At 37.3% G+C, this 144,179-nt stretch overlaps 1 protein-coding gene across 4 annotated transcripts; it reads left to right on the forward strand.

The window, feature by feature from the left end:
* The first annotated feature begins 32,595 nt into the window (after positions 1 to 32,595).
* PPM1A (protein phosphatase, Mg2+/Mn2+ dependent 1A) lies at positions 32,596 to 91,945 on the forward strand. 4 transcript variants are annotated; one of them, XR_002324499.2, is made up of 7 exons: positions 33,217 to 33,301; positions 75,048 to 75,901; positions 77,518 to 77,635; positions 82,419 to 82,527; positions 85,087 to 85,144; positions 85,222 to 85,333; positions 86,119 to 91,945. XR_002324499.2 is itself a non-coding variant. In XM_020986487.2 (6 exons), the coding sequence occupies exons 2-6, from the start codon at positions 75,068 to 75,070 to the stop codon at positions 86,146 to 86,148; spliced, it is 1,149 nt and encodes a 382-aa protein (XP_020842146.1). In that variant the 5' UTR covers positions 32,963 to 33,301; positions 75,048 to 75,067; the 3' UTR covers positions 86,149 to 91,945. The 4 variants fall into 4 exon arrangements, 3 of the variants coding, with proteins under 3 accessions (XP_078007644.1, XP_020842146.1, XP_078007645.1); XM_020986487.2 differs by lacking the exon at positions 85,222 to 85,333 and having other exon boundaries at positions 32,963 to 33,301; XM_078151518.1 differs by lacking the exons at positions 33,217 to 33,301; positions 86,119 to 91,945 and adding an exon at positions 32,596 to 32,619 and having other exon boundaries at positions 85,087 to 85,314.
* Positions 91,946 to 144,179: the final 52,234 nt, after the last annotated feature.

Consider the following 144,179-nt stretch of genomic DNA (forward strand, 5'->3'; position numbering starts at 1 on the left):
GTATGGAGAAGCAGGTCATGGGAGCTGAATAGATTGAAGAACTGAGAATTAGGGTATTTGAGGGAGCACTGGTGAGAAGAGAACTAGAAAAAAATGAAAGTGGGGTTTAAAAAATGAGGTAGGGGATACTTCTGCATCACATGAACAAAAGATGCTGGGCTAGACATTTGCCCTAATCCCCACAACCTTTCAAATGTATTCAAAACAGAAATTATGCTCCAAAGATAAAGCAACCTCAGCTGTTTCCATGGTCAAGGATGCCCAGAATTCTAAAGACTGTGAAAAACAAGCAAACTAGGAAATTATGTCTGCTTAGTCTGAGGTCACTCAGCACCTCTAAACCACCTCCCACTCTACTGGTAGTATGATTATACTGGCAGACCTGAGGACACAACACAGACATACATCAAAACTCACCCCTACATAGCCCTGGTCCCCAATCCCTCCTTCCAGTGCTGTGGAGACCCTGGCTCCAGATTGTGAATGTTTTCTCTGGTCTTGATAGCCAGCTTGGCCATCAGGAGCCACCAGGGATGGCAATGTGGAAGCACCCAGTGCTGTACAGCTCTGAACTGTGGGTGCTAGACTTGAGAAATGAGGAGCAGAGGAAACGGGATGGGTCACTAGGATAGGAAACCAGCCAAGTGGGGATCTGTGAAGCACCCCTAAGTCATTTGATCTCAAAGACAGGATGCACAGAGACAACCTAAGGATCATAGGTCTCCCAGAGGAACATGACAGGACAAACAATACCACAATAAAGAAAATAACAGAACATCTGAACATAGAAAATGAAATTACAATGGAAAGAATTCACAGATTGCCTCCAGAAAAGAATCCTAGCCTGCAAACTCCAAGACATAAAGTAGTTAAATCTACCAATCCAATTCAAAAACAATAAGATGGCTTCATAGGCCATCTCGAGAAAGACCTTTAAATACAAAGGAAAGGACATTTGAATAATGCAAGATGATTTCACACCCACTAGAAAAAGGAGGAAGGGAATATGTTCCAAAGAGCAATGAAGCTCAGAATGCAGCCCAGAGTGACGTACCCTGCAAATCTTAACCATACAGGACAAAAGATGAATGTTCAATAATAAAGAAGAGTTTGAAATATTTTTAAAAAGAAAACCAGAACTAAAGAGATTATTTGCCCTTTAAATACCCAAACAACAGAAGTGAATAAGGCATCAGCAATAGGAAGAGTGACAAGAAAAAAAAGTAAGAGACTTCTTTCTAAATGTACACAGGGAGATGGGGTAAAGGTGGAAATCTGCTAGAGCTACCAGTAAAGAGGCAGAGAGGGGGTATTACGGACAGAAACTGGTGATACCCTTCCTACAGATGAATCAATATTTTTTTTTTTACATTACAACATAGGAGGGTTTTTAAAGAGGGGAAGGGGAGCAAGGGAATAGTGAATTGTGTGTGTGTGGAGGAGTGTCAAATCAAGGACTAGCAAAGGGTAAGGTGACCTTTGTGGTCTCAGAAAAAGAAAAGTCTATAGGTGAGTGGATAAGGAGGATTTAAAGGCAGGAGAGGAAGCTTTGGAGGTGAGGGGGGTTCCACTGATGAATGCTCTGTGGGTGAAGAAAGACAGTCAGTGAAAGGAGATGAGGACCTTAACCTGGATGAGGTTTAGGGGGATTTGGTGCTTGAAAAGCTTATTTGTCCTGGGAGAGGGGGAGGTAGAATCCCTGGGGACAACTGGTACCTGAAGGAATGTAAGAGAATGGACACAGGGCAAATATAGGGGGGAAAAATGTCTATAGGAGAGGGTATAAATCAGTGGCGAGCACATAATCAAGGAGGTGGGCTCTACCATGGAGCAGTGTCCTCTCTGACACTTGGAACAATTGTCATTGCTCTGGGAGTGAGGCCTAATGGAAAAAAGGCTTCTATTCAACTAAGAGGAAAAAAGAGGGAGAAGAAATATATAACCAGATTAAAAAAAGGAACAAATAAAATCTTAAAGGGAAAGAGGTATCAGATATGAAGAGGGGATTAGGGGCGAGGGGAAGAAAGGCAGTGGGAACAGGGCCACCTTAAAAAAAGATTAAAGTAACTGAAGGAACATAATACTATGTTTACAGCAGAAGAAGGATGCTGAAATGGAAAAGTTTCTGCATAGACAACATTAATGGGTCTAGGATAAGAAGGGAAGTGATCCAATGGGAGAAAAATCATATATATATATATATATATATATGCATATATATACACACACACACACATACACACACACATATGTATATACACACACACACACACATATATATATGTACATATAAAACCAATAGCCATTCCCCAATATGTAAATGGTCAAAGGATATGAACAGTTCTTAAAAGAACTGCAAAATATTCACAGCCATATTAAAAAAATGCTTCAAATCACTAATGATATGATAAATGCAAATCAAAACAATCCTGAAGTTTCACCTCACATGCTGCAAATTAGCAAAAGTGATTTTAAATAATATTGGAGGGGTTATGGAAAGATAGGCACACTAATAAACCATTGGTTTAGCTGTGAAATGGTACATTTTGGAAAGCAATTTGGAATTATGCAAATACAGTGACTAAAATGCCCATACCCTTTGAACCAGAGATTCCATGACTGGATTTATACTCCAAGGAAGCCATAGATAAGAAAAAAGTCTTCAGATATTCCAAAATATTTATAACAGTACTCTGTGATAGCTAAGAATTAGAAACAAAAGAACATTGTGGTACATAAACGTAATGTAATATTACTGTGCTATAAGAAATGATATGTGATGAATACATAGAGATACAAAAAAATCTGTATTACTAGACACAGAGTGAAGTAAGCAGAGACACAAAAACAACATCTTTAATAAATACAACAATGTAAATGGAAAGAATAACCACACAGGAAGAAATCAAAAGTAAGTGTAAAAAATAATAAAGATCAAATAGGACTGTAATGAAGAGATATAAGAAGACATTGTAACCTGCTCTTTTGTGGAGGGGAGAGGGCCACAGGTGTTATACACAGGAAATAGAAAATATCAATAAAAACATTTTTTTAAAAAAGGATGTGGGAGAATTAATTTTTAACATAGAGTTAGCCGTGCACCCAAGAAAGGGGAACAAAAGTCTCTTTTTCCTTATCCCCTGTCTTACGCTGCTTCCAGGACTTAAGATTCAGAATAGCATTCTAGCAGGTACAGCATGGGTTTAATAAGCTTTCATTAGCTTCCTTGGGAACCTAAACACAATTTGTAATGTTGTTTCTATGGGGAAATATCCTCTGAATTCCAAACAAAAGCTTCACTTTTAGAACACAACCTGCTCATAGCCTGCACATGTGTCCTACATAATAAATTATTTCCCTAAGCATCAAATGTGACATATGTAACTGGGACGACTGCAGACAAACAAACAAAAACATATTCTAATTTGCTATAGCTCTTAAATCTGTACCACTTATTCGTGTGCTTAACCATACATTACTTCACATTGTTCTTTAACTAATCGATGTACACATGTCCTATCTTCCCAAGTGGATTATAAATAGACAAAGACAGACAGGCAATCAAATAGAGAGAGCATTTAGTAAGTGCTATGTGCCAGGCACTGGAGATACAAATATAAACAAGCAAGATAGTCCCTGCCTTGGAAGATTTTACATTCTAATGGGAGAAGGCAACAAACAAAGGAGAGCAGAAAAGCAAGGGTAGAAGGAGGATGGATATTTGTATGAGGACAATGTAACAAATGAGTCTGGAGAAAGTCCAGGAGTGAATGAAGTGGATTGTGGCTGGGATCTTTCCTAAAATGGTGGTCCCAGGAGGGAGTCAGCAATCAGAAGAGGAAATCATAAATTTTTGACCTCTTTGAGGTTGAGGAATATGTCTTTTTATTTATCTATCTCTACCAAAAAGTATCTAACACAGAGCTGGGCATAGAGTCGGACCAGTAGCTACCAGCTGAATCAAATAATGCACGAGAAGTTTTGTTTTTCCTGAGCCCCAGCTCAGAATCCCAGATATATACTACTAATACATTTTTTATTGTTTGAAGTGTAACCATTCAGTATTCTGACTGGGATTGTGATAAAGTGGGAATCCCAAGGCATCCTTATACAAAAAGTCCCTCAACTACTTTTCCCTGTAGTTTGCTTAAGTAACTCAAGAGTTTAGTGTTTAAGTGGATTGTTAGCTCAATATGAGTCAGCAATGCACCATATGGTAAAAAAAAAATTAATGCCATTTTAAACTGCTATAAATTGCTATAAGCCTAACCACTAGGTGTCACTGTTTCACACAGTATGTGTGTATATATGAATATGTATGTGTAGACACTGAAGGGTTAGAATTAGGTTTAGAGGTATTTGTGGCTAGGAAGCTTTCAAGAAAAGGTTGGGGAGATGACTTTTTTTTTAAACTCTTTCTTTCCAACAGACACATGGGAGGATCTACTCTTCCAAACCCTTCATACCTTCTTCCCAAGGCCACCCCAGGAGCCTGATCAGAAGCCAGTCACCCTAGTCACAAGAACAATCAAAGTTAGACTCTTTTCACAGAAAGACTAGATGGTGAATGGTCTGGAATTTGGAGAGAACTTATTATGTTGAAAGGAAATAAAGATGGTGACTGCAGATTATGCCACTTTTTATTGTTGAGTCATTTATTTCATTTGTATCCAACTCTCTATGACCCCACTTGGGGTTCTCTTGGTAAACCTACTGGAGTGGTTTGCCATTTTCTTTTCCAGATGAGGAAAATGAGGCAAACAAGGTTAAGTGACTTGCCCAGTTTCACACAGCTACTGTCTGAGGTCACATTTGAACTCAGGTCCCCCTCACTCTAGCGCTGGTACTGTACCTCTACTTAGAGAAAAAGAGTCTCCAACGATCACCCGAGAATTGGACTCTAGTTTGCACAAAAGTTTCCTAGTCAGTTTCTTAAATTGCCAGAACAGTCCCACTACACACTCATGTCTTGAACCAGTAGACCTAAGTAAATGCAAATGTAAACTGACCACATTATTGAGGGAAAAAGCAAAATTCAGTATAAAGGAAACAGCTTAGCTTATAAAACAAAAACCAAATGCAAACTAATACTTGTTAATAAACAGTAAGTGGAGGAGGAAAAGTAGTTAAAGTCCAATTCCTTCATGTTTCCGAAATTTGGTGACTCCAATTGCAATTTCAGCTGCACAGGTGAGCTTCCATGATATGTACAGCAGCCTACCTCTGCAGCAGTTCCCATTTTCTTTCTCCCTTCTCTCTATGGTTTGGGAAGGGAGACTACCATCCTTCTATTTTTCCTGCAGCTGGCTTAGTTATTTCCTTTTCTTTCTATCCATGTCACTTTGTGTGACCATTCTGATTGGCCCCTCCCTCCACATTGTTCATGGCAGGGTACTTAATACTCATTAGACATTTCTTCCCTAGGAAAGGCTGGATCAATTGGTGGCATTGTTGGGAGGTAGAATTCTTTTTGAGGCAAGAAGAATGTGCAAATGTCTACCCAGTCATTGAGGAAGAAGGGCCCTCAGAGGGCTCAAGGCGGGGCAAAGACTTTACATCTTACCCCTCCTACCTCATGGAGCTCCCAGGAAAGGGAAGATGCTAGGTAGTGGACAAGGAAACATTAAGTGGGTAGTGGTACAAGGCAATTCTTGGTATTGATCCTGGATGTTCCATAGACTTCTCAAACGAGCACATTAAAAACAAAATGAATTCTCTTTCCTTCCAAAGCCTCCACTCTTCTGAACTTTCCTATCATAGTGAAAGACACTACCATCTCTCAAATATCTAGTCCCACAACTTCAGTGTCAACCTTATATAATTAATCTGTTGCCAAATCTTGTTTCTACTTTTTCAGTATCTCGTGTTCCCTCTCTCCACTTATAAAGCCATCACCCTAGTTCAGGTCCTCGTTACCTGCCTTTTAGACCACTTCTATAACCTTCCAACTGGTCTCCTTGCCTCAAATCTCTTCCTCCCTCCAAGCCATCCTCTATTCAGCTGCCAAGGGAATTTACCTAACGTGTAGAACATGTATCTCCCTGATCAGTCACCTCCGGTGGTCCCCTATTACCTCCAGGAAGAAATACAAAGTTCCTTATTTGGCACTGAAAGTCCTTTACAACTCGGCCCCTTTCTACCTTTCTGGCTTTCCTTTCTTACTCTCCTCCACGCACTCTACATTCCAGCTACAGTGGCTTTCTGGTGGTTCCTCAGATATGACACACCACCTTTTGTCTCTGTGTTTCTGTATTGGTTGTCCTTCATTCAGAATGCTCTGCTCCTCCATCTCTTAGTTTCCCTGCCTTTCTTCAAGACTCAGCTCAAATCCCACCTTCTGCAGGAGGCCTATCCTCACACTTTCACCTACTTTGTATACCTTGTATATACCTGTACACCTTGTATACCCCTCTGTATATCTTGTAATATACCTTGTATATATTTACATATTATCTTTGCTATTGTAATTTATATTCCTCAAAGACAGAGGACTTTTTTTTTTTTTGCTTTTCTTGGCATCTAGCCTTCAGCCTGGCAGATAGTAAGTACTTAATACTTGCTAACTGATTGAATGGCACTGGGAAAGGCTGTGTTCAATAAGGTAATGATCTTTTTAGTTGTCTTATTTAGGTATAATCCTGATCTGTGATAACAACCAATTACTTTGCAAGAAATGTATTCACCTTCACTATAGCTTCGGTGTTCTTGGTGCTCCTGCTATTGGGGATTTATTTATGCTGAGAAACCCAGGGTCTGAGTCAGAGTCAATAAATATTTATTAAGTACCTATAATGTGCCAGACATTGTGCTAAGTTCAGGGGATACAAAGAGAAACATAAAACAATTCCCACCCTCAAGGAGGTCACAGTCTATTAAAGGGGAAACAACACATACAAGGGGAAAAAAGGGGCATGCTAAGTTCCAGGGATAGGGGGTGCTGAGGAGGTAGACGTTTCAGAGCTGATTTCATTTTGCAGAATGATGAATTTCTGGAGATCTAAAGATCACTCACTGAGAACTGCAAAGATGTGGTGTCACTCACCGCATGGACCAAACCATTTTAGTTTGGGATTCCATCTTTCCAAAGGGGGAAGGCAAAGTCTGGGGTTTGTGGTTTTTATTCTCCCTTACTTAGTCAGTGAGATGTTTGTTTTGCTATGTTTCTGTTTCAGTTTTTCTTTTCCTCTTTCTTTGATATCTATACCAAGCCTCTTGTATTTCTGATGTCATAACTGTCATAATTATATCTATATGAATATGGATATAATATATACATTATTTACATATACATATATAAATACATATAAAATTATTAAAGTCATTTAAGTGATGGCAGGTCTTCTAGAAGACTTTTAGGAACTTACCACTAGTGGGTGAGGTTAAAGGGGGGGGTAATATTCTAAGTCCCCTTCCCACCGTCCATTTAAGTTACGGCTAGATTTTTGCTTAAAAAATACTTGAAGTGGGAGCAGCTAGGTGGCACAGTGGATAGAGCACTGGCCCCTGGAGTCAGGAGGACCTGAGTTCAAATCTGGCCTCAGACATATAACACTCACTAGCTATGTGACTCTGGGCAAGTCACTTAACCCCAGTTGCCTCACCAAAAAAGAAATATATACACACATACACACACACACACACACACACATATATGTGTGTGTGTATGTATACACACACATACATATGTATGTATGTATGTATGTATATGTATTTAATGAAAGTGTCCATGACATTTAATTGACTCAAGGGACTAAGTTCATGCCAATAATGTAGCTTCCTGTTCATTTGGGTACAAAAGCCAGGATGCAAAGGGCTGGAGCTCCTTCCTCAGGCCGTTGACCAAAGGCTGGCAGGCTCATCAATAACACAGAAGAGTTGTGCTCAGCTGAATCAAAGCTATATCCTGGATGAACACCCCTTCTGTCATTTTCTTCCTGGCCCTGCTTCTGTCTCACCAAGATTTCACCGCCATTGTTCAATTGCCTTCTCACCCCAGAACTTTCCTCCATGCCTGGGGCCTTCTCATACTGGAACATCCTTCTGCCATGCTGGCCTCCTTATCAAATTGGTGAGTTCCTTTCGGGGGGCCTCCATTTTGCAGATGGGCCCAGGCCAGTCAGGGTTCACTCCCCCTCCAGCTATGCATCTAACTCTCCTGGACTTTATCACTATGCTCCTATATAGTATACTGTAAAAGTACCTCATTCCCCACCCCCAGCCTTTTCTGCCTCCCTTTTGTGGTTTTGTCTTTTTGTTTGGCAAGGCAATCGGTGTTAAGTGACTTGCCCACGGTCACACAACTAGTTAAATTTCAAGTGTCTGAGGCTGGATTTGAACTCAGGTTCTTCTGACTCCAAGGCTGGTGCTCTATCCACTGCTCCACTAAGCTGCTCCTCTGCCCCTTTTTAATGTATTTTCTTTTCCCATTAGAATGTTTATTCCATGAGGTCAGATACTTTCTTTTTTGCTTGTATTTCTACCCTCAGCATTTGGTATAGTAAATATATAGTAAGTGCATATAGTAAGTGCTTAATAAATGCTTCTTGTCTTGCCCAGCCCTGCCTTCCCTGCTCTGAATGCCCTTCCATTGCAATGAAGACTCCTTTTGTTAACTGTTGAATGGATTATAAATGTCTCATGTTGTTTCAAGTTTGGACCCAAACTAATTACCAAGAGACAAGCCTGAGTCAGACCCAGCACATCAGCACAGAATTTCCTATTCATGGCCTCTAGGGAAGTTACTGTCAAACAACTTAGAGAAGATGGGATACTCCACACACTCTCTCTCACACATGAAAAGTTAAAGAGCATCTAATATACTTACTTGTAGTTCACCAAACCTCAACCTGACTCTTGAGTCATAGTTCTATACTTAATTTTATTCTTCAGAGCTGTAAGGTAATCTAGGGGCATATTAATTTCTTTCTCATGAATAAACTTACAATCTCTTTATCATCAGGTAATCAATAAGCTCGAGCCCCTACCCCAGTTCAAATTATTTAATGAACTAGAGAAACCTTTTTTTCATAAAATAATTACTCTTATTTTTCTATATTTAAATAATTTAAATAAATAATTTAAATAATTTAAATAATTTAAATAATAAAATTACTCAATATATGCCTACACAATTTATTAATAGAATTAGTAAAGATAAGGACACATAATTATTTATAATATTTTGGATATGATCAATGTCACAACCTAATGTCACTTCAAATATTCAATATGTCAGTTGACTTTTAATTCATAAAAATTATTCTTATAACATTCACTTTTTCTCCACAGTAAATAGTAATAAAGTATATAAATATATATAAAGTGTATAAATATATATAAATAATATATTGTATATAATATAATAAAAATATCTTCCGAATACCTACTTTGCAAAATAAATTTGAGAACAGCTTCTTCAGAAGACAAAAACATTTCCATGTCCTTTCTTGGTCTTCATCATCTTTTCCCCAGGAAACAATATACTCAGCTTCTCTTAAGGAGGTAGGGAACCTGTGGCCTCCAGGCCACATGTGGCCCTCCAGGTCCTCAAGTGTGGCCCTTTGACTGAATCCAAACTCCACAGAACAAATCCCTTTAATAACAGTATTTGTTCTGTAAAACTTGGACTCAGTCAAAACGTTACACTCAGGGACCCAGAAGGCCCCAGGTTCCCCACCCCTGTATCAGACTTAAGCCATCACTCTTTAAAGAATTTCTCTTCACAGTTTCTCAAGGGGATCCTCATAGGTAAAACTCACACCTTCTTTAATAGTCCTAAAGAGGAAGATGTTTTACATCACCTTTCTCCATGTCTTCTCCACAGATTATCCATAGATCGTCATGGATTGCAGATACACACACACACACACACACACACACACACACACACACACACACACACACCCCTTCTTCCTGACTTCTTAGGGAGAAGCTTCTCACAATAAGCCATTTTTTCACCTGTGTTTTCATAGATCTTCATGGATCACTGGTAAAATATATGCCTTCTCTTTGATTCCACAGGGAGCACTTAATATCAAGCCTCTTTTTAAAACTGACTTTTTCAACTACTAACACCAATTGTTTCTCCCAGCACTCTGTTTGAGTCTCTCTGTCCCCTTCAGCTATAGTAATAATATCGGAGTCTCTGTGGGAGACACATTTAAAAGAAGGACTACATCTGTCCAATCATTTGGGGAACTTGGCAAGCAGGTCCTATTGCTGTTGTTTTTCAACTCAGTTTTGCTGGAGATAGCAACCCTTGGTCCTTTGTTGACTTCTCTGGGGTGTGGCTGCTTATCAGCTTGGTGGCAGAGGGTTCTAATCTCTGCCCCCCTCCACCTTGCTCCCCTTCCTTGAACTTGTAGCTCACTAGGAGACCTGTGGTGTACATAGCTGGGATCAGGCCAGGCACAGAGAGAAACTTCTCAGACAGTCACTTGCCACTTTGATTTCCCTTTCCTTCTCCCTCAAAATTAATGTGTTGGCTGCACCCAAGGCTGCACCTTTCCTTCCCACCCCCCAATTCCCATCCTCTTTTCTGGTGTTTTTTTTTGTCTTGTTTCAGTTTTCTCAGCAAGGTTGTCCAAAGATACAAGGTCCATTAGATGGAGCATATATAATAAGCCTACAAATTTGAGAAGCCTCACAGTCACTCAATTCAAATATTTACTAAGCTTCATGGGCAAGACATCATGCTAAGCTGTGGTAAGATACAAAGATGATGAAAAAAAAGAACATAAAAAGAAAAATGATATAGTCCTTACCTTTAAGGAGGTTACATTTTAGTAGGAGAGTGAGATGTATACAAATTAATTCAATACAAGTGATAACCAGAGAAGTGAATAGAAGTCATATTAAAGAAACATAAGAGATTAGGAAGGAGAGATATCTTTTACTAGAGGGAATCAAGGAAGCCTTCATGGAAATGTTGACAAATGAACTGGGCCTTGAAGGGAGAAAATTTCCATAGGAAAAGACAAATGCACAAAGGCCAGACATAACAGGAAAGACAGAATTATAACAATGTACCTTCTTTTTTTGAAACTGGTGAAACTTCTGGCTCTGAGTAAAAGTTTAACTAGGTTTCAGGCAAAGATCAGGTAAGCAAAAAACACTTGTCTGCTTGTTTCCTTGGACCAGTTCCACGAATGTTTTCCTTAATAATGGTTCTTTACCAGCAAACAACATCCAGTTGGGGAAGATAACAATGGTCTATAACCAGACTGTGACCCTAGGTACCCATAACTCTTAATTAAATGTAGGTGACCTTTTGGAAGGCCCTCCCCAAGGACATGGAGCAAGGGCAATCGGGGCAGAGCAGCCTCCCTGCTATTTTTTTCCAGTTCCCTCTAAGCTCTGAGAGGTTTCAGATTTTACCTGAAGGAAAATTCCCCAGAGAACTTTTTCTTGGATCCTGACCCTGATAGGGGCTTATAGATAAAAAACAAAAGCCAAGTAAGTGAAATATGGAGAGAAAGAAGAAAGCAACAAAGAACCAAAGAATGTGACATGGTTGAGAGGGTGAGAATGGTTAGATGTTGGAGCCATAGCAGCATCCCAGCATGATTCTATATGCGGTACTCTGCCACTGCAGGTCAAACCAAGGGCTGTCAGGCATCTCTTCTCCCCAGTGACAGAGAGAAGCAATGAGGACTCCACGACAGAATCCCAGAACCAGCCATGGCTACCCAAGATTCAGAGATGGGACTGTGGTGAGGCTGCCTTGCATTGGCTTCTCCTTTCCCCTTTCTCCATCCCCATACATGCCTGGAGGGAGAGATCCTCTCACTGGTTAGTTACCTTCCTCTTCCTCCCGGCCCCCGCCCCCACCCTGCTCCTCCCCTACTATGCTCCCCTGCTGTACCTATTCCATAATGGAGGACTAGGTTTAATGACTCCCTTCCCTAACCTTGTAGCAGCAATCTGTGGCTGCTCTTAAAACTGCTTGTAATCCATATTATTTTAATTATTTAAGCATTTTCTTAGTGTGTGTGTATACACCTATGCATGTATTAAAATCTGGATGGCCATTAAAATCAGTACCAATTTAAATTATTTAAATGATAGCTTTAAGTTTGGGAACTGAAGGATGACAAAACCCAGGGGAAAAAGCATATTTAAAAGTATTAGGGCTACCCCAATATGAGTCAATCTCAGTTGGGATTATCCCAATACAAGCTAACGCTGCTGAAGTGAGATTTCTGACTGGGGGGCGGGAGTGGGGTGGGGGAAGGAAACAAGAATAAATAAAGATGATAATTGAGGAAGAAAGAGAACAATCCTTGGGGCCAGGTACATGCAAGTCATTTTGTTCCTTTGCCCTGAAAGCCCACCCTTATTGGGAGATTCCTTTCCTGGAAGAAGAGTCAGGAGAGAGGAAAAAGACAAGAGACTGCAAGTGAAATGTAAGGGCGTGTCCATTCAGTCCCTGGCTCAGTGGGTGGCTGACAGCTCAGCTGCTTGTGCTTATTAGAGCCATCTAGTGGCTATAGTGCACATAGACAGAAGACTAAAGCCGAGCGCAAAGGTGGAAGGAACCTCAGCAAAACTCTGGACTCATCCTTTCATTTTATCCATGATAGCACTGAGGACCAGAGAGGTAAAGGGTGAATTGCTCAAGGCAACACTTTCCTTAAGCGGCAAAGCAAGGATTAGAACCCAGATCTTCTTATTCCTAATCCAGTTCTTTCCACTACATTATGTTAGCCATTACAGTATTGAAAATATGAATTTGGACTTAACTGGGTGCTTTCTGCGGCCTTTGTCCATATTTCCTCAGTAACCCAAATTGCTTTAGATGACAATGGAAAGAGGATGTAATGCCAATTCAGCGAGACACAGGATCTCACTTTTTGCTTTTAATTTCAGATAGATCTAACATGTAATTATGATTTTGGGTAAAGACTGACCTTTTGAATGTTTAAAATTGTGACTGCCTCCGAGCTGATGTTTGTGGGTACACAACCAAGATATCACACACATGATTAGCCAGGCCATATGAATTCCTGGTATTTTGTATCAGGCCAGGATTTTTATTTTGGTGTCATATGTTTCAAGTACTCACATTGTTCTCTAACCTTTCAATATTTTTGTTGTTATTTCTAACACAAAAACATTTTGGGGTGACTTTCCTACATCATATTTCAGTGCTTTTCCCCCTTGAGATGTATTTTATAATGTTGATTCACAAGCTGTATTAGATACTTGTTCTAGGACCTAATATTTACAATAACATAATATGAACAAAAAGTATTTTCTTTAAAAAAGCATAAGATTAGAGCTGATATAGGTGAACTGGGCTACATGAGAAATATCCATTGATTTTGCCTACAACATACAATTTGTGGATTCTATTAATTATGATAATTATGAAATATTTACTGAATGCCAACAATACACTAGATATATGAGCAGCTATATGACAAGTCCATCCCTCTGAGCATGTTTTCTTACCTGTTCAATAGACATAAATAGGATTGTTGTGAGCTAAGTGTTTTTCAAGACTTAAAATGACATACAAATCTTAGTTATTATGTCATTAAAGACTCTTGAGTCTCAGTATCATTGGGTACTTTGGTAAATTCATGATTTTATCAGTGTGGATACTCCCTTCACCAGTCCAGATCAAACCTTCACACCTTCTTATCCTTGTCCATCCTTTCCTATGTCTTTCCATAAATCCAAAGGTCATAGGAATTAGAGTTCCAGGGAACTTTGGAGTTCTCAAAAGTAGACACCTTGTTCGTATTTTAAGAGGTACTAATGGACTGTCCACTATTATTTTTTTAAAAATCAATACATTTTGTTTTATAACAGCAGGAATTTTGCAACAAACATCCTAACAAACCTCATAAAATAGAATATGTTAACAGAAAGGACAGGTATTTTCTTTAACTTTTACAATATGGTACTAACTTTATTGTAAATGAGTAGACTTTTGTTGCCTATAGATCATCATTTAATTTGCATTGTTGTAGTAATTGTGTATTGTTCTTTTGGATTCATTTTCTTCAATCTTCATCATTTCATAAGTCTTCCCCAGTTTCTCCGAGTTCTGCATATTTGTCATTCCTTTAGGCACAGTAGCATTCCATTATATTAATATATTATCATTTGTTCAGCCATTCTCCTATTGTTACGCACAATTTGTTTACAGATTATTGTTACCACAAGTAATACTGCTATGAACATTTTTTCCACAAGTCTTTTTTTTTTTCTCTTTTGCTATCAAAACTTTTTTCAAAGACTTAGTAGTGGAATCTCCCAGTCAGTGTACGAAAAATTTAGTGCCTTTTCTTGAATAATTACTCATTGTTCTCCAGAATATTTAAGCAAATTCATAATGCCATCAATAGTGAATTAGTATGCCTGTCTCCCCCACAGGCCTTCCAAGAATGAGCCCCCCCCCTTTTTTTGCACATTTACTAGATTGATGAGTGCAAAGTGATACCTTATGTCATACACTAGGACTGACTCAGGCCATTCCTCTGGTAGTTAAGGTCAGAAATTAGAACAAAATGAGATACTTATGATCTATCTAACAGTTAACAAAAATAGGTTTACTCAGCTTTAGCAGTGGAAGGGATGTTCATGAAGGATGTATAGTCTTGATTTAGCTGAGCATAGCTCTTCTAAGTTGGTTTTGGTCATCCCTTGAGTCTCAGGCCTAAGGAAGGAGCCTATGTCCTGCATGTTTTCATAGTCCAGTCACCAGGGAGCTTCATCAATGCCTGAGCCAATCACATCTAGAAGACTGATTCCTCACCGTTAAAAGAAAATTAGCCTAGCCTTAAAAATATTAGTTCAGCCTGTTTCACAGAGCCCTAGGAAATCTTGTTCCTATAACACCTTTGAACCGTTTTGTTTTCAGATGGTTATAGTATGTATTTCTTCTTTTGAAAACTATCTATTCATATCTTTTGACCACTGTTTATTGAGAAAGTTTTTTTGGTCACATATTTGTGTCAATTCCCTAAAGACTTCAAATGTGAGGTGTTTTATATAAGTAATTTAATTCTTTCTAATTTTAGCTGTATTCATTAGGAAAGTTTTACATTTTATGTAACTGACACTTTCTACTTTTGTCTTTCATGATATCTTCTATTCAGTTTCTGGTTATCAATTCCCCCCCCCCCCATATTGGGGGTTTTTAGCTTTCAGTCTATGAATTAGATTTCAGGGGATCTGTGGACATGAATGGGGAAAATTATATCTTTATTTCAATATAATTGTTTTTCTTTTCAAACTTTATGCATTTTATTTTATACACTAAAAATTCATTAGTCTGAGAAAGGGGTCCATGACATAAAAAAGATTAAGAATCTCTGCTCTTCTTTCTCTTATATGCATATACATAGCAATTTTAAAATATACATAACCTTTCATTTTTCCCTACTCTTTTATAGTATCATTTTATATTCAGATAATTTCTAATTGTGTGATATAAGGCACAGAATGCTGATCTAAATCTATTTTTCCCCTAAACTACTTTGTACCATTCTGTTCAATATCATCTGTGAATTATGAAGACTTGGATAACTTTATCATTAAGAAGTTCTTTTGTTTGGATTTTGCACAAGTTATCTTCAATGACATTGGCAAATGCCTCTTGACAAAAACTCTTAACTAATAAGAATTTGTAGTTTATATTGAAGGACAAGGGTATGTAATAAATGAATTTATCATATTTCCATGAGGAACAGGATCCTCTTTAAGCAAAACTGGGATGATGCAGTGGGAAAAGCCCTGGATTTGTAGTCAGACAGTGAGATCAGATCCCAGTTTTGCTACATACCTGGCAAATTACTTAATTTCTTTGATTGTGACTTCTCTCATCTGTAAAATGAGGTGGTTAGATCATTAGACCATCTTCAAAGTCACTTACAGCTCTAAATCCTATGATACTTAACAGGCAAACTTTATCTTCACTGTCAGCTTTCTATGCTTTTTCCTTTTCTGTCATCTTGACTCAAACTCCTCCTACTCAATAGCCTTTGGCCCTTTTTCCATACTCTCCCCCCACAAACAAAGAAACAAACAAGCCTGCATTCACATGCAGGTGTTTGCATTTTAACTAGAATCAAAGCTTTAAACAAAAGGAAAGAGGTTTTTGGCAAAATGTCTGGTAGTTTCTATCTTCTATGGGAGGTACTATTTATTTTATGTTATTTTGAGGTGACCAAAATTCTCAACCCAATGAAATCACAAAAAAAGAGACAAGAGTCTATTCCACCTATGTTCAGGACAACTCTGGCTGAGATAAATATTACTTGTTCTATTTTACAGATGGCTCACCTGAAGCTTATAGATGACTAGTGATTTGCCCAAGGTTATATCATGAGTCACTCATGAGTATATCTAAAAATAGAACCCACAAAATGAAAATATGACTCCCAGTCACATGTTCTTGCCACTGGACCATACTTCTGTTTTAAAAAATGTAAACAGTCTCTCTTACATCATCTGAAACTGAAGACTGATTTTCTTTCCTCTCTGTAAACATATAAAACTGGCATAAGGGAATTAACAGAGTTCACACCTAAAGTACAGTATTATGCTATTTTCTGGGTAGGACAGTGATAAATTGTGGGGTATCCAAAGAAGGGTAGTCAGGATGGTGAAGGGCTGGAGGACCGTGCCATATGAAAATCAATAGAAGGAAACTAGGGTGTTTAATCTGAAAGAGAGAAGACTGAGGGAGCACATAATAACTGTTTTCAAATACTTGAAGAGCTAAACTGTGGAAGAGGGATTCAACTATTCTGCTTGGCTCTAGAGGGCAAGTCTAGGATCAAAAGGTAGATACTGTATAAAGGCAGAGTTCAGTCTGATTGAATTCTAAACAATTAGAACTACTCTAAAGTGGAATGAGCAACTTCAGGAAGTAATAGGTATTCTTCCCTGTAGCTCTTCAAGGAAAACCTGGATGAAAAACCCTTTGTCAGGTATATTGGAAAGGGGATCCTTACTCACCTATAGGTTGGAATAGATGGCTACTGAGTTCCTCTTCTTTTCTGAGATGCTGTGATTTATCTAGTCATTTCTGCTTTATAAAATAAAAATGAACAGTCACTCCAGAGTTCCCCTTTAGAAAATTCTAATTCTTTGTTTAATAGAAGAGATTCCTACCTCCATTCAAAGGAACATCTCAAGGGCTACCTCCTATGCATAAACCTTTCCCTGATTCCTCCAGTTGCTAGCAATTTCCTACTTTCACTCCCAAGTTACTTTATATCTATTAGGCTCCTATATTAAACAAGAATTGGAATTTTCTGAAGGGAAATTTTCACATGATATTAAGTTTTTATTAGGTTACTATGATGGGACACTAATGATGGGTCCCTAAAAGGCCCTGAACTTTCCCACCTTGGTCCAGAGCCCCAGTGCTCCCCTGAGGCCTTCCCAGCCAATAATCTTTTTAACTGGGCTTTCATTGTGGCCCTCATTGTCTGTACCTGGCCCACCCCAGATTACTTGTTACTCTTTAATCCCATCTAGACCCTTTTCTTGATTACCTCCAGACTACCCCAGGCTACTTACCACTCCTAAATCCCATCCAGAGCTTCCCACAGTTTTTCTGTATAAAAGTGTACATCTTGTCCCCACTAAATTATGCAGATTCTTAAAATCTCACCCACTTCTGTTGACAGCACAACAAACCTTTTCTCTGAAAGAAGGCTTGAGTGGTTGAATTCTTTCAAGGCAGACCTACACCCTTTGCCCTTGCATTTTGGGGTTCCCAAGACCCCTAGACCACAACAACTAGACTTCTTTTGTATTTGCTTATTTATCTGTATTGTTTTCCCCCAGTAGAATGTAAACTTCTTGGGATGAGGAACCATTTTTGCTTTTATCTTTGTGGCCCCAATGAAAAGCACAACATTTGCTGTATAGTAGTTCCTTAATAAAATCTTATTTGAATTAAATTGACAGTATTTTTGGTGTCAAGGAGGAAGGTGACTTTGCATTTAAATAATTTCACTAGTAAGGAGAGTCAAACTATCTTCATCCAGGAGAGGATCAATAGTTTTGGGAACAAATGGAACATGGTAATAACAGTAATGGTAACTAACATTTTCAGACACTTGACTCACAACTTTGTGAGGTACCTGCATAATTAATATCCTTGTTTTACAGATGAAGAAATAGTGGCCCAAAGAATTAAGTGACTTGGTCAAGATCCCTTCCTGAGCTAAAGAACCAGAATTTGAGGTAAGACTTGAAAATCAGGGATATCTTGACTTTGATAAACAACCTTGATGTGACTCTGTCAGGTCTGTAGACTTCTTATAACACTGGATGTATTCTGTCAATTTTTTTAGTTGCATTATTATCTAAAGTACTTTACATAAAGTATATCTAGACCTGTGCCTGCATACAGGTCACCAACTTATCTTAATTTCCAGACTTCCCTGGAGCACCGAAAGTTCAAATGACTTGGCCTATGTCATGTGGCCAATAAGAGAGGCAGGCCTCAAACTTTGGTCTTCCTGGTGCTAAGACCAGTCCACTATCCACTATACCAAGCTGCTTCCTTAACCTACTTGCTTAGGTACTGAAGTAACATTTCCCTACTATTTCCCCCTTTCATTTGCACTTCAGAACACATACCACGTAGGGAACGTATTCTCTTCCTACTACCTTCCCTCTCTATTATTTGTAGTGAGACATGGAACATAGATTAACAATTTTTTTGACTCCTGTATTAGTAACCTAGTATCATCACCAATGTTAGACTTTGAAAACACAATCTATGAGTTCTTCCCTGGGGCTAGATTTTGGGAAGCCAAGCCCAACACATTGCCAGTATTTCATGTAATATGGTCACCTCAGAAGCAAAAGGAAAGGTGGCAAGAAAAAGCATATTGCTACAAGACATATATTTCATACTATACCTTCATGGGAATTAATTTTCCTGAGAAAAATCACAATGCTTTATTTATGTCATAAAGAAGTATAACCTTTGGATAAGAACATCTACAAATTCATTCAAATAAAGAAATACAAATAAACTAGAGGAAGTAGACAAATCAACAAAAACCACTTGAGTGCCAGGCACTGGGGTAAGTATCCTTCTTTCCAATGCTCACTATCTCTAAGTTGAATTTCTATTCAAATAGCAAATCAATTATAGTCCTCTGTACTGCTAGAAAAATTCATTCAAGTGTTATTTTCAGGAGAAAAAATGGATTATCATTCTTACAGATTTTTTTCTGCACAGAATTCTCATCATACTGGGATTCTGGAGGATTAAGTAGAAATATGGAAATAACAAAATGAATACCTCTAAGGTATCTGCTAGCTTTAAATCTTATAGTGCTGTTGTACCTTGGGTACCCTCCTCTCACATGTGAGCCCTTGGGATAGCCACTTTAGATTCAAGGTGTTCCTTTGGGTCTGCATCCATTCAAAACAATATCTCATGAGCTTCCATCAATGTACTATAGTCAGCCAGAGGACACAAGTTTTAAAAAAAAGGCATTTAATAGCATGGTAAAGAAAATCACATTAGAACATTTCATTCCCTTACCTCCATTTTTCATAATCGTAGAGATTATACATAAACAATAGGTAATTCAAAACTCAGACACTGACTGTCTTCTGGGGATGTTGCTGGGTCTTCTCCCATTGAGTGTGAAATCTCCAATGGGAATGTGTTTTTTAATTTAATTTTTTATTTATAGTTCCATATTCTTTCCCTCCATACTCCCCCATTGAGAAGGAAAGAAATGTGATACTCATTATCCATATATAGCTGTACAAAACATATTTGTGCATCAGGTATGTTCTGAGAAAAAAAAGAAAGAAAAAGAAAGTAAAAAAATATGCTTCAGTCTGCCCTCTGAGTCCATCAGTGCTCTCTCTGGTAGTGGACAGCATTTTATATCATGTGTCTTTTAGAATCGTAGTGGATCATTGTATTGATCTGGGTTACTAGGTCTTTCATAGTCGATTATCATTATAATATTGCTATTATTATGTATATTGTTCTCCTGGTTCTGCTTATTTCACTTTGTCTCAGTTAAGATAGGTCTTTCCAAGTTTTTCTGAAACAATCCCCTTTGTCATTTCTTATAGCACAATAGTATTCCATCAATTTATATACCATAACTTGTTCAGTCACTGCCCAATTGATGGAGATCTCCTCAGTTTCCAATTCTTTGCTACCATAAAAATTGCTGCTATAAATATTTTTCTACATATGGGTCGCTTTCTTTTTTCTTTTATCTCTTTGGGCTATAGACCTAATAATAGTATTGCTGGGTTAAAGGGTATACACAGTTTTATAGCCCCTTGGGTATGGTTCCAAATCATTCTCCAGAATGGTTGGAATAGTTCACAGTCCCACAAATAGTACATTAGTGTACCAATTTTCCCACATCCCTTCCAACATTTGTCATTTTCTTATCTATCATCTTAGCCAACCTAATGGGTATGAAGTGGGACCTCAGAGTTATTTAAATTTGCACTTCTCTAATTATTAGTGATTTGGCACATTTTTTCATGTGACTATTGATAATTTTGATTTCTTCCTCTGAAAACTGCTTGTTCATATCCTTTGACCAACAATTGGAGAATGGTTCTTATTAATTTGGCTCAGTTCCCCATACATTTGAGAGATGAGATCTTTATTGGAGAAACTTGTTGAAAACATTTCTCCCAGCTTCCTGCTTTCCTTCTAATTTTAGTTGCACTAGTTTTATTTCTGCCCCCCCAATTTTTAAAAAAATTTTATGTAATCAAAATTATCTTATTTACCTCCTGTGAATCTCTCTATTTCTTTTGTGGTCATGACTTCTTTTACCTATAAATATGACAGGTAATGTCCCCCTAATTTGTTTATATCACTATGTCTAAATCATGTTCAATTTTGAGCTTAACTTGGTACATGGTGTGAGGATGTTGTTCTGTGCCTATTATCTACCAGACTACTTTCCAGTTTTCCCAGCAGTTTTTTTTTGGGGGGTCAAATAGTGAGTTTTTGGCCCAGTGGCTAGAATCTTTGGCTTTTTCAAGGCTACTGTGCTTATTTGCATCTAACCTATCCCATTGACCAACCATTCTATTTTTCTTCCAGTACCAAAATGTTTTAATGATTACTATCTTGTAATATAGTTTAATACTGGTGCTGCTTGCCCCGCTTCTTTCACATTTTTTTCATTGATTCCACTGATATTTTTTACCTTTTGTTCCTTCAGGTGAATTTTGTTATTATTTTTTCTAGCTCTATAAATGATTCTTTAATAATTTAATTGGTATGGTCCTAAATAAGTAATTAATTTAGGTAGTATTGGCATTTTTATTATATTAGCTTGGTCTACCCATGAGCAATTATTATTTCTCTAATTATTTAGATCTATCTTTATTTGTGTGAAGTGTTTTATAATTGCATTCATATAGTTCTGGGTTTGTTTTGGCAAGTAGGCTCCCAAGTATTTTATATTGTCTGCAGTTCTTTTAAATGGAATCTATCTCTTGCTGCTGGGTTTTGTTGGTAATATATAGAAATGTTGATGATTTGTGTGAATTTATTTTATAGCCTGCAAATTTGCTAGTTGTTCAATGTTTCAACTAGTTTTTTAGTTGTCTCTCTAGAATTCTTTATAGCATCATGTCATCTGCAAAAAGTGATAGTTGTTTCTTTTTCATCTATATTCCTTCAATTTACTTTTTTTTTTGCCTTATTGCTATATCTAGCATTTCTAGTACATTGTTAAATAATAATGGTGACAATGGACATATTTGCTTCACCTCTGACCTTATTGGAAAGGCTTCTAGTTTATCCTTATGGCAAGCAATGCTTGCCCTTGGCTTTAGATAGATACTACTTATCATTTTAAGAAAAATTCAACTTATTTCTATGTGTTCTAGTGTTTTTAGTAGGAATGACTGTCGCAATTTGACAAAAGATTGTTGTGAATCTTTTGATATAATCATATGATTTTTGTTGTTTTTTGTTATTAATATGGTTGATTATATTTACAATTTTCCTAATATTGAACCAGCCCTGCATTCCTGGTATAAATTCAGCCTGGTCATTGTGTATCTTCTTTGTGGTATGTTGCTGTAATGTCCTTGCTAGCATTTTATTTCAAATTTTTGCATTAACATTCATTAGGGAAATTTTCTTTCTGTTTTTTCTCTTTCCCTGGTTTGGGTATCAAGACCATATTAGTGTTACAGAAGGAATTTGGTCATACTCCTTATTTATTCTTTAAAATAGTTTGTATAATATTGAAATAAATTAGTCTTTAAATTATTGGTTGATTCGTTTTTGTTTGTTTGTTTGTTTTTGGTAAATCTAGCTGGTCCTAGTGTTTTTTCTATGGGAGCTCTTCTATGGCTTGTTTGATATCTTTTTCTAAGACAGGGCTATTTAAGTATTCTATTTCCTCTTTGTTAAACTGGGCAATTCATATTTTTTGTAAATATTCAACCTTTTCATTTAGATAATCAGTTTTATTTGCATATAGTTGAGCAAAATAGCTCCTAATAACAGGTTTAATTTCATCTTCATTGGTTGTGCGTTCATCTTTTTCATTTTTGATACTAGTAACTGGTTTTCTTTCTTTTTTAAAAAATAAAATGAGCTAATAGTTTATTTTATTGTAGATTTTTCCATAAAACCAGCTTCATTTTATTTTTTTTTACTTCCAATTTTATTAATCTCTCTTTTGATTTTAAGATTTCTATTTTCATGTCTGGGGATTTTTAATTTATTCTTTTTTCTAGTTTTTTTTCTTAGTTGCATGTACAATTCATTGATTTGCTCCTTCTCTATTTTTTATTGATGTAAATGTTTAGAGGTACAAATTTCCCCTTCAGTACTGCTTTGGCTGCATTCCACAAATTTTGGTATGTTGTTTCATATCTTTATGAAGTTATTGTTTCTATGATTTGTTCCTTCATTCATATTTTTTAGGATTAGATTATTAGTTTCCAACTAATTTTTAATCTATGTTTCAAAGGCCTTTTATTGAAAGTAATTTTTATTGTATTATCAACTGAAAAGGAAGCATTCAATATTTCTATTTTTCTGCATTTGTTTGTGAGGTTTTTATAATGCCCTAAAACATGGTCAGTTTTTGTGAAGGTGCCATGTACAGCTGACAGAAAGGTATATTCCTTTCTAATCCTACTTGGTATTCTCCAGAGGCCTGCCATATTTCTTTTCTAAAATTATATTCATTTCCTTAACTTATATCTTGTTTGTTTTATGGTTAGATATATCTAGGTCTGAGAGGGGGTAAATTTAGGTTCCCCACTAGAATATTTTTACTATTTCCTTCTGTAAGTCAATTTTTTTCCTTTAAGAATAGGAATGCTAGTGCATATATGCTTAATATTACTATTAACTCATTGTCTATGGTACCTTTTAGTGAAATGTTGTTTACCCAATTATCTTTTAATTAGGTCTATTTTTGCTTTGTCTGAGACTGTGATTGCTACCCTTGCCTTTTTTACTTTATCTGAAGCATGATACACTCATCTCCTGCCCCATATTTTAACTCTATGTGTATCTTCCTGTTTCAATGGTGTCTTTTGTAAACAACTTATTATTGGAATCTATTATTCTCTTCCATTAAATGGGTGAACTCATCCTATTGACAGTTACAATTGCTAATTGCGTATTTCCCTTTATCTTATTCTCTTCTATTTATCCTTATCTTTTTAAAAATTCTGTTTCAACACTCCCCACCGGCTTTGTCATTTTCTGAAGACTTGCCACTCCCAAAGTGGACAACAAAGCTATTGAGTTTCTCCTGCTACAGACATCATATGAAGCATATCACTGGACTCCTCTTAAAGGTCATGTGGAACCAGGAGAGAGTGACTTAGAGACAGCTTTTAGGGAGACCCAGGAGGAAGTTGGCCTGGATGCCAGCCAGCTGAACACCACTGAAGGATTCAGGAGGGAGCTGAACTATGTAGTCAACAACAAGCCCAGAACAGTTATCTACTGACTGGCTGAGGGGAAGGACTACAACATGGACATTCAGCTGTTTGGAAGCACCAGGCTTACTTCTGGCTGAACCTACAGGGGGCCTGCCAGCTGGCTTAGTTTAAGGATATGACAACATCCCTCAGAGAAGGGCACCAATTTCTCTGCTCCAACACAACTTGACCCCAGAAAAGGGAAAGGCTTTTGAGATATCCAAGATTCAACCTACTGAGGTTCTCAGGTGTCTCTTCTAAGATCAACCCTGACCCTGGTTAGATCATCCAGCCCTGCAGTACAGGGAAGCTGAAGCAACTAATGAAATTAGGTGAAGCCTTTTAGGTCAGAGCAAATGTTGTGGTATTAAAATGAAAGAGTGGTATGGAAATACATAAAGCCAAATTTCTTTGCTCAAGTATCTGAGGAATAAACTGTTAAAAACTCAGCTGTCATTCATCTTTTAATTAAAAAAATTCTGTTTCAAAAATGCACTTTTGCTTCTGACTAGCACCTTCCTTAATCTACTCTTCCCTTTCTTTTAGTCATTTCCCATACTTCTGTGCCGGGTAAGATGAATCAATCTCTCTCTCTCTCTCCTTCTTTGAACAAGTTCAGATGAGAGTGAGGTTCAAATGTTGCCTCCCCATTTCCCCCTCCACTATAAAAACTGTTTCTTGTGCACCTCTTTTATGCGAGATAATTTCCCCCATTCTACCTCTTTCCCCTTCTCCCCATGCATTCCTCTTTCTTACCCTCTTTTTTTTTTAGATCATCTCAACATAATTGACTCACCTATGCCTTCTATGTTGATTCTTTCTAACTACCCTAATAATGATAAAGTTCTTAGGAGTTACATACATCATCTTCCCATATAGGAATATAAATAGTTTAACCTTATTAAGGCTTTTATTATTTCCCTTTCATGTTTACCTTTTTATGCTTCTTTTGAGTCTTGTCTTTGAATATCAAATTTTTTTTCCGCTCTAGTCTTTTCATCAAGAATGCTTGAAAGTCTTCTATTTCATTAAATATCTATTTTTTTTCCCATTGTAAGATTATACTCAATTTTGTTGGGTAGGTTATTCTTGGTGGTAATCCTAGCTCCTTTGCCTTCTGGAAAATCATATTCCAAGCCCACCACTCTGTTATAGTGGTAGTTGTTAAATCTTGTGTAAACTTGACTGTGGCTCCACAGTATTTGAATTATTTTTTTCTGGCTACTTTCAGTATTTTCTTTTTGACCTGGGAACTTTAGGGTTTGACTATAATATTTCCAGATATTTTCATTTTGGGATCTCTTTCAGGAGGTGGTCAGTAGACTCAGTTTCTACCTTGCCCTCTGGTTCTAAGATATTAGAGCAGTTTTCCTTTATACTTTTTTTTGAAATATGGTGTCTTGGCTCCTTTTGTAATCATGGCTTTCAGGTAGTCTAATAATTTTTAAATGATCTCTCAACCTATTTTGAAGGACAGCTATTTTTCCTATATCTCACATTTTCTTCTATTTTCAGTCTTTTGCTTTGCTTTATTGTTTCTTGATATCTCATGGAATCATTAGTTTCTGTTTGAGCAATTCTGATTTTTAAGGAGTTACTTTCTTCAGTGAGGTTTGTATTTTTTTTTCTTACCATTTGACCATTTCAGATTTTTAAAAAATTATTTTCTTCAAGTGTCTTTTGTGCTTCTTTTAACAAGCTGGTCTCTTTTCATACATTTCTTGAATTTCTCTTATTTTCCCAATTTTTTCTTTATTGCTCTTGATTTTAAAATCAGTTTTGCTATTTTAAAATCTCTTCCAGGAATTCTTGTTGGGCTTGTATCCGATCTGTATTTTCCTTTGAGGTTTTGTTTGTAGCTTTCCCAAGTCATTTTCTTCTGGGTTTGTGTCTTAAACTTCCCTTTCACCACAGTAGCTTTTTATGGTCAGGTTATTTAATTTTTTTTTATTGTTTGCTCATTTTTCTAGCCCATTTCTTGACTTTGAATTTTTTATGTTAGAGTTGGGCTCTACTTATCTCTAGGGTGAATGGGTGACTGGCTTGAGCTTTAGACTTTTATGTCCTGCTGTTTTCACAACAGCCTGGGGGTCTGTAAGTTTTTAATGTTTCTAAAGTGGTGTGATCTAGGTTTTGGTCTAGTCTCTGCCCTCCTGGTCTCCTCTCTAGTCCTTACCTAGGTAGTGCCCCTGCTCCCTTGTGACCACAGTCACTCCTCTCTACCCTGGAACTAGGACCTGGAACTGGGTAATGGGCAATGGAGCTGCTGAGAAGAGCCTGAACCTATCCCCAGTGCTAGTTCAGGGATCCATCTATATAATCTTTTTCTGACCAAGTGTTCAATCTCCCTACATATTAAGCATTCCTGTTGCTGGCGCTGCCACCTCCAAGACCCATAGTCATTGTTGTTTCTGTCATGCCATGCTCTAGCCCAGCTCCACCCCAGTGACTGCAGGCCTTTTTGTCCTCCCTGGATTGGAAAAATGACTCACTGTCATTTTCTTGGTTCTTCCATTCATAATTCAATTTGATGATGCATGTTTTGAAGTTGTTTAGAGGGGTGGGTTGGGAGAAGTCAGCAAAACTGTTCACTTCATTCTACCATCTTGGTTCTAACTTTCCACTGGGAATATTGTTAACACTGGTCTCATGGGGACTCTTTGTCTTGTAATTTCTCTTAGGCAGTACTATGTTCTATTAGCTTCTGAGCTTCAAGTCTTCAGGACCACTTGCTTATACTTTCCACTCTAGTATGCTAGGGTATAGAGGTAAGATAAGGACAGGAAATCTCCTTAGTCATAGTCATCCATTTCAGCTAACAAAAGCCCAGTGGATTGCACTCAGGCTAGGACTCTTTTCTTTGGAAGGAACTCTGAAGTCTTCTAGTCTAAATGACATGTATTTCCTTTATTTTTCTCATTTACATCTCCATTTCCTCTAGATTTTCCTAACATGTAATTATAATTATGTATTTTATGCATATAAAGATTTTCAATTTTCGCATGATTTCCAGACCATCATCGATCCTGGGCTGGAGGCATTCTAGTTTGTTTCTGAGGTTTTAAAAATATCTTCTATGAAAATTACATTTTATTTTGAGGTCATATGGTAAAGGCAGGACTATGTCATCCAAATGTCTAGCATAGAGAAAAATGTGTTTGTCATGAAGAATGGGTGGTCATGAGTGCATCTTGCAAGTTTTTGTCACAGAATCACAGAATCTCAGAGACCACCTAATCCAGGCCTACACAACCCGTGGCCCATCGGCCTGTATCTATACCTGAGTAAGAATCCCTTCCATGCCAGCTCCAATGAATTGTCATTCAACTTTTGTTTGTATACCTCCAGTGACAGGAAATTCATATCTCCTGAGACAGCCCATTCTATTTTTTGAACAGCTTTAATTGTTAGGAAGATTTTTCTTATGTGAAGGCTAAATTTGCCTCTCTTCAATTGCCACTCATTGTCCTAGTTCTGCCTCCTGAAGCCAACCAGAACAAGCCTATTTCATATGAAGAAAGTATCATATTCTTGTTTCTCTCAATTTAAAAATGCCTCCACAGTCAACCCAACAGAAAACAACTTTCAAAAATTGTACTGGAACAGATGACTTGGATGCCAAATAAGGCAGTAAGTATTTAAGAAAAATGATCTTCAGGCATAGGTTTATTTAAATGAAGCCTACCTAAAGATGGAAGGAAATACTAAATTAGCTTTATCAAACCAATGGTTTCTACAGATATATACAGTCTCTCTGTTACTGACATGTTAAAGATAGCGTGGGATATAGTGAAGATGAGTATGCTATTTTAGAAGGTGTGCTAGACTGAGAGTCAGGAGGCCTGATTCTGTTCTTGTTCTGTTGGTAAAATTAATGTGATCTTTTGTAACTCATTTAATCTTTCTGAGAATGTTTCCACAGCTATTAAAAACTAGTTATTGGGAAGGTAAGGTGAGATGACATATGTGAAATCCCTTTGTAAACTGTAAAAGTGTTACATAAATGTGAGGTTTTATTACCTTTTTCCAGTTTTTCAGGCCTGTATTAGTTGATAATCATGCAAGACATAGTAGCTTCTGAAAGATGGCTGAAATAACCAATTTTAAACTTTTCTTTCTCTCTCAGCTTAAAATCATCTATGATTTCTGAAGCCTTCTTATTAGTTTTTCTATTTAGATTTACTTGACCAGAGAATTTATTTCTTTGGGAGATTTTCAAACTCAAATACCATGCCCATAAGTTATAGCAACCTATTAGGTTGTCTGATTTAGGCATTTCCCTGACAATTATCTTTACCAGAGGTTGGCAATGTTTCAAAAGAGCAGGATAATGAATATTTTTGGTTCTTTAGTTGTTATTTTTGTTTGAGGTGAGGCAAGTTATAATACCTTCAGATAATTAGACCAATTTGTCAAATTATTTTGTATAGACTCTGTCATTCTGTCCAAAGTACTTATTGAATGGTAGATAGGAACACTTCAGTTAAGACTGTCCTAGGTCACATCAAAGTATCAAACAAAATGTTTATCTCAGATCTTTAAAAAATTTATTTTATTAACCAAAATCTGTTTTCTCTTCCTTCTACTTCCCTCTATATTGGTGGAAAAAACCCAAAATAAAATCCTTGTAATAAATATATATGATCAGGCAAGACTAATTCCCACTTTGGTCATATCTCTTCTCTCTAAAAATGTTTCACTACGTGCCAGAGTCCATGACCTTTGTGTCAGGAGTCGGGTACTATGTTTCATCACTCTGAAATTGCCGTTGGTCATTGTGGTGATCAGAGCTCTTAAGTCTTACAAAGCTGTCTTTACAGTGTTGTTGTTGCTATGGTTCTCCTGGTTCTTCTTACTTCACTCTGTATCAGGTTGATACAAGTCTTCTCAAGATTTTCTGAAGCCACCCCTTTCTTCTTCTCTTACAGCATGGTAGTATTACATTCCATATACCATAATTTGTATATCCATTCTCCCAATTGATGGACACTCCCTTGGTTTTTAATTCTTTGCTACTACATAAAGAACTGCTATATCTACTTATCTAGAAATTACTTTCAATCTATGTTGTATATAATTTTCTTTGTACATGCATTTCCTCCTTGTAGAATATAAGCTCCTTGGAGGCAGCAACTGATGCTTTTTCATCTCTGTATCCTCTGCACCTAGCACAACGTCTGCTATGTGCAGATGTTTAATAAATGATTGTTGCTTTCAGAAGAATGGCAAATAAAAGGCTAAATTCTGGAACTAAAGATTATTAAAGCAAAATTTCTGAGTCTTTTTAGTTTTTGTTAAAAAAAAAACCCAACAACAACCCAGTTAAACACCCCCCTCCCCAATTTTCCTAAAACAATGTAGAGTAACTTCATTCTAGGGCTATAAAATTACAAATTAAATTTTGTCAACAAATTCCTTGTTGAAGTACCACAAAATTAGTTGAAAATGAACATTTAGCCTTGTGTATTTCTGCTAAAACAGAAGTTCTAACCTGGGGTTCATAGGCTTTTAAAAATAACATTTTGATAAATGTATTTCAAGATAATTGGTTTTCTTTGTAATTTATGTACTTAATTTTATGAATTTAAAAGCATTTTGAGGAGTCCATAGACTTTACCAGGCTGCCAGAGAAGTCTATGACCAAAAAAGAAAAAAAAGTTGAGAACTTGTTTTAAACTTAATTTTTAAAAATAGCTAGAGACTTAAAGAACCTTAAAAAAAGGAATAATCACCCATAGTTACATTACTCAAAAAGTGATAAAAATTTTCTAGCTCTTAACTAACAGTGTTATTATAATAGCTTGTAAATTTCTTGATATACACCAAAATTTTCTTGAGAGCCATATCTAAAGAGGGTTCTTGTGTATTGGCAGTTTATGGTAGACTAACTCAAACTCTGAGTTTTAAAATATCACCGTTTTATTTTTTCCCCTTATGCTAGGATTTCTTATTCCTACTCCCTTTCTTCCCCTGGCTCCCCCCAACCCGTGTAATTGTTCCAGATTCTCCTAGATTATAAAGGTATTGGATAGGAGCAGAGATTTCATTGCATACTGCTTTAATCCTCAGGATTACTCATGAAGGGTTGTTCTGGCTCGTCCCAGTGATGCAATTATTCTTATCTGTCTGCACTAATCCGATTCAGTCAAAATTTACCTAACATCATTGGCATTTGGTTGCTTTTGTACTTGCCACATTTACACAGCTGTTAGTTACTTTTCTGGAAAATATGAATGAATAGGGGGATTGGGATAGGGTGAGAATTTTTTTGATAACAGCAAAAAGTTAATTGACAGTCTCAAGCGTTTTTTGGGAGGGGACAGATCTAGTACTCATGGTCTTTTGCAGTGGTGAATAATCTAATCTTGGAAATAAGAGATAAGACCAAAAGAGGAATTTATGGGGGGGGAGGGAACAGGCAGGAATTGTTGCAGTAATTGATTACATAGATTTTGCTTAATGGACAAAAAAAATGGAGTTTGGGTTTTATAAGTGATTTCCCACAACCACATTTTTATTGCCAATTGGGTCATATGTCCTGTAAGTACTCCTCCTAATCATGTGCTCAAAATTTAAATTGGGGAGAAGCTCAAGAATCTTGAATTCAATTTTTTTCTTGGCAGGTATAAGGAGAAACAATTGGGAAATCTGCTCTTAGATGAGGCTGGAGCACAGATTAAGTGGCATTTTTTCTAATTTTTTTTTTACTGTTTGGATTTGGAAACTATCCATTTCTATCACTCTAAGAAATCCTAACGCCCCAAACAGGCAGGATAAAGGAGGTGCTGTGTTTATTAAAAATTCTGGCTGCAATTTACAATTAGATGACTGGGAGATCTTAGGAACTTCTTATTCTGAAAACAGAGGAAAAAGGACTGTAACCTTAGGAAACAATGTTGCCAAAAGCCAAAAGTAACTGATGGATAATGGATTATTTTGGTGGAAGGTTAGAGTGCCTAGGTAACAAAGTAATTTTTAGCAGTAACAGTGTAGCAGGGCACAAAAGTACTATAATTAGCAGTTGAGGCAAAATGAGGAGTCCACCAAAAATGACATCATAATCCTATTTTTAATATGTTTGGCTTATAAAAATTAAACATTGTTTTCCAGAACATACTCCACTTAAAATGTGGCATTTTTTTCTTCGTGGCAAAACTTCTAAAAAAAATCTGCTTCTTAAAAAAAATTCCCATTCTGTTACCATATCTATTACATGTCATATTTAAGAAAAGGTTAAGCTACTAACAGAATAGGCAAGAAAAATTAGCCAATGAAACATTCTGGCAACGTACTGCTTTTGCTTTTTTGATTCATTGGCTATTGCCACTCTATATATTGCTTTCTACATGTACTGCTACATGGGTAGGGTTTTCCATTGCACATGTTATTTCAATTGTTTAGTTTATCCTTAATCCTTAGTCGAAGTAGCTGTTATATTTCTGTCCTTCCTTCAGTCTTAAAAATCCACTCTTACTAAACCCTAGCACTTTGAAGTCCTTTGTTACACAGACATGTGACTAACACTTAGAAAAAGAATTTGGAATTTCACCAGCTCCAGACTGATATCTACTAGGAACTCATTTGTGCCCTGTGTGCTTACATACCCAGTTGTGGGTGGGTGTCAAAGGATGAGGGTAGAGGCGTGTGTATGTGTGTGTTTGGAATTTGTGAGGAAAACAGTGGCTTAAGCAAAGAGAAGACAGTATGAAGTCTGCTGTTGTTTCAGTCAGGTCTGATTGTGACCTCGTTTGGGATTTTCTTTGCAAAGATGCTGGAGTGGTTAGCCTTTTCCATCTCCAGCTCATTTTATAAAGGAGGAAACTGAGGCAAACAGGGTTAAATGACTTGCCCAGGGTCACACAGCTAGTAAGAGTCTGATGCTAGATTTGAACTCAGATCTTCCTGACTCTAGGCCCAGAGCTCTATCCATGGTGTCACTTAGCTGTCCCTTATGAAGTTTAGAGGGGTACGGATATATGACAATTAATGCAGGTGGGATGAGATGGAATAAACAATGTGAGAACCTCTATTTGACCTGAGGAGGGACTATGGAGGATCTACAGGGTCAACCAAACCTTGAGACAGGCAAAAAAGCTGGGAGACCGGTAAAATTAGATATCTGTAATTTTAAATACAGGAGTGGCTAAGAATTAAAGTTACTTTAGGGTTGCTTTTTGGATGGCTGGCTAAAAAGTATTTCGTGCCACACCGTTGTGGATATTTTACATTTTGTATTTATATTCAGAAAATCATCTGGAAGAAAAACTGTTTAAGGGGATCAAACTAGAGGTGTGCATAGGATGTGGGTACACACACAGGTTATTTGGGTTTCAGGTCTAGCTTAAGAGATGTGAAGGCCTAGTGCGGGCGGTTACAATTCATGTAGTCTTCATCAGAAACCAAGCTCTGCCTACAAGCAGCCTTCCGAAGGGCTATTTTTGGGAGCACACTCTACGCGGCTCAGAACAAAACAAGCACTTTCTCAATCACACCGAGGTCAGGAGACTATGCTAGCAGCCAGGATGTGTGCACTGGGCGTGCGGCGGGGGGAGGGGGGGCTGGGGGCGGGGTGTATGCCAAGGTGGGAGCCCCCGCCCCCCCTCCTACAGACACAGACCAGCGCGAGCGAGCTCTCGTTCTCTCCAGTCCCTCGCAGGGTGGCGGCGGCCGCCGAGTGAAGATGGGGTAGGGGAATTATGTCATTCCTAACCCGCCCCTCCTCCACCTTACCCTTGCAGAAGTTCCAGCCCAACAACATCCGGGTCTTTCCAGCTGCTACAAGGCGCCGCAGCTGTGGAGGGGGGAGAGGAAGGGGAGGAGGGAAGAAGGAAAGGGGGGAAGGGAGAGGAGGAAGAGGAGGAGGAGGGAGTGGGGCGTGAGCGCGCGTGCGCGCGTGCGCGCTGGAGGAGGCGGAGGCGGCAGCGACATTAGAGGCGGGAGCGCGCTTGGGAGCGAGACAACCGGGTCTCGGCGCTTCCTCAGCCCCGAGCTCGGGGACTCGGTGCGGCTGGATCGCGGGACCGGGTGGCTGGGGCGGGGGTGGGGGGAGGGGGCGGAGAGACCGACCCGGGGCCGGCGGGGCCCGCCAGCGATGAACTCGCCGTTTGCTCCCCTCCGGGACCCGCTCCGCGCCTCCGTCCCGATGCCTGCGATGATCTGAGCGGCGGCGAGGGCGCCACGAGCCGGGGTCCCAGACGCGTTCCGCCTCTTCCCCCCTCCCCTTCCCTCCTCCCGGACGACCCGGCCCGGCCCGCGACGTGCGGTGACCCCCCTCCCCTTTTCCCTTCCCCCCTTCCCTTGCCCCTCATTTGCCGAGCCGCCGCCACCGCCTCGGACCGGGGACCCGCTTCTTCTTCGGCCGCTTTCGGTAAGCCCCGCGCCGGGGACGCAGGGCCCGGGAGGGGGAGGCCGCTCCGGGGGCTGCGCGGCGGCGACGGCGGCTCCTCCTGAAGGGGGGAGGGGGAGGGGAGGGGAGGGTGGAGGAGGAGGAGGAGGCAGCGGCCTGGCCAGGCCCGGGGCCTGTAAACAAGCTGGGGCGGCTGCTCGGGCACTCCCGGGAACACCCAGCAACCCCACCCCCCTTACCCGGCCTCCCCCTCGGAGGAGACGAGCGGCCGGAGGAGCTCGGGAGGCGCCCGCGGGGAGCAGCTCGAGGGTTAACGCTTCCTCCTGGGGCGGGGAGTGTTTGTGTCGGAGGAGGAGGAAGGGAAGGCGACCCTCTCCGGCCCCTCCCTCCCCTTCTCCCCCTCACCCCTCCTCACTGGCCTCTTCCCTCGGACCTCCCTGGGCTTGCTAGGACCACCGGCTTTCCGAACTTTTTCTCCTCTGAAGGGAGATAGGAAGGTGCTGGATGTTGAAATAGCCCAGATTCCCCCCCCCCCCCCCCCGCCTCCATCAGCCTTGTACTTGGTCGGCCTGTGCCCTGACTCGTGGGGCAAAGAAGTGATCAGGTTTTGACTGAGATGGTCAGGATCCAAATGTGGGAACAATTCTTACACCGGAGGCAGCAAAGTCTGTATGGTTTTGCTTCAGGTAGTTAGTTGATTAAGCCATGTTTGCCTTGGAGTTTGTTTTGGGGAGAGGTTGTAGAGAACATTTAGGTGATGGGAAGGGTGGCTGGGGAGGGGAGTAGATAAGTTAGGGGCTGGCTTTTAAATTTGAGTCTGTCTAGGGAGGCATTTAAATTTTAACGATTGGTTGTTGTTGGCTAAACGGGAACCAAATCTGTTAAAATTAATTGTATGAATTTTCCTCTTAGTCTTTAAGCAGTGGTCCTAGAAAGGAGTAAACAATTCTTGGTGATACACAGTGTAGTTGAAGTCCGGTTGGTGTAGCTTTGCATGTTTTAAACATTGGGCCCATAAATTTATTAGATTCTGAAAACGTGATCCGGCGAGCACTCCTCTTTCTTTTCCTCTTCCTGCATTAAACACGGTGTTTAAAAAATCATTTAATTCGAATTGTTCTACTGGAGAAGCCGGCTTAATTTTGTCCATTTGCCTGCTAAGCCCATGACGAACTGATCAGCAGGATGTGTTAGAGAGGTGATTTAAAGTATGGTAGTTTTTGCTAGAATAAAGTCATATTTTTCCAACAGTAAGACATCTTTGGGTCTTTGAGTGAGCTTGGAGATTTCAGAATTTTTCAAAGAAATATCCCTTAAACTTTGCAAGATTTGAATTTTGTAAACCTTTGAAGTGCTACATAGATGTCAGTGTTACAACCATTGAAAATGATATGCCTACAAAAGCAAAGTGAGAGGGGGGTGTGTGTGTGTGTGTGGTACAGTGGAGAAAGTGCTGAATTTGGGGTGGGAGGGTTTGGGTTCAAATACAGGCAGCTTAGAATCAGTGTGATCTTGGTTAAGTCACAGCGCTTCCTTGGGCCTTCATTTTCCTTATGTGTAAAAATGAAGGAGGTGGATTACATGATTTACATTACATGCATTCCAGCTCTATTAATCTATGATCCTATGTCTTCAGGTAAACAGAGCTTTATAAACTCGGAAATTTGAAAGAAGCCTTAAGAAATCATCTAGTCCAGCATCCTTAATCTGTAGATGAGGAAACTGATCCAGAGAATAGGTTCTTAATAATTGCTTGAGAAAAGTGTAACTCATCCAGCAATTTCTTACTTGATACATAAGATCATGTGTTTCACTTTTTCAGCATAATACATTTAAACACAAAACTACATTACCCTTCTGTGATCAGAAATTAATTACGGAATCTTAATGTCTAGCCTTTTTTTGTTTAGCTCATAGGCATGGAGCATATTTCTAAATCTTGTTAAGAATTACCTCAGTTTATGCATTTCAGCAAGTCATAGAATTACAGCACTTTTCAGTAAAAGCTTCTAAAGCATTAAAATCATGATTAGCTATAATTTCATGTTTTTCACTGTATTTTCATTGTATATATAATCTGAGGCCCAAAGAAGTTGAAAGTTGATAAGCCTAAACATATTTTGAGGGAGACTGGAGTTCTTTTGAGTTACCATAATTGGTTTTTTCAAGGATTTTATATAACATATTTCAGGATTATGCTCTCTATTGAGTGTTATTTGAAGTACTTATCCTTTATACATACAACATATATCCTTTCAACATTGTGGTTTTTTTTTGTATTCGGAATTCTGAATTGGTGTGTGATTTGGTCTCTGGAAAAAGTATTTCTGTAGAGAGGCTTTGCTGATCTTTTTTTTCCCTTTGGGAAGTCTAGGGATATTGCTATGAGAAACTCTTGGTAGGAGGATGGCAGTAACTAGAAAAAAGCTAGCTGAAACTACAAGCCTGTACAAGTAATTCACACTTGATAGTTGATGTGAATGGCGTTATACCACCCCATTACAAAGGTTTTTCTGCCAATTCGAGCTGGATCTTATCTTGACTAGACTTACATAATTATTAAATTTCCTATAATTTATCATTTACTTAAAACATTAAACAAGTAACAGGAATATATTCACTTGAAACTTGTGCCCTCTGAATTTGGTATTTTATTTTTCAACATGAAACTAGCCCCATCATAAAAAAAAAATTCAGAGATATTGATCCATGAGTAATCTGGCTCCAGTCTACCTTTTTAGTACACATTAACTGATTGTCCGGGTGGGTGAGTGCTGGACCTGGAATCAAAAAGAATTGAGTTCAAGTCTTTTTTAGACTCATCCCAGCTGTGTGACCCAGGGTGTATCACTTTCTTTCTATGCTTTGGTTTCTTCACCTGTGAAATGGGGATAATAAAAGAACCGCTTCCCAGAGTTGCTATGATAAGAATGAGATGTTTGTAAAACCATATGTAAATTTTATAATTATTTGTTATGATTAGTGTTCGGTTGTGTCCGACTCTTGTGTCCGACTCTTCTTGGCCCCATTTCCTTCTCTAGCTCATTTTACATTTAAGAAAACTGAGACAGACAGGGGTTAAATAACTTGTCCAGGGTCACACTGGTTGTAAGTGCCTGAGGCTACATTTGAACTCAGGAAGATGTGAGGCTAGATTCCAGGCCTGGCACTCTGTGCACCTAGCTGCCCATTAATAGTAGAATTTTATTATTGTTCGCCTTTACCCATTCTACAGCCCAGGGTTGATGTCCTACTGGTCGTTTCTCACCTAGCACCTTCTTTCTTCCATCTGTGCCTTTGCACAGTGTGTGTCCACATGCCTGAGATTCATGCCCTTCCCTCTCTGCTTTTAGAATAGCTAACCCTAGTTTCTTTCAAGATCAAAACTCAGTTTGGGCATCATCTTCTCTATAAGAACCTTCTTGATCCATCTCACTCTTCTTCCCACCCCAGCTGGTTTCACTGCCTCCACTCCAAATTCTCTGGCATTTACTTTGTATGTATTTTTTATTTGCATCGGTCAAAAACCATTTCTTAAACTCTTGCTAGGCACTGTGTTTAACCTCTTGAGATGTAAATGAAACAGTCCTTACTTACCCTCAGAGCACATAAAATCATGGAGAGACTGACATTCACATAGGTAGGCAATAATTGAGGACTTTACTTGTCTGTCCTTGCTTGCCTCTCCCCCAACCTTCCAGAACGCAAACTCCTTGAGGGGATGTACTCTTCTGGCTTTTTGTGTTCTCTGTAGGAGATTTACAAATACTTGCTCATTGATTGACTAGCCTCAGTTCCACCAGAGTTGTGTAAGAGCTGAGCAGTAAGGTGAAACAAAGTATGCCATACGTAATCCTTGGGTATGCGAGAAGTGTATTAAAGCAGGTAGGTAACAATGAAGTGGCCTTACATCCTCAAAATAGCAAAATTCATTCTTTTCTTCTGAAACCATTTTTATGAAGAAATGTTTTAAAACCCAAGTGATAACACCTGTAATAAAGCTAGCCTTTTGTTCTTTTAGTCAGTTGTATTTATTAATAATGATACTAAATACCAGGTTAATTTCACTCGTACCTTACCTTACCCCATTCGTATCAAATAGCCAAGTTGTATACTTTGGTGATAGTCTTGACTTTTCCGTAATACACTCCTAGAGAGTTTGACCTCTGCATTTCCTAGGTGTGTAGTAGATCATCCCTTACTCAGTTTCCCTGTTGCTGAAACAGGTAGGAGAATCTAGGGAGAATGCATGAGAAGTGTGCTCCTGTTTGTACCTTCTAAAATCCATGAGACTTTAAAATTCCAATAAAAAGGAGGAATGTATCAATATATATTGTATTTTTTTTTGTCTCAGAAATGGATTTAAAAACAGTGAATGAGCAATAGACAAATATATCTAAGTTTTCTACAGGTATTAATATTGTAGGTGGGCGATGCATTGACTGCCTTATATTAATGTTTCTATAATCTTCTTATTTGTAGCCTGAATTAAGTGATCTGAATCTGTATCATAAAAATTCAGAGCTTAATGTTGTAATTATGTGTAACACATTTTCCTAACAGCTTTCTGAAATAGGTATTTTAAATACTTCATTTTAGAAATGAAGAAATTAAGCCTAAGAAGATAAATGGCTGGCCTATAGTCACATGGTAGGGCAGCTAGGTGGTACAGTGGATAAAGTGCCAGGCCTGGAGTTCAGAAAACTCATCTTCCTGAGTTCAAATCTGACCTTAGACGTTTAATGGCTATGTGACCCTGGGGAAGTCATTTAACTCCTTTTGCCTCAGTTTCCTCATCTGTAAAATGGGCAGGAGAAGGAGAGGGCAAACTACTCCATTATCTTTGTCAAGAAAACCCCAAATGGGGTTACCAAGAGTAGGAAATGACCGAAAAATGATTGGTCACATAGTAAATGAACCAGGTTTCATATTTAGGGGTTTTTTTGGCACCCAAGTCCATTACACTTTCTTCTATACTAAGCTGAGGGCAAGAGGCTGCACAGATTTGAAAAACAACTACAGATTGAAAGAAGGTAACTTTTTTTTCTGCCCTTTAAGGGGTGATCTTCTTTAGCATTATTCTGTGATGCTTGCTGCTTGTTAAAAAGTGTTAGGGCTACATTCCAACCAACACCATTTGAAAATAAATATTACTCCACTTCTTAATCTAAGAATACTTTGGACCTTTCAGCTTTGTTTAACCCAAGAAATCTCTGGCATTTTAGAAAATAAAGAATGGGCTGAATTAAATGCTTTCAACCATCTGTCAGGGAAGTTTTAGAAATTTTTACATTGGGAGGTTGGTTGGGCTCAGGAAACCAAAGGTCCCATGTAGTTCTGACTCTGTGATTCAGACAAAGAGCATGGAATTTGTTTTAACTGACTTTTAGAGATAAAAAAGATAAGTTAATTGGAAAAAAGCTTTACTTAAGAATATTTTGAAATTTTATTTTTTCAAAACTCAATACAACCTTGCTGGGTTTTAGTTTCCTCATTTGTTAAAGCAGGGGACCAATCTATATAACCTCTCAGTGACTATCCAGCTCTAAATCATGATCTTATACTTAAAATAGGATTTTTTTAACTGTCAAAAATATGAGATGAAAAGAAATATTTGATGTCATGGTCAAATGGTTTTGTCTCCTAGTTTCTATGTAGCTTTTAAAAAGGTTAGATTAGGACTGAGGATTTATGAGAAAGAAAGTATAGTATGATACTTCATTAAGTACTTTAAAGTATATCATAAAGTTTTAAGCTTCACCCTTAGATATCTTGAAAGAGAAATACTTAGGGCCCACTGTGTGAAAAGCCTTGTGTCAGGCCCTAGGCAAGGTACAAAGGTTAAATAGAAACTACATGCAGCTTATAGTCTAATATAGGGGTGTGACAAATACACAGATATCTATCAACAATAGTATGTGAGTGTGAGATCCCATTGGGAAAAGGTCATTACTGACTTGGATTAGGGAAACTTTCATGGAGGAGGTGATATTGGAGTTGAGCTTTTAAAGTTAACAACAGTAGCAACAATAGCTAGCATCTATGTGCCAGGCATGGTGCTAAACACTTTACAAATATTGCCTCTCTTGTGAGCCCTAGGAGCTAGGTGTGGTTATCCCTGAGGAAACTCACTTGCCCAGAGTCACACAGCTAAGAAGTGTCTTGAGGCCAGATTTGAACCCAGGTCTTCCAAATTCCAGGCCCAGAACTCTATCCGTTGCACCACCAATCAGGATACACTAGAATTCTCCAGATAAGAGAGCATTACAAGCATAGAAAATAGTGTGATCAAAGGTACAGAATCAGGAAAATGCAGGGACCGTGTAGTGAGTACTCCCGTTTGGCTAGTGTTGCATATGTAGTATGAGAGAAGTCTGAACAGGTAGGGTGATAGCAAGGTTGTAGAAGTTCTTGAATTCTGCACTAAAGTCTGAACTTTTCTCTCAGCAATAATGAGTCATTGGAAGGTTTTGAACAGAGTGATTTGACCAGATTTATGTATAAGGAACCTTGCCCTGGCTGGGGTTTGACAGTGGGTGGATTGCTGAAGAGAATACAGTGGAGGTGATAGAACCTGTTTGCCTATTCTAGTAGTGTATGTGGGTGGTAACAAAAACCTTTAGTAGAATGGTAGCATTTCCAGTAGAAACCAGGGGATGCTCTCCATTGGTTGAAGTCTTGCCTTCCTTCAAAACCTAACTTATATGCCACCTTCTTCAAAAAGTCTCGACTCTTTCAGCTGAATGTAGTCTCTCCTTTGTCCTCTTTCTCCTAGTTCATTACTTCGACCACCTCCATGCACTTATTTCATTCTTCCTTGTATCCTAGTTGTTAGTGTACTTTGAGAATGGAAGAGTAAAACAAGTAGAAGTGTGGCATTCAGATCCATTTGGCTGAATGGGAGATGTGAAAAAAGTCACAGGTGACCCTAAAGTTACAACAAAAATGGTGGGTTTGTGTGTCTCCTCCCAAAATACAGTAGTCATCCATTGTTAGGGGAGAGATCCTGTGTTAGAGGTGTAAAAGATAGTAGAGCTATCATCCACCTCTCGTTTGACAGATGAGGAATCTAAGGCTGAGGGAAGTTAAGTGACTTGCCTAGGACCACATAGCTGGTAAGGGTCTGAGGTGGGATTTTAACCCTGGTCTTCCTGACTCCTAGTCCAGTACTCTATCCACCATAGTCCAGGGTTGGGGAACTTGCAGCCCTGAGGCCACGTGTGGCCCTCTTAGGTCCTCAAGTGCGGCCCTGTGACTGAGTTTGGATTTTGTCAAAGAGCTGCACTTGAGGACCTAGAGGATCACATGTGGCCTCACAAGGCCACAGGTTCACCACCCCTGCACTATCTCAAGCTGCTTCTAAAAAATAATGTAATTGCATTCCCTCATCATAGTATGAGGGATTTGCCTGGTTGATTTCTAAGGTCTCTTCCAGCTCTAGCACTGAAAGATCTAAATCTCTTTGAGGATGGTTTGCAACTATGCATATAGTTTAAGGCTTAATTGTTTTAATCAAGGAAATCTTTCTAAGGTATCTAAGTATTTTATACATATTGTACCCATATCTATGCATATAAATAGAATGGATATCTTACATAGTCATTAAATTCAACATGTTCAAAATTGAACTCTTCATCTTCTTGCCGAAAAAGACTCCTTCCCTCCAACTTCTTTATTTTTAGTCATCAGTACCACCATTCTTGCAGTTATTGGAGGCAATGTGGTAGGAAGGAAAGAAACACACATTATTAAATGCCCACTGTGTGCTTTACAAATATTGTTTGATTTGATCCTCACAACAACTATGAGGGAACGTGCTCCTATCCACATTTTACAATTGAGGAAACTGAGACAGTTAATAAATCACTTGCCCAGGATCACTCAGCTAGGCAGTGTGTATAATAACTTGATTTGAACTCATCTTTTTGACCTTAAGCCTGGTGCTTTAGCCACTGAACCATCAAGCTGCCTGGATGGTAGTACAGAGGGGAAAGCATTGGATTTGGAGTCCGAGGATGTGGGTTGAGATCTAGGCTATGCTACTTAATTTACTATCCATTTTATTCTCCATTGGTTGAAGTACTGCTGTTGAAGTACTGACTCGTGCCATCTTCTTCACAAGGCCTTCCTTGACTTTTTTGTCCCTCAGCAGAATGTAGTCTTTTACTCCTCACCTTGCTCATAGTTCATTGCTTGGGCCTCCTCCATGCACTTATTTCATTCACACAGCTCGTAAATGTCTGAAGCCAGATTTGAATTCAGGGATAGTCTTCCTGACTCCAGGCCCAGCACTCTATCCACTTCGCCACCTGGCTGCCTGGTTGCAAACAGTAGGTGCTTAGTAAATGTTTGAAATGAATTGTAAAGAAAGTTTCTAAGCACTCCTTAGAAACTTGTACAGAGACCATTTTTTTTATTCTAGAGCACTAATTTTACTGAAAATAATTGGGGTACTTACCAGGCTTTCTAGAAAAAATTTTCAAGCATGTGGTAGAAATGGAAAGAACTCTGTCTAGTAACAGTGCTGGAAATGGAAAGAGATCAAGGGAAAAAAGTTTACTGTGATGTAAATAAAGGTTGTCAGCATTCATAGATTCTTTCAAATGACCAGTCTTTTCTGTTTTTATTTAATTGCCTTATAAGCAACCACAGAATCATAGAATATTAGGACTAGAAAGAACCTTACAGACTATTTTATCTAATTCTCTCATTTTACAGATAAGAAAACTGAGACTGGGAGAGATTAAGTGACTAGCCCAAGGTCCTGCAATGGATTTAATAAAACAAGGGCTGTAGTTCGGTCTTCTTTACTACCTAAGTTGTTTTCTTCATTCTACTTAAGTCAATAAATCAAACTCTTATTAAGCACTGACTCTGTCCTGCAGATAGAAGTAAAAATAAACCAGGTCCTCTTAAGGACCTTACATTAAGTACAAAGTAATTTTGAGAGGAAGAGCGTGCTAATTATAAAAGGTATTATTTAGGAAGTGGCATCTAAGCTATGTTTTGAAGGAAGCTAAGGATTCTACTGGTAGAAGGTAGAAGTGAGAAAGAACTGAGTGCATTTCACACTTGGCAAGCAATAACATGTATAAATGCATGGAAGCTGACCATAGAATGTTATATTTAGGGGATGACTAACCAGTTAGTACAATTGTATTGGAATAGTGAAGGGGAGAATAATATTAAGAAAGGTAAGTAGAAGTCATATAGTATAGAACATTTTAAATGTCAGGGTGAGGAGTTGGTATTTTAGGGAAATAGGGAGCAATTGGACATTTTTGAGTAGGGATGGCATGGTCAGACCTATGTTTTAGTAATCAGTTTGGTGGCTGCCAGGGTGGGGGAGGAGTGGAGAGGAGAGAGGGATAGATTGGATAAAGGAGGTACTGGAGACAGGGAGGCCAGTTAGGAGGCAGTTGAAGGAGTAGAAATGAGAGATGATGGGGGCTTGAAGTAGGGTAGGGACTGTTGGAAAGGAAAGAAGGAAACACATGTGAGGAGTGTTTTGAGGGTAGGAGCAATAAGACTTGACAGCTGACTAGATATGGGGGTTTGAGGTTGTGAACTTGAGTGTACTCAACAGAAATAAGGAAATTTGGGGAAGGGATGGGTGGGAGAAAACATGATGAGCTCTATTTTGGACCTGCTGAATTTGAGATGCCTCTGGGACAGTCTCAACTGTCTAGCAGGCAGTTAGTAATATATGGGACTTTAGTTCATGAGAGAAATGAGGGCTGGATATAAAGAGCTGGTAATTATCAGAATAGAGCTAATTGAACAAGATAGTTATTGATGTGATGACCATCAAGAATGTAGAGAGAAAATGGAACTCAAGATATAGCCTTTTGGGACACCCAACCCACTTGTTGGGAGAAAAATAATGATTGGGCAAAAACAAAATAAAACAAACAAAAACTGAGGAGGAATGATCGGCCAGGCAAGAGAACCAAGAGCATTGTCACTAAGCCAAGGGAGGAGAGAGGGTCCAAGAGGTAAACAGTGTCAAAATTTATAGGGAGAGTCTAGTTAATAACTTTGGACAGATAGCTTAAACTTTCGTTCTTGAAATTCACGTCACATTTTCAAATTGGGAAACAATAGTATCTCAGCATCTAGAAAAGTATCTTGTACTAGTAGGCTTACAGTGTTGTAGTAACTCAGATTTCTGTGGTACTCTCTTTAAAATTTATGGAAGAGACAAGAAAGTCACAATAGTCATCATTATAAGTATGGAGAAGTTGGTGTAATTATTAGAGTGCATTGAAAGAGAATGATGGGAATGGGCTTATGGTACTTTAGAAAATAGTTGATTAATTTTAATGCAGGAAAACATTCTTGAGTCATGGTAGAAGAAAAGGAAGATGGTTCTAGGGGATCTGTGTTTGAGATTTTGATTCTCTTGCAAAACAAGCATGTTATGCATTTTGTCTAGCTTTTCTTACTGCGTAGGAATAGGTCAGCTCTTGACTCATTGATAGCTTATGAAAACTGTGTCTGGTATGAATGTGATAGATTTAGTATATGGATGAATGCTGACTCATATCCTCCATCAATCCTCAGCATCTATGTGCCAAACACTGCTTAAGTACTGAGGATATAAAGAAAGGCAAATATGGTTCATGCTGTCAAGGAACTGTCATTCTAATGAAGGAGACAAACATGAAAATACATAGGTACATATAAGATCTGTGGAGAGTAAATAGAAGGTAATCTTAGAGAGAAAAGCACTAGCAGCTGGGGGGGGGACTAGAAAAGACCCTTTCTAGAAGGTGACCCTTGACCTGAATCTTGAAAGAATCCAAGGAAACTGAGGGGTGGAGGTGAGAGAGAGAGAGAGCATTCCAGGCAGAGCATTCCAGGCATAGCATTCCAGTGCAAAAGCATGTAGTCAGGAGATAGAATGTCAAGTACAGTAAGATAATGTGGCTGGATCTTAGAGTTTGTGGAGCTGTTATATTTAGTGGAAGAAGATTGGAAAGGTAGGAAGAGGTCAGGATGTTTTCCTCTACATTTTTCAAGGGCTGCCCGAAATCCTCTGGCAGGCTGCTGATTGTGCAGGTCTGCATTAGAGTTTATTGAGTAAGGGAATGAGATGGTTAGACCTATGTCTTAGGCAAACCACTTTGGCAGTTGAGTGGAAGATGAATTGGAGTAGGAGAGATGTCTGAAGCAGAGAGACTAAGTAAAAAGTCCAGGAGAGAGGTGAGAAAAGCCAGAATTAGAGTGGGTGACTTTTTGAGTGGATAGACGAGGATGATATTTAGGAGAGGCTGTGAAAACAGAAATTAGAAGATATAACAAATGTTGGTTATGTAAGGTGAGTGAAAGTAAGGAAGTGAAGATGACACCAAGGTTATAATCCTCAGTGACAGAAAAGTTGGTGGTGCTCCCGATAGTAATAGGGAAGTTGGAAAGAAGGGAGAATTGGAGGGGGGCAGATAATGAGTTCTGTTTTGTACATATTCCTGAGATGCTTACAGGAGATCCAGTCTAGATGCCAAAAGACAGTTGATGATGTAGGATTGGAGCACAGAAGAGAGACTGGGGCTGGATATTTAGAACTAATAATCATTTGCGTAGAGATGGTAATCGAACCCATTAGAGATGGTCACCAATAGAGATAGTATGGAGGAAAGAAAGAAAGGGTCCAGGACAAAACTTTTATGTGGTGCTCAAAGTTAGTGGGTGTGATATGGATGAAGAATATAGCAAGTAAGACTGAGAAGGAGCTGTCAGATAGACAGGAGCAGAATCAGAAGAGAACAGTGTTGTAAAAACCTAGGGAGGAAAGAGAATCCAGGAGGAGAAAGTAATCAAATGTCATTGGCTGCAGAGATTAAAAATGATGATATTTGAGAAAAGGGCCATTAAATTTGTCAATTAAGGAATTATTGGTAACTTTGGAGAGAGCAATTTCAGTTGACTAATGAGCTTGGAAGACAGATTGCTTATAGGTTAATAAGAAAGTAAGAGGAGAGGAAGTGGGGACCTAATAGTCTAGACTTTCTCAAGGAGTTTCTCTAAGAAGGGGCGATATCAAGGGCAGTAGCTAATGGTGATTGATTGTTGATGGGAGAGAGATGGAATGTGTGTAGGCACCAGGAATGAATCTGTTACACAGAGAAAGATTGAGGATTTTGAAAGAGTGGGCACTCTTCCAGAGAATATAAGAGGCACAGGGATGAAGGGGGCTTGTAGAGGGGATGGGCTTGGCAAGAAGTGCTACCTCTTTATATAAAGACAGAAGTAAAGGAGGAAAAAGTTGGCAAATTCTTTGGGTGAGTTAGAATGGGAAGGAAGGGGAGAAAAGGGAGCTCTGAGTAAATGGTTCCCCCCTCCCCTTTTTTTTGTGAAGCTTTGCCATCTGTAAAGTTGAGATCTTTAGCACAACACCAGAAAGATCAATCTTAGCTGCTTCTTTTTAAATTTTGATGCAGACTTGTGATTTCATTTGGCATAAGGAGCTTCCTGCTGAGTGGTCTCTCTCTCCCAATACAGATTAGCCATGTTTTATACCTTGGCCCGAGTTACATAGCAAGTTACTTATCTGAAGCAGGACTTCAGATCCTGTTCTTCTGACTTGGGCTAGTTCTCATTACACTCTACCATATTGCTTCTGTCCCTCATTTTAGAGATGAGGAAACTGATGCTGAAAGACATTAAAAGGCTTACCTAGGGACACATAGGTAGTTAGTAACAATTAGAGGTAAAACTCATGTTTCTTTACTTCCAGCCTATTGCTTTTTATTTTGTGTCATGATTAGGAAAGAAGCAGTCTTTCCAGTCCTCCCTATTAAAAATCTTAAGGTTAGGAGCAGCTAGGTGGTGCAGTGGATAGAGCACCAGCCTTGGAGTCAGGAGGACCTGCGTTCAAATGTGGCCTCAGATACATTGCACTCACTAGCTGTGTGACCTTGGGCAAGTCACTTAACCCTGATTGCCTCACCAAAAAAAAAAAGGTAAGAAAAAAATCTTAAGGTGGAAATTATTGTCTTAATATGTAATCAGTTCCTCCTAGTTGATGAAAATCAAATCCAAGTTTGAAGTTTCCTTTAGTGATTCCTCTAGCTTATTATGAAGGATGAAATTATTAAGATAAGTCAAGACATTAGGTGAGGAAATGTTTGGACTAGATAGCTTTGATCAAAACCTGATGTCCAAAATACGTAGAAGTAATTAACAAATATATAACTGTTTTCAAAAGAATCACGTGTTATTCGACAACCATATGAAAACATGCTCCAAATCACTAATAAGAGAAATATAATTTAGGGGCAGCTCGGTGGCACAGTGGAAAGAACACTGGCCTTGGAGTCAGGAGGACCTGAGTTCCCTGTCTCAGATACTTAATATGCATTAGCTTGACCTTGGGCAAGTCATTAACCCCAATTGCCTCACAAAAAAAAAAAGAGAAAGAAATACAATTTAAAACAAGCAGAATTTCAAAGATGACAATAATGCTTGAAACAGATGATGTTGGAAGGGCTGTGGTAAAACAGGCACTTATTACATTATTAGTGGAACTGTCAATTGACCCACCTGATCCAACATACAATTTAGAAATATTTGAGCAAAGTGACTAAATTGTTTATATTGTTTGACCTGTTTATCCCATTTCTAGGTATATACCCCAAGTAGGTCAAACAAAAAAATTTAATATATTCCTGAATTTTTTAGCTTTTTTTTTTTGGTGGTAGCAAAAAACGGGAAGAAAAGATATCCATTGATTGAAGAATTAGTGAGCAAATTATGCATATGAATGTAATGGAATGTGATTGTATAAGGAAAGACAAGCATGAAAGAGAAGCATGGAAAGATTTACATGAACTGAGCCAAACTAAAAGAACAGTATATGCAATGCCTACAGTAATCAAAATGGAAAGAACACTAAAAGGAAGCCAAATTCTGAATATTATAAAAAATATTATTCCAGGAGAATAGGTAATGAAATATACCACCTTTCTCAGCTGAGGTGTGGGAAGAATGAGTGGAAAGTGTTACTATGTTGTCAGATAAGGTCACCCTGTTGGGTTGTGTTTGTTTACTTTTGTTTCTTATAAGAGATTTGATTTCAGGGTGAGTATTCAGAAGTGAATGATATGAAAGCAAAGCTTTTAGAAAACATATATAAAAATTGTTAATTCCATTTTGGGGAGAAGGACCACTAGCAGATAATTGAAGTGCTCCATTACTACCTTATGTCTCTGCCAACATTTATTGAACTCCATCTTTTTACTCTTTTTTTTCCAGCTGTTGTATACTCTGACAATATTACATCTCTTTTTACTACTTGTTGACCAACCAAATTCTTTCCACCATGTTCTGCCCATTCCCTCCTCCCTGGTGGTTCCTGGATTTTTTTCACATAAGCACATTTTCTTATGCAGTGCTACTGTGCCTGTCTACCTTTTAACTACCTTGTTCTTTTTAAAATAAGTATCCTTCTAGAGCCCATATTCCAGTTACGGACTTTATCTTGCCAAGTCTCAATGGTGCTAATTAAGTCAATTCTATCTCCACTTCCTTTCCTATGCAATTTTCAACCCTTTCTAATCTGGCTTCTGACCTCATTTTTCCCCCCTCAGACTGTTCTTTCCAAGGTAAACCAGCCATCATTTAGTTGTTAAACCCATTGACTTTCTCATCTCTTATTATTGTTATTATCATCATCATTATTTACCTTTCTGCTATGCTTGACAGTTTCCTACTCCCTTCTTTGTTAGAGACATGGAATCACAGTTGGAAGGTCATTTGGTCTAGTGCTAGAATCTCCTCTCAGTGCTAGAATCTCTTTTACTTGTCCCTGACAGGCGATGGAAAACCTTTAATTCAGCCCATTCTTTCACTTCCTAAAATGCAGAACAGTAACTAGACAATTTTCCGTGTTTCTTGGTTAGGATCTTGTTTGAAGGGTATAATGTTCAATATACCTGCATTCAAAGTACTAACATTCTAAGGAACTCCCATAGTAATTTGCACTTAAGTACATTTTTCATCTTTTGTATTGACTTACATACACTGTCCATATTATTAACTGCACAAGGGTAAGGAGAGGTTTTTTTCTCTCCTATCTTCTCAGGTTGTAACTTAATATAGGTAATCATAACTGAATATATGAAAACATCATACTTCTTCCACTGATGGAATTTTTTGGCCTTTAGTAGTTAAAAGTTTTTTTTTCTTAAGAAATCTTATATTTCTTTTATGCAATGAAAGAGAAAAATCAAAGCTAGCTTGATTTTACTTTGCAAACTAGTAACCCAAAATTTAGGAGATTTCAGAAGTGTTTTAAAGTTTGTATTACTTCAGAAAGACAGCTTAATTAGTAGAAATAAAAAATAATCTTTTTACTTGACAGGAGTAGATTGGTGAGGATTTATAGGCTTTTTTGATGTCCTGGGGAAGTTTTCAACATGAGGGTTATAATATTAGTTTGCTTCTAGAGAATGTTCAGTTTGAGGTCTTGCCATTCTGTGTTATCTTCCTCTCTTTTACATGTATGGATACCACCCGCCCAAAGTGAATGAGATGTTTTCATTTTAAGATATTATCATTACTTTAGTTGGCTGCATATAGCCAGCTGGTTTTTATGTAGTACATAGATTTGCTATGGTCAGTGAAATGAGAAATTCTTCAAGTGAAATGCATTTTTTAAATTTGTATGTAAATTGAATCTGAATTTCGGTGAAATAAGTTTTGCACTAAATACTTTGAAATAATATGATTTTCTAAACTTCCACAAGCTGTCTGAAACTAGATTTTGGTATTAGAAAATACATAAGTCATATATAGATACAGTCATGTGACTATATATAGCTACAAAAATTTATTTATAAATAGACATATGACTTCTCATCTCCCTCACCCCCACAATTTCTTGGAATTTTTAGTAAGTTGGACTTAGTGTAATAAATATACTTAGTTATTTTTTTCAAGTCATTAAAGTAAAATCTACTCAAATCAGATGTCCTTGAGGCTTTTTAAACTTTTAATATTGTAGTTTCACATTAGGAATTAATAGTATTACTGGAAGCATGTAGAAGAATATAATATTTTGAATTAGTTACCACAAAAATATTTTTATTGGATTGAGGAGAGATCCCCATAATAACAACTGACATATAGTGTTTTATAGTTTGTATAGTGCTTTCCTTACAGTCCCATGAGGTGTTAGTACTGCAAGGATTATCCCCATTTTATACATGATGAAACTAAGGCTCACAGAAATTGATTTATCTAGGTCATACGGCTAGTAAGGATTGGAGCCTAGATTTGAGAAAGACTTTCTCAATTCAAAGACCAGTATTTTTACTTCCACACTGTGAAGTTTTCATCCTTATTAGGATGAGAGTAAAAGTGATTTAGTAAGTTAGTAATAGGACTGTATCAGAGGCTTACATCTTTTACCTATGGCTTTGTGGCTTTATGAACTTGACTGGTCACTTAATCTCTGTGTTTTAGCATAGTGACACACCCCTAGGACAAAGTATACACGGAACTAACACTGCTTAAGATTTCAGAATACTGTTGTGCCTTGTGGTATCATACAGTTTGATCTGAAGTATATTATGGAAAGAAGTTTGTCCTTACAAACAAATGTTTTTCAGATATTTTTCCATTTGTGACATGCTATATTCATAAACTGTTGATATTCCCTAAATATTTTTTGAAAATCATATGATCATAGATTTAGGGCTGGGAGGGACCTTAGAGGCCATCCTTTCCAAGCCCCTCATTTTGCAGATGAACTGAGGCCAGGAGAAGTTGATTGACCTGTCCAGGGTACTGTAGCTAGTATATGTGTAAGGCAGGATGTCAGAACAGGTCTTCTTCACTCTAGATTGTTGCCTCTGTAGTATGTTTTGTATTTATCCCTTGCTACAGTTTAAATTGGATTGATAGTGACTCCATAAATGTTTTTGATTTTTTAAAATAGCAGAAAGAGATGAATTGGATGGCGTAGGAGGAGTTATTTTCTAGACCATTTTGTTTGATTCTAAGGGTTTCTTTTATTTACTGCACTAGAAATGTCAAACTTAAAGCCTGGGCCAGATGTGGCCAGTAAAATGCCAGTGAGGCCCATATCAGGTTAATGGATAATTGAGAACAAAATAACATAACAAAAAATATATATATAATATAACATATATAATTTTAATTTCTCTTTCAATTTCAATTTTAGACCATTGCATTATGCCATGTTACAAAACAAAAATTTAATAAAGTTTTCAACCAGTAGATAAGTCAACAAAATTACTGTTTTGAGATTCTCAGCAGATAAGCGAAATTGTTGTGAATGTTGGAAACTCCCTAGGTAATTTTTAAAGAAGATTAGAGTTACAGTGGCTTAAAATCTTTTCACAGCTGTTGTTGGTACTGTAACTGTTTTGAGAGAAAATAGATTAGCCTTTAGTTTCTCCTGTAACTAGAAACCTCCTAAACTAAATTTAGTTTGAAAATTCTCAGCCAGTAATACTTTAAAATGACTACACAGTATACCTTAATAAACATATTGGAAGTGGACTCTAAAGTGCTATGACCAATTCAGACAAGAATAGCATGTCTGCAGAATATTCCTAAAAGGAACCAAAGCCCCCATTTTATTTAGCTGGATCTGTGAATTCTCTCTACTAGTATAAAGTGCAGCCTTTTCATACTTTTTCATCCTCTTATTCTTATCCATGCCTTTCATAATTTGTGCAACACATTGAAAGTCTTCCCTTTGGCTCTTTTAATATCTTGAAAAGTACTAGTGTAGTGCTAGTACGTCTCATGTATTAATAGGCTGTCATTTTTGTTATTTCACTGACTGATCACCTTTTCTAGTTATATATATTTTTTGATTATGTCCATTATGCCTTTTTTTCATGGACAAGTTATGTCTAAGTCTCATGCTCCAACATACATCTTTCTGTTATCCTTTGGTTTACCTGTAGTTTTGATTTACTGAATGTGACTTAACCAGGAGGTGTTAGAGAAGAGCTTTTGTGGGAGATGCTTATAACTGAAAGCATGGAGTAATTTCCAAAGTACAGTCTTGATCTCATCCTCCTGTTCAGTTGTGGGTTTTGCTAAGTACCTGTCCAAACATTATATGATTGATTTTTTTTTAACCCAAGGACAGGATTTTATATTTATCCCCATTAAATTTCATTTAATTATATTTGACTCAGTGTCCTGCTCTGTAGAGAATTATTTGAATCTTGACTGTAATGCATCAGGTTAGCATTTCCTCTTAGCACTTTAGTGTATATGTCTTTGATAAACCTGCCATTATAACTTTTCTCCTAAGCGCTGTTTCCTAAGGAACTCTGCCAGAGATCATCTTCAAAATACAGTAAATCAATAAGTATTTATTGAGCAATTACTATGTACCAGTGCTTTGCTCTGTGCTTTGGTTCTAAGGGTACAAAAAGAGGCAAACGATAGTCCCTGCCCTCAAGGAGTTTATAAGGGTGGGGGAGAAGAGGTATCTCTTTCCTGTATATAGTTTGCATACTTTATAGTTGCTTCACTTATTTTTAAAAGTCAGGGCAGCTGATTATATCCTTCAGCCTTGTTACACCTCTCCCATTCTTCAGGGTCTTCCAAAGATTTACAACAATCCCATCACCAGTTCTTTCAGTACCTTGGGATTTATTGAACTTATCTAATGTTACTAGTTGCTCTCTTACTATCTGTCTACTTAACCTTGGGTTTCAACTTTATCAGCAATTACTGGACCTATATTTGAAGCTTTTCCAGCTTGGTAAAATCATTCAAGGAAGAGTGTGGTAGGGGGCAAAGGAAAGAGACTGAGAGAATCCTTTAAACATCATCAACGTCATCATTATCATCATATTTATATAGCACTTAAGAGTTTACAACATTCTTTACATGTTATTTTATTTATTCCTTACAACAACCCTGTGAAGAAGGTTCTATTATTATCCTCATTTTAGAGATGAGGACACAAAGCCTAGAGAGGTTAAATGTCTTGCCCAGGGTCATGCAGTTACAGCTAGTGAATATCTGAGGTAAAATTGGGATCCAGGTTTTCCTGACTCCACATCTATCACTCTGAACTACTTCACCACCTAACAGCCTCTCAGTAGTCTATAGAAAATGTTTGAAGAGGGAAAGAATACTTTGAGATGGAAATCAGGAAAGATTACATGGAGTAAATAGCATCTGATCTGAGTCTTTAACAAAGATAATTCTTTAATTAATCACTGTTTAAGTTTGATTCCTTTATTGACTTTAATTTTTGTTGGGTTGTAGTTTGTAAAGGATGTGTTTAATGTTTTTGCCCTTCTACATTTTGAGGCTTTTATGTCCTAACACATGATTAATTTTTATAAAGGTGCCATGCATGGTTTAGCAGTATGTAGTTTTTTTTAATTACCATTCATTAATTTCCAGAAATCTTATTTAATTTTTATAAAATGCTATTTCAGTCATTAACCTAATACCTTTTTGTTAGATTTGTCTAGTTCTGAAGGGGGTACTTTGGGGTTGCTAACTGTTAACAGCTTTACTGTCTTGCTCTCAATAGCTATGCCGTTCAGTGTATATATTAAGTATTGATGTTACTATATTTCATTCTCTCTAGTGCCTTTTAAGTATGATGCAGTTTACCTGATTATCTTTTTCAACCATGTTTATTTTTGTAATATTACCTTGTCTGAGGCATGATTGCTAACTCTGCTTTTAAAAATTTAGCTGAAGCATAAATTCTGCTATATTGCCTCATTTAATTTTGTGTGAATCTTTATTTCAAGTGTGTTTCTTGTAAACAACACATTGTTGGATTTTTTTTCTAATCTCTTCTGCTACCCTGCTGTGTTTTATGTGTAAGTTCATCTCATTCCTGGTTGTGATTGTTAATTTTGTATTTCCTTTCTTCAAATTCTCTTATTCTTCTTCCTCTTTTCCTCCTGGCCCCTTTATGACAAAGAGTAAGAGTGTACATGAAGAAAGGGAAAATAATCAACAATGGTAATGAACAGTGAAATAAACTATTCCTGTTTCTTGTGCAAACCTAGACTCCAGGCTCAAGTTCTTACAGTTTCTTTCTCTTTTAATTCCCCCATCAGAGGTGAAGTTTGTTTTACTTGTTCCCTCCCCAATTCTGTACTTTCTGTCCCTGCCAGTTTCTACATTCAAATCAATATATTTCTACACCAAATTATTTGTGTGTGTTTAACCCTCTTCAGTCCAGTTCATAAGAGTGAGGGCTTGTGATGCCTGATACTCCATCCCCCTTTTCCATGTTGTATACTTCTTGGGTACCGCATGTATGTGAAATAGTAAATTTCCTTTTTTCTTTCCTCCTTAAAAACCAACAAATAAACACCTTTGGTTTATTTTAATTCCCTCTATGATCTTGAAGATTCTGAAGAGATACTTGTCTTTTTTCCTTCTTAAATTAGAATATAAGCCCATCATCTTTTATTCCCTTCCAGTTGGTGAAAAGTGTGTTTGTCTTCATGTGTTTTCATTTCAGTTTCTCCTCAGCTTTGGTGTTTTCATCAAGAATTCTTGCAAATCCTCTATTCTCCTAAAAGTGTGTCGTCTGAATAGTTTGGTTGATATTAGGGCACACCCTCTGCCTTGATCCCTAGCTGATTTTTTCAGCTTCTTGGTGGTGCACTATTCAGTTGGCTACTTTCTCTTTCTTTTGTATGATCCATAATCTGGAGTTGGTTTCATTCCTTGCTCAAGACCTGATAGACTCTAGAATGACATTGGAGATTACTTTGGTAGACTTCTGGTACTCTGGTACCCAGTTACCAAACTGGCCCTGTTTCCTGCCTTGGCTCCCATTGTTCAGAGGAGTGCCTGGCTAGGCCCTGTTTTCCAGGGCTGTGACCTTTTAGGGAAAGCTGTGATTAAAAAGGTAACATAAAAGTGGAGATCAGCTCTAAAATGTTGGGGTATTTTAAAATCTATACAACCTGATATATTTGAATCATAAAAAGGATTCTTTTCTTTACTAAAAGATTCCTTTAAATCAGAGATTCTTAACCTAGAGTCCATGGACCCCCAAGAAATCTGCAGGTAGATTGGGGGGGGTGTCTCTAAACCTGGATCAGAAAAAAAATTTTTTTTTCTCACTAACTTCTAATTGAAATTTGGCATTTCCTTCAATTAACTGCCAAAGCGGTCCATGACACAAAAAGAGATTAAAAACCCTTGCTCTAGAATTCAGAGGTTTCCAAACTTATTTGGCCTATGGCCTCCCTTTTAAAAAATTACTCAGCACCCCCCTGGGGTTAAGTTAGGTTAACCCTTATTTTTATTCAATGTCCTTCAGTTGCACCTGAAGCTACTACTGTCCCCCTCCCTACCCCCTCATCATTTCAGGGTCCCCCATGGGTGCGGTATTGCCCACTTTGAGAACCTATGCAGAGATGCTTATGGTACAAAGAAAGAATGTAGGATCTCGATCACTTAACCTCCTTAGGCCTCAGTTTCCTTATCTTTAAAATTAGGTTGTATTAGATGATCTCTAATGTCCCTTCTCCTTCTAGAAAGTGATCCATAGTATATTTAAGCATTTAATAAATTATTAACTGTTTACTTGATAGAACAGAATAACAGTACCTTAGAATTGCATTAGCAGTCTTTGGATCCATTTCATAGCTGTACAAGAATCCATGCTTCAACATTTCTGAAAAATGGTCATCTAACTTTCATTTAAAAACATACAATAAAGTGGAACCTACCATTTCCTGAGGCAGCCCATTCTGTGTTTGGGGAGCTTTCATTGTTAAGGTTTTCCCTGCATGGACCCTAAATTTGCCTCTCTGTCTTTTGCATATTGCTCCAGCTTCTGCCTTTTGGGGCCAAGGAAAATAAGTTTAATAACAGTTTTACATGATAACCTTTCAAATGTTACTTTAAATTTTCTTGGACGTAATCTTGATTCCCTGATTTCCTTCAAATGATTCTTAGGTGGTGTGATCTCAGAACCTTTATTATCCTAATTGTCTTCTTCTGGATACTTTCCACCTTGATATCCATCCTAAAATGTGGCACCTAGAATTGAATATTGTACTCTAGATGTAGACTGAGAAGAATAGAGAGAGTATAGTGGCACTTTTCACCTACCTCATCTGGATCTGAAGTCTAATATTACTGTAGTTTCTTTTGATTGGCATACCTGTGGCCATGTCTGCTCCTTCTTATATTTCTAAAATTGATTTTATATCCTGAGTGGAGAATTTTTCCTTACTAAATTTTATCTTGTTATAGTTGTCCCAATGTTCCTGTCTCTTGAGAACTTTTTTTTTATCCTGACTGATAGTAAGCAGGTTAGCCATTGCTCCCAGCTTTTTGTCACCTGCAGATTTGATAAATATACTATCTATTCCTATATCTAACTTACTGATAAAAATCCACAGGTCAAGAACAAACCTGAGAAACTTTACGAGCACATTCTTTCCAAGTCGCTATTGACCCATTAATGACTACTTTTTGGGTATAGTCATTTAACTGAATATACGTAAGTGTGCTATCATCTAGCCCACATCTCTTCTTATTTTCACTGAGGGATAGCAGGAAAGACTTTGTCAAATATTTTGCTAAAATCTAGATAAACTGTAAATATAGCATTCCTCTAATCTACCAGTTACCTGTCAAGACAAGGAAGTGAAGTTAGAATATCATGACCTGTTCTTGATGAATCTATGCTGACTCTCTGTGCTCAGGGTTATTTATTCTAAATGCTTTCTAATGCATCTAATCCATCCCTGTAATAATGCGTTCTAGAATTTTGCCATGAATAGAGGTCAGACTCACGGCTTCATAGTTAGCAAATTCTCACTTTTGGTTTGAACACTGACACAACATTCTTTTCCAACCCTGTGGCACCTCTAGAATAGAGCAGTTTTAATTGCTTTTTTTCCTCTGTTGTAAAGGCATTTTCCTCCCTTGGGAGCTCCCTATCCTGGGAAAATTGCAAGTTTAGTTCCTGTGCCCTAACTCTCAAGTATTCTATGGTTCTTATTCTTGTCTTCTCTGCCACATTCTTCAGTCTCCTGACAGATTGATTTCCCTCTCACCATATTCAGATCTATTTATTTTTGGTTTTTATCTTGATATCTTCCATTTTTAAAGACTACTTCATCCTTTATCGCATCTACAGTCATTTATAGGAGGGAGGTCAGCATGTAATTTGAGTATAGATAGTTATTTGGCTATCACATGCTTTATGCTACTCATTCCAAAATTTGTCCTGCCTTCCATAGTTTTTGAAACCATGCTCCTTAAATCCCTTTTTGATCTGTGACTAACTCCTATAGCTTTCTTTCACATGCTGTCTTCAGAACTTGAAGATACAAGTGAAGATTTCACTTGAAGATCTTTCCATTGTGATCCTCTTTGGCATGATTTCAAGTCCCTTACCCAACATGATTACTCTCTACCCATCTTCATCTTGTGAATGGGCTTTTAATAATGTTTCATACAGAACTGAGCACACCATTCTATATGTTATCTTCCAGGACAGAGTATAAGAGAAATTCAAGTCTAATGAATAAAAATAAAGCAATTCTGAAATTACAATTAAATGAAAATTCCACAGTGAATAAAATTTTGATTTACAGAGGTTTTCAGAAATGTTATACTTACAAGGTTCGGTCACATTTAATTCCATCTCTACAAAGAAATTAGTTAAATAGACAAAGAATCTCAGAATTGGTAGGGACCCTAAAAAAATTTTGTCTAACTCATTTTACTTGTAAGGAAATTGAGACTCACAGTGATACTGGATTTTAGCCTATTTTGCCACTAATACACTACAGCTAGCTCCACAACTAATTAATGTAGATAATGAATCCCTGAAGTGGCTATATGTATTCAAGTTTGTACTCTTCAAAGTTATAATTATGTAAAATGTGGAAATTGATTCTAGCCTAATGGAAGTATGCAATGTACATTTGAATAATCCAGCTACTTCAAGGGATTCTTTGTTCCAACCAGTCTGGAATTAGCTGTAAATAAAAACTTAAGCAAATAAATTCGGTGCTCTAGACCTCAGTTTCCCTTGTGTAAAATGAGGGGTTTATTACTGTGTCACCTGAGTTGCTATTGCATCAGTGAACTATGTAGCCTAATGGCCTCTGTAGAAGAGCTTTCACAAGTACAAGTTAGAAGTATCAGACAAAGCTTTGCTGTGGTTTGTTGAAACAAATGGAGTGGAATACTCTCTAAACAAGGCTAAACTGTATTTTGTAAAGTGAAGTACACATTGTGCTGCCAGTGCCTTCTGATTCTGAGTGCAATAAACGATGATTCTGATTGTAGAATTCTGTGACTTAAGTGCTTACTGCCTTAAAAGTCACGTCTCAAATCTTTCTGGTGTGCTTTCAGAGAGTTGATGTTTCTAGACTTGAACTTAAGGGACTAGAGTGTGTCTACAATCAAGGTTTGTTGAATCTCAAAGCCAAGATTAATCTGTCTGAAGTTTTCTATAACTGTTTCGACTCTTAACTAGTGACATAGCTTATTTTATACAAACAACTCTTGTTAGGGAATTTTACTTTATCCCCCTTTCTCTTCATTAAAAATAAAAGCAGCCTTTAGTTTTAAACATTCTTGAGTTGATTTAAATGAAAGTCCCTTCCAAGTATTAGTGCCATAATTTTTCGGGGGATGGGGGTGAGTGGGGAGAGTTGGAGTGAGAACTGAATCTTCTCTCATCTCACCCTTTAGGCTTTTGTAGTCACTTAGCTAATTATACAATCATTTTAAAAAATATTTGTCTTTGTTTACATGTTGAGTTTAGAATTGTGTTATTATAAATGCAACTTGTGCTTATGATTTTTCCTGACCTTCATGTATACTGTTATGAAGTGTAGGCCATTGGTGTATACTATTATAGAAAAAGTGATTTGTCAATTTAAAAGACATCCAAAATATGAATATGGTATTGTCTAACCAAAGAGTTCCTAGAATGGTCTTCTCCTTTGTTTTTCTGCAGAATATCTAGTTAACAAGTTGTTGTATTGATATTTTAATGTTGATGAAGCAGACTTGAAGGGAATATTCAGTTTATAGATCTTCTAGAGCTAGAGGGGACCTTGAAAGTCCATATAGTTCAACCCTTCATTTTATAGATGATGAACTAAGGACCAGAGAGATTAAGTAGCTTGCCCAAAGTTGAAACAGCAGAGCTATGAATCCACATGGGTATTGGGGATTTTTTTCCATAGGCATTATTTCCAGGGTCATCTCTATCTTGTCTTCACAGTCACTGAATTTCAGTGTGGTACAGTGGAAAGAGGACTGAATTTGGAGCCCAGAAAACTGGTTCTGCCACTTAATGTAACCTGTATGACCTTAGGCATTCTCTGGGTCTCAGTTTTCTCATCTGTAAAATGAAGGAGTTAGACTCAGTGGCTTCTCAGCTCTAGATGTATACTTCTGTGACCTTATCGGGCATCAAGTCCCAATCTTCATTTTATAGATAAAGAAATTGAGGCCCAGAGAACAAAGTAACTTGCCCAAGGTCAAATAGGTAGTAAGTTTAAGAGATGGGATTAGGTTCTTTGACTTCAGAACCACTGATTTTTTTAAATCTGTCATGTGATATCCCTTCTAGCTATAAATCAATGATCTGATACCTACTGAACTCTGAACAACTAGTTACATGGAGATGAATTTGTTTAATATCGTAAAGAATAAGTGTTGTGGAGAATTTTTTAGGTTCTCTCTGCATTTCTGTCCTGGGTTATTTTCTCCTTAGTTGGTAACCTTTCCAGGATATTTATAAAAGTTTTCATATATAATAATCGAAAAACATAATCCTGTTAATAACTTCAGATTTCTTATTTTCACTTTCACAAATTCCTTTAGACCTGGGATTTTTAAGCTGGGGCCTATGAACTTTAAAAACTTTGATAACTATATTTCAACAGAATTCGTTTCTTTTTGTAATAATACTAAATATTTAATTTTATGCATTTAAAAACATTATTCTGAGGTTTTACTAGGCTTTGAACTGCCTAAAGTGTTCATGACATAGAAAAGGTTAAGAATCCCTGCTTTAGACTTTGCTATCTAATTTGTTGATATATTGTCATTTGAATTTTGGGAAGAGAAGTGTTGGGGTTTATGATATGGCATACTAAAATAGGTATCTTTTTTTTTTTTTTGGCTGTAACCTCTTGCACTGTACCTATTGCTATCGAGGGTACCACCATCCTTCCAGTTACCTAGGCTTGCAGCAACTTAGGTTTTATCCTCAACTCCTCATGCATTCTCACCCCGCCATAGCCAGTCTGTTGCCAAGGCCTGTCGATTTTACTTTTGTAACATCTCTCACATTTTCCCCATTCCCTTCTGCTACTACCACTACTCTAATACAAACTCTAATCACCTCATACTGAGACTATTGCAATAACCTGCTGATTGGTCTCTCTGGCACAAGTCTCTTCCCATTCTAGTTCCTCCTCCACTCAGCTACCAAAGTGATCTTCCTGAAGTGGAGGTGTGGCCATGTCATTCTCCACGTCCCCTCGATAAATTCCAGTGGCTGGATTCCCTGAATTCTAGTGCCTCCCTCTGTTTATTTTTCTCTAATTTATAACCTGCATATAACTTTTCCATACATAGTTGTTTGCGTGTTGTCCCTCCCATTAGATTGTAAATTCCTTTGAGAACAGGGACTGTCTTTTGCCTTTCTTTGTATCCTTATCACTTAGCACAATGCCTGACACATAGTAGTTGCTTAATAAATGTTTGTTCATATCTCTTGATTCTGTAAAAGAATAAGTCTTTCCTTTATACATTTGTAGCAGTTCCTTGTAGACTGTGAGTGTCATACTTTCATCAGAAATATTTAATGTAAAGATTTCCCCCCTCGCCCCCTAGTTCATGTATCTTTTCTTTTTCTGGACATAGGAAAAAAACATTTTCTTTTTAGAAAAGATTTTATATAATTAAATTTTTATATTTTCTTATTTCCTTTAAGTCAAAGCTGTTTTGAGAATTTTTTTTTCCATCCACAGTTTTGAAAGATATAACGTTCCATTCTCCTAATTAGTTTCTTTAGAGCTGTAATCATTGAACAATTTTGGGCCTAAGGTTGGGGGAGGGGTAAGAGAACCAAAAGGTTGCCCTTTTGGGGATTAATATTTGTTGATAACTTTGATTTTTATAATTCTTTATGTCTCACAGTTAACCTTGAGTTAGCTGCTGTTGTGAATATAATACATAATTTTCTCTGTGTGTGTGTGTGTGTATAAATTTATGCTCAGGTTACATTTATTATAGGAAGTTAGTTAGAAGAAGTGATTTGTGCCTTACCTGTTACCATTCCAAATTTTCTTTTCTTTCCTCAAGTCTCCTTTTGCCATTTCCTTCTCAACTAAAGATCTTGCCTTACTTCACTGAGAAAGTTGAGGTCAGTGGAGTGCTCTCTTCTTTCTACCTCTTCAAGTCGTAACTTGAAATCATTTCACATTCTCTCTTCCTTTTCCCCAGCTTTTGAAAATGAGGTGATCCTTCTCCTTGCCGAGATCAACCTTCCACACATGCTCTTGAGCCTATCCCTTCTTGACATCTCTAGCAGATTACTTTATCAGTCATCTCCCACTCTCTAAACTTCAACCTCTCCTTATTCAGTGGTTTTTTTCCTTACTGCCATCAAATATGCCTGATCCCATCCTTTAAAAATGTTACTAGAACCTGCCGTCTCCTCGAGCCATCATACTTTGTCTCCTGACTTTCTCAATCTCATTGAAAAAGCTATCTACGCTTATTAACTGTACTTACACTCACTCTCCAGTCCCTCAAAATCTGCCTTCCAGCCTCATCACTCAGCTGATGAAACTACTCTTTCCAATTTCATTGGCAAATCTAATAGATGTTTTTCAGTCCTTACTTAGATCCTCTTGTTCTCTCTGCAGTTTTTAACACTGTCTTCTCCTGGATACTCTTTTCCTTCTGGACTTTTGTGATGCTACTCTTGATTTTTACTTATCTGACTTACCCTTTCTCAATCTCATTTGAGGGTTTATTGTCCAGATCATGCTGTATAACTGTGATTATTTCCTTGGCCTCCTTCTTTTCTCTGTCTACATTTTTCCTCTTGGTGATCTCATGAGTCCCTGTAAGGTTTAATTATCGTCTAGCTACACAGGACTTCCAAATATATATCTGGACCCAATCTTTCCATTGAACCTCAGTCCTGTATCACCAAATGTCTGTTGAGTGTCCCAGAGACATCTTAAACTCAGCATGTCTAAAATAGAACTTTTTACCCCAAAACTCATCTTTTTTCCAAACTTCCCTATTTCTGTTGAAGGCACCACCAGTCCTTCAGTCTCCCACATTCATAAATTTTGTATCATCCTTGACTCCTCACTCTTTCCTTACCCCACGTATATAGTCAGTTACCAAATCTTGCAAATCTACGAGATCTGTTCTCTCATTTCTTACATATGACCCCTCCTCTGTATTCACACAGCTACCACTTTAGTTGAGACTGTAAGCACCTTGTGCCCATCTTTGAAATGTCTCCTCATTGGTTTTCCTTCCTCAATCTCTTACCTCTCCGGTCTGTACTATTGTCAGAGTGGTTTTCCTTAAGTGCCTCTTACTGAACCTACTCAATAAATTCCAGTGGCTCCCTACTGCCTGTAGGATAAAATAAAAATTAATCTTCAGCTTTTAGAAACCTTTACAATTTAATTCCATTTTTTCAGCATTATTGGACATTACTCCCCCTCTCCTACTTTGCGATCCAATTACTCTGGTCTTCTCTCTTCTTCATACGTGGCACTCCATCTTCCATCTCTGTTCCTTTGCATTGATTCTATTCCTCATGTCTATAATGCACTCCCCGCTGACGTCTGCCTCAGAGAATCCTTCTCCAGCACCACCACCTACCTGAAATCTTTTCTGATCTGTCAAAATGTCCTCTCTATCATGCTGTCTTATATTTTACTGCTTTGCGTACGTTATTGTTATAGTTTGTGTATACAAACAGTTCTTACTTTATGGTGGACAATTCCAGACCCTTCTGTAGACCTCTACATAAAGCAATTTTTACATAAGGTGAATTTGCCCTCAAAAATGAGGAAGAAGGGAGCCATACTTGGTGGAGAGAAGGGGCAGGCACACTGTTCAGGGACACAGAGGAGGAGACATGTAGGAGCCAGGCTCTGGATTGTTCAGTTTTCATTTTACAGGTTTGTACTAAAACTGTTTACTTTTGGTCTTGAGCAACCTTTGCTTATCTCTGGACTGACAGATCTGTGAGTTGCAGGGCATTTTTTATTCTAAGGTATTTTGATATTCAGTTGGGCTCAATATAGAAATAGTAACATTAGTGTCTCAGAAGTAGGTGCCAACTATGAAACAGTTGGGGGAAAAAAAAGAATACTGAAGTTGAACCATAAAATTAAATGAAGTCTTCTGACATCATTTCCACTTCTATAGATGTTTCTGCCAGTCAGTAAACATTTTCAAAAAGCTGACTATGTTCCAGGCACTATGGTGAGTGCCTGAGGTTCAAAGAAAGGCAAAACACAAGCCCCGCCTTCAAGTAGTGTAGTCAAGTGAGACCTAGCATGTGTTTTCTTTTGGGGGTAAGGGGAGAGAAGGCAGCAGTTTTCTTATCTATAAAATAAGGGAGGGGCTGGACAAGATGAACTCTTATGGTTTCCTAGCCCTAAGTCCTGTGGTCTTTTAGGTTCAGAATTTATGTCAATTCTAAGCTTAAACTTTCTAGAATATTCTCAGCAGATGCAATTTTGTAGCGTGATCCTTTTTTCATGTTAATGTGAAAAACTAATATTTTTTTACTAATCTACTTTATTTTTCTTGCCTTTTTTGCAACATGGCTAATGTGGACATAATGTTTTACATGATTTCACTTGTACAGTTGATATATTGCTTATCTTCTCAGTGGGTGGGGAGGGTCTGGAGGGAGGAAGAGGATTTGGAACTCAATTTTTAAAAAAAAGTATTAAAAAATAAATAATAAATTTTTTGGGAAAAATGGAGGCTGTAAGGTGTGATGGTAGTGACTGTGCTGGCCCCAGAACCAGGTGAGAAGTGCACAGTAGAGGACAAATGTATGCCTTAATTAGTCATTACCTACACCAGAGGGGTGTTTAGAGTATTCAGGAGGACTGGCACTTCTGGTGTGAGGGCTTACCAGCCCCTTTTCCGTGCTGCTCATCTACTTCTGGTGTCCACCTGATTCACCCAGCTCTCACCTGTGGCTCCAAGAAGCTGTAGCATGCACAGTGGCCAAGCCCCAGTAAACTGTCTAAGACAGGCTAACCCATGTTGAAGATAAACCATAGACTTCAAACCTGTTGGTGAGTTAGGAAGATGTCTGTCCCAGGCATGTGAAGATTTCCCCTGGTGGAATGGGCAGATAAGAACAGTTTGTTCTAGTGGCCATGAAAAGTGGCTGAAGCAGGTGCTGTGGAGTTTGGTCAGATATCATCGATGCCAGGGTCACCCATTGCATCCTGGGCCATCACCAGTGGCCTTGACTTTTGTCTTGCCACTGAACTTCGATGACTGTGGAAAAGAGACTAGGCTGATGATTTTATGTAACTCGGCCTCACTTAAATCCAGTTCATGAGCAAGTCAAGCCATAACCACTGTGATGTCATTGGTCCTCATCAAAAATGAAGAACAAACAACAACCTATAGCTGAGATTCAGTATAATAGTTTCATATATGTTACTGTTTTTTAAATAAACTAAAAGATTTTCATTTATCATCGATCTTATAAAATCTCAAATTCCTTTACTAAACAAATGTTTGTTAGTGCTTTGAATGAATGAAGAATCATTTATTAGGCACTGTGCTAAGTGTTGGAGGTACACAAATAGAAAAGTAAGAAAGTTCCTGCCCTTAAGGAGCCCATATTCTTATGGGAGAGGTATTATGTAATATATAAATATAAATGTGTATATTTATCATATATAAAATGTATATACCTAAGGTATACATATTTATATAAATATACACACCTATGTCTGTATTTGTATTTGTATGTATATGTTATAAGCTTAAAATTGAGATGAATTCTGAACCTAAAAGATCACAGGGCTTAGAGCTAGAGGAAACCATAAGAATTAGTCTTGTCCAGCTCCTCCCTCGTTTTATAGATTGTGATAGTAGTCAAGAGGATCAGGAAAGACTTGTATTAAATTGGAAATGAAACTGAGATTTGGAGGAAGATTGAGCCTCTAAGAGGAAGAGTAGAATGGAATTGAAAGATGAAATGTCATGTGTGACCAACAATAAGAAGGCCAGTTTGACTGGACAGTAGAATGTGTGAAAAGTAATGTGTAATAAGTTGGGAGAGGTAGTATTGGAACTATAAATGTTTGAACTGAATTGAATTGAACCTCCCTTGCTCAGGTTTAGAAAGGTACCCTCCTTTTCCTAGTATTTCAGTATTTGAGCAAGTCCATGTTTATCCATTCCATTTAAGATTTTTTTCATTTTGATCATGTCTTTTGCCTTTCAAGACTAAAGAGTTAAAATCCCTTGTCTTTCCTATGCTTTTTAGATTATTTAAAGTACTCAGGATATCCTCTTGTTCATGGGTATCAGAATTGAAAAGGATATTAGAGGATCATCTAGTCAGATTCCTTCATTTTCCATATAAAGAAGTTGAGGCCTTGATATTTGAAAAGATTTTCCTCAGGTCACACAGCCATGTATTAAATTATTCTTGTCCACACTAAAGCTTATCTAGCATTTTTTTTTGATGTTCACTCAGATCTTTGTGAGATCTCCTGCCATGTCATTTTAAGATGTGCATTTCACTACTAGAAATAATTCAATATAATGTTTATGGAAAATTTCTCCAGCTTTCTCTTCCAGTTCTTTTTTTTTTTTTTAGAAATTATTACTACTTTTTACTCTGGCTACTTAGGCAGATCTGGCTCTTAATATTCTCGCTTTTCTCTTGCCTTGTCTCACATCCTCTAACTTTTCATGTTCGTCTTTGTTGTCCTAACATTGAGTTGCCATATTTTTTGGACTTGGGCTCATCAGATATAAAACTGTAGAACCATGTAGGCTTATAGGACCAAAAGAGAACTTAAAGAATCAGCTGATCCAACCTTTCATTTTATGGGGAGGAAGCTGACACCCTGGAAGAGTAAGTGACCGAACCAGTGTCACATGTGACACGCCTAAGAAGCAAGTGCACATTTCTTGCTTCAGAGTCTTGTAGTTGGTTCTAGTTCAGCTCGTACTTAAACCCCAAAAGTTACTCATTTTTTGCTTGAAGAACTCCAGTGTGGGGCTCTACTTCTTGAGGTGACCACTTCCTCTGGGACAATTCTGTTAAGAAATTTTTCTTTATATCTCGCTTAAATTTACCTCTTTGCACCCCCACATACACACAAACAGCTGCCTCCATCAGGTCCTCCTGGTTCTTTCTTATTGCCTCTTCTGTGTCAACCCTTGAAATGCCCTTGAAGATGGCTATGATGTGTCCTTTTTCTTTTCCAGTTTTATGATCCCTAATTCTTTCAATTGATTTTCATATGGCATGAACTTGAAATCCTTTACCATGTTGATTTTACCCTCTTCTGCATTCTCTGCATCCCATCAATGTCTTTTTTCAAATGTTGTACCCAGACTTATATTGGACGTATAGTCTGATGCTCTTTCCAACGTGCTGTATTTCATTCTTAAAGATGATGCTATTTTCAGCTGTAGTAGAACATGGAGACTGTGTGGGCTTGCCAAATGTAATGATGTAATTCACATTTCCTTGCCTAGTCTACCTTATGGCAGATTACTCATTTGCCAAGTGGCAAGCAAAAGAGTTAGGGATGTAGTATTTGACTGAGACGGAATTTTTTCTCAGCATGAAGTTACCTGATCCACCCAGGGACCAAATATGTTACCTTGACCTCATTATCATCACATCCTAGTCTGCAGAACTAATTGGCCCCGATAGTTCTCTATACATGCATCATACGCATCAACTAATGCCTGTGTGCTTTAGTGCTTTTAACATTTTCTCCATCCCATCTTCTTCCACAGTAGCTTCATTGTGTTGTTCTGCCTACCTCTCACCTAACATGTTATCACTCTTGCCTTTAAAACCAAACTCTGAGCACAAGGAAAAAATAATAACAGTGCATATTTACATGGCACTTTGAGTAGAATTCTTTCCTTACAACAAAACTGCAAAGACCTTTTGCTGGGTGTGATTGGATTTAAACCTAGATTCTCTGACTCTAATGCCAGTGTTCTTTCTATTCTACCATTCTGTCCCTGGGGGAAAAGAAGGCAGAGAAGAGGACCTTTTATAAAATCATGGGTCTCAAAGATCTCTTGATAAGTCATCTCACTTAATCTTTCCTGTCTATAAATAGAATCACCTAAGATCATAGGATTTAGTTATGACAATCTTTTCCAGCTCTATCATAGTTCTATAATCCAGTCCCCTCATCTTGCACATGGAGAAACTATGACCCAGGGAGATGAAATGATTTTCCTAGGATCATACAGATAAAGAGAGGAGAGGGAGGATTTGAATCCAAATCGCCAGTTGCAATGCTCTTTCTGTTATGTTATCGCCTAGAGAAGTAGGAGTCAAGTGTTTTAAAATGAAGTTTCACAATTTTTCTTGGTGACACAGTCCTATACAGCTAACCTAAGTCTTTGAAGCTTATTTCTTCTTGCTCACTTCTTAGCAGACAGGGTAATGGATCGCCTTTTTCCATATAATATGCTTTCTGTGCTTTTTACATGGATGCTCAGTGTTTATTGTTTTAGATGTGCCTACTTCTCACTATTTCTTCACACTTAATTATTGCTCTTTTACTTTCTAACTCTTTCACAATTAGAGACTTGAGGTGTAGTGCAAATAATATTTATACATTAAATTACATTTACTCTTTAAAAAAATAAATCAGGACTTGATATGAGAATAGGACGGTATTTTCTGCTTAAAAAATAATGTTTTATTGGTATCTGTCATTTTTATGTCACCTGCATTCCTGACTATATCCTTTGTCCCACTCCTTCCCAGAGAGCCACCCCTTTTAATAAAGAATTTCTAAAAAGTTCTGCAAAACTATCCAACCTACTGAGGAAAGTCTGAATTGTGTGCAGTGTTCCACAGCATAATTCCCCACCTCTGTAAAGAAGAGGGGCAGTGTTTTCCCTTTTCTTTGGTGCCAACACCGGCCACTAAAATTTCGTAGCACTCAATTTTAGTTGTTTTGTTGTTCTATATTGTTTTCCTAGTATTATTTACTTCACTGTGAATCAGCACATATGAATTTTTCATGTATCTGTATTAATAATTATAATATTAATAGTCATGCATTAATAAATAATAGTGGTAGGTAGAATTTATATAGAAATTTAAGGCTTGCAAAGCACTTTACATATTACATCATTTGATTTTCATAACAACTCAGTGATGTAGGTTCTATTATTAATCCTTATTTTATAAATAAGGAAATTGAGGTTGAGAGGTTAAGTGATTAGTCCAGGGTCACATAGCTAGTTAAGTATCTGAGGTAGGATTGAAATTTGGGTTTTCCTGATTCTAAATCTAGTACTCCATCCACTATACAATATTCATTGTTTCTTACAGCACATTTCCATTACATTCATGTATTACAGTTTATTTAATCATTTCATAGTCAGTGGGCATCTGTTTTGTTTCCATTTTTTCCTACCACAAAATGTGTTGCTATAAATATTTTGGTTCTTCTTGTTTCCCTCTCCTTATTTCTCTTGGTGATCTTATCAGCTCCCATGAGTTTCAGATTATCATCTCTATACAGGTGATTCTCAGAGTTATTTATCCAGCCCTAACCAGTCTCCTAAATTCTCATCTTATCACCAACTGCCTCTAGTCCAGTAGACATCTCAAACTCAACATGTCCGAAACAGAACTTAGTTATCTTTCTCTACCCCTTCCCCACCAACTTGACTTACTAATTTTCCTATTACTGTTGAAGGTATCAACATCCTTCCAGGCTCACAGTCTCAGTGCAATATTCTACTTTTCTTTCATCCTCATCCCACATATCCAATCTGTTGCCAAGTCTTGTTTCTATCTTCATATCTCTGGTATACATGCTCTTCTTTCCACTCAGAGCTGCCACCTTAGTTCAGGCTGTCATCACCCGGTACCTGCATTATTGTACTACCTCAAGTCTCTCCCCCCATGCCTATCTATTAATCTACTTGGCTTGCAAAATGATCTTTTTAAAGTACATGTCTAACCATGTCACCCCCACCCCATACTCAAATTCCAGTGGCTCCCTTTTACTTCCAGGATCAAACATAAGATCTTCTATTTGGCTTTTAAAGCCCTTCACAATCTAGCCCCACGTATCTTTCCAGTTTTCTCTCCCCTCCACTTAACTCTACAATCCAGTGATACTGGCCTTCTTGCTGTTCCTCAGACGTGACACAGTCTCTCTCTCTCCACTGCTAGTCCCTTCTCTCTCAGATTATCTTCTCCTTTACTCATATGTATCTTGCACGTACCAATGTGTGTGTGTGTGTGTGTGTGTGTGTGTGTGTGTGTCTTCTTAAAGGCAGGGACTGTGTTTTTGTCTTTTGTTTGTTTTTGTATCTCTGATGCTTAGCACAGTGCTTGGCATATTTATATGTGTGTGTGTGTGTGTGTGTGTGTGTGTATACACACACATCTATTAACTGCTTAATAAATGCTTATTAACTGACCAAGTGGAACCTTTCTTTTTTGAAATTGATCTCCTTAGGGTATATGCCTATAATGGAATCTGTGTTAACTAGTATGAACATTTTAGTCACTCTCTTTCATAATTCCAAATTGCTTTCCAGAATGAGTGAGCAAATCTACAGCTCTACCTGTCTTTCCACAAGCCTTCCAACGTGGAGTACTCTCATCTTTTGTCATTTTTGCTTATTAGTGACTTAGAACATACTTTCAGTGGTTGTTAATAGCTTGCAATTCTTCTGAGAATTGTTTATGCATATCCTTCAACAACTTATCTATTGGGATGGTTTGGGTTCTTTTTTCTTTTTTTTTTTTTCTTAACACCTTTCTTGATGGTGTACCACATTTAGTTGACTTTTTTCACTTCAGCAGTACAAGTCCTCAGGAAGTATTTCCACAGTGGCACCTAGTTTCACTAGGTCATAATGTTACCTCGGAGACCTCACTTTAATGTAGTTTGGATTTTTTGTTTTTATATGTATGATGTGGATTTTTAAAAAATCTTTTTTTAATTTTTAAAAAAATTTGTAAGTATATTGTCATACATGCATTTCAATACCACTTTGCTCCCCTTAAACAAAATGGTAAGAATCTTTCTATGGTTTCTTTTTATGAGCTTGTCTCTTCACTACCTTTAAGAGTTTATCATTCACAAACTTAGAATTTTAACTCCTTCTTTCAGATAATATATATTTAAATAAGACAAATCCTAACATGAACCCCTTTTAACTTCTTTTCCCTGATATCACACTTTTTGTTTTCTGTCTTTAAGAAATCTGTAACAAAATATACTCCTCATTACCCCCAAATCCCAGGGGAAGCATAATTTCCACTAAGTAGTACACAAGGATAAAACATCCTTAGATACCTTTTATACACTTTGAACAACTTGCTTTGAGCTTATTTTTACAAAACATCTCCCAAGTTACTATATAAATCACTGTTACTAGTTTATCCTTGTCTAAATTCTCTCAATATTCCCAAATTTTCCAGTAGAGGAGAAAGAAGATAGGGCCATTAACTAAAATAAATGATATAGTAGAGTATGATGGGAAGACCTTTGGGTCTTAATTCTAGGTCTGCTACTAAGTAGTACAAGCTTTGACAAGCTTCTAAGGAACCAAGGTAGGCAGCATAGCTTGGCATATATACCAATGAATAGTCTGAGTTCAGGTTGTTGGTATTGTTGTTGGGTTCTTGACTACCTGTGTAACCTTGGATCAGTCACTTCACTGCTTTCAGCCTCAGCTTCCAGATAAGAGAGTTAGGGGTTCTTAACCTGGGATATAGGAACTTTTTTTTTCTAATTTTAATTTGAATTAGTTTCCTTTGTATTCTTATGCATTTTGTGTATTTTAAGACATTCTGTGAGGGGATCCATAGGCTTCACTAGATGGTCAAAGGGATTCATTACACACACACAAAGGATAAAAGCCCTTAGACTTGATGATCTTTGAGATCTCTTCTTGCTAAAAGTGCCCATTCTATGGACCTACGTCTCAGAATAAAGGGAATGTTAGCTATTCTAGCCAACATTTTTAAAATGGCATTTTTCTTTTACCATAGTTGTTCTTCTTACTTTTTATGCTCTTTGCCCTTTCTTAGGGGCAAATAACACTGTTGTCTCTCCATTCTTCAATTTTTTAAAACTAATGAAGTCAAGTTAAAGATGAATATCAGGGACAGCCTTGAAAGAAACCAGAAACAGTCATTAAGTGCCTACTGTGTATAGGTACTATACCAGTTCCTAGGGATACATAGATTTACAAAAAGGAAAAAAAAACCCAACAGCCCATGCCTTCAAGGAGTTTGGGGTAGAGAATGACAACATATGTAAGTACAAAATATGTACAGACTAATTTTTAAAAAATGTCTTAGTTTCAGTTAACAGGCATTTATTTTCTCTTCACATTCCCCGTCTCCCCCCATTAAAAAGGAAAAAGAAGAAAAAAGCCCTATAAGAAATTTTTATAGACAAGGAAAGTAAATTCCCATGTTGACCATGTCTTTGTCTTAAAGTGGGTAGTGTGCTTCATCATCTGTCCTCTGGAAGCCACTCCCCCCTTTTTTAAGAAGAACTCTCTTATAAAAGATGTGGTACTTGAACTGAATATTGAAGGAAGTTAGGAATTCTAAAAGGGGAGTGTGAGAATAGAGTGTATTCCAGTCAGGAAAAAAAAATGCTTTTAATGTGTGCTTACCTTGTGCCAGGCACAATGCTCCTAAGTGCTCTGGATACAAAGAAAGGCAAAAATGGTACCAGCCAGAGTTCAAGTTCTAGTGGGGAAGGCAACATGTAAAAAACTAGGTGCATAAAAGATATGTACAGAGTGTATAGAGGGTCATCTCAGAAAGGAAGGCACTGGTAGCTGGGGAAAAACCAGGAAAGGCCTGTTGCAGAAGGTATATTCTATATTGAGTCTTGAAGGAAGTAAAAGAAATTTAACCAGGAAGGTATGAAGAGAGAATATGCCAAGTGTGGGAGACAGCCAGTGCAAAGACTCAGATATGGGATATGGAATTTCATGTTCAAATAACAAGAAGTAGGCTAGTTTGGCTGTGGAATAAAATGTGTGAAGTGAAATAATGTGTAATAAGCCTGGGGAAGGTACTTTAAGAACATCACTTTGGCAGCTGTATGGAGAATGGATTGGAGAGAGGAGAGTCTTTAAACAGGCAGACCAATTAAGAAATCATTGCAGTAGTTAAGATGAAAGACTGTGAAGTACTGAACTAAGGTGGTGGCCACTATCTAAGTGGACAGAAGAGGACAGATGCAACTGATAGGCTAGATGAGAGGTTAGCAGTGAGGGAGGGAGGGAGGCATCTAGGGTAATTTGTGGGCAATTGGAAGTTTGGGGAGGTAACTTTGATGAAAATAGGAAAGTTCAGGAGAGGGGTGGGTTTTAGGGGAAAAGATACCCTAAACATGTTGAATTCAAAATGTCTACAGGACCATCCTTTGGAAATGTCCAGTAAGCAGTTGGTGATGTGGTGCTGGAACTGAGAAGAGAAATTGTATTGGAAATGTAGATTTGGGAGTCATCTACACAGAGGCAGTAATTATACCAATGGGAGCTGATCAGATCACTGAGGAGAATGTAGAGCAGAGGTTCTTAATCTGGGATCCGTGAACTTGCTTTTAAAGATTTCTGATAACTTGTATTTCAACTTAGTTGGCTTCCTTTGTAATCCCATGTTTTATTTTATGCATTTAAAAACATCATCCTGAGAAAGGATTCATAGGCTTCACCAGAATACTGAAGGGTTCCATGATGGGAGGTGGGGGAAGGTTACTCATCCTTACCATAGAAAAAGAAGACTGAGAACAGATCTTTGGGATTCACTTACAGGGGCTGAGGTATCAGTGCTATCCGGCAAAGATGATTGAGGAGTGGCCAGATGGATAAAACAACTTATAGAAAGTAATGTCATTAAACCTAGAGTTGTAAGAGTGAGTATCCAGGAGGCAGAGGGTGGTCAGCTGTATCGAGTGCAGTAGAGAATTCAAGAAGAATTTGGACCAAGAAAGGTCCATTGGATTTGGCAGTTAAGTAACATTGGTAATCTTATCTTTGGAGAGTAATTTCAGTTTGAGAGATGAGGCTGTAAGCCAGATTGCAAGGGGTTTCAAGGTGGAGAGGAAAGAAGGTGGGTGTAATGAATGTTGACAGGTTTTTCTAAGCTTTTGATGAGAAAGAATGAGAATATGAAATACACACACACACATATACAGTAGAATCAAGTTAAGGATAGGCAAGACCAAGGCATGTTTGTTGATGGAGCTAGTGGTAGGGAGATTGAAAATAGGGGAGAGGGGAAGAGTGATTGTAGCAGCAATCTGTTAGAGAAGAGAGGGCAATGGTTCAGCAGAACTACCTCATAATTAAAAGCTGGAGTAAAGGTGAGAATAGAGGATGTTGACAGGGGTTTTTGAGATGTAGAATAGAAGTAATGTCCTCTATTTTTCTCAGTAAATGAAGAAGTATGTTCTTGTGCTGGGAAGAAGCAGTGAAGGGGGTAGTGTGGGAGGCTGGAAGAGGAAAGATTTAGAACAACTGCTATGGGAATGCTATGGTCAATTAAGGAAGCATAAAAAAAGTATTGCCTAGTATTATTAAAAGGGTATGGAAATGGGAAAAGGCATTCACACTTGTCTTTTATGTATTTTACTTCTTCCTCAGCTCTTCCTTTTCCAAAATGTTTTTTGGATTCCAGCTTTTAGAACTATTCTGTTCTTTCATACACTTTTCCTTTCCCCCCCTTGTGAAATTGTCCTTGACCTAGCTAGGCACTACTAGACCTGGGAGATTATAAGTTGGTAGCTTCTGTAGGATCCGGGCATCTTAGCTGATCAGTTAGATGGGAGCCCAACCCTATGTTTTACTGATGAAGAAACTGTAGGGCAGGGCTGACCCTACAGAAGATTGTAGAGTAGATGAAGTTTTGTCTTTGTACCTTCCCAACCTCATTACTATTTATACCTAATTAACATGTAGCATAATTATTATGCATATCATTAAATTGTTGGATTAATTTAAAAGTTATAATTAAAGCTTATCTCTTCATAGTATGAATGTATATGTTACAAGGGTTTTCATAACTTAAAATGAGAAATTGGTGAATTCATATTTTAAAGCACTTTGGGGGGGGAATGAGATAAGGTGAAGCCATATAAATATCTAATTAAAACTGAGTATCAGGGCCAACGCTTAACTTTGGATTAGTGGAGTTCATCACTACTGTCAGAGACTCAGTTTATGGGGCCTAGGCAGAACAGTAGAGAGAGGAGAGGAAAAGCCTCCTTCCAAGAGACGGGAAGCTACTGTTCCCCAGTCATCACCCAGGTTAGGTGAAAGGAAAAGAGAAGAGGCTTCAAGAGAGGAGAACTATGAGTACAGCCTTAATCCTCGCAAAGGAACAATGTTTTTAAGTTGGTAAGATCTGAACAAACCAGTAGAGCTACCATTAAGGAATTTTCTCTATATAATCACATTCAATAAGCTTATCTTCCCCCTTTAAGAACTTTCTCTTTGTTAATTCTTAGCAAACAAAAGTTACAGTTCTTTTTGTCAAATGCTACTGTTTCATTGAAATGTGTCTTTTTCAGCATCTTTGGCATTTTCCTTTTGGTACTTCAGAGGGAACGTTAAGAATCTGTGGTGGTTACGTATAGCACATAAATTAGTAATTTGACCCATCCTTTTAAAAGAAAATTACCATACTACAGTTAGACAATGTCTTGTAACTTTTTACTTGACTGTCTTTTTTCTTGTCAGTAAATGCAGATATTTGTGTGTATGCATACGTGTAACTTTGTGTGTGTGTGTGTGTGTGTGTGTGTGGGTGTGTTTGTGTGTGGGGGGGCTACTTTTGGTTGCTTACAAGGTCTAGCCCAGTTGACATCAGCCTCAAAGTCATACTCTCTCCACCTTGACTAGATGAAATTTGAATACCATAGGAAATTAGCATATTGTTATGCTGTTTAAAATCTTAGATGCAGAGTTTATAACATTGTCCAGTAGTATTCTTACTTGATAGTAGAGGTCTGGAGTTCATATCCCAGTCAGACCTCTGAGGCAGCAAGAAATAGGCAGCATGGTGAAATGGAAAGAATAGTGGACTTAGAGTCAGACCCTAGGTTACAATACCATTAACTAACTTTGTAATCTTGGACAAGTCACTTAACCTACCCACTATTGATTTTCCTCATCTGTGAAATGAGCAAATTGGACTAATTTGATCTCCATATCTAGTAATCTGTGAATTTGGTGCTAATTTCCTATGCTTTGAATGCTTCCCATCTCCTCCCCTAATCATGATTAGTTAGAACCACTTCTGTAAAGCCATACACATCTCTCCTTTCTCCTTCTTTAATCTTGCGGGTTCAAACAAGGAGCCTGGTAGTTTTATAATATAAAAAAAAACACAAGGCCTCAGTCAGTTTTAAAAGTTTCTTTGCAAGAGCTGTTACTTAAAATCAAACTGTTGGGTGATTATTTTGTTTGTAAGAGCAGTTATTGGTTAGATATCTTAACTGTATTTTCTCTTCTTCCTCAGAACTAAAGCATCGAGACATAATGGGGGCATTTTTAGACAAGCCAAAGATGGAAAAGCATAATGCCCAAGGGCAAGGTAATGGGCTACGTTATGGGCTAAGCAGTATGCAAGGTTGGCGAGTTGAAATGGAAGATGCACATACAGCTGTGATTGGTTTGCCAAGTGGACTTGATGGATGGTCATTCTTTGCTGTGTATGATGGGCATGCTGGTTCCCAGGTTGCCAAATACTGCTGTGAGCATTTGTTAGATCACATCACAAATAACCAGGATTTTAAAGGATCTGAAGGACCGCCTTCTGTGGAAAATGTCAAGAATGGAATCAGAACAGGTTTTCTGCAGATTGATGAACATATGAGAATAATATCAGAGAAGAAACATGGTGCAGACCGAAGTGGGTCAACAGCAGTGGGTGTCCTGATTTCTCCCCAACATACATATTTCATCAACTGTGGAGACTCAAGAGGTTTACTTTGTAGGAACAGGAAAGTTCATTTCTTCACACAAGATCACAAACCAAGTAATCCTTTGGAAAAAGAACGTATTCAGAATGCAGGTGGTTCTGTTATGATTCAGCGTGTGAATGGCTCTCTTGCTGTATCTAGGGCGCTTGGAGACTTTGATTACAAATGTGTCCATGGTAAAGGTCCTACAGAGCAGCTTGTCTCACCAGAGCCAGAAGTCTATGAAATTGAAAGATCAGAAAAAGATGATCAGTTCATCATCCTCGCATGTGATGGTATCTGGGATGTTATGGGAAATGAAGAGCTCTGTGATTTTGTAAGATCCAGACTTGAAATCACTGATGACCTTGAGAGAGTGTGCAATGAAGTAGTGGACACCTGCTTATATAAGGTAGCTAGATTTTTAAAAATAGAGAAGCTGTTTCATGTTATCTTAGTTACAACACTTTGTTTCAGTTTAGAATCCATGGCTCTCAGAAATTGTTTTTAGCACACTTTGGGACAATTATCACCAACTGTTAATATTTTTATTTCAGAACAGTGTCAATAGAAAAAAAAAGTTTAGAACTATAATTTTCAGCAGTTCTTAATAACTATACTTACTTAGGCTTTTTAATCATATGTAAAAGCTTTCATGTAGCAAATAAACCCTGTGATTTGTTACCAGTATTTTAGTAGGTAGTCTCAGGTAAAAGAATTATGACTGGCCAAGTTACATTAATACTTATTAAAAGCAGAGACTAAACTTGAGTAAATGAAAAAGAAAAGCATTTTTACTTTTTCACTTTATTTTGTCATCTTGATATCCTTATGTTGTCATAATAAAATTATTTCAGACTTCTTAGTTGGATTTTGTAAGTATCAATGGTTTTTACTAGTGATTTTGCAGATATTACTTTTAAAGTACAGATTTTACAAAGCTATTCTAATATGGTATGGGATTTTCTTTTGTCATACAAAAGCAAATCACTAGAATTTTTTTTGAAATATTAACATAGGAACAGTGTGGTGTAATGGTTAGAGGACTGGCCTTGGAGTTAGGAAGATTTTGGTTCAAGTCTTCCCTCTGAAATATACTGACTCTGTGACCCTGGACAAGCCACTAATTTCTCAGTGCACAGGGGCAACTCTTCAAGATCGTACATAGAGTTTCATCACCTGGAGGAAGTTCCCTATTTCAATGAAATCACAGATCCAGACAAATGAAATACACACACTGCTTGCTCTAATTGATCTTAGCTTTAAAATACTTAATCTCTCTAGGTCTCAGTATCCTTGTCTATTCTATTTAGAAACTAGTCAATATATAAATTACCATATTCCCCACGTCTTGAAGTATTTTCAAGGGTATTCTGCCTAAAATAACAAACATTCACCTATTAAGAGCCATTTTTCACACGTAACAAAATTGAATACTTTTATTTTAAAATTTTAAAAATAATGATAGTTGTGGTGAGGAAGTCTCATTAAAAAGTCATAAATGCATTTTTCAGTTTTTAGTTTCTGTCATGAAATTTTTAGCCTCTGTATTTTGTAAAGTTGTTTACAACTTTCAACAGACTTATAGTAACATTTATGTGTGAACAAAAAAAGATCTTCATGTTTATATATGAATCCATATCAAGTCTCGTTATAAGGAATGCTAATAAGCTAAGTTCTTTTCTGATAATAGAATTTTCTTGAATTGGAGTGTGAAATTTTCTTTAATCAGCTATTGTTTACAGTAAGTAAGCCATAAGTAGGAACTTAGAAATATTTTTGTGTTATAAAAATTTTTAAATGACTAGTTTTAATGGGACTTAATCTGTAATGCTTTTTGCCATGTCTCAGGGTGCTTTTGAGGGGGGAGAAAGATTACTAATGAATACAAAGAATAATTAGCTTTCTTTGTTTTGAATATAATTACATTGACATAGTAGTAAAGTTTTATAGGATTGTGAAAAGGTTACAAAGGAGGGAGGGTGGGAAGGAAACCAGAATATTTTCTTAAACTCTTTTCTCTCCCAGGGAAGTCGAGACAACATGAGTGTGATATTGATCTGTTTTCCAAGTGCACCAAAAGTATCACCAGAAGCAGTGAAGAAAGAGGCAGAGTTGGACAAGTACCTGGAAAGCAAAGTAGAAGGTGGATCATTTAAAAAAAAATAAGTAACTTTATTAGAGAGAAACCCTACAACAATGAACCTTTCCACACATTAGCTTTTAATTAAACCTTTAAGTGCTGTTGATGTCTAGTATACATCAGTGGGACAAAGCACTTAATGTAGTAGCCATTTAGATGTATGCTATATGTCCTTCTAAAGTAATGCTAATAATGAGACTACAGCAGCTGTGACCCTGGAAATTGTTTAGGATGCTTTTTTTTTTCCCCGTTGAGGCTAAAGATGTAAACATTTCAGAGTTCCTTGTGAATTCACTGGCAGGAATAACTTTATTAGTACAATCTGATTTTTGGCATAAGTTAAATAAAAAGCAGTAGGTGAATTATGAAGATGGTAATTTAAATGCCATTTTTCTGTGAAAAGCTATGTACATTAATACATTTGGGTCAACTAAGGCTGTTTCTTTAAAAAATAACTTAAGAGTCATAGTTTTGTTACTAAAACTCCAGTTAACCTGCAAGTGCCACTATATTTTAAAATATATCTGTTTCTATTTCAAACTGTATTTCAGGGTTTCGTAGCAAAACCCATAAACTGCCTGATTTTAGATATATTGGGTCTCTACCTGGCAGTAAGATAAGTGTTTGTGTGCCTTATATTAAGTTTTTTTTTTAAAGTTGAAATAAGTTGGGATTTCAGGTGCATTTCGTCTTATAAAATTGCAGATATCTTTGAGACCACTAATGAACTGTTTGTAACTCTGATTAGTGCCTTTGGATATTTAAAGAATCTGACTTTTTTTTAGTAGCTACAATGTGCAGTATAATGAAATTTTCCTAAGAACACTAATTACTGCATATATGCAATATAGTGTATAAATTATAAAGTATCCTCTAAGTAGATAAACCATCTGTGGAATGATAGTGTTAGTGTAAAAAGGCCATTTGGGGTCCATTATATTAATCACTTGCATGTTAAAGGCCTCTAATAGCATGTAAGCATTGATATGACTCTGTTCTGTCAGGTTCTATCATGTCTACATTATGAAATTTCTTATGCACTTTAATTTTATTTTCTTTTTAACATTTTGAGATTTAAGTATAATCTATCATTTTGATCACTTTAAGTTCCTAATATTATCCAATTTAAGGCATTGCCATTTATCTTTATTGACTACTTTGTTCCTTGATAGTGGTAAATAATGTGTGCACTGATTGCTAACTCAGTAAGTAGTTCTCAATATAATCCAATGAGTTTATTTCTTCACCGACAAGTTCCTTGGTTTTTAATACTTTAAAAAAATTCAAAAAGTATGCTTTATTCCTGGGTAATGTGCTAAACTAACATTAATAGAAAATATTCAAATTGAAATCAAATCACATTGATCTGAATCACTAATTAGTGGGAGGAAGGAATTATAAAAATTATGTGCTTATATATAAGGAATGATGTCAAATTTTAAGTCACTGGCTCTTTTAAGGGAAGACCAGAATTTTGCTCATGTGTTTCAAGAAAAACAGGCATAAACATATTGTGATGAAGTGTAAACAAATTTTAGATATGCTTTCCTACTTTCCCTTCATTGTTTACTTTGTTTCAAAGTAAAGTTACCAAATATTCACTTTAATTAGATATTCATATTTTATAATATTAGATCTTTAGGATTATTTCTTACTACCAAGCAAGAAATGCCAGGTAGGACATTTATGTTGGTACCTGATAAATACTTTGAAATTTTTATTGCATTAAGTTTAATACTGTTTTATTATTAAAATGTAGATTATTTTATATTCTAAATTAAAATTATCTTTTCTACCGACGATAAGGCCAAAACTTTAACTACTATGACAAATAATGTAACTGCTGCTACCTAGAATGCCTTAGAAGGAATGAAATTGTTAAAACTTCACTTAAAAGAAAAGTAGAAAATACTAAAACATGTATGGAATTTTTAAACCAACCTAGATTAGAAGATAATTTCAGGATAGTATTTGATGAGATGTAGAGGACGTGAGTTTAAATTATTACCTCTGCCACTGATTACTCATGTCACTTTGGGCAAGCCATTTAACTTCCCTGGGCCTCAGTTTCCTCTCCTATAAAATGAGGGTGGGGGACAGTTTGGACTAGATGGCCCCTGGAGGTCTCTCAGTCATACATCTGTAGTCCTATGATTTTTTTAAAAAGTTCATTAATTTTATCAGAGGAGGTAGTTTGAAAAGTAGAGAATTTTGTGTGTCTTATTGTGGTTCAGCAGAATAAATTAGTCTTCAGATCTAAAGCATGCATTAAATCTTTTCTGGCATGTACTAATAACAATTGCTATGAAATGCTAAACTTCTTTTTAATTACTTGGATGAAACTATGAGCATCTCTTAAAACATGGCAAAATAGTTGCAGAAAGGCTTCTGGGCTTTCTCTCCCCCTCCCCCTCCCTCACCCCTTCTTCCTCCATCTCTCCCTCTCCCTCTACGATAATGTCTGTTTCTGCTTAATATTTAATGGTTCTAGCAGTCAGCTTTTTTGTTGAAAATAACCTTTATAAACAGAGATACAGTAAATTCATGAAAAGCCCCATTCAATCTTTTAATCCCCCAGTAATTTTAAGTGTTATTTTTGTAAAGTTTTGCATCTTTCTGTTGTGAATCAGGATTGTTACAATACTTCTCATCCAGTTTCTAGGCTGACACTTTGGACGCTATTATTGTTGTTTTTATTTGAAATGCCTTGACAACTCTGCCTCAGCTTTGGGGGTAGGATGGGGAATATCTATTAATATCCGTGCTAAAAGGAATATTCTGCAGTACTAATTAGAGTGTATATTTTAGGGATTGGGGTTAAAGGGATACTATTTTAGAGACTTCATTCCTGGTTTTGTTTTTTAAATTAAAAAAGAATTAACAAGGTTTGTATAGTAGTAAGTGTCAAATAAGTAGTTTGAGTAAGTTTTTCCACTTGGAATATAGAACCATTAGCCCTGTTTTTCAACTTCATATTTTTAGAACTTGTTTGTTTTACTGTATTTTTTTTTGCACTTTATAACAAAAAAAAGGGATACAAGTTACATTGAAACATAGGTGATCTTTTTTTTCCTTTTTTGACTGAAACCAACAGAATGGTTCAATTTGTCATCAGTGTTATTCAGATTGTATCTATAGTTATCTATCTAAATAATTGTATTAACTTAGTGGAGTCTGTATGTTAAATGTACCAGGTTGTGAAATTGTGTAGCTTAGGTAAACACTAAATCCATTTATTTTTGTACAGCAAAATTTTAGCATTAGAATTATGTAGCTATATTAGATGTTAAAGATTATACAATAAAGGAACTTGGAAAACCAAATCTGAGCTCTTTGCTTTTTATTCAGATTTAAGAGTGGTAGAAAACTTTGGACAATAAATGTTAGATGGTAAAATTTTGGCCTTTACTCTGAAAGAGCAGTTCACCACTTAAAGTAATGTGGGTTACTGAATCTGGTGATAAGTAGAATTCTTCTAAAATGTAGCCCTAGTGTTAGGAGTTTATTATTTTGATCTACAAACTTCATCTGATAAAAGGAAATAAAGAGCTTTTATATAAATGGCTACTTTCAAAGGTATTCCTAACTCGGTTAAAGAACTCAGATGATGATTGCTTTTTCTCCCAACAACACTGCTTACTAAGAGACAAAATTTATCTCTTGAAGAAAATTTGCAAAAACATCTAGTGTATATAACTGATTTAACCAACTATAATATGCAGTTGAATACACGTACTATGTTTGACATGGATACACACGATGCCTTTGGCATGGTCCTGCCTTTAGAGTATTGTTAGCAATGAAAGTGAACACTTCTCATACTTAAAGAGCTTGTTTTAAGAATTTATTGTACAGTCCTGTGTACGTTTTTTTTTTTTTGGCATTCTGTGGTACAAGTGGCAAAATATATTCATGTAACAAGTCACATCTATTAGTATGCCCATTACTGGAGAATTGGATAACCGATATTTCTAGTTTATTCTTATTTGAATAGTCTAAGAAAATTGCCTTTTAAAATGGGCCATTTTCACACCAAACACACATATTGACAATGGAAATGGCATTGTAATATATCTGAAGCTCATTCTTAATTAGCCTTTCTATACCTATGTTATAGAACTTTTGCTTGTAAAATCTTAAATTGTGTTTAGATGAAGCATTAAGGGTGGAGTTTTAGAATGTAGAACCTTGATTTATAAACTTAAGATGGGTATGTGCTGTTTAACAGTGTCATTGTGTGACTGTTGTTTAAGTATCAAATGGTTATGGCTAACACTATGCCCAAATATTTTTAAAGCAATTACAAGTTATTAATGTGATTTTTTTTTGTAACTTTAAAAACTCTACTGTGCAATGTTTTTGTTTACAGGGAAAATTCAGTAAACATGTTCCAGTCTAAAGAGAGGAGTCGGTGTACTCAGAAGTAACTAGTTGGCATCTCAAGAAGGGTGTTCCTCCCATTTGTATACAAATACCCCTGATTACGTAATATGCCAATTTAACACGAAATACTTGTGTACTTTTCCAATTTTAATTTTTATCACTCTTCTTTAAAATTAATCTAGAAAGTAACAATTCATTGTCTTTTTCTTCTTTGTGTCATTTTGTGCATTTGCTTATCATAAACTTTCAAAATTCATCACGAATTTCTTCCTTTTGGCACCAGTGTAGGAAACCTCAGATGTGATAAATGCCATTAAAAAAAAATTAAGCTATCTTTGATTATTTCAGTCTTTTAAAGTTCAATGTGGATAGCACTTACAAAAAAAGTACTTCTGATTCCCAGAAATCATAAAGAAGCAGGGCGAAGCCGTACCAGACTTAGTCCATGTGATGCGCACATTAGCAACTGAGAACATCCCAAACCTCCCACCAGGGGGTGAACTGGCAAGCAAGTAAGTTTTCTGTTTTGTATATGTTGACCCATGATCATAGTTTAGAAAATATTTTTGATAGACCGTTGATAAGATGGCAGTTATGTTTTAAGATTGATTTAAGCGGCACAAGTGTATGTATGTGTAAGATATTTTTACTTAGCCTTTAATTTGGGGCATTGCTAAAGTCATTTGTTATTTGATGAAACATTACCTTATAGGGTGTTCTGTTTTGTTTTGATTTGATGCTTGCCATTTACACTGAAGAATGTGGTCAGTCGTGGCTCAAACGATGACCTTGACCTAGTTTTAAGTATCATTTAAGATAATATGTCTTATTGGTGTTTCTAAATTAAAATCGTATATAAATGTTAAAATACTGCTATCATGTGGTCTTACCAACACCATGAAGCTTACTATCCCAGGATGAGGCTCTTCACTTGTTTGACCCTGTTTTTTTTCCAGTTTCTCTGGAACCCATTCAGATTGTGTTTTCAAAAGCATGGCTGCATATTTTTCCAGGTACTTTCACCAGTGGAATTGAGCTGACTTAATAGATATTTAGGATTCCAAGTAGAAAATGCAGATATCAAATCTCTGATCTAAATGGCTGCGAAATAAATTGGTGCAACAAGACTGATTTAACTTTCGTTTCCATCTGTACTGGCCACAACATAGCTAAACTGATCTTCCTGATGCATCTATCTGATGTCAGTAGTCTGTTTCAAACCCTTCAGTGCTTCCTCATTGGTTGCTGGAAAAAGTTTAGATTCCTCTGCCTGGTACCACACTAGGTTTTCCTGCCTTTTCTCATGTATTTCCATTTACTTTCAGGGTTTACTTTCAGGGCTCTGTACATGCTCCACATTTTGCTGCTCTGTTTCTTTTATCGTGTTCTCTATGTGCAGAATTCTTCCCTCAATCTGCCACCTGTTGATTTCTTAACCATTTTTTAATGCCTAATTCAAGCCCTGTAATAAGTGCCGACTCCTCCAGGAAGCCCAGTAGAAGCAACATGTTGCAATGGAATGAGTGATGGATTTGAAGTCATAGGAACTGAATTCAAATCCTGGCTGTTTTATTTATTGCCTGTATGACTTCGGGCAAGTTACTTGATCACCCTGGGTCTCTGTTTATTCATCTGTAAAATTAGGTGGTTGGACTAGAAGATCTCAGAGGTCCCTTTCAGCTGTAATCTATGATCCTATGATCCTTCGCTGTTCTCCCCTAAGTCAGTCATGAATTTTTCTTGCCTTGAACCTGAAATAGCATTTTATTCACGTTAAAAAAATACTTATGTATTATTTTGTATACTACTTATTTGTGACTTCTCATAGCGCTTCACACTCCCCTATATGTTCCAGAAGGGCAAGTATTATGTCTTGTTGAGGTGCTGTAGTTCCGTTAGCATGAAGTACAGGGATGGGTTTACTGAGCAGGCAGGTTTGTTGAATTTACATCTCAGATTTCTGTATTTGGTTTTGCTCCTGTAGTCTTGACATTCTGTTCAAGTATTAACAATGTGTGAAAGGGATCCAAATGATATTTTCTAGATTATATAACTTTTAAAACTTTATTAAAATGATTCAAAAGTAAATTTCTTAACACTTTTTTTAGTATGCTGTTGTGAATCAGTTGCATTGCTGTAATGAACAACACTAATTTAAAGCAAAATTAGTACACATTTACTTGGGTTCCTTTTTTCAGAACTTCCCCCTCTTTTCCAACATTTTGTAATCTATGTTTTATAGAAACATTTGAATTTTAAGATTTGGGAGAGAATTTTCACCGTTTTGAATAATTTTTATTTTTATACACAAGTCACTAATTTTATAGTTAAAACATGCAACAGGCATTTACCTATAATGTAGGCTCCATTTTAAAAGAGCTCAGGAACTTAAATCTAAAATCATATTTAAAATTATTACATCAAATTTTGTAGCTAGGTAGCACAGGAGATAGGATAGACTAGAGTCAGGAAACCCTGAGTTCAGATCCAACCTCAGACACTCACTAGTTTTGTGATCCTGGGTAAGTCACTTAACGTCTGTCTGCCTCAGTTTCCTTATCTGTAAAAAAGGAGCTTATAGCATTTACTTCCTAGGGTCTTTGAAATGAGGACAAAATGAGGTCATATTTGTAAAGCTCTTTGCAAACTCTTAAAACACTATATATATTAGCTATGATTAATTGTTTCTAAGCCAAAACTAACATAGAATTCATGACTGGTAAAAGTTGCTGCTATATCATAGAAACTATAAAATCACTCCTAAACTCTTAAGATGGGGTATATGCACCTTTACTGTTTCTCAGTCTTGAATTCCATGCATTGTGAGAATCGCAGAACTCTACATTGTAGACTGACTATCTCTACTTCAAATATTAATCTATGGTACTGAAAATCAAAAGTGGTCCTTATTTACTAAGAGTAAGAATTAGAAAATTGTACCTAAATGTGAAATCATTTGCAGCAATCAAAATATTCATACCATTTTTTTTAACATGAAGCAATGGGTTATTGAACAAATGTTTGATTTGCCAAAAAAGAATAATACTTTTCTGCCTTTTTTTAAAATTTAGGCGGAGTCTAATTGAAGCCGTTTACAATAGACTGAATCCTTTCAGAAATGATGACACTGTAAGTACTGTCTTCTCCCCTTCTACTACCTCTTCCCCTCCTCTCTAAATGCATATCCTTCCTACCTGTTTTTGCAGAGCTGTTCACTGCACCCATTCTCTTACACACACCCCTGATTGATTGCTCTGAATTCTGCTTGCTCTGATCTCTGCCTGAACAACAGTTCTAGTGATTGAGGACATAATCATGGTGAGTGGCCACCTCTCCAAAAAAAAAAAAAAGGAAAAAAAGAAAGGAGATCTTTTGTGAAATCTTCTAGGTTTGTAAACATCCTTGACTGTATGCCTTCTGAATGTTTATTTCCACCATATAATTTTTATATTCAGAATAATATCTTTGCCCTAAAAATGAGCATTTTTAGTGGTTTTCAGTTTTAAGTAAACTTGATTTGGCACATGCACATATTAAACTGTGTTCACATTTTTTTATATATTGTAGTATTGTTTTCAGATACTAGAAATGCACACATTAACATACCACTGGGAGTTTTTTTGTTGACATAGGATTCTGATTTTTGTTTTTCAAAAGACTTAAAAAAATAGTTTGGATCAACTTTATTTCCCTCATCTGTGAAGTGAGGGAACTTTGGACTGAGATATTTTCCAGCTCTAATATTCCTCTATTTATAATCAGATTGTGCTATAATGTTTCTCTATTAACGTTTTTAGTTTTACTGGAGGTCTTTGTTTTTTCTTACATTGCTAAGGTTTATAAAAATGGTGGCAAGAAGAGAAACTATAGGGTTTAATCTGGGAATCAGGGCAGAATTATTTACCATCATTTTAATTTTAAAGCCTTTGGTCTGAACTCAATTTCTTCCTTGATGTTATTTATTATAAAACAGAGTCTAGCATAGAATCTCTGACATAGGAATCTCTCTTTTTTTTTTGACTTTTTTCTTGTCAAGATAATACAGACGATAATATGTTTGGTAACTCTAGGCCTTAAAAAGTGCCTTTTTTCCCTTCATAAAGGACTCTACATCAGCTGATGATATGTGGTAAAAACTTCTCATCTAGCCTGGAGTTTACCTTCATCCTCCCAAGGAAGTACAGCTCGACTTCACTGAACCTTCTTAACATCCATCTTCAATATTAAAGAAGGGGATACTATAAGGGTGAGCAAGATGACACCACAGAACTACAGCAGTACAACAACTAGCCCAGAATGGATCCTTTTTTTTTTTTTTATAAAATTGAGACTTATGTAAACGTGATTTCAAACCATATTTCGTGTTGTAAATCAGACTTCAGCAATTTTTGTTGTATGATTTTTTTTTTGGTAAAGTGCAATTGTCTTTGTACAAAATGCTCATATTTAATTATGAACTGCTTTAAAAATCCCTATCAAAGTTTAAAATGTTTGGCTTGTTGTGTGATGCAACAGATAGGTGGGTAACCCTTTAAATTCATGTTGTGTTTTGGATCTGGGGTGGGGGTGGGGGGAGCAGCAGCCTGACCGGTGAGATGCTCAAAAATGCACACGATTATGAAGAAGAATTTCAAAAATCTTACAGAGATGAACATCCTTGAAGTTATTTCACCCTTAATTTTCTTAGCAGTGGGCTAGTGTTAAGACTATGGCTAGTTCATTCATAAACTCCTTCGGGATGTTTTGTTTTCCTCGTTGCTGCTTATTATTGCAGGTAATAGTGTATTCATAAGAATATTGATCTTGGGGCTAGAATGCCTTGATTCTTTGCACCTCTTTTGCAAGTCCTTACATTAAATTACTAATTGATAAGGAACAGCTTCCTACATAGAGTAGGAATCTGTAGCATTTTTACTATCATGATTGGCTTGGGCCTGCTGCTGTTCCTAGTAAAATATTCTGAACTCCATTTTATCAATAAAGCTTGATTTTAACAAACAAGACATTTAATTATGTATGTGTAATTCCTCTTTTTCTCCCCCTGCCTTTTAAAATGCCGAGTCATTGTAAATGATGGGTTTCAGGTTTGTAGACATGAAAACCCATTTTTAAGATGGACCACAATGTTGCCCAAAGCATAGATGGAATTTCTCCCCCTGCATTAGGTGGACTAGAGGATTTAAGTAACTGTTATTCCTAATCTATTTTAAATGAGTTTCTTTCAGACTGCCTATTTTTCATTCAGAAGTGCATCAGCTTGAATTTACCCACCATTTAATGAAAATGTTAGTTGAAGCCTGACAATCTAACACTTTATGATGTGTGTGAATGTGTTTGTGTGTTTTAATTGACCCACTTATTTAGAGTACTAGTGGTTAAAATACATTTGTGATTTGAAATAGAGCATGTTGACCACATTAAAACATTGGTCATTAAAAATAACTTTCAGAAGTTAAGGAATATAGATATCAAAATAAAATTATCTTATTTTAGGCGTATCTTCTCCCTTTGATCATATGAAAGTAAGTTTTCAAGTTAAGTCATGTTGACAAACTACTGTTTTGTGCTCTTTTGTGTTTGTTGTCTCTTTAGGTTGAGAATGTTGTATTATTAGTATGTAGTTTTGATTATTCAGTAGGCAGATGTCTTCACAGGAAAGTCATTAAAATGTAAGATTTAACCCTTCATCTAATACAAAATCAGAGCTTGGTGTAAAAGTGTGGTATGATGCTCTTATTTACTCTGTTTGTCTTTTCCCTAATTTGGAAAGACACATATTTGTGTATATATACATAATATGTAGCCTTAAAACTAATGCCAGGTTAAAGAATATTGGACAAAGTAATTTAAGATGTCTCAGAATTAAGTATGGTTAATATACCAGCAAAATCTTTCCTTTATCCCTCTTGTGTGGGGTAATTAAACATAACTTAATTGTCTTTTTGTATCATGTATCAGCATGAATGAAGAAAATATAAGTACTATTTGAATTTTTAAGTTTAAGGTAATTTGGGTTAAAGACCACTTCCTTCTAATGTCTAATTCCATTGTAGAATGAAAATTATCATAATGTCCTAAGTTATAACTTTGTACTCCTTACACAAAGTTAATATGTAGTTATGACTAAGGATTTTGACTACCCAGGTACAAAAATACCAGTGTAGAAAGCTGAACTTCTTAGGACAAGCCTGTTCTTTACTGTGTAGACTAAAGTTTAGTTCTAGGAACAACAAACTTTGAACTGGACTATGGAAATTTTTGAGATGTAAAATCTTACATCACAAATAGAATTGTGGCAGAATGCCACATTTCACATCATAATCACACAGTGTGTCATAATGAAATTTATTTAAAAAACATTTTGAGAGGCCCTGTCTAAAAAGTGAGAACATAGAAACATTCTACTGTTACAGTTGCCAGTGTTTCATCTAGGGCTGAAGGTGAAAGAAATGTCTAAAATAATTTATTCTGGCTTTGTAATTCAGTACTTAACTGTGGTCTGAGAACACTGAATCTATTATCTGTGAATAAACACTGCCGTGCTAGGTACTAATTTTGATTATGAAAATACATGCAATGAGTATGTATACCTTATTAGAGCAATGGACTATATGTTTTTATTATTCCCTAAAAAAATATTAACCATACTTTTAAAAGGCACTTTTTTGCACCTTTGTTGTGTATTTCATTTATTGTACCTGTTCAATTTTTGTTGTTGTGCTAAAAACTTTAGCACCTCAGGGGCTGTGCCACATATTTTTGAAGTGTCGTGTGCTATTTCCCTTTGGGGGAAAATTTTTGTGTGGTAACAGTGTTGTAATGTGGTATTCCAAATGTACTTTGATTTAAATGTTCTAACAGAATGGACCCAGTTTACCTATTTAAAAAGGAAATGGCGTGTTATATAGAAGTCCACTTTCATAAACCATACAGATATGTTCCCTTTCCCTAACTTAGCTCCACTGGTTTGTCAGTTTTTGTGAGTACTGTCAGCTAGAGAAAATGTCTTAATGGTTACTTTGGGGACATGTACCTTTTCATAGGTAACTGTTTAATGTTCTAAGCAGTTTTCAATATTAACATTGACTTTTAGAAATCAATATATTCTTTATTATCAATTCAGCATTAAAGATTTATTAAATGAAACTTTTATTTTAGTTATAAAATACTGTGTTGACCTGCTCTTGTTGTAGATTAAGAACCACTGCAGAAATTGCTAATTTTATTTCCTGATTTCACATAAGTAAAAAAAAAATCAGGATTTTTAAAAAGAAATGAATGTATATAATTAAGGCATTTTGAATTACAAGTGGTTTCATTCCTATAATACAATCCCTTTGGTAGTATTTTATATTCTATCCACTAACATAGCTTTCCATTTTAATATTTATTGAGCTCTTTGTATGTGCTGGGCACCATGGAGGATTCAAACAGGCCCTAACCTTGAGAAGCTTTCAGTGTAGTAGAGAAATTTAACTTTTGTGTGTGGCTTAGTGCTACATGCCAATCAAATTAAGCCATAAAATTGAGATCATTTGACCTTCATCCTTCCTCCCTACCCCTTTTCCTATTCCTCAAATTGAAATCTTGTTTTTAAAAAAATTATTTGTGCTCAGCATAGGGATCTGAAATTTGGTGGGTTGAGGATTAAGCTTATTCTATTTTGCACTGTAGATTTAACTAAAGACATATAGCAGGAAGAAACCAGGAATCTTTCAGGAAGAAAACCATTGAAACACTTAGGCCCTAGGAATATGTTTAGGTGTGAACTTTAAGTTTTAGTTCTGTCAAAAAATGTTTTCTGCAGCCAGTCCTATCATTAATTAGCAGTTCAATGTCAGTATTCTGTTCCTTTTCAGCAAAGTGGCTGTTTGTGGCTTAATTGTAATTTCACTTCCTCTAATTATTAAACATATTTATTTAGGAATTCAATATTTTACCCTCTTGTGCTATTGAAAAATTGTTTTGTTCTTTAAGACTTGATGGAAAGGTTAAATTAGAAGTTTAAGGATCTAATATTTTGATTTCCAGTTGTACAGTATTACTGTAGGATGTAGTATTAGTAAAAAAAGTTTTCATGTAAATATATCAGAATATAAAAACTGTTTCAGGTTGAATACAATATGGATTTGCAAATATTGCAGCAGAAATGACCATTTTGGTTAAATAACAGTGGTCCAAATTTCTAATGGATTTATTTTTCTTTAGGTATTGGAAAATTTCATGGCTTTCTTTATCCATAAAAACTTAAATTTTAATAGTTAATAATGTGAAATTTTGGATATCTGATTCTCTTTGTGTCTTCTCTTCATATGCCACCACAATACATACCATCCATTTGTGTTTGTTAAATTGAGACCCTTCTTTTTAAAAGTAAAGATTATTTCAGAGTGCTAAAAATAAGTATTTTTAAAAGTATCTTCCAAATTTATAGGTGTGGTTTATTGAGAGGAAAAAAACTGTTCTTTATTAAACTACAAGTGAATCTTAATTCTGAATAATAAAGAAATAAAATGGAATTTGCCTTTTTTTGTTTCACTATCAAGTGGGCATTTTCCATTTTTATTAACTTTGGCATAACTAGATTCTTTCCCTTTTACTTACTTGCTATTTTAAGCTGTTTGCTCATGGCCCCATGAAATTTCAAGCAAATGCTTAGATGAAAGTGTTCATTGGGATAATTTTAGCTGACAATGAAACTACGCCGGCCACTTACACTTTTATTTCATAACTGAGAATAAGAAAAAGAAGTGGCCTGTTTGATCACTTTGCTCGGTATGTAGCAAAGAGATAACAGTGTTTTCCCTTGTCCCACATAAAATGCCTTGTCCTTTTCTCGCTCTAGTTTTTCTTCCTTTAACTTTATTATCAGACTGAAACAGGCCAGTTTAGTTTGTTTGGCTAATAATGCTTGGTGGTTAGCATCATTATAATGAGAGAGGGCTTATTTAAAGGTATCTGAATGCCTAATAACTTTGAGGGATCAGGGTCAGAATCTAATTTAATTGGGGTGGAGAACTCTCCATGTGAAAACTGCCTCCACTGTTACAGATTCCTCTGCAACTTTTTTAGTCTTAGGTAGTTGCTTGGAATCATTGACAGGCTACATAATTTGTGTATTGTCCTTCCTACTGCTAGTTTGTGTTCAAAAAGACAGGAATTCAACTGGGGTCTTCTTGATTCCAAGAGGCACCATGCTGCCTCTTATTGAATGATATGTTAAAATAGTATTAAAATAATGAAAGAAGTAGCTGGGGATGTCAGGAGGAGTGGGGATGAAAAGAGTGGGTCTTAATTATTTTATAAGGTATAATAGGTGTGGGGGTCCAGTCCCACTGTGAATCACTAATGCTGTTGCATCATGTCAGGAAAATCCAACCTTAACTTCAACCAATATCACTTTTTGCTGCAAGATTATTGATAAAAATTATTGCACCATCAACATAGAAATAACTTCTAAAAGAATTATATTAATGTAGCCATTTATATTTTTCTGAACTCATCTAATAAAAATCAGTGTTTACTATAAAACTCTATCTTTCACATTATCACTGCACCAGTATCCTTTAATGATCCTGATTCTAAGGGTCATTTAAATTTTTCTGCTAATTACTTTCTCATCAACTTTAAAGTTTAGAAAAATAGTGTAGAGCCTTTTTGTTCTTTTGTACACAGAACCTTTTGATCATCCAGGAAACTATTATTTAATAGCATATTTGCAAATAAGTGTAGTACTTTTTGAAGCAACTTAGATTTGTGTACATAGTTGGTTCTGAACCTACTTTCCTAATTCAGTAATTGCAGGTATATTTGGTGAGTGCCAAAAATGCCATATGCATAGTATATTTATGTAGTGGTGTTATATTGCTAGACAGACAGACAGACACACATACATACACACACACACACACACACACACACACACACACACACACACACACACAACAACAACAACAACAACAACAACAACAAACCCAGCAATGATCAGAACACAAGATGAACTCAGTTAACTTTAGGATTTAAGTTTGAGGGGTTGAGGGAGGTGCTTGGAAGCAAGAATTTAGCCACAGTCTGAAATGGAGAATTTCCTTTCTCAGATTCTGCAAAGCAGAATATACCCTATAGCTTTTTAAAATTTTGTGTTGTGAGTGTTGAAAGGTGAAGGGAAATGATATTGTTAGGACTAATCTCTTTTTTTTTTTATTTGAGGAATATAATCCTTTTCTAAGAAGATTTGGCCCTGGAAACTTAACTGACAGAAGATTAAGTGGAGTTAAAAAAAAAAGATTGATAGTAGAAACACTGACCCCAAATAAGGCACATTATAATGGAGTACTTGCTATGCATACTTTTATTATCCATATAATTTATTGTCAGAGGTTCACTAATTTGTCTTTTTCTTTTAACCCTTGAATATTAGGAGACTAGATTTCTGGTGTTCATTGCTGGTGTTAAAATATATTAATTATTATGCATATATTCAGGCCATCTCAGATTTCAAGATATGAAGATTAAAGTACTAATAGAGAAGAAATTAATAATTATGTCCAGCATTTCCAGCTACCAGCCCAGGATTAATGACATTTCTTCCAAAGCATACGTCCAATAAAAAGGAGGTTTGACTATTAATTGAAATTTGGATTTTTTTTTGTCACTAATTAGGTTGTTTTGATTAATTTTGGACCCATCTCTAATTAGTAGAAGATCCATTTTGTATGTATTTTGAAGTAGAGAAATCACCGTTTTTTCTCCTAATGCCCTTTTATGAACTCAGTATCTTCATTGGAGAAAACACATCTCATTTGTAGTGCCATGCAATGCTGATTGTTTTAGCTCCTACATAATATTCAAAATTTTTTGTGAAAATGTAATTTCCCCCTTCAATTTGTATTAATATTATGAAGACATGTAAGCTTAAAAAGCATGTTTGCAGAATACTTAGCTTCGTTATAAAATTTATAATTTTGAGACTAATATACAAAAGCAGAGCTATTTTCCTTAAATATAATGTATAATATTCTCCACAGTGATTACCCACTATTTGCAGTTTATGTGATCCAAAATGTGTTTACAATAAGTTCAATAAATGTATATTTTGTACTGTGTACCAGTTTCTGGTCCCAAAGAAAATGTGTGAATTTAGTTTCTAACTCTTTAAGGTGTACTTTCTGTTTGGACTCCATTGAAGAATTGCATTAAGCCTGTGAATGGTTACAGATTGTATATGGGAAATGGGACTTAGAAATAATTTATAGTTTGCCAAAAAAAAAATGGTGCCACTGAATAATAAACAGGCAATTGCATAATGTGTGTGTATTTATGATTGTTTAGTTTTATATAGAACACTTATTTAAAGATGAAAATCACTACCATTGATTTTTATGACTTTTGTTCTAAGGAAAAGCCTGGGTTAACTTGAAATTGGCTTTTAGGTGTATGTGTGGAAGAAAGCATTGAGCACATTTTGTTCTTATTAAAATTTGTATCATTTTCTTGTTCGGTGTTTAGCTTAAAGGTAAATCTGGAGTTTGCCATTTAGAATTACAGTGCTTTTCTTCTTTCTTATTGGTCAGGATCTATACTTCATCATTATGGAGAATTACCAGTATTGAAATCCTCACTCATACTGCTTGGCAATTCTTTAGCACACAACCTTAGAGAATTTCATGGGAGCACTTAGAGGTTAAATCACAGAGTTAGTTTGTGTCACAGATAGTACTTGAACTCATGTCTTCCTGTCTCCAGGGCCAATCCTCAGTCCTTTCCATGTTAAGCTGCTTTTCATAAAGCAGGAAGAGTTATCTATAAGCAATCATAGGTAATCTAGTTCAAATCAGCTAGTAATTATAAGTATGAAAAGCTACAAAAAACTGACCAGAAAGACTTAAATTTTTCTAAATATTGTTATTTTTCCTTTAGCCTTCCAGTAGGTAAAAAACGGGAGGGAGTCCAAGAGATTGCTCCAAGTGAAATATGTAGAGTAGGAATTAGAGAGGCTTATACTTTCCTTCAGAAAAGACAGTTGGTCAGAGTGGATCTGCTCAGTTTATCTTTAATCAGCTGCATGAGTCAAATAGTTTTCAACAATTACTTATGCCTTAGCTTGGCTTCATGAGAAAAAAATACCCCAACATGCAAGTTTGAAGACTGTTATTTTATATTCTGCCTTTAATCAAGTCATTGTTTCTTCCTTCTGTGAGTGATGTTAGAACAAATGAAATTACGAATGACAAGCGTGAAGCACTTGGAGCTTTTCAAAGCATTTTGCTATGTGAGTTCAAGTAGTTACCAAAGTGAAGCACGAAGTCTTGGTTACCTTCATGATGAAGCCTGACAGCCAGAGTAGTGAAAGAATGTGATATCGGTGGAATGAAACAGCATACAGTGTATTCAGTCAGTGTAGAGTTGGTGTTCCCTTAAACAGTTTCGGATTTTTGTTTATTGCCGTTACTTTAAACTTCAAGATAGTGTGATATTTACTGAGAAACGACCATAGGGAGGTGCTCTTCCTTTGCTTTTTAAAATCTTTTGTACTATTTTCATTTATTAAAGAAGTCTATTCAAACTGTACCTCAGATAAAGAAATATTATTTCCTAATAAAAACATTTAAATGCCAAGAACTGTACTTGGTAATGGGGATACAAACAAATCAAAAGTAAGTCCGTACCCTCCAGAAACTTGCTATCTCACCAGCAGAGGCATGTGCACATACAGGAAGATACAAATAGGTACAAGATATTTTAGGAATGAGAAGGCAGTAGTATCTGGGGGGGGGGGGATTAAGAAAACTTTGATGTATAGAAGGAAGTATATGATCTGAACTAGAGCATAAGGAAGGAACGCATTGCAGATGTGGGAAACCGCCAGTGCAAAGACATGGACCTGGGAAATAGAAGGTCTTTTACGAGGTCAGTTCGTCTGAACCATGCTGTACGTGAAGGGGATCAATGTATACTAGGGCTGGGAAAAAAAAAACAAAACAAAACCCAGGAGTTTATATGCAATGCTTGAAGTAACAGAACCACTGAAGTTTATGAAGTAAGAGCTGTAATTTGGAGAAATCAGATTGGCAGCAGTTGGATTTGAGTGGGGAAAGATGAAGTGGGGAGAACAGGAGGCTGTGGTGGTAGATCGGGTCACAGGTGATGAAGACCTGTGTAAGGGGAAATGCAAGAGAAGTTGTAGAGGTAGAAATGACAAGATTTGGCAACTAATTTGGATATGTAGAATGAGGGAGGATGAGAAATCATGGATGACACCGATGAATTTATGAACCTGGGGAATTGGAATAGGATAGTGATACCCTTGAACAAGTTGGTCATCCAACATTTATTTAACACTATTTGAAGTTCAGAAGTGTTGTGTGTTTTGAACATGTTACATTTAAGATGCCTCCTGGACATCCAATTCAAAATGACATAAGGCAGCTGGAGCTCAGGAAGGAGAATAAGACTGGATATATAGATTGGAAAGTCAGCTGAATGTATGTAAGCTGATGAAGCCATTTAGAGAGAAAAGATTTTGGATAGATCCTTGGGGTAAATTAAATTAATATAGATGGTGATCTAGCCAAGGAAACAGATGGAGCAGTAAGAAAGGAAGTGAAGCAAGGGAGAGAGCTGTCATCAAAATTCAGTAGGAATAGGTGACAACAACAGTGTCAAATGATGCAGATCGTGATAGGTGATTAAGAAAGGCTGTCGTATGTAGCAATTGAAAAATCATTGGTAAATTTAGAGAGAGCAGTATCAGTTGTACAAGAAATTTGGAAGCCAGGTTTAAAAAGGTTAAGTGAAGAATGAGAGGATAGGAAGTGGAAATTAATGCAGACAGCTTTTTCAGAGAGTTTGGTTGGGAAAAGGAGAGGACATTAGCTTAAGGGGATGGTAGCAAATAGTGAAAGATTCTGAAGTCAGGAGTATTGAAGTCAGCAGTAGATAAAAGATTAGTGAAAGAAGGCAGTCTACTGATGGAGTGAGAAGCAGCCTGGATTAAAGGCTGCTTGGCAGGGAGAGGTGCCGTGGTGGGGAGAATCAGGAGGGAGGAAACCTCTTGTTTAAATGAGGTCTCAAGGTTAGATAACAAATTTATAGCAGGCCAAGTCAGCACAATTGTTTCTTCTCCAAGTCTACAAAAAGGTGTATGAAAGGAGCAATCTAGGATGAATAGTTTAAGGATGAGGCAGCAATGAGAACAGTGCAGAGTGGAAATGGTTAAGGGTTGAGATTGGAAATGAGGAACTCAGGCTAACAGAGTATTGAGGGGGGTAGAAGGATTGTGGATTATGAGAAGGATGGAGGATAGGTGTAGGAAGAGGAAGGCATGAAATAAGATTATGATAAGAGAGGAAGTTCAGAGTTCTTTGAGCATGAAATGGGATAAGGGCAAGCTTCTGCTGTTACTGCCATTGTGCAGCAACTTCTTGTTTGATAGCTAAGTCACAGTGGCTGTTGTATACCAGCCCACAGATCATTCTTTCTCGAGGAGTTTAGGGTTGGTTTTTTTGTTTGTTTTTTTAGGCAGTTGGGGTTAAGTGACTTGCCTAGGGTCGCACAGCTAGTAAGTGTCAAGTGTGTGGTCTGAGGTTGGATTTGAACTCGGGCCCTCCTGACTTCAGGGCTGGTGCTCTATCCACTGCACCACCTACCTGCCCCCTTTCTCAAGTTTAGCGCCTGGCTCACTGAATTCCTCTCCTTCCCACACCTGCTTTTATATGAAGGAACTTAATCATAAATGGTGATGTGCCTCAAATACCCTAGCCACCCGACTCTTAAAATTCCTTAATTCCCATAACCTCCATCACTGTGCCTCAGCCACACCCTGGATCGTGCCGCTACCTGCAAGTGTTATACTTCCTAACTCAAAAATTCATTTTTCCTCTACTCTTAACCTCATGTCATTCCATACGTCTCTATATGTCGCCTCTCCTAAGCCTGCCTTTATAGCCTCCAGTTCATCCACTCCTCTCTGAAATCTTCCGGGCCTTGCCTTCTCTTTGTACAGTTTCCTAGTGGCCTCCCAGCTTCCATCTATAGGTGGATGACCTACAGATCTATGTAGCCTGCTTCATTCTCTCACCTGTTGAGCATTTCAAACTGGATGTTCCAGAAACAACTCAATGTGTCTAAAACTCATCTTTTCTCCTGTATCTCTCCCACCCCAGTCTTACTGACTTCCCTATTTCTGTGTAGGGTACTGTTCTTCCAGCTTCCTGATTGTTCTCCCTGGGCCAGTTTTTTCTCCAGTCCATCTTCTGCACAGCTGCCAGTGATTTTCCTTAGGTCTGTGTCCCTGACTATTTCTCGCCTCTACTTAATAAACCACAGTAGCTCTTTATTGCCTCTTAAAATATAACTTTCTCTGTTTGACTTCTAAAGACCTTCACAACTTGGCTCCAACCAATCTTCTCAACTTCATTGGACATTACTTCCCCTCTAGAGATCTAGGTAATTTTGGCTTCTCTGTGTTCCTCACACATTGGACTTCCATCCTCATATCTTTCCACTATCTTTCTCCTATATTTAAAACACACTCCATCCCCAGCTCTACCTCATAGAATCCCTGTCTTCCTTTAAAATGCAACTGAAGCATCCCCTTCTGCATTGTCTTTCCTGACTCCACCAACTACTTGTACCCTTCCTCTTTAACCAACTTGTTTATTTCTAGTCATTCAGCATCTTCTTTGTAAATGTCCCTGCTGTCTCTGCTGTTAAAATGTAAATTCCTTAAATATAGTGACATTTCACTCTTTGTATCCCTAACTCTTATTACAATATCACTTTTGGCACTTTATAGGCATTTAATGTATGCTTGTTAATTGTCTGTCTTGGAGTATGTCATGGGAATTGAGCAGATTGAGGAACCAGAAGGTTAGGTTATTTAAACAAACATCCACATATATACTGAAATACTCTATTTATAAAGGCAAGATTTAGGGAGTAGGGGAACTGTGAACCAAGCATAGATCTTGAGAAAGAAGGAAGAATGACTGATAAACCTTCAGGATATAGATTTGGGTGATAATTTCCCATGAAGTGATGATGGCAAAGGGCGTGTCTAGGCCAATATGAGAACATCTATTTGTTATAACCTTAAAAAGGGTTAACTGTAGCACTAAGAGGTTAAGTCACTTGTACAGACTCCCACATTCGTTATAGGCCTTTGCCTCACATTAGCTCCATAGGGTTTAGTTTTCTTTTTTTTCTTTTATTCCCTTTGCACTTAGTATTTTATTTTTTCTAATTACATGTAAAGATAGTTTTCAGTATTTCATTTTTCTAAGATTTTGAGTTCCAAATATTTTTCCCTTTCTCCTCCCCTCCCCAAGCAATCTTGTATAGGTTATGCATGTATAATTGTGTTAAACATATTTCTACATTAATCATGTTGTGAAAGAAGAATCAGAACAAAAGGAAAAACCATGAGAAAGGGGAAAAAAGTGAAAATAGTCTGCTTTGGTCTACATTCAGACTTCATAGTTCTTTCTCTGGATGTGAATAACGTTTCTCATCACAAGTCTTTTGGAATTGTCTTGGATCATTGTATTGCTAGGAAGAGCTAAGTCTATCATAGTTGATCACTGCACAATGTTGCTATTACTATGTACAGTGTTCCCCTGGTTCTGCTCACTTCACTCAGCATCAGTTCCTGTAAATCTTTACCGGTTTTTCTGAAATCCGACTGCTCATTATTTCTTATAAAACAATAGTATTCCATTACATTCATATGCCACAACTCGTTTAGCCACTTCCCAATTGATGGGCATCCCCTCAATTTCTAATTCTTAAAAAGATGCTACAAATATTTTTGTACATATGGGTATAGGTTTAGTTTTCATAGGACTGAATAGGATCATTGTCTGTTAAAGATATTGGTGAGCCATTTTTGTACTAAAGGTTGAATAATATAAAATCCTCTCCACTAAGCCTGAAATCTATGACAATTAGGTGGTGACATGGATAAGAGTACCTCGCCTGGAGTCAGGAAGACTCATTTTCCCAACTTCAAATCTGACCTCAGACATTTCCTAGCTGTGTAACCCTGAGGAAGTCAGTTAACCCTGTTTGCCTGTGTTTCTCATCTATAAAATGAAACAGAGAAGCAAATGACATTCCAGTATTTTTGCCAGCAAAACCCCAAATAGGATCTTGAAGAGTCAGACAGGAGTGAAACAATTGAACAACAAGCCTGAAATTCGAGATCTATTTTTTTTTAACTTCTTCTAAAGCTTGTTGTGTGGCTGCACTTTTAGCTAAGTAGTAGCTTATCTAATCAAACTGAAAAACATTTGGGTTATCTAGACCAAAGAGCTTCCTTGGTAGTTTTTTTATAAGTTACAAAATATTTTTTCCAGATACTTTACCAAACCGATTCTCTTTAATGACCCAAAAATCCAAGTAAATACTTGATGCTTCTTAGGTGTCATTTTATATGTGTCATTTATTTATATATATATATGTATATATATATATACACTCACACACACACACACACACACACACGTGTGTCGTATAATTCCTCTGTAGTAATCAAATAATGTTTTTTTTTAAAAGAGGAAAAAAAATAACCCAATTTGATTTGTTCTCTTTTACTGTTGTTTAGACCAATGCACATTTTGCATTTGCAAAGAAGTTTGATTCTGTAGTCTTTTGTGATATCTTCTCATGTTTGGGGTATAGGATTATTTCTTACAACTCATAAACAATGTACTTATGAAGAAGGTATTTCAATAAAGAGAAAGTTCTTAATAAAACTAGGATTGCCAATTAATAGTGGCTAACATTTAACAACTTAACAATTAAGCTTAAAGAAGTCTTCTTGAACAGTAAGAGCATACTTCAGTAGGAAATGGAAAAAGAAGAGAATGTGGAGGAAAAGAAAGAGAAGATCAGAGAAAATTATTGGTTTATTAAGAACATATTAAATGAGAGGAAGTTATCTTTGATATGTTGCTAGAGCATTGGAACTGTCCAGGATCCTAATACCATGACTGAGGAATTCTCTGTATTTTATACTTGGTAATGCAGTCATACCTGGAGTTTGGGGAACTCTTCTTGTTTTAAAGTGATAGTCAAAGTGGACTTAGATTTTAAATCTTGAATACGTTTAGTTCATTTCCCTCATTGCTTTAGTTTATATTGTGCTTTATATTTTATTGATACACTCTTGTGATAAAAAGTTTGGGGCCTTCCAAGTAACAGTATCACATAAAGTGAGAGCTCCAGATCTATGATTCCTAAGATGGTCTAATGATTAAAAGAATTTTCTAAATTAGCTTAGTGATTATTTGACTGTCCACTACCCCAGGACTCTGTAAAATGAGATTGGTATTTGTTATTGTACCATTAAGTTGTAAGTTAGGGGTCTTTGGAACTGTCCCCTCCTCCCCAGTTCTCTGCATTTGGATACCATTTGAAAAAGGATCTTTTTCATCATCTCATTTAAGATGTCTTTAGTTAGTTTGCCTTTTAAGTTTTTAAACTGTTCCTGTTACCTGAAATTATTGAGTGAGCTCACATAGTAAAATGTTTCACAAACTTTAAAGCACTATATTAATGCTGGCTATTACTGTTGTTATTTTCTGAAGTGATTCATTAATTAAGCCAACTATATTTTCAGAGTATTTCCTGTAAAATTTCTTTTGCTTAAATTAGGGGATGCATAGAAAACCACCATTGATTTCCTTCACTTGTCAGAGACAGCCAAGGTAAGGCCTGATGGATGAACTAAACTTTTCTATCTGACTGTCTTTTAATTGCCTGTTTTTATAGGCAGTAGTCTCATAGTTGAACACTAGCCCCTTGGCATCAATTTCCTAACATTGAACAAATACAGTGAAATGTATGTTTCTTCCCAGGGCAACTTCCTAGGCTTCTTTCTTCTCCTTTTTTGATGGGATGGAAGTGGGAACAGGGGTAACCTTTATGTCAGTACAAAAATGTGGCTGATAATTGGAGTTTTAGGGCCAGGATTCAGATTTCAAGATGTGTCCATCTGCTGCCTACCTGATCTGGGACAAATCACTTTTCCCTCTCTGAGCCTTAAGTTTCCTAATCCATAAAATGGGAAGGAGGCCTAGAAGGTCCACTCCAGCGTTAACTATGACCCTAGGATTCTATTGTGAGAATTTCTTTTTGTTCATTTTGCATATGAAGTCATTGACTAATTTCCCTGTAGGGATTCTGTAATCAATTTTCAAAACCGTCTGAGGTCATTGCATTCTACTATACCCCCAGGCTTTCCAAGGATTTATGTCATGTGCCTTGACCTAATTTTTAAAACATTTATTATAGTCTTGAAACTCTGCGGACTCTGCTGTCTGGATGGCATAATTAAACATATTCTTAATGCATATTCACACAAATGTTTATAATTCAAATAAGAATCTGCATCTGACCAAGGTTATGCTTCTGTTTTCTGACCTTTGAATTATGGACCTGCCTCAGGAATGGATATTTGGCCTCTAGTTTCTCAGAATCTGAAGATCCTTTTTTTAGTGATTCAAAGCCTCTTTTTAAAAAAATTATACAGATGTAAAAGTTAAAATTAGATAATTTGTATAGCTCTGAAAATCGTATTTATAATCTTGGTGGCTTTTTTTAGACATTTAAATGGGAATACTTTTTGAATTTGGACTTTTCCTTGTTCTATGTGTAGTAATAAGAAAGAAAGTCAAAAAAGGGTGGGCGAGGTAAGGAGGAGGGAATTAATTTTATGACCATAGGATTTCAAATTGCAAAAGAATTTAGAGATCTTTTGTTTAACACCATGATGTTATAGAGAGACCCTGAAGTTCAGGGAGGTTAAAGTACTTGTCCAAAGCCTCAAAAGTAATAGGATTTAACTCTGAAGTCCAATGCTTTTCTACAATATTGTGTCATGAAAAAGAGGATTAGGACAGTTAGATTCTTTTTATTTAAAAATTACAATTTCTTTTAATTGAAAATAACTTTTTTTCAAATCTTTTTTTTTTTTTGGTGAGGCAATTTGGAGTCAAGTGACTTTCCCAGAGTCACACAGCTAGTAAGTATTATGTGTCTGAGGCTGTTTTTAAACTCAGGTCCTCCTGACTCCAAGGCTGATGCTGTATCCAGTGTGCCATCTAGCTGCCCCAGAATTCTCCTTTTTTATAACATAATGAAAGACAAATATAAAACTTAAAATGTAGCTAGTAAATTTTAGAAAACATGTCATCCACATGTATCATGCCATTTCTTTCCTATTAATGAAAGAGCTATTGGGCAAAAAAGAAATTATATTCTTAGTCCAGAAATCTGTTAAGTCAGCCCTTAATAACTCAGTCTCCTCCTCTTCCTCCTTGATAATTGAGATTTGACTATATCTACTCCCTGTATTACCTACATTCTTGAGGTGGGTAAGGACAAAACTATCCTAATGTAGAAGAATGAAGTATTAATAGCTGAATTCATTATTATTTAGATTAATAGAAAATCAAAAATTCTTGTGAAAAATAGGGTCAGAAAGAGTCTTAGTAGGATAGGATACAAGCTCCCAAGGAGATAGCAGAATAGCAAGTAGCTCCCTCGGTACCTCGAGGGAAGACACACCAACAACCTGTACTTAACTCCCTCTGATATTTTTTGTCATCTAACAGCACCTGGATCATCATTCCTTGAAGAACTAGCAGCAGTTTTATTAGAGCATTCAGTTCTTTACTCAAAGTTAGTAGCTCCCAGGTATTCATGATCCCTTGTCCCCTTCTTTATGTGAGATTCTTCCATTTTCTTAACAATTGTTGATCCTTCTTTCTTGAAGAGGGCCAGTGACAAAGTGGAATGGGCTGCCTCAGCATGGTAGTGGAACCCCTCACCAAAGATCTTCAAGCATAGACTGAAAGACTGCTTGTCAGATATGCTACAGAAGCAAAAGAGGTTCTCCTCAACTCTAACATAATGTGATTGTGATTTTGTGAAACAATCTGACTTTCAAAGTTTTTATATTATTAAAAGATGAATATTGGTGAAACTCTGAGGGATAAATATAATGGCCAGACAGACTCATTGCAAGGTAGGTGGAGATGAGACTCCCTTCTTGGTGCATGGCTTCTGCCTTAGGATTATTATTAATGACCCCTATGTTTGCATATGAGATTGATCATGGGGGATCAAAATCAACTTGTTATACTCTCCCTTTCATAGTTCTTCCAGATGCCCTCATTTCAAAAGCATGCACACACACACACACACACACACACACACACACACACACACACACGATATCTCAGAGAATTTAGTAGTTGGAGGGGACCTCAGTAGTTATTGGTCCAACCCATACCTAAAAGCAATTCCTCCTATAACATGCTGGACAAATGGTTATCTCCCACTACTTGATGATCACCTATGAGGGAGTACCCACCACCTCAAGGTAGACCATTTCCTATTGGAATTTTTTTTTTCTGACATCAAGACTAAATTTACCTCTTTGTAACTCCTTCCTGTTCCTCCTAGTTCTGGCCACTGAGGTCAAATAGAATATGTCAAGATGCTTCTGCCAGATAGCCCTTCAAATATTTCTAATTCTTCAGAATCTTCTCCAGGCTAAATATTTCCAGTTTCTCTAACTAATCTTCAGTATGGAATAGACTCAAATAGTTGTCCTTCTTGGACTGATGTCTCATCAATATATTTCTTTTTTTCTTTCATTTTTTAATTTATTCTAGTTTTCAACATTCATTTCCACAAGATTTTGAGTTCCAAATTTTCTCCCCATCTTGCCCCTCCCCTCACCCCAAGACAGCATGCATTCTGAATACCCCTTCCCCTAATCTGCCCTCTGTTCTATCACCCCCCTTCTCTTATCTCCTTCCCCTTCTATTTTCCTATAGGGCAGAATAGATTTCTATACCCCATTGCCTGTATATCTTATTTCCCAGTTGCATGTGAAAACATTTTTAATATTTGTTTTTAAAACTTTGTGTTCCAAATTGACATATTTCTTAAACTGTGGTAGCTAGAACTAAACACAAAATTTTATATTTGATCTGACTAGGGCAAAGTACAGAGGGACTCCCTTGTTTCTGGAAGTTATGCATCCAGGGTCATTGTTCTATCCACTGTGCCACCTAGCTAGGATCTCTTTTCTCTCATTTGTGTTTCAATTTTGGCTATTCATATATACATATTTGAAGCTCTGGGTTTTATTACTGCCTTCTTGCTTGGATTTTGTTTCTCATGAACTTCTGGATGTTTCAATTTCAAATTTTCCATTTTTATTGTAGCTACTCTATCCTCTCATGCTTTTTAGTTTAAAGCCTTTTGGTTAGATTTGCTAGATACCTGGCAAGTGCATCCTTATCAGTTTTCCTTAGATTGATTTTGTGCCTGGTCAGGAAAAGTCTGCCATCCTTATGTTTTAAGCTGTGGTCCAGAAGTCCAAATCACATTCACAGATAATACTTTCTTAGCCAGCTGTTCATTTTCCAAATAAATTTTTCTCTTCTGAAAGACTGTGACTGTGAGGAAAACATAACCTATGTGTCCTGTATGGTCTTCATTTTCTTCCCCATGACTGCATAATTTTTTGCAGTAGTTTTTAGATTTCTTCCAGCCCCATTCCTTCTGCTTAGAATCTTCAGAGCTTCTCTGTTATATCTTGGATATAAGCCTTGAAAAAGAGCCGCCTCAAGTGTCCCTGAACAGGGAATCACCAACCATCACTGCTCTTCTCTTCTTCTGACACTTATCGGATGATCTTTCACCTGATAGCTTTTGGTGGTGGTACTGTATCATTCTTTGGAGGACAACTCATTGCTTCCTTCTCAGAGCCTCCAGCTCCCTCCTCTTTGAGAAGAGCTTTTTTTTTTAAGCCTTTATGTATAAGTGTACTTTTACTTCTCTTACTGTGCTATGTTCTCCAACTTCCTGACAAGTGGTATCCCTGCTTTCACTTCAGAGTCACACCCTCCCCCCTTTTTTTAATTAAATCCCTTCTTCCATTTCCCATAGGAACACTTCATTATCCTTCAGAACCTGGCACAGTCATTCCAGTCATTCCTCTAGTTGCTTTATCGTCTCTTCCTAAAGGGAGAGCCACAGCTTACCCTTGTAGCACAGCTAGCAGTCATTGGGCTGCTGTGTCACTGTTCCCTGGGACAAATATTTCACCTTTCATACACATGAGTGCAAAAATCATCCTTTCTCTCCTTACTCATTTATATTTTCAGCCTTTAAAAACTAATGGGGGCAGCTAGGTGACGTAGTGGATAGAGCACCGGACCTGGAGTCAGGAGGACCTGAGTTCAAATCGGCCTCAGACAGTATAACACTTACTAGCTGTGTGACTCTGGGCAAGTCACTTGACCCCAATTGGTTCACCAGAAAACAAACAAACAAAAAAAACCCCCAGTGGTAGATTTTTACACTTTGTCCCTAAGCATCTCATTAAGTTCTTTATAGCCAATTATCACCTTAATAACTTGACAGCTTCACACAGCTTCCCTTTCTTAAATTCAACAGCTCCATAGCAACTATATACACTACTTCTCCTGTACCCTGGAACCAACCTCTTTGTTTTCACCAAATTTGCCCCTACCCATCAATAAATTGTAAATTTCCTTATGCAGCATTTTGTTCCACCCACTTTCCCTTGTCAATGAATTTTTCCTTTTATTTGAAAATCCTCTTAAATCATTAGTGCCTAATTTTCCTTAATCATCCTCTTTTTCCTCTCCCCCCCCAAATCCCCCCTCCCTGCCCCCCCCCCAAAATAGGAAGCTAGAAATATAATCTGGACTTGGAGAATGTACTTACAGCTTTCCTCAGTTTTCCTCCCAAATTCAGTTTTTAGACTTCTTCACAAGAGCAAACTCTTAACCCCTTCATATCACCTATAAAATTTCCTCATGTCCTCTCTTTTTCCCTTCCTTCTCCCCACAGAAGCTAGAAGTAGAAAAAGTTAGACAGTTGTAATGGAAGGAGCAAGTAGAAAACAGTCCCAGTCCACTCTCAAAATTCCATGGTAGAGAGAAAAGAACACTGAATTTGGAATCAGGAAGCACAGCCCTGATACTTTCTGTGTCAGCAAATCACTTCTCTGCAAAATGAAGAGAGAGGTTGGACTAGGAAGACCCCTAAGGTCCTTTCCTGCTGTATATCTATGATTCTTAGTCCTTTATGGTATACCTGCTGTGTTCCAAACACCATCCTATGTGTTGGGAACACAAAAACAAACATAATACTCCGTGCTCCTTAGGAGCTTATGTATTTGATGGTTTATACTTAAGTAGAGTCCTCGATTAGAAATCTGAGTTCTGATTTGTATTTTTTTCCTATTCAAATTCAACAAACACTTGTTTAATGAATAAGTGTTTATTTGATTCGTAATCATTTTTTTGTGGTGACTTTTTTAAAGCCACAAAAAAATAGCGTTCCTCAAAGTCAGGCATCACATTAAACTGTTATGGGATCCTTGCTTAATAGCTAGAGTTACTTCTACTCCCAAAGCAATGACCTGAATATATAAGGTATAATTATGCAACCATATAAAAATGCTTATGTAAGTTTAATCAATAATGCATTTTTCTGCTCTAGGAATTTCATTTTTATAAATAGAAATTGCCCTGAATAAAAGCCAACAGGAAGACAGCCTTGGAAAAAAAAAAGCAACTATACCCTATTAATGATGACTTCATAGGGTAACTCTTTATGCTGTTATTGCATCTATTAAATGAGAATTTCAACAATGTTATTTAAGGTGTTGTTAGCTTACCTCTTATTATTTTCAAGATGAGAAATAATTTACTGTAAAGATCCGAATATATGAAAAAATCCCCCCCAAAGCTAGATGTTTGGCTATTTATTTATGTTAGGCAATGGGGTTAAGTGACTTGCCCAGGGTCACACAGCTAGTAAGTGTTATGTATCTGAGGCTGGATTTGAACTCAGGACCTCCCGAATCCAGGGCCAGGGCTCTATCCACTGCCCACGCAACTGCCCCAATGTTTGGCTATTTAAAAAAACTATTTTAATTTCCTTTTAGAAAAATTGCCTAGCTTACAAACTCCCTCCACCCTCTTTTAAGCAATTTTGCAAGTGAAAAGCATAGCTATAGAAGGGGCATTTGAGACCATTTAAGTCCAGTCTCCTCATTTTATAGACGAGGAGACTAAGGCAGACAAATGAGATCCATTGGCAACTAATGCTTTTTAGCTAGTTTGAAATAAAAAGAATGACAAATCATTTTTTGAAGAACCCTAGAGATATTGAGGGAAACTGATGAAACTTCCTCCTCCTCCCCTCAGGGAGCTGGGGCTGGAGATTAAAGGCATTTGATGGGGGGGATGAGGGGGCGGGGAGAGAATCACCAAGAGAAGAGACATTCCTGAGTCATCTCAACTGGAATTTTTGCTAACCAGGATAATCAGTCTGCCACTCTTAATTATAATTGTAATCACACCATGTTTTCTTTTATTTTTACAAGAACATCAGTAAGGTTTACCTGCTTACCTTTTCCCAGTAGTCTTACTTTTACAGTTACAGACCAAATTTCTTTTTTTCCTGTCTCTTTCCTATCAATAACCCCCTTCTTTATACACGACTCCTGTCCCCTTCTTACAGGGCATTTCTGTCAGTTGGCTTTTACAGATAGAGCGTAGGCACTGATAGATGGGACCAGTTTACTGAGTTTTGGGTTGAGTTTTGGGTTAAATTTTGGCACCTCAATGACACACCAAAAAAAATGTGGATTTTACTTTTGTGGCAGGGTAATCCTGGATACCTGTAGAGCTAAATGTATTTAGGTGGAGCAGAGAGCATTTCTTGATGCATTATACTACCCCAAAGCATAATTTCCATAAAGTATATTTGCTTTAGGCTTTAAGGTCTTCATGTAGGCTTTTTGATTTTTTTATTCCTTCACTGGAATGTGGTTGTGAAAAATCTGACTAAAATTAGACCTGTGGCATTAGGAACCTCTTTAAGGATGGGGTTTTTCATGGTACTAATAATGTTCTGACTGACCTCAGGATCTCAGTAAATTTCTGAATATCTAAAGTCTAGGCCTTTCTGATGGTGTCAACTATTTTGGAGAAACTGAGGAAATTTTCATAAAATACCATCCAAAGATGGCAGTTTTATATTGGCTCTCTGAGGTCTTAGTACATTACATTCATTACCTTTTTACCTCTCCTATGTCTTGCAGGTATCCTAGCATTTCTTATTCAACAGAGCAAGGTACAGGCAGTAACAAATCTTTTCATTATACTTTTTAATCTTTTCCAAGAGTAAAAACAAAACCAAAAATAGCACAGTATTTTTTCCCTTTGAAGAATGTTTAATTTTACTATTTCCTAGCATCTTCATTCCATGGACCTTGGTTAACATTTGTTAAATTCACCCATCAAAGCTTGTCATTAGACAAGATCTATGCTGTGAATATTATCTGCCAGGGGAGAATGGCCATTTCTGGCTGTATGTGATCTGTACCAGGAATATTCCTGCATCACTTCTGTCTCTTGAAATCTCTGGTTTCCTTCAGGATTCAGCTTAAGCACCACCTTCTTCCTCCTCAGCTACCACTGCACTCTCCCACAAAACTACTCTGAATTTATTTGGTGTATGATATGTATCTACTGATGCATCTGTCCCTGTTAGAATGCAAGCTCCGTGAGGGCAAGGACTGTTTCTCTTTGTCTTTGTATTTCCCAACAGAGTATCTGGCACATAGCAGATATTTAATAAATACCTGTAGATTAATTCAAAATAATCATAAAAGCTGTTGGAAGGAAAAAAAAAAGTCTGCTCTCATTCTCTACTGATGGAAGGGTGCACAGAGGGAGAGAGTCAAAAGCTAAAGTGCATTTTCATAGTTCATACATAAATAACAGTGGCTAACATAAGACTTCAAGATTGCAAAGCACTTTATAGATACCTCATTTGATCCTCATAACTTTGCTGTGAAGTAGATGTTATTATTGGTCCCATTTTACAAATGAGGAAACTGCAGATTCAGTAACTTTGTAAGTTCCTTACAAGTAGGAATTGTTTCAAGGTACTTGGATGTAGTAGGTATTTGAACAAATGCTTGTTTATTGTACAAAGGGGCCATTCAGCTAATAAGTGTCTTGGGTAAGATTCAAACCCAGATCTAAGCCAAGTACATTATATACTATGCCATGTTGCCTCTCTTTGACCTACAACATGTTACTACTAAATGTGGTCATTACTAGCTTGTCTGAGGAGTACCCCTTGCTAAACAGCCAGAGACTATTAGAACTGGAAGGCACCTCAGAAGTCATTTAGTCCAAACCTTCATTGGACAGATAGGTTTGAGGCCCAGTGAGTAGATTAACTTGTTCAACATCACACAGCCAAGTAATAGTGAGCAAGGACTAGAACTCCAAGTTCTTGTGACTCTAAATCCATTATTTCCACAGTTGATGAAATACAGTTGGCCACAGTTTTCTTAATCCTTTTAAAGAACTTTGAATATTTGCTTAAATCTTCTGTAATTAGCTCACCTTTGTATTTAGTCTCTCATTGAATGTAAAAATATTAAATATATATATTATTTTTTATTGGGAGAAGGTGGGTTTTTATTTTATTATTATTTTTGGGGGTTTTTTAGGCAGTTGGGGTTAAGTGACTTGCCCAAGGTCACACAGCTAGTGAGTGTCAAGTGTTTGGTCTGAGGTCGGATTTGAACTCAGGTCCTCCTGACTTCAGGGCTGGTGCTCTATCCACTTCACCACCCAGCTGCCCCTAAAATATTAAATATATTAATACAAATTTCTCATTCTTCTTTGCTTCAGAGGAAGTCTATGCCTTCCCTATTGGATGGTTTTACCAAGTGTCTCTAAAGTTAAGTACAGTTTTTAAGCTATTAACGATTTAATAGATTTTTTTTCTAGACTTATGTTGTTTTTAAGACTGGTTCTCTTTTCTTGCCCTAGCTGAAAGTACAAGGGCTACTCATGGATCAGTCCCTCCCTGATCAACACAAGACAAGGGGAGAGCTTAGCCATGCTGTTTCCCAAACCCTGGATGGTTTACCCCCTCCTTAGGCAACCTGATGCCCTGCCCCCTCCCAAGGGTACTCACCATACTAATGCCAAGATTAACACAGACACCAGATTCGCTTAGCCCACTGCAACTCAGACCCTCTGAGCTCAAGAGATTCCCCTAACCTCAGCATCCCTAGTAGCAGAGATTGTAGACATGCCCCACCTGCACTGGCTCTTTTGAATGATTTTTGAGGAACTATTCCTAGATAAATATCATGATATCATAGCTTGAGATCTGGAAGGGAGGCCATCTAATCTGATCTCTTCATTAATGAAGAAATGAGGCTTGGAGAGGACAAGTGACTTACCCAAGGTGACGTAGGTGGTAATTGGCAGAGCCAGGATTTGAACCAGGTTCTCTAAGTCCAGCATGCTAATTTCCTTACACTGCCTTTTTGGGGAATGCTACTTTCTCCTAACACGTTCTCTGGGAATTAACACTTTGAATATTGAAAGTAGTTTAGTTGCAGCCCTGAAGTTGCTTTCTTCACTGTTTTAAGTAGTCTGTTCTCTTTGGACCTACTCTCACATTTGTTGATTTAGTTAACTACATGTGCTTAATTTTAATTACAAAGTAATTTATAAATACGTGGGTCAAGACTTTTAGAATTTGTAAAAGTAAAACTTAATGGTTCTCTGGCCAGTAAAAATTCCTTAAATAAATTAATATTACTGTGGTCTGATCACAGACCCGAGTATCTTATACTATTCAAAACAAAACAAATGAGTTTCTTTTAACAAGTCTTTAAATCCTAGTGACTCAATTGAATTTGGCTATATCCTGGGCTGTTTAAGGAATAAAAGGTGGTCTTTTGGAGATAAGGCCTAATCCTAGCTATTAACAATTACTACTTCAAACATTATCCCCCAAAGAAAAAAAAAAGACACTGAGCTCATTTATTCGTTTAAGCAGGATTCCACACGTGTGGTTTTTTTGTGTTTTTCAGTGCTCAATGTGGTTCTGTGATAAGAGAGGCCAGTATACAAAGAGAAACCATTCTGTCCTCCTCTCCAAGCTTGGTTGCTATCAATGTTTGACCAAAAAACTTTCTTCTGCTACTCCCCATTATGACAACAATTGAAATCGTCTCTCCATAAAAACATACTCCTAGAGTCCCAGGTTTTCACATTTCTAACTACTATAGGGTTTCTATCTCCTATCAACCTTCCCTGGTATATCAGTAGGCCTTTCAGTTGCAGAACAGTTATAATAAAAACTTTCTACCCAATATTGCCTCCTCTAACCCTTAGAGTTACTCTTAATTATTTACCTTATTTCCACCCTCACAGCCAGTCCCCTCAGTTCTACCAATTGCTAGTAGCTGTCATAGGTTTCACCCTTTGACTCATTTCCCCTTCTTAATAATTAACCCTGCTTCCAGCCACAAGCCCAGCTGAGTTTTCTCTTAGTTCCCTTGGTCTCTAGAAAAAAGCAGTATCCTTTTCTATCTAGGTCCCAGGTCCATTTCCCTTGGCCTCATTTCAAAACATCTCTTCTCAGGGCCACCTGAACTACTTATTTGGAGGGAAAGGATGCTACTAGCAGATGGTCCTATAGTTAGATGAGCAATGTCCCCTAGTATTCTTTATATTATTTACTCATTCTTTGTAATCCAGCCTCAGACACTTATCTGCTGTATGATTTTGGGCAAGTGTCTGTTCAGTTTCCTCAGCTGTAAAATGGGAGATGATAATAGTGCCTAACCCCCAGAGTTGCTGTGAGGAAAAAAAATGTAATATTTGTAAAGCACCTGGCACATAGTAGATGCTATATAAATGCTATTATTATGTTTAATCCATCCTGTTACCTGCTATTTAATATGCATTTCTTATGTGGACTACCCAGGCAATGTCTAGAAATAGTTGCAAATACCCACAGATCCTGGTACAGTGGAAAGAGCAATGTATTTGGAGTCAGGGCACTGGGTTTTGGTCCTGGCTTTGCCTCTACCTGTGTGACTTTGGGCAAGTCACTTAATCCCTCAAAGTTTCGTTGTCTCAGCTACAAAATGAGCAAGTTGGGCAAGTTGAGCTCCGAGTTTCCTTCTGGCTCTAAAGCTATCATCATTTGATGCCTGTGATGATAGGAATCAATGACTATGTCATTACTGGAAATTGGGACATTTTACTATTAAGGGCTTGTTGATCTTTTGGGTGGTCTAAGAAGAATTGGTAGAGGGAACAGTCCAGTTTTTGACAGTGTGAAGCTTGGTGAGGAGGGATTGGATGGAAGTGATAGAATATAACAGGAAAGAATTACCTACTTTTCTCAATAAATTTTTTTTTAATGAATTCTTTTTCAAAAAAGTCTTTTGTTTTTACATCACCTACAATTCCCAATTATCTCTCCCTCCCAGAGAGCTATACCTTCTAACAAAGAATAGAAAAAAAGGGAAAACAATTTAGTAAAACCAACCAACACTTAAATTAAGCCTACCATGTGTGATGTTCCTTGGAACCACACCCACCTCTGCCCAAAAGAGAGAGGTACATACTAGTATCTCTTCCTTGAGGCCATTTTTGGTCATTATGATTACACAGCATTCAATTTCTGTTGCTCTTTCCATTTACATCATTGTTGTCATTGTGTATATTGTTTTCTAGAGTCTGAGTGGACGGAATCACAACCACCTCCTTGGGGGTATATGACTGGCAGTCCTTGAATACATTCTTTATTTGAACTTCTCCCTTTCCCCAAGAACTGATATAAAGCTCAGAGAGGACTTCAGTGGGATTGATAGCTGTTTTTTACAGGGACATTGAAGAGATCAAGGCAGGTAAAATCAGGCATGGAGAGACTTCCAGTTGAGATGGTAGTGAATAAGAACAGTGCAGCCTAATTCCCACACATGTACTCCAGAAAAGATAAATCAGATTGAATAATAAGTAAGAAATGTTGGGGCGACTAGGTGGCACAGTCGATAGAGTGCTGGGCCTACAGTCAGGAAAACCCGAGTTCAGATCTGGCCTCAGACACTTAATAGCTGTGTGATCCTGGAGAAGTCACTTAACCCTATTTGCCTCAGTTTTCTTATCTTTAAAATGGGCTGGAGAAGGAAATGGCAAACCACTACAGTATCTTTGCCAAGAAAACCCCAAGCGTGGTCACAAAGAGTCAGATGTGACTGAAACAACTGAACAACAAAAAAGAAGCTACAGTTAAGTGCCTTCATGCAGGCTAACTTGAAGCTTTAAGGATAGATCCTGGTCAGAGGAACCAGGGAGAGACAACAAGCCAGCACTGAAAGGCTTTCTAGCTAGGAACTCCTTTGGCATTTTCCGGTCTGGAAAATACACAAGGTACTAAAAGACCAGGGTGTTCTTGGGAGGAGTCCCTGGTCTATTTAATCTGGGCCAGATGTGGAGATTGGAGCCAGCAAAGCTCCTGTTGAGGGGACAGCAGCCAGTTTCAGGGTTCTAATAGTGAGCAAGCTGACACAAATAACCCCTAATAGCCTTGAAGAGCTCAACACTGAGAGGATATAAAAGCCTATGACCTATGAACACTGCATGTGTAGCAGATAACAGCTGAAAGGAGGGCCATCTTTGAAGTCCCAGAACCCACCATGCCATCCATGTGTGCAAGAGTATCCAGAGCCTGGTCTTGGAAAAAAAAAAGTCCCAATTCAGGAACTAAGACTAGAAATATGAATAAAAGAAAGCTTATGGATTCAGGGATGCCCAGGAGGAGGGGAAAAAAAAACCCTAAAGGAAGAGAGTAACTCCATAGAAATTATGAACAATGCTTCAGATGAAGGTGAGACTTGGCCCCAAGGTCTATTAGAATTCATGGAAAGTATAAAATAAGAGATTTTTTAAAAAAGATACTCTAAGTGAAAGTTTTAGAGGAAAAAAATAGGAAGGAGAAAAAATTGCTTATTAGATGCAAGGTACAAAATCTTACCCAAGTAACAGACTCCTTAAACATTAGAATGGCCCAAATAAATTAATAAATCCATGAGACAATAAGAACTATGAGAGGAAAATAGAGGAGATAAGCATATATGTATATATTTTATAAAAAATATGACCTAGAAAGTAGAACAAAGGTAATATAAGAATTATCAGACTACCTAAAAACCATAACAATAACAACAAAAAAAACCCTAGATGCCATACTTCCAAAAATGATAAAGAAAAACTACTTAGACCTATTAGAACTATAAAGCAAAGTAAAAATAAATTCACTCATCACCTAAAAGAAATCCTAAAAAGAAAACCCCCAGGAATATCATGACCAAAATCCAAAGGTTACTGTTCAAAGAAAAAACACTGAGTAGCCAACAAGAAAGCATTCCAAAATCAAGAAACCACAGTCAGGAAAATAGGTTTGTTACCTATAAAGCAGGCATTCCAGAGAGCAAGGTAGAATGGATGAGTATCTTTAGAATGGCCATGAGGGGAATGGAAAGGAAATTAGGGATGGGGCTGTGGAGGAATTTAACAGCTAGGTGGCTCAGTGAATAAAGTATTGGGCTTGGAGTCAGATTCATCGTGAATTTAAATTTGGCCTCAGACATTTACTACTAGCTGTGTAACCCTGTGGAAGTCACTTAACCCTATTTGCCTCAGGTCCTCATCTGTAAAATGAGCTGGAAAAGGAAATGGCAAACCAGTATCTTTGCCAGAAAACACCAAATGGGGTCATGCAGAGTTGGATATAACTAAACAACAGCAACAGCTATTTTTTAATAGAAAGGGATGTAGCTCGTCAGTTGCATTCCTGTAACATGAAGGTTCTTAACCTGTTTGGGATGAACTTTTTTTTTTACATTTATAACTATTTCAATATATTTGGTTTACTTTGTTTTCATTTAAAAACTTTTGGTTTTTATTAAGTATTCTATTTTTTCTCCAGTTACATGTAAAAACAATTATTAACATTTGTTTTTAAAACTTTGAGTTCCAAATTCTCTTCATTCCTCCTTCTCCACCCCTCCCCTCATTGAAAAGGCAAGCAATTTGATATAGGTTATACATGTGTAGTCATGAAAACATATCCGTAATAGTCATGTTGTGAAAGAAAATGCAGACAAAAAAAACCTCAAGAAAAATAAAGTTAAAAAAGTGTGCTTCAATCTGTATTCAGACACCGTCAGTTCTTTGGGGATGGAGAGCATTTTTCATCATAAGTCATTCAGAGTTTTCTCGGATCATCGTATTTCTGAGAATAGCTAAGTCATTCGCCTCTGATCATCTTACAATATTGCTATTACTTTGTACACAGCACATTTCACTTTGTATCAGCCCATGTAAGTCTTTCCAGGTTTTTCTGAAAGCATCTTGCTCATTATTTCTTCTGATAGCATAGTATTCCATCATAATCACATATCATGACTTGTTCAGCCATTCCCCAATTGATGGGCATCGTCTCAATGTGCAATTCTTTCCCACCAAAAAAAAAAGCTGCTATGAATATTTTTGTACATATAGGTCCTTTAACTTTTTTTTTTATCACTTTTGGGTTACAGACCTAGTAGTGGTATTGCTAGGTCAAAGGGTACAAATGGTTTTATAGTCTGGTGATCATAGTTCTAAATTGCTCTACAGAGTGGTTGAATTGGTTCACACCTCCACCAACAGTGCATTAAAGTCTCATTTTTCCCATATCCCCTTCAACATTTATCATTTACCTTTTCTGTCATATTAGCCAATCTAATAGGTATGAGGTAATACCTCAGAATTGTTTTAATTTGCATTTCTCCAATCAATAGTGAGAGTATTTTTTCATATGGCTATAGATAGCTTTGATGACTTCATCCAACAACTGATCATATCTTTTGATCATTTATCAGCTGGGAAATGGCTCTTTTATAAATTTGACTCAGTTTTCCATATGTTTGAGAAATGAGGCTTTTATCAGAGATGTTTGCTTCAAATTTTTTTCACAGTTACTATTGAATCTAATTGTATTTCCCTCCATCCTGTTCCCCACCATGTATTCTATTCTCTCTCCTTTCACCCCATCCCTCCTCAAAAGTGTTTTGCTTCTGACTATCCCCTCTCCTAGTCTGCTTTCCCTTCTATCACTCTCCCATTCCCTTATCCCCTTACCCTCCTACTCTCCTGTTGAGTAAGATAGATTTCTATACCCAATTGAGTGTGTATGTTATTCCCTCTTTGAGCCAATTCTGATGAGAGTAAGGTTCACTCACTCTCCCTCACCTCCTACCTCTTCCCCTCTACTGTAAAAGCTTTTCCTTGCCTCCTTTATGTGAGATAATTTACCCCATTGTATCTCTCCCTTTCTCTTTCTCCCAGTACATTCCTCTCTCACACCTTAATTTTATTTTTTAGATGTCATCTCTTCATATTCACCTCACATCTGTGCCTTCTGTCTATATATACTCCTTCTAACTACCCTAATAATGAGAAAGGTTTTATGAGTTACAAATATCATCTTCCCATGTAGGAATGTAAGCAGTTTAACCTTATTAAGTCCCTTTTTCTTTCCAATTTACCTTTTTATGCTTCTCTTGAATCGTGCATTTGAAAGTCAAATTTTCTATTCAGCTCTAGTCTTTTCATCAAGAATGCTTGAAAGTCTTCTATCTCATTGAATATCCATTTTTCCCCCTGAAGGATTATACTTAATTTTGCTAGGTAGGTGATTCTTGGTTGTAATTCTAGCTCCTTTGCCCTCCAGAATGTCATTCAGAAACATCCAAACCCTGTACTTCTTTAAGGTGGGAGCCACTGAATCTTGTGTTAGTTAACCTGACGGTGGCTCCATGATACTTGAATTGTTTCTTTCTGCCTGCTTGCAATATTTTCTCTTTGACCTGGGAACTCTGGAATTTGGCTATTGGAATTTGGAATTCCTGGCAGTTTTCATTTTGGGATCTCTTTCAGGAGGTGATCAGTGATTCTTTCCATTTCTGTTTTACCCTCTGGTTCTAGGATATCAGGGAAGTTTTCCTTGATAATTTCTTGATGTCTAGGCTCTGGTTTTTTTTTTTTTTTAAATCATGACTTTCAGGAAGTTCAATAGTTTTTAAATTCTCTCTCCTGGATCTATTTTCCAGGTCAGTTGTTTTTTCCAATGAGATATTGTCTTCACGTTGTCTTCTATTTTTTCTTTCTTTTGGTTTTGTTTTATTGTTTCTTGATTTCTCATAGTCATTAGCTTCCATTTGCTCCATTCTAATTTTTAAGGAATTATTTTCTACAGTGAGCTTTTGGACCTTCTTTTCCATTTGACCAATTCTGCTTTTTAAGGCATTCTCTCCAAATTTGACTTTTGGGATCTCTTTTATTATTTGGCCTACTCTGTTGTTTTTTTTAAGGTGTTATTTTCTTCAGTATTTTTTTGTGTCTCCTTTAGCAAGCTGTTAACTCATTTTTCATGATTTTCTTGCATCAGTCTCATTTCTCTTCCCAAATTTTCCTCTACCTCTCTAACTTGATTTTCAAGTAAGCTGTTTTGGAGCTGTTTTCCATGGCCTGACACCAATTCATATTTTTCTTGGAGGCTTTGCATATAAGAACTTTGACTTTGTTGTCTTCTGAGTGTATTTTGATCTTCCTTGTCACCATAGTGACAGTAATCAGAGTTTTTTTTTCTGTTCTTTGCTCATTTCCCCAGCCTATTAGTTGACTTTTAACTCTTTAATAAGGTAGGGCTCTGTTTCCAGGGTGGAGGGTGCATTATCCCAAGCTTCAGGGGTTTTGTGCCGCTGTTTTCAGAGCTACTTTTAGGGACCTGTAAGTTTTAAGTTCTTTCAAGGTGGTACAATCCAAGGACAAGCGTTTACTACTCTCCTGGCCTGTGCTCTGGTCTGTGAGTGACCACAGCCACTCTTTTCTGCCCTGGATTAGTGAGGAGGGTTCCCCCTTCCACTGTTGCCACAACCTCTCCTATGCTGCCACCCAGGACTTCGACCTGAATCTGAGTATGGGCAAAGCAACATAGTCCTGCCTCAGTGCTAGCAAAAAGACCTCGGTAATCTCCTTCTGACCAGTTGTTTGATCCCCTTACTGTCTGTGGGCTGAGAACTCTGGAAGCAGCCACTGCTACTGCTGCTACTGATTCAGTCACTCCTCAGGTCTGCTCCTGGTTTGCTGGGGCCCAGTCAGTGATGGACTGTGCTTCTTTCTCACCATGGTGCAGCAGACCTTTCCTATCATCCATCCAAGTTGTCTTGGGCTGGAAATTTGTCTCACTCTGTCTTTTTGTAGATTCTGCTACTCTAAAATTTGTTTAGAGTAATTTTTTAAAGGCATTTGGAGAGGTTTATGAGAGCTCAGGTGAGTCCCTGCCTTTACTTCACCATCTTGGCTCCACCTCCTATTTGGTTTATTTTGTGATCCTTTGCATTTTATTTTATGCCTTTAAAAACACTGTTCTGAGAAGGGGTCCATAGGCTTCATTAGGCTGCTGAAGAGGCCCAAGACACAAAAACAGCTTAAGAACCTCTGCATAACAGATCAGCCTAATTTGCAAACTCCTCTTTGTTGCTTTTTAAGCAGTTGGTGGGGAAGGCCAAATCTTCTCTGCAATGTGTTTAAGAGCTGACAAGGGGGTTAGAATAAAACTATTCTACTAAGTGTGGGTAAGAATTAAGAAGAGTTGTTGAGTCATTTTCAGTCATGTCTGACTCTTTATGACCCCATTTGGAGTTTCATGGCAAAGATACTAAGTAGTTTGCTATTTCCTTCTCCAGCTCATTTTACAGATAAGGAAACTGAGGCAAACAGGGTTAAGAGACTTGCCTAGGGCTATATACCTAGTAAGCATCTGAGGCTAAATTTGAACTCGTGTCTTCCTGATTCCAGGCCCAGCATTCTGACCACGGCTTCTGTTAGCTGCCCTTAGCGAGAGTGATGGTTCTTAATTATATTCACCTGAGCAACAAGAGCCTTTCCCTTCCCTTTGTCCCATCTTCCATCCCATGCCCCAATGCACTTTTACAACCCCCACAAAATTTACCAAGAATATCTGGATTAAGACCCAACTTGGAAGGAACTAGTCCTGAGCCAGAATTTGAACCCATCTTAAGAGAACAACAGTCAAAATATGAGGCAGGAGTATTTTTTGTGATTCCTTATCAGTATGAGTGAAGGAGAATTCCATGCAGAGACAGGACTGATGTCCCTGCCCAACCTCCATCCCCCCAAATGATAAGTACCAGGATCCTTAAGTGATGGAGAAATGAAATAACATTCTCCATACATGATGCATGGAGTAGGTCAACACTGTTCATACAACTGAGATAATCCCATTCACAGAAAACTATAGAAGAGTCAACCTATTGTCAGGTGTTAACTTGCAGTCTCCCTTTAAATTCTTTTGTAATTCATACAAGTCCTAATTCCCAATTTGAGAAGTTATTTCAAGACAGCTTGAAAAGTTGCATCTTCCTTTATGAGAGGATGTAAAAGGATGCAACTTGGGGGGAAATGTGCATGGAACGCTGTTCCTAATGTAGCCAGATGAGAAGCAAATGCTAAAGTTTCTCTTCTGTGGTTTTCTTTTTTGTTCATAAGCACCTGATTACTTGTTTAAGTCAACTCTTATCTGAAAACAAGTGATCATCCTTCATTTGGATACCACCACCGAGGACAAACTTAGTACCTCACAAAGCAGCCCATGTTACTTTTGGAGAACTCTAAACATGCTATCCACTTCTATCTAGTCTGAAAGGAGATTCAGGCAGACAGTCTAATTATTTGGCAGCTGGTCCTCACTGGGACAAAATCTGCCTCCCTAAAATTCTTACTGAGTTGTTCTAGTTCTACCCTCTCAGCTCAAAAAAGCTAACAAGTCTAATCCCACTTCTATCAATCAAGAAGAATTTATTAAGCACATACTGTGTGCTAAACACTGGCTATATACAAATATAAAGAACTGAAAAATCCCTACTCACAATGAGCTTACATTCTAATGGGGGAGACAGTTAGTACATATGTAAACAAATTCAGCCTTAATATAAAGCTAATATATAGGACAATCTACAAGACTCAGAATCAATGACCCTATGATCTTTTGGGAAGAGCAAGCCTAAGGACAGAGCTGTATGACCCAGCGTCATGCCTCATCATCATGAATCCTCCACAAGCAGGCTCCCCCATCCTTTTGCAAATGGAGAATTTCGTGAGGTGAGCATTGATTCCCTTGGCACTGATGAGAAGGACTGGGCTTATCCAGTTCCTTGTTACACAAGCTGTACTTTTTTTTTTAAGCCTGCTTCAAGCTTTCATACAGGTGTTTGGGTTAGATCCTGTGATCCTAACTGCTCAGTTTCCTAGGATCATTCTAATGACTTTAGCTACCCAAGAGAGACAGAAAGATCTTGCCAGAATATCCAAAACTTCCTTGCTACCTCCCAGACCTCACACCCCAATGTGACACTTTCTATCTGACCTTAGGCAAGTCATTTCTGACTTCTCTGGACCTTAGCAAATGAAGAGATTGAACTAGTTGATTTCCAAGTTGATTTTTTTCCCCAGCTCTAAACTTCAGTGACATCTGTGACCTTTCCACCTCTGTTCTCTCCTGCTTCCTCTAAGAAACTACCTATATGCTACTTTCCCATAAGATACTGTCTGAGGACTTTAATTTTTCTGTATAATTTGTTCACCATCACAGTGTATAAAATGATTAAAACACAAATAGCCAGCCCATGTGATTTGATCCTGTAAGCAGGCTCAACCAGATACTTAATATCTTTTGCCCAATCCAATCTAATTAGCATGTGTTAAGCATGTAGTATGTGCAAGGTACACAAAACAAAACCAGCCCCTGCCTCCAAGAAGCTCACCTTCTACAGAGAAGTTTACATGATAATTTGAGGAAGTGGGAAATAGCACTAATAATAACCAAGGGGATAAGGAAAGGCAGACAGCTCCAGTTGTCTGGGGTTTGAATGTACATATGAGCAGAGAGATAATCAGCATTTATTAAGCACCTACTGTGTCATAGGTACTATGTGATTAAGCACTGGGGCTACAAAGTAAAAAACTAAAATACTCTCTGCTCAAAAAGATTACATCCTTTTGGGGAGATGCAAAATGTGTATATAAAAATATGTATGGCTTTAGTAGCTTCACTAAGACTTTTGGGTTTTTCTATATAGAATAAAACGATAATCTTTTACCCATAATCCTCTTGTTCAGTTGTACAAGCACTAAGAATATTTTTAAAAATTTTTATTAGTTAATATTTAATTTTCAACATTCACCTCCATAAGATTTTGAGTTCCAAATTCTCCTCTTCCTCCCTCCCCAAGACAGCATACAATCTGATATAGGCTCTATATATACATTCATATTAAACCTATTTTCACATTAGTCATGTTGTAAAGAAGAATTAGAACTAATGGGAGGAATCATGAGAAAGAAGAAACAAAAGAGAGAGAGAGAGAGAGAGAGAGAGAGAGAGAGAGCGCAAATAGTATGCTTCCATCTGCATTCAGATTCCACAGGTTTTTTTTTTCTGTCTGCCTTTCCTTATGTGGATAGCATTTTCCATCATGAGTCTTTTGGAGTTGCCTTTCATCCTTGCATTGCTAAGAAGAGGTAAGTCTATCAAAGTTAGTCATAGCACAGTGTTGCTGTTAATTGTATACAATGTTCTCCTGGTTCTGCTCACTTCACTCAGCATCCGTTCATGTAAGTCTTTCCAGGTTTTTCTGAAGTCTACTTGCTCATCATTTCTTATAGAACAATAATGTTTCATTACATTCAAATACCACAACTTGTTCAGCCATTCTCCAGTTGATGGGCATTCCCTCAATTTCTAATTCTTGACCACCACAAAAAGAGCTGCTTTAAATATTTTTGTACATGTGGGTCCTTTTCCCATTTTTATGATCTCTTTGAGATACAGACCTAGAAGTAGTATTGCTGGGTCAAAGGGTATGCACATTTTTATAGCCAATTGGGTATAGTTCCAAATTGCTCTCCAGAATGGTTGGACCAGTTCATAACTCTACCACAAGCACTAAGAATCTTAACCTTAACAATGAAAAGTTTTCTCCAATCTACTTTCTCCTTTCTCCTTCTCCCATCAACTTTCTTCAGTCTACTTGTTGAAATTCAAGACCTGATGTTGCTCTCAGCTACAGTGGCAAACATGAGTCCCTTAATAAGGCTAGTTTCATGTGCACTGTCCTCTACTTTGTAATAAAGGGAAAAAAATTCAGTCATGAGGAAAAATACGTAGAAGGGTAAGTAGGTTTCCTGATCTTCAGGAGTCATAGGATTATAAGTTTAGAACTGGATGGGGCTCAGAAATCATGTAATCCAATCCCCTTATTTTGCAGATGAGCAAACTGACACGGAAGTGACTTTCCCAGTTTACACAGATATTAAGTGTCAGAGCCAAGAACTGAACCCAGTGCCTCTGATTCTAAACCCAATGCTGTGTGTTGCCTTATCAAGCTTGGTCTTATATATTCTATTGCCTTAAACTTAATAGAGTTTAATTACCTACAGAAATAATTTGACTTGAGTACCACTGGTGAGCACTCATGAATGATGAGCAGCCATAGCAAGGGACCATTTGATCTCTACTGTCTCTAATGCCATTCACCTTTTCACGGAGACAGGTCCTTCTGTTCCTGAAGAAGCCTGCAATTAATTCTCTACAGTCACCTGGGGCTCAGAGCAGTATATTTTTGTTCATTGGATAAATTCCATTTCCTTTTCATTGTCTCATGTCATGTAACGTGATGTAGCGCGACACTCAGAGGAGGATACTTTTAAAAGGAAACTTCAGTGGCCGTTGGCAAATTACCATTCATGGTTCCATGAATGAGAAAGTCACAGGAGATGGTTAGATGAAATACACTGGTATAAATAATTACATGCTTGAAGTGGAAGCAAGGTGGGGAGGAGGCATGGAAAAGGATTTAAGGCAAGCATAATGCCAAATAATTGCTTAAGATTGGGAGATGGGTGAGGCAGGAAAAAAAATATGCTTTTGAGGACATTGCTTAGACCAAACTAAATCTCACCCAATTCTTCAGTCTTTTTTCTTCTTATTTTTCCCTTCTTTGGTGTTCTTATTCCTTCTCTTTTCAGATTTTTCTTTGTCCTGCTTCCTGAAGAAGTACCAGGTGATTAGCGAGTTTCTTCTTGAGAACCCATATACATCAGACAGCATACTTTCTTTTTCTTCAGTCATGTCTTTTGATCTTTAAGAAACTGCTTTGAGCAATCTGGGAGTTTATTGTGTCAGTACCTTGAATGAGAGATTTTGAGAACAGGTGTTATTGAACATTTACTATAATATGCTGAGTTACTGTGATAGCCCCATAAAATATGCTTGCTCTTGTATTTATTTTTCCCGTTAAGATTAGTTTGAACAGATAATAGCTAACATTTATATAGTGCTTTCCTCTATAAAATGAAGATGTTGGATGAAATGATCTCTAATGTCTCTTCCATTTACATGTAACAATAAGACCCACTGCTGGGCCTAGTGGGGCTGGGGTACTCACCCTCTCCGTCTCCATTAAAGGGTTCCTTTCAGCTCTGGACCTACTGGAACCATGGACTGGGTTCAATCTAGGGAGATCCTGACTTCCAAAGAGAGAGAGGGGTCAAGCTCTTTTATACTCTCTGGTTTCCTATATCCACATCCTAGAACCCCAGAGCAAGTTATTTAAAACTTAGGTTTCTCTCATGGTGTCTCCCCAAAAGTGGGAAGTAGAAAGGTACTTGGTATGCAATATAAATCAGACATAGGACAGCTATTTATTTCCTACACACAAAATAAATGCCTAATAAGGGAGACTTGAAGTAAATAACTATTGTTATACTCTCCTGGCATGTTCGAGACATGAAGCATGGGGCAGCTATGACGCAGTGGATAGAGCACCAGTCCTGAAGTCAGGAGGACCTGAGTTCAAATCCTGCCTCAGACCAAACACTTGACACTTACTAGCTGTGTGACCCTGGGCAAGTCACTTAACCCCAATTGCAAAAAAACAAAACAAAACATGAAGCAAATTGAGGGATTGCTAAATCAGCATTTCATATTTTACCTTGACTCTGCACTTTCCAAATAATTCCCTCCAGGTCCATGTCTTCCTACAATCCCAGCCAGGGGTTGGAACCCTTCTTCTTGCTGGTGGTCATCTTATCAAAGAAGCATTACAGTTGTTTCCTAGACTCATCATGCCAGTACTGGCAGTGACTAAAGAAGGACACAAGAGCTTCAACATTTTGAAGTTCTGCCTACAAAGCTAGAAACATCCATCTCAGGATCACTGTTTGGTCACCTATGCTTAGGAAAGAAACACAAATCAGAAAAGGCAGCCTGGGACTCAAGGCCCAGGCCCAGCACTCCAAATCAATCCCTTGCTTTAACTGCAATGTGCTCATAGCTGTCATGCTGCTGAGGTCAGGAAAGAATACCATTCCTGGCTCTCACTCCTCCAGAGAGAGGCTCCAATGTTCCTCACTCACTTCTCAGACAAGGGGGAGAAAGAGGCAGAAGGAAGTGTCACTCCCTTATGAAGATCCATTGAGTCAATGGTCTTTCCTATTCAGTGGCCAATAAATGCCCAAACCCCTCAGTGTTTAGTCATATGTATCCCCAGAAGTTGCCAGGTCTATGACATGACCCTTATGGGGTCAATCCATGCTATGTATAAATATATGATCTGTCTCTCCATATCTATCTATCTATCTATCTATCTATCTATCTATCTATCTATCTATCTATCTATCTATATATGTGTGTGTGTGTGTGTGTGTGTGTATACACACATACATATATATTTGTGTATATATGTATGTATACACACATTTGATTGCCACCACAATCCAGAGGAGATAGCCCAGGCGTTATTATCCTCATTTTATAGAAGAGGAAACAGAGGTTCAGAAAAATTAAATGACTTGCCCACAGTCACATAGATCATAAATGATGGTGGCGGTATTCAGACTCAATTCTCCCCTGAAACTCTAAGTCCAGTATGCCTTTTGCTGCACCATGCTGCCTCAACTGATGCCAGGGATGTATATTCTGGGAATATTCTCCCAGAAACAAAGCATTCCACCTTTACACTGTTACTACAATTACTGAACTTGGCAATAACTCCTGGGGGTTCGCTAAGAGACATTTGTAAAAATTGGATAAAAAAATAAAGCCACTGAATGGTTAGGTAATGATACTGGAATAAGGAGCATAGAATTTCAAACTGGAAGAGATCTTAAAGAACATTTGGCTCAATACCTTAATTTTACAAATGAGGAAACTGAGTCCTGAAGAAATGACTTGCCCAATGCCACAGAGGTTGTAAATAGTGGAGCCAGGCTGAAGAGTTTGTATTTTATTATAGAAATTCCTTATTACAATACTCCTTATAGTAATTAATATAAATAATATGATAAAATTAATATAATATAATATAATATAATATAATATAATATAATATAATACAATATAATATAATATAATATATAATATAATATAATATAATATAATATAATATAATATAATACAATATAATATAACAGCATAATATAATAATGTAATGTAACATTACGTTAGATGTAAGGAATGGAGACATGAGGATCAGATATGTATCTTTAAAATATCAGTTTAGCAACTGTATGGAGGATAGATCAGTGAAGGGAGACTTTTTCCACTAATCCATATTTTGGGGTATAGGTATATGGGCCCTACTGACCCATACTCTAGCTAAGGTTTGTTCTGTGCTAAGCTCCTTGTGGCTATTTTGTAGTCAAGCAACCAGGAAGTGATGTCAGTATCATGAGGTTTTGGTCCCCTGAGCCAACCAAGTCTTAAGGGTGGTTTTAATACTTTTGAAGTTAAAAGTAACCCAACTTGAATGGGAGCAGAAGTTAGGATATTCCTCCTGCATAGTATATTCTTTCCATGACCACCTTGAAAGAGTTGCTGAGAAATTATGTGATTTAAGTATGAAGAGGTAGAGACAGGTTGAAAATTGAAGTTTGTCATGGGTATGGACTGTGAAGTTTAACAAGTGAACCAGACCTTAAAAGTATAATATGAGGTAGGGAGTAATCTAGACCAACTGTCTTTAAGAACATGTGAAGAGGGAGAAAGAAGACTGTCATGGTGGTCAGGGAGGGAGGGAGAGATAGGGGAAAAAAACACTGAAAAGATAGCAGGGGTTGAAATTTAAAAGGAAGCGAAATATTCTGGAAAGCAGAGATAAGAAATGTTGACACTCCATATGTGGAGGATGGCTTGCAGACCACGTAGAAGCAGAAGCACAATGCTAGACTCATGAGTAGACAAAGAGCCAGCTCAAACCCCACTCACTAGAGTGGATTGTTCAATTTTCAGAGTAAACACTTATAGCTTGGAAATTGGTAAATGCTCCAAGTCAGGGCTTGACATATTGTTTTGTTGGTTGATTATTTAAACTTAAGAAAGGGATGGATAAAAATGTTAATAAGGTAAATTAAACTTAAAAATGTGTTGTGTAATTTTTAACTAGAGAGCCTGTTGTTTAATATTTACCAGCACACTGCTGGGCGTAGGGAATAGCTAGTAGCAATGGTTTGGCTAGAATGTAGACCGTGTAAAGGTGAGTAAAGTTGGAGAGACAGATTGGTGCCAGATTGTGGGGAGTCTTAAAATGTTAGACTAATAAGTTTGAATTTTATCCTGGAAATAATAGGGAGCTCTAGAAGGTTTTAAATAAGTGGTTTGAAAAGCAGCATGCTCTAGTGAAAAGAGCTTAGTTTAGAAAAGAAGTTAGTAGAGATTTAGCTTTGAATCCTGGCTCTGACATTTACTTAAAATGTGACTATGTGCAAGTAGTTCAACCTCTCTGGTTTTTTTTTTCATCTATTAACCAAAGAGGTTGGACTAGAATGCCACTAAGGTTCCTTCAGTCCTTAAATTTATGAACCTATGATCTTGTGTGCACTCTGCTAATCTTAAAGTGCTATGCAGAAAGCAACTGTTATTAGACTGTGTATCTATTTATTATATGTATTAGATATGTGACATATATGTATTACATATGTGTGCACATATATGTAATTCATATGCATTAGATCTGTGTATCTGTGCTCATAGAGCAGCTTAGCCATATTTGGTAAAGCTTATCCTCACCAAGTGGTAAATTATTTTGGCTGCAGCAATTCATACAGAGATTGCAATCTGTCTTGGTTGAGTGTATTCACTTACAAAATCATGGAAACTCAAAATATTAAAGCTTACACCAAGCTGTATGGATTAGGGCCAGTGATGATTTTTATATTTTTAGTGTAAGCAAGTTATTTTACATAGAATTGATGAAAATTCCTCAAATGCCAATCACTCAAACAAGTTAACATAGGCCAAGTCCTTTGCAAAGCATTATGTAAATGCAGATAGTATTATTATTAGCTTCTAAACTGCTTCATCTTAGGCAATTCCCCATTTTGCTCAGTCAGTGAGTCAGTCAATAAAGTTTATTAAGCACCTACTGTGTTCTAGGGCTTTGCGCTAAGTGCTGGGGATACAAAGAAAGTCAAAAGACAGTCCCTTCCCTCAAGGAGTTCACAGTCTAAGTGGGGAGACAACATGCAAGCAATTTTTTAAAAAATAAACTAGCTATACACAGTGTAAACTGGAAACAATCAACAGAGGGAAGGCATTAGAATGAAGGGGGATTCAGAAAGTCTTCCTGTAGAAGGTGAGATTTTAGCTAGGAGTTGAAGGAAGCCAGGGGAGTCAGGAGACAGATGAAAAAGGAGAGTATTTCAGTTCTGGAGGACAGCTAGTGACTTTGAATCCCCAGACACATTTAAAAATGTGTTCTGCCAGCTATGGCTTTTTACCGTTCTTAATTATTCAGTTGTATTCTGCTTGGGTGAAAGGCAAGCTGGTGAGACTGTGGTGATTCTGTCCTTTCTAGCAACATGATTTAGTTTTTATCATGCTCTGTTTCTTCCTATAATCATTAAGTCAGTCTAATGCAGCCACACAGCAGCCAGCCTGGTTTTCCCTGGGGCAGAGGATCTAATGTCAGCACAGCAAAATACAATTCATATTGAGTTGGATGCATTAAATCTTTTTACTCAGGGTCTTGTCAAGAAAAACCAATCTGTCTGCTGTCCAATGTCCTGAGAACACCCTTGCCCAAGCAGGTGCGTGTGTGCACTGATCACAGAAGGGACCAGCATCTACTGCTCGAATATGATTGTCAAGGTCAGTGATATTGATCTCCTAAAACAGTAACAAAAAGGATTATGTCAGAATCTGACCATTAAAGAATCTCATCTTTAGGCTCAAGTTAACCACAACAATAAAAAGGGAAAATGTGCTGTTTTTCTTTTCCTGATTAATTTTTTCCCCCTTTCCACACACATTCAAATTGAAACCCAGCAAAAAGCTTAACATTTGGATTGTGGCAGCAGAAGTTACCATCGCTTTTCAACAGCCCAGGGATTCAGATTAGGGACACAAATGGAATGAGGAAATATTTCCTAATAAAAGCAAAAAAAATTTAAAAAACCTTTGTCCTTCTTTAGTAGTTTTGATAAAGGCTATCTCTTCATAAAGCAATTAATTAGCTATGTGGTACAGTGGATAGAGGGTTGGGCTAGAATCAGAAAGACCTGAGTTCAAATCTAGCTTCAGACAGTTGTTAGCTATTTGCCCCCGGGGAAGCCACGTAACCTTAGTTGTCCCATGTAAAATGGGGATAATAATAGACCCTATGTCCAAGGGATGTGAAGACAAAATGAGATGATATTTGTAAAGTGCTTTACAAGCATTAATTAAATTAATGTTAGCTCTGATTATTATAATAATTAGTTAGCTATAATTGATTAAGGACCTATTAATAAAGAGGCCCAAACTTAAAGAATGAGCCAGCACATTGCACAATACCACAAAAAAAGGGAAAAAATCACTTCAAACTATGGTCTATTTAAATCTGTACTCAACCTTTATTATGGTATTGGGTTGAAACTTAAATAGAAGATTACTAGTGTAATAGACATGGCCAAGAAGAAGTTCCTAGAACATTATTTCCCAAGAGACTTGGCTTCAGAAGGCATTGCTCACAGGGAGAAATTTCTCAGACTTTTTTCCCATGATATCTGGGTGCAGGGCAGTTTTTTTTCACAAGGGGAGGACTCTAATGATTATAAGAGTCTTGTTCGGTCATTTGCAGTCATGTACAACTCTTTGTGACCCCATGTGGGGTTTTCTTGGCAGAGATACTGGGATGGTTTGCCATTTTCTTCTCCAGCTCATTTTACAGACTGGGACACTGAGGCAAACAAGGCTAACTGACTTGCCCAGGGTCACATAGGTGGTGTCTAAGGCTGGATTTGAACTCAGATGAGTCTTCCTGACTTCAGGCCCATACTCTATAGACTATTATTAATATGAGAGAAAAATAATCATTTCTCTCACTGCCTTCTTATCTAATCTCAGTAAAAAAAAAGTAGCAATTTTGTCTCATAGTTTCTCCTGCAGGTTTAAATTGTAGGTGATACTCTACACAGCTGAATGTTTTAAAACCAAAAATTGTTCCTGCCTGGTAACTGATTAATTTCCATGAAGGGTAGAGTAATCACCTTTTCATGTTAGCAAAGAAGGCCTGAAGTCCTTTAACTCAAGATTATAGGAACATAGAGGTTGAACACACTGGTAAATGTTTAACAATTAGCTCTCTGGAAAAAAAATATACCCACAACACACTTTTAAGTTCCACCTGCATTGTTACCATTTTCTCCATCACTTTTTCATGAGTAGAAAAATCAATGAAATAATAAATCAAGCCCTTATTTGTGGTACTTGCCAGTTTCTGAGGTGTAAATGTTCAAAAAATGACAATTTGGATCCAGCACATCCCTGGTTATAAGGGACCTTAGAGATAATCTAGTTCATTTTACAGATGAGGCAACTGAGGCCCAGAGAGTTTAAGTGACTTATCTAAAGGTATACATATAGCAGAACCAAGATCTGACCCAAGGTATTCTAATTACAAATCTGTGTCTTTTTCATTATAGGATGAGATACAACTACACATGGAGCTTTAGGCAGAACCCAGGCATGCTACTATGAGAGACAGAAATGGCGTTGAATAAAACAAAGATGGGAAAAGCAGTTGCTTAGAGCAATGCCATTGGTTCTTTTTAAGAATGAAGAACAACCAACCATAACAGAGGATCGTACCTGGCTTCCCATCTTCCTGAGCCAGGGGAAGTTGTTTTTAAAAGCAGAGAGAAGGAGAAAGATTCCACAATCTCCTTACTCTTACTCCAATGTTGATTAAAGTTCTACTGCAAGAAGCTTTGCTATATAAATAAACTAAGGAATTCTTGGGGCACTTTAGGCCCATTTCATTTTATTTTGAGAGCAGATGGCCACTCTTCTGGGAAAGAATCTCTCACACAATTCAAAGACGATTATTGAACAAAACTCCTCTTCAGTCTTCTCCAGGCTGAGGAAGCTTGATTCTTTTAACCTTTTCCTCATGGGTCTTACTTTCCATTTCTTTAATCATCTTTTTTTTTTTAACTTTCCACTGAACTTCATATTTTTCTCCTGACTCTTTCACTGAGGACTCCAGAAATGCATGTCTAGTAATTAGATATTTAGTAACTAGAACTAATCATTCTACAAATGGTCTGACTCTAAAAATAAAGGGCATTTATAACTTTTTGAATACTTTTTTTTTTGGCTAGGCAATGGGGTTAAGTGACTTGCCCAGGGTCACACAGCTAATAAGTGTTATGTGTCTGATGCCAGATTTGAACTCAGGTCCTCCTGAATCCAGGGCCGGTGCTCTATCCACTGCGCCACCTACCTGCCCCTTGAATACTTTCAAGGAGCCATAATTTGATTAATGTAGGTATTCCCTCCACCAATGCAAGTCACTACCCCTGCAAGCTTTCTCATCCTCTGAAGTTCTCATCCATATCTTTCTGAAAATCCTCCATAGAAGACCTAGCTAATATGCAAACAGCCTCCCTTTGTTTTTGTTTGTTTGTTGGTTTGTTTTTTTAATTAGTACCTAGTAAGTACTCAGGCTGTCTGTCTTTCCTTTCTTGATAGATGACCGGCTCCATCTCCTTTTCTGGTCGCATATGCCATTTATATTGTCTTTTATACCATTTTTCATGTGTAAATCATTGTTTGCATGATGCTTCAATCTACTTATTCCCACCATGCAGCTTTTCTTTCCTCATTGGACTATTTGTGATGGTGATTCTTCTGAGATTCCATGACCTGCGACCCCAGAGCATCACTAGGAGAATATTTTGGTTAAAAAGTGGGCTACTGTAGCAGTCGGTTGAAAGCATGCAGGGGTGGGGAACCTATGGCCTAGAGGCCGCACGTGGCCTTCGAGGTCCTTGGGTGGGGCTTTTGACTGAGGCCAAGTTTTACCGAACATTTGTTCTGTGAAGTTTGGATTCAGTCAAAGAGCCACACTCGAGTCATTTCCCAACTCAGATCTACGTCAGTTACTTCCTCCTCCCCAACTCTGTGCCTAGCTCATGGTTTGCCTCCAGTGCCCATTCAAGAGGATGGGCAACATACATTCTTCATCCACTTTTGTTTTACTGGATGATTAGATCAGCAGTTCTCAAAGTGTGATCTAAGGGATCCTGAGGATCTCTGTGTCCCTTTCAAGGAGTCCTCAAGGTCAAAACTATTTTCACAATAATATTAAGATGTTTTAATTAATTAATTAATTTTTTAAGGCAATTGAGGTTAAGTGACTTGCCCAGGGTCACACAGCTAATAAGTGTCAAGTGTTTGGTCTGCGGTCAGATTTGAACTCAGGTCCTTCTGACTTCAGGGGCGGTGCTCTATCCATTGTGCCACCTAGCTGCCCCCCTAATTTCTAATATGATAAATATTGGCAGATAGATAAAATACGTGGTAAATATTGATAGATATAACACACATAAACAAAAGCTCTTTAAAGGGTCCTCAATAATTTGTAAGAATGTAGAGGGGTCCTGAGACCAAAGAGTTTGGGAACTGCTGGGTTAGACCAATTCATGTGGATACAATTATAAGTAATGCCAGATCATTGTGTGTGCTAGAGGTGGGGATTAATGGAAAAAGGAAAGTTTTCCTCATGTCAGTTTCAATCTAATAATGAGTGGCCTAGAAAGAACATCTGTCATAACATTCCTGACCTTTTCTAAGTAGCCATAAGTAGGTTAGGCAGCTGGGTGGCGAAGTGGATAGAGAAGTGGAGTCAGACAGACCTGAGTTCAAATCTGACCTCAGACACTTATTAGCTATGTGACCCTGGACAAATCACTTAACCTCAGTTTCCTCACCTGTAAAATGGGGGTAATAATAGCACCTACCTTTCAGGGTTATCATGAAGTTCAAAAGAGATAATGTTTATAAGGTGCCTTCACAATTCCTGGCCTATAATAAGCGCTGTATCAACACCAGTTATTATTATTATTACCTTTTCACCAAACAGCTCATATTCCTTCTTGCATCTCCCATTCGCAGGTGACTAATCATCTGCGATAAACACACGATCCCTGTGTGCTTCAAATGAACTCAGCTGAATGAGAAAGTTGGGTTAACGTTATGAACCATGAAATCAACTGAACCCTTGACATTTCAAATATCACCAGGATGTGGAAAGTTGAATTTCCACTTTGATGTGTACCTCAGAACTATCACTACTATTTATCATCATAGTCAAAAGCAGAAATAAACTAAGACAAGAAAATTCCTATCGGGCAGCTCAGTTTTGGTCCCTTTGTTGATCAGAGGAGAGGTTTCATGACGTCTGAGCGGCTTTCTCTCTTGAGCAGTCTCTTCATTAGAGTTCGTTAGCAATCCTAAGAGCAAAGGAGAGTTGTATTTTTGTGTTATGTTTGCATCATTTTAGCTGATAGATCTAGAAAATGAATCATGCTGCCTGAGTCTTAGTTACAAATGCTTCCGATCCCAGTTTACCCTTCACATTTGCAGAAGGGAAACAGAACTCACTCGAATGTACACACCCGGCAGATTCCTCTGTTCAGCTGAGAAGCACTCCAAGCCTTCTCCATTAATCACCCGCCTGCAAGTAAGCCCAATGCCGACAGCAAATCTCCTGTCCTAAGCAGAACTCAGGCAAATGGGAGGGGAGGAGAACTCAGTTCTAAAGAATAAGCGACAATTTAATTGTAAGGAAGCCTACTTGAATGAAGGGGCAGCTAGGTGGTACAGTGGATAGAGTGCCAGGCCTGGAGTCAGGAAGACTCATCTACCTGAGTTCACATACGGCCTCAGACATTTAGCAGCTGTGTGACCTTGGGCAAGACCCTGTTTACCTCAGTTTCCTCATCTGTAAAATGAGCTGGAGAAGAAAATGGCAAACCACTCTAGTATATTTGCCAAGAAAACCCCAAATGGTATCACAAAGAGTTGGACACAACTAAAAAATGACTCAGTAACAATTACTTATATGAAGGGAGTGAGAGTAGATAAAAAAAAAATCAGTGAATTCTTGCCTGAAATAACTAATACAAGATTAATCACCAATGAAGAGCGTGTGAAGCTATGATATTAGATATTAAATGTAACAAATGACTGTTTCCTGCCATACAAGGAACAGAGAAGGAGCAGAAATTTCTGTAATTTCCATAGTTAGCCATAGACTACACCCAGGCTTTTGTTCATCATGGTTTCCTGGGGGTCAGCCAGAGTATATGGGGGAGAGCCATTTCCACTGAGAATCACTCAAAATTCAAGTGTTGATGACAGTGGAATAGTAGGAAAGAACACGAGCAGTTGGGGCCTTCTTCAGACAGCAGCAATGAGGAGGCAAAGGAAATGAATTTTGTCAGCCAAAGTTAACTCTCATCGATGTTGGCATACAGTTGAAGAACAAAGCTTGGGTGGCCCAAGGCAAAATTCAATTATGTGCACCTGACAGACAGGCCAGTCCTCATGATGTCAAGATGCTGAGAAGAGCATTCAAGGAAGATGCTTCTGGAATTGGGACCATGCAATGTGATTGGCAGGCTGAGGCCTGTGTTTCCTTTTATCTCCAGCCCACCTCCCCAAAAGTGAAGGCTATACTATGGATTGCAGAGTCAACTCCTGAATGTCTCCTGGAGTAATCTAATCTCATCCCCAAGTAATTTAAAGTCAATCAATTGAGCTATTGGTTCAAAGTTTACTATGTAGTCAGCACTGTACTACTACTGCTACTACTGCTACCACTACTACTACTACTACTACTACTACTACTACTACTACTACTACTACTACTACTACTACTACTACTACTACAGCTACTACTACAGCTACTGCTAATAGCTAACATTTATATAGCACTTACCATGTGCCAGGCACTTTGCTAAGTGTTTTACAATTATTATCCCATTTAATTCTCATAATAATCCCAGGAAGTAGGTAGTTTTGTTACTCCTATTTTACAGATGAGAAAACTGAGGCACACTGAGGTTAAGTGGCATAGGATCACATGGATAGTAAGTGTCTGAGTCACATTTGAACTCAGGTCTTCCCGACTCTGGGCCCAGCACTCTGTGAACCTGGCTGCCCCCTTGAAAGACGATGGAGCTGTACAGATGTAGTCCTTGTTTTTAATGAGCCTACATCTCGTTAGGAAATCAAAGACCAGCACATGGACTAATACAGAACAAAACACAATCACACATAAATGTTAGTATGTGGCAAAGACTAGAAATGTTGCAAGAGTGAAGAGGGCAGAGATATCAATGAGGACTAGAATATTCAAAGAAGGCTTCAGGAGAAAATAGAATTTGATCTTCCCCTTGAAGGAAAGGTAGAATGTATACTAGTAGAGAGAAGATGATTTTGAGAATTTTGAAAACTATATAATCAGAATTTAAACCTGGAAGGGCCCTTCAAGATACTCTCTTATGAGAGGCAATGTGATTTGCAGAGGTGTCAAACTCAAGGCCTGAAGGCTGCAAGCTGCCAGTAAAACTCCAATATATGTCAAAATTTTGATAGTGACTCTTTTTGTGGTGGCAAAGAACTGGAAATGAAAGAGCTAGGTTGGTAGCTCAGAGTTGTTTAAATTTGCTTTTCTTTAATCAATAATGACTTAGAACATCTTTATATGGCTATAAACAGCTTTGATTTCTCCTGAAAACTGCTTGTTCATATCCTTTGACCATTTATCAATTGGGAAATAATTTATATTCTTATAAATTTGACTCAGCTCTCTATATATTTGAGAAATGAGGCCTTTTCACAGAAATTTGCTGTAAATTTTTTTTTACCAGTTTCCTGTTTTCCTTCTAATCTTAGCAGCATTGGTTTTGTTTGTACAAAATCTTTTTAATTCCATGAAATCAAAATTATCCATTTTACATCCTATAATGCTCTCTATCTCTTTTTTGATCATAAATTCTTCCATTATCCATAAATCTGACAGATAAAATTTTCTACGCTCTCTTGATTTGCTTATGATATTACCCTTTATGTCTAAACCATGTACCCATTTTGACTATATATATATATATATATATATATGTATATATAAAATTGACTATATATACATAAAAATTGTTTGTGAGATATTGGTGTATACTTAGTTTGTGCTAAGACCATATTTAAATTAGGGAAAGATGATGCATAATATATTTGGTATTTTAAAGAATTTTTGAGCCAGAAGAATTCTAGTTTAATCCTGTCATTTTACGGTTAGTCCAGAAAGACTGTAACTTTGTTTAATGTCAAACAGCTATTTAGTGACAAAGCCGGGATCTGAACCCAGGGTTCCTGACTACTAATCCAGTGTTCTTTCTACCATGCCACAATTTTGTTTATTTTGGCAGCTGATTCAGAAAAACTCAAAAAATTTATCATTGGCAGAGAATTCTGTCTAGTACCCCAAAAGTATGATCTATATTGTATTGAGAGATAGAAAGGCATAGTGGATGGCATATTGGACTTAAAAAGAAAAAGTTCCGTTCAGATTCTACCTCTGACACTAATTGGATAATTGTGGTCAAGCTACTTGTTAAACTCTAACCTTGACTTTCCTTCCTATAAAACAGGAATGATAATACCAGTGTTGTGAGGTTCAATTGAGGTAATGAAGGTAAAGTGCTTTGTGAACTTTAAAATCTTCTGTAAATGTCAGTGATCATTATAGTTATGACTTTTAATGATTGACAAACATACACAGTTTGGACTTGAACTTAGGAACACTTTAGTTCAAACTGTGAGTGCAACTGTTATGAAGCCTAGGGAGCGTGAAGTTCAGAGTAATTACCACACTGCTTGGAAGCTTTCTAGTATAGGACAAAGTTCCTATGGATATGAATTAACAAGGGCCAGGTCATTACAAGTGATTATGCAGAGATCACAAAACCATTTCTATTTATTTATACAAAGAAGGAAGAAAGGAAGGAAAATATGAAGGAAGGAAGGAAGGAAGGAGGGAAGGAAAAAGTTAGACCAAATGGGGTGTGAATAGGACTGCCAAAGCTAGTACATCTGGCCCATTTCAGTCAGTCAATCGATAGCACTTAGTAAGGGCTTACTCTGTGCCAGACAGTGTGCTAAGCATTGGTAATATGAAGAAAGGCAAAACAAACAAACAAAAACAACAATGACAAAAAACAAAACAAAACAAAACAAAACAGTGCCTTCCCTCAAGAAGCATCCATTCTAATGGAGGAGACAATATGCAAATGACTAAATATATAAAAGGAATATACAGGGTAGAAGGAAGGGAATCTCAGAAGGGAATCCACTAGTCTTGAAGGACACCAAGGAAGCTAAGAGGTGGGAATGAGGGAGCAGAACATTTCAAGTTATATCTCTTTTCTCAGTACTTATGGTGGGCTTTGTTCTCCCTCTACTTTGGGTCACCAGGAGATAACTGTTGTACTGTATGCACCTCTGTGGGATATACTATTCACTTCCATTATTTCCATTATGGATAAGTAGTTGGGAAAGTCAGGCGGTTCACAGAATTTGGGGAATATCCTCTGATGGACTGTGTCACGCTATTGGGAAAACTGAAATACTCATGAATTATTTCTTCAAGTAAGCAAAACAATGGGGGTCGTTAATAATATCTTTGTAGGATCTCAGAACAAAGAGTGAAAAAAAGCCTTTGAAAGATTCTGTTTTTCAAAATGATTATTTCTCTCTTCAGTAAGACTATATTATAATACACTTCACTGCATGTATTCTATCATTTTCTGTCCAGTTACAAATGCTCCTTTATGCATTCTTCAGGTAAAACAAAGGAAATGATGTTCAGTCAATTTTAGCCTTTCAAGATTCTATTAATGGACCAGATCAGAATTCATCTTTGGGTAAAACAAACAGTTTGAATATTGATTTATTCAGAAGTAGAGCATTTATTTTAAAAGCAGTGGGTTTTTTTTAACCACATAAGATCCTTCTCCCTTTTAATCTTCAAAAATTAATTCACAAATGCCTTGTGGCATTCTGAATGGAAGAATGTTTATACCTTAAAAAGCTGAACAGAACTTAGAGATAACATTTTGCTGTAAAGCTTGACTGCTACAGGGATAGTGGTGGAGTCACATATTGAAAAAAGGAATAAAGCATTTTAAGGAGTAATAGATTAACCAGCTATCTGTATTATTTTCATCCGTGGGCGTTAAGAGACCAGTGATCACAAGAGCCACCTCCTGCCATGTCCAAACGCTAGGGGGCTCCAATGTCTCTTCTCCGGAATTCACAAACATCAAAGATGCAAATAAATTGCACAGGAAGAAAAAAAAGACTGGAGATTTTTTGTAATGCCACAGTGAAGCTAAATGACAGAGATGAGAATAAGGCTAGTGTGAAAGTACTCTGTGACTTCACTGAAGGGTGGGATTGAAAAGATTTTTGCCATGATTTCCCCTCTCAGAGAGGGCTATGCGTAAACCACTGCAGACTTAATATATCTAGCCTATTTAAAAACTCTTTTGGTCTCTGGATCTTCAGTATGGGCAATGGAAGTATTTTAAGCAAATATTCCCAAGAAGATATGTTTTGGAAGACACAGCATGACATAGAGGATAGCATACCATACTTGGAGTCAGGAAGACCTGGGTTCTAATTCTGCCTCTGACACTTCCTAGCTAAGTAAGAGTCATAATTTCAATGAGTTTTAGGTACCTTTGTAAGACTATTAGAGAGATGAGTGGAGGGAATTCCCATACTTATGAAATCACAGGTCCTTGGATATTGACAGATTGGAGAAAATAGATCAATCAGAAAGTATTCGCAGGGCTTTGATATAGAGACACTGTGATATAGTAGAAATAATGGTGGATTTGGACAGAGGATATGGGCTAAAATTCATCTATTTCACTTGGTATCTGTGTGATCTTGGTTAAATAACTTCACCTTTGGGGCCTCAGTTTCTTGATCTGTAAAATCTTATGGTCCTTAAATCTCTAAGTCCCACAACCTTATAAATCAGCACTATGCAAGTGATAGAAAAGAATTATAAGATGTGGCACTATCCTCAAGGAATTTATCACCTGACCGGGGAAAAGCAACAATAATATGAACCAACTAGAGGGGAAAAAAATGAGCTAAACTGTGGTGTAGACTCAGAATGCAAATAGGTGGTGCAATAGACCTTGGGTTGTTCTATTGAGTCAGGAAGACCTGAATTCAAATATGACCTCAGATACTTACTTAGCTGTATGACCCTAGACAAGTCACTTAACCTCTGTTTGCCTTAGTTCCCTCAACTGCAAAATGGAGATAATAATAACACCAACTTCCCAGGTTGTTGCGAGGATAAAAGTGAGAGAGTAAAGCATTTGTAAAAATGCTTGGTACAGTGACTGGTAAATAGTAGGCACTACATAAATGTTAGCTATCATAATTGTGAATGCAGTAGTTGTGCAGACAAGGAAGAGGTTAGTATGGACTAGAGGAGTCAGGGAAGGCTTCTTAGAAGAGGTGGAGATTCAAGTTCAGCCTTAAAGGAGGGGTAGATTCAGATAGACATAGAGGAAGCTAGAGAGAGCATTTAAGGTTGTAGAAGCAGTACCAGTAATGAATGTGTGTGTAAAGTGTGTGTGGAGAAGTAAGAAGGAGACTATCTTGGTTACATGCTGTATCCTTAGAGTAGCTACTTGACAACATGGACTATTTTTCATTTGACCAATGCCTAGCACAGTGCTTCGCACGTAGTAGGCACTTAATAAATGTGTATTTGACTGGATTAGATTCTGTTCATTGAAGCATATATGTTTAGGGAAACCAAATTGGGAATAGGACCAGATTACTAAGGATTTTGAATGTCAGGTAGGCAAGTATGAATTTAATGTAATGAACAAACACTAGGGGGCCACAGTGAATTCTTGAGCCGTGGAGTAGCTTGGTAAAAATGATATTTTAGGAAATTAATATAGTACCAGTACAGTATGAATCAGAAAGGACAGAAAATAGTCAGGGAGACTAACTCTTTCAGTAATGTCAAAGGCATAACAAAGTAAAATCAAAGAATAATTGCATTTGTGTCTAAGTTATTTTTAATAACAAATAAGAATCTATTTCAATTTGATTGTACGAGAAGAAAAAGGCCTGAGAAAGAGGACAAATACGTATACATATATACATACATATACACGTACATACTGCACAATCAGACTTCTAAAGAATCTTGTCTATGGACTCCATTTTAATACCCTGTTGAAATTTCATATTTGAGTTTTACAAACATTGTTTTCCTCATGAGTGTTGCATGAGAAGCTTGCTTAGATGAGATTTAATTGCTCAAACAAGGTTTAAGTGCCATGAAGTTCGCGTGTAGACTCTGGACTTTTTGTGTTTCTACAGTGTCAAAAGATAAGTGTGGTTAACACTTCAGCAGTCCAGGGGTCAATTAAATAGAGACCTCACCTATCTGGAGAACAGCCAAGAACCTGGGAGTGGCCAAAAAAATCCTTAAACAGCAAAATCAGATGTTATAATGACCATTCACTAGAATTTATGTAGTTCATTCATAGAAGAAGTCCTTCAGTCCCTCACTGAGAAACTCTCTATTCTTATTTCATATACAATTCTCACTATCTGGATTATGTGGATTTTCTACCCTCAGGGAATTAGTAATAGAAAATCAAAAAAGGAAGCAGGCATGGAGGGTTTGTATGAGACACACAGAAACATGGTCTACTACACACAAATCCGGAGAATAATAACATTAGTTTATATAGCATTTTAACATTTACAAAACATTTTACATAATACATGATAAAATTTGAACTTCTTGAGAACCCCGTGAGGTTCTAACATTATTATCCCTATTTAACATATGAGGAAGATTAAGCGATTTGCTCATGGTCACATGGTTAAAAAGTATCAGACCTGGGTGCCCATCATTTAGGGAATGGCTGAATAAATTGTAGTATATGAACGTAATGAAATATTATTGTGTTGCAAGAGGAACCTGCTAAGTTGTGTATGTACTGATGCAGAGTGAAGTAAGCAGAACCAAAAGAACCATTTATAGTAAAACAATAATGAGAAAAATATTTTGTAAGACTTAAAAACTCAGATCAATGTAACGATTAACTAAGATTCCAGAGAATTGGTGATGAAGAATCCTACCAACCTCCTTACAAAGAAGTAACGCAGGGGCAGCTAGGTGGTGCAGTGGAAGTGAAAGTCAGGAGGACCTGAGTTCAAATCCAGCCTCAGACCAAACACTTGACACTTACTAGTTGTGTGACCCTGGGCAAGTCACTTAACCCCAATTGCCCAAAAACAAAGAGGTAATGCAGACAGTTTTTTAAAACATGGTCAATAAGGGAATTTGTTTTCCTTGACTATACCTATTTGTTACATGAGTCTTTTTTTGTTTTGTTTGTTTGTTTTCAATTGGAAGAAGAGATGGGAGAAAGAAAAGAAATGCTTGGTAATTGAAAAATAATAAAAATTATTTTTAAAAATCAGACCTGGGATTTGAACCCAAGTCTTCCTGACACCAAGGCCAACACCATTTTCCCTCACAACAACAGCTCCACAGGAAGCTAGCTAAAGATGGGATTTCATTGCTTTACAAGGTAACAGATGCCATGCTGTTGATGAAGGAGACGATACAAAAACTATAAGAAGTAGATGTGACAACTAAAAACAGTACACAATCAGGTCATTTAGTGTGGAGGCAGGAAGTACCACATTTAATGGTTCCAGGTACTATTAACCAGGTTATAGAACAATTGATGCCTGTAATGAAGACCCTGAGAACTTAAGCAAGGGCAGAGAGGATGGGGCTGGATTTCAGTCAGAAAACCAAGATTCAAATCCCATCACTGCCACATACTACCTGAGTGACCTTGGGCAAGTCATCTTTCTCAGCCTCATTTTCCTCATAAACAAAATGAGGTTTGACTAGATTGAGGGTTCTTAACCTGGTTCTCCATGGACCTGAAAGGGGAACATAGATTTTAGGGGATCTGTGTACTTGGATGGGATAAAATTACTTTTTTGTTTTCACTAACCTCTAATTAAAATGTAACATTTCTTTCAATTATGAATTTCAAAATATTATTCTGAGAATTGCTTCACTAGACTACCAAAGATAATATGAAAAAAAAAGGTTGAGGACCCCTGGATAATATAATCTCTAAAGACCTAAGATTCTTAAAAGAGTTCCTAGTAAACTTGCAGGAAAAAAAAAAAGGTTTTGGTGCTTACAGGAGTGTGCTTCAATTACTTGGAAAATTCACACGTATGAAACACCTTATTCTTAGATCATAGCACCATAGATCTTGAGCTGAAAGGGACTTCAGACCTCATATGATAAATGAAAAGACAGTATGGTGTAAGGGCAAGAATGGGAATGAGAGCCTAATTCAAGTCTGGACTCTGGCACTTGCTATCTATGTGAACTTGAGTCAATTACCTGAGTTCAAAATTCTTCATGTGTGAAATAGAGATAGCCCATCTCATCGGATTGTTGTGAAGAAAGAGACATCATAATGGATCCTATGAGTGTGCATTACTGTTACTCTATTAAAATTGAATCAAAGGAACTAAAAAAAGTATCTTAAAAAAAAGTCCCATTGCCTAACTCTGCTGTTGAAATTTTTACAAACTAAGTTGGTAAGGCAGGAGTAATATGGTAGGGAAGTGGGGATGGGGTGGTGGTGCAGCAAGATGGCAGAGAAAAGGCAGGGACTCCCCTAAGCTCTCCCTAAAACCTCTCCAAACACCTAAAATAAATTCTGGAGTGGCAGAATCCACAAAAGGATGGGGTGAAACAGTTTTCCAGCCCAAGACAACTTAGAAGGTCAGCAAGAAAGGTCTGCAGCACCACAGTGAGAGTGGAGGGCAGTACAGTGCAGACCAGGCCCCAGCAAAATAGAAGTAGGCTTTGGGAGTGACTGAATCAGCAGCAGCAGCAGTTGCTTCTGGAGCTCTCAGCCCACAGATGGCAAGGGGGTCAAACAACTGGTCAGAAGGAGATTACAGGTGTCTGTTTGCTGACTGGGGGCAGGACTCTGTTGCTTTGCCCATACAAAGATCTGAGTCACAGTCCCGAGTGGCAATCTCGGAGTGAGGAAGAGCACTAGCACAGCAGAATTTGTGGCCACAGTGGAGCAAAGACCCTGGTCACAGTTCCAAGGCAAAAAAAGAGTGCTTGTTGTCACCCACAGACCAGAACACAGGCCAAGAGAGGAGCAAACACACCTCTCTTTAGATCATATGCCACCTTTGAAAAACTGAAAGTTTATAGACCCCCAGAACTAGTTCTGAAAATAGCTACACAAAACCCCTGAAGCTTGGGACAATGTGCCAAGGTGGAGACCTTGGAAGCAGAACTCAACTTATCAAACAGTTAAAAGTCAAGAAATAGGCTAGAAAAATGAACAAACAGAAAAAAAAATTGACTATAGAAAATTATATGGTGACAAGAAAGATCAAAACACACTCTCAGAAGAAGATAATAAAGTCAAAACTCCTACATCCAAAGCCTCAAAGAAAAATATGAATTGATCTCAGGCTACAGAAGAGCTCAGAAAGGATTTTTAAAAATCAAATAAGAGAGGTAGAGGAAAAATTGGGAAGAAAAATGAGAGTGGTGCAAGAAAATAATGAAAAAAGAGTCAACAGCTTGGTTAATGAGGCACACACACACACACACACACACACACACACACACAAAATGCTGAAGAAAATAACACCTTAAAAACAGACTAGGCCAAATGGTAAAAGAGGTATAAAAATCCAACAAAGAGAAGAATGCCTTGAAAAGTGCAGTTGGCCAAATAGAAGAAGATATACAAAAATTCACTGAAGACATCAAGAAACAATAAAGCAAAACAAAAAGCATGAAAAATTAGAAGAAAATGTAAAATATCTCATTGGAAAAACAACTGGCCTGAAAAGTAGATCCAGGAGAAGTAATTTTAAAATTATTGAACTACCTGAAAGCCATGATCAAAAAGAGAGCTTTGACATCATCTTTCAAGAAATTATTAGGAAAACTGTTCTGATATTCTAGAACCAGAGGATAAAATAGAAATTGAAAGAATTCACTGATCACCTCCTGAAAGAGATCCCCAAATGAAAACTCCCTGGAATATTATAGCCAAATTCCAGAGCTCCCAGATCAAGGAGAAAATATTGCAAGGAGCCAGAAAGAAACAATTCAAGTATCATGGAGCCACAGTCAGGATCACACAAGATTTAGTAGCTTCCACCTTCAAGGAGTGCAGGGCTTGGAATATGATATTCCGGAGGGCGAAGGAGCTAGGATTACAACCAAGAATCACCTACTCAGCAAAACTGAGTATAATCTTTCAGGGAGAAAATAGAAATTCAAAGAAATAGAGGACTTTCAAGTATTCCTGATGAAAAGACCAGAGCAGAACAGAAAAATTTGACTTTCCAATACAAGACTCAAAAGAAGCACAAAAAGGTCAACAGGAAAGGGAAATCACAAAGACTTAATAAGGTTAAACTGTTTACATTCCTACATGGGAAGATGATACTTGTAACTCATTAGAACTTTCTCATAATTATGGCAGTTAGAAGTTGTATAGATAGACAGAGGGCACAGGTGTGAGTGAAATATGATGAGATGATAGCTAAAAAAATAAAATTAAGGGATGAAAAAGAGGAATGCACTGGGAGAAAGGGAAAGGGAGAGTAAATTATCTCACATAAAAGAGGCAAGAAAGGGCTTTTATTAGTGGAAGAGAAAATGAGGGAGGTGATAGGGAATACTTGAACCTTATTC

Source organism: Phascolarctos cinereus, unplaced genomic scaffold (assembly GCF_003287225.1).
Source record: "Phascolarctos cinereus isolate Bilbo 61053 unplaced genomic scaffold, phaCin_HiC Scaffold_3;HRSCAF=262, whole genome shotgun sequence".
Lineage (NCBI taxonomy): Eukaryota > Metazoa > Chordata > Mammalia > Diprotodontia > Phascolarctidae > Phascolarctos > Phascolarctos cinereus.

Bases quoted from the DNA above. Each gene is read 5' to 3' on its own strand.
- PPM1A (XM_078151518.1), top strand. From the start codon at position 75,068: ATGGGGGCATTTTTAGACAAGCCAAAGATGGAAAAGCATAATGCCCAA. The intron at 75,902-77,517 runs GTAGCTAGATTT...TTTCTCTCCCAG, and splicing joins TGGACACCTGCTTATATAAG to GGAAGTCGAGACAACATGAG. The intron at 77,636-82,418 runs GTGGATCATTTA...TCTGATTCCCAG, and splicing joins CCTGGAAAGCAAAGTAGAAG to AAATCATAAAGAAGCAGGGC.